Raw genomic sequence first — 144179 nt, 5'->3', positions numbered from 1 at the left:
AGCGCATAAGAGTGTGATTTGTTTTGGAGTCCACATACCATGAGTTGTTCCTCTTCACCCACACAATAACCCTCCCTGTTGGAACTACTTATATCACTCATGAGTTGTCTCTTATTCAAAATGGGCAGAGCTGAACAGGTCTGTTCCAGACTGGGTTGGAGACCTTGAGGGTGAAATTTTAAACAGTAAATATAGGAATAATAAAAACAGCCAGTTCCATGGCTACATTACAAACTGCACTTTTGATCACTACATATGGTAATGTAGTTAATTTGTTAATTTTTTTGGTTATGTCAGTGTTTGTCCAGGTTGGCAAGAGAACAGTGAATGGAAGAGGACTGTGTGTCACAAGAGTCCAGGGGCACAAGTTAAAGTAGCAACAGTGATTAAAACCTCTCTGAAAACCTGTACCACTCCAAAACCTGCCCCTAGAAAAAGAAGGAAGATTCACCCCTCTGGATTTAGGGGCAAAGGCAAGCATATTTCTACTTTCTGATTTCTGACTTTCATGCCACCGTAGATTTAGCACTCATCCAATATGGAAACAAATACACTCAACATCCCAAAGAATATTATTAGTTGGGATAGATTTAAAACAGTAAAATATACACACTTCTTGTAACTGAGACCATTAGTAATGGCCTGTCTGTGTTGTATTATGTGTTTGAGTACATATTTCTTTCAGTCAGTAATGATGCATTTTTCAGCAGAATTAAAATTTTGAGAATGCTTTGTCCAGAAAACAATATCCTTTATTCTGGATCTTCACTCTTTTAACCACTAGATGGCAGCATGCAATATCTTTTAAGTTTCGGATCCTGCTTCAGCAGAAATGACAACCATAAACCAACAGGTCACAGGGGTTGAAAATCATAGATTTTTGTTGGGCCCGACAGTAAGAATAACAACGTAGCATAAAACAAAATTCAGTTTAGAGTTTAGTTAACTAATAGTCTAGTGAAAATAACCCTGTAATAGGCAGTTGAAAGTCATTCCTGAAGGTACCCACAAAATACCAGGCACTGGATAAGAAAGACCCAATTAGAAACACTATATGCAGTTAAACTTTGATTTTTGATTTTAAGTATAAACATCCAAATATGCACAAATCATTGCATAGTGTCTGTAAGTCACTCTCTAAAGCACTGCTGGTGACAAAACACTGCATTTGTCACAAGTGCGTCACCATCTTTCATTGTGTAAAGCATAGTTTCATTCTGCCACTATTATTTATTCTGCCTTGAAACAATATGCCATTTGTAATTGTAATGCTGTGTTTAGTGGGTGTTTTTTGGTTCAATTTCTAGGGTTATAACATAGTATGAAAATTATTTTGCTTTTGCTGGGACCTCTGCATACCACTGCCCTTCACGTCAGCAAAAATTAGCTCATAGGCAAGCTCATGACATAGGAATAACAAAGTCTGCTGTTGTTGTTTCCATACATGAGTCAGATCTGTGAACTTGGGCTTAGCTGAGGGTTGTGAATAACCTCATGCAGGAATTAATAAGGCATCATGGGTTTTACGAATGGTTTATTTCCTTTTGGGTTAATGAGTGACTCACTGGAAGTAAAGTCCATTAACAGACTAAACAGAGACCTCCAGCAGCAGGAACCTGGTTTTGTTACAATATATGATGTTATAGATCAATGATTTTTAAACATTACAAATGTTACTATACATATACTGCAGTCAGTTATTTAATTGTTTCACTGACAGATTTTAAACCTGAACTTCATCCAGATTTAGTATCTGGTTTAGTATAAAGGCTATGCACTCCATGTACATGCAACTGAACTGTCGTCTGTGTGCTGTGAGCACACGCATACAGCAGGGAGTAAGGAGAAGGTGATTTATCATCTGGATAGATTTTCCTGTTTTATTCACTCAGATTATATGTTAAGCATGATAAGGTACATGGTAACTTATGGATTATGACTGGTCTGTTCAGATATCAGCAGGAACAACAACAGCTGCTGACACACCCCCTGTGCTCCTTTTAAAGCAGCTCTGACCAATCAGAATGCCAGCTGCATTATCAGCTATTCAAAAGTGGAAAGGCGGTTAAATGTATGCCTGCTTTCTGTTGGTTTTGTCATTGGTTAAATGATAGTCCCTTGAGTTATGAGCAATATTTAGCTTTGCTAGTTAAGTATTTTTGGTATGGACTGTCAACACACAGAGAGCAAGGCACTGGGTTGGTCTAACAAATGTCAGAAATTCTCATTTATATTACAAACCTGTGGTGAGTCTTGATCTTTTATAGCCATTGTTTCTCTAGTGAATGGCAGACGTTTTTAGTTCTGCATGAGAATCAAAATGAGCATAGTTAAAAATAAATGTACTGTTGAAACTGTAAGTGGAGTTTTTGAGATCACCATGATTTTCATACAATAACACGTGTTTAAAATGATGTCTTTTTTTGCACACAGGTCAGCTGAAACTGACAGTAACACCAGACAATGATCTGCTACATATTCAGAGTAAGTACCATAAGCCCTCATGTACTCTATTAGGTATAGATAAATATTTGTGAATTGGATGATCACTACTGAAGTTGCACTGCATTGTGTGTTCTGAACACATGAAGGTTTAGTATTTATAGACAGTTAAAATGACTTAAAGGCTATAAATCGATGTTAATGGTTATTCACCTTTTCTTCAAAATCATTGTATAATTTGTATCATTATTTTGAAAATGCTGAGAACTTTTCTGGTGTTAAAATCCTACAGTTCTAGAAGCTAGGGGTCTGCTGGGACGGGAGTGTAGGCCATGTGACTCGTATGTCAAGGTAGGTCAGATACTTTATACTGTTGTTTTAAATAAATTTGTGATGTTTAATGATTAATTGTAGCTTGAATGTTTAGACTCTGTTCTAGATATAATGGAAATTAGATTTGTGTTTTCATCTCTTTCTGTCATTGTCAGCCTCTGAGGAGTTTTACCCTTAGACTGAACCCACTCAGGCTGTGCTGCTTTCAGTGTCCGAGTGATCTGTCCACTTAATTACTACTTAAAATACAATGTATTGACTGACATCCTCTACGTCCATGACACAAACAGCCTCATGTTATAGTAAAACTTCTCAGTCTAAAGCATTTATTAAAATGTGTGAGATGTTCTATTTCAGATAGCTCTGGTTCCAGATGTTGACCACAGTAGAAGGCAAAAGACCAGAACTGTCATCAATTGCAAGAGTCCTGTCTTTAATGAGTCTTTTGTTGTGTAAGTACAGTATACATTATACATTTTAACTGGCTACATTTTATGACCAGAAATAGTATGTGATTAAACTGGTACATAACATGAGCAAAATGCTTTTCTATTTATTAAAGGTAGCTGCTGGGTCATACTTTGATGCATTCAATGCCCATATAACAAAAAATGCATTTGTTACAGACTTATTGGGCATATTCCTGGAACATATTGCTATTGATTTAGGTATCCCTAATACATTTGCTTTACATCACAAAAGTAATTTTATTTAAGTTTATGCATGAAAATAAAGAGCAAGCTAAATGTCACATTATCATAGCTGAATTATTAATTGTGTTTATTCATTTCGCTCTGTCACGTTCCTAGCTTTACATGCATGATTTGATAGTTGGAGCTATATCTTCTGACCAAACTGAATCAATAGGAAAAAGCTTTTCCTCATTAGACACAGAAGCCATTTCTTATCTGGTTGGACAGTGATTGATGGTTTTGAGGTTTTTGATGTTTGTGCACAGAGATGTGGGTGAGGAGAAGCAAGTGAAAAGACTGTTGGTGACTGCTTGGAATCGCAGTCGGACCTCTAGGTGGTCTATATTTATTTCTATATTTATATACTGAATCATTTGCTACATTTCTGCAAAATTTTCAACGCGCCCATAAGCAATAATTATCTTTCTGTTTGTTAAACTTATTAAATTGTTGCTGTTTTAGCTATAAAGTTTCTGTTTGACTGGATGTGTGTTTGTTCTAGCAGACAGGGTGAGTTCCTGGGCTGTATGAGTTTTGGTATTCACTCCCTCATCACTTCATCAAAGGTATACACATAAGCACTAATATCTTTTTTTGTGCATTAGGGCTTGTTACTTACATGAACAAAGCATGAGATAAATTTACAAGTAAAGGCCAGGCATATACGGTACATGCATAGAGATATGATGGTCTTTACTTTGGACCCTTTTAAGGCAAAGATAATATTAACAGATATATATATATATATATATATATATATATATATATATATATATATATATATATATATATATATATATATATATAGTGCTGCCTTCTTGTAGCTATCCCACCACAAATAAAAAGGTCACATTGACAAGGACAAAATTGACCAAGGTTTCTCCCGTGGTGTGAGGGCTAGTGTATTCTTGGAAGGTGATCATTGTATCAGTGTTGTACATCTCTCTCTCTCTCTCTCTCTCTCTCTCTCTCTCTCTCTCTCTCTCTCTCTCCCTTCTCTGTCTGTGTGTTGTGTTGTGTTTCTCCCTGCCCAGTGACAAAGCTCACTTTTTTAATTTTCTGTGAAGGAGATCAGGGGTTGGTATTATCTCCTGGGTGAGGAGCTGGGAAGGAACAAACATCTGCGAGTAGCTACACGTCACATCAAGCAGTCTGATGGTGAGTTAAGATGATTATTTCTCTGCTTAAAGCTACATACATAGATTATCTGCTATAGGCCTAGACATTCATGAAAAATTATTTGTACTAACAGCCTCTCTAATGCTTTTTACATTTTATGTTTTTCTTTTCATCATATGGGTAATGACCTTTTAAAACCGAAATAATACGTTTGAAAACAGGAATTGTTGAATTGTCTTGAAAATGTCTGTATTTCTTTTTAACAATAAAGGGAAAGGACAGTATGTATTCATGCTTGTATTTACTGATTTACTCACTCTCTGGATGTTGTTTAATAGACAAATTTAAGCAAATTGTAATCTTACATCACTTCCTATATGGATTTATAACTGTATCTACTCAGTTATTGAATGTGTTGCACAGAAATGCTCCTGTCATCAACCTTTTCATTAAAACTCACAATATAAACAATGGCAGCATCTTCGCACTTTTCTCACATAGGTGGATCTTAGTGCAGGAAGCATATGTATCACTGTACAGTGTATTCAATACATTGTGCTATTCAGTAACAAGAAAGATGTACACAGGCTACTGTTTTTTTTTATTTGTTTTAATTGTCTTAATGGAGTGTCCAAGTCACTTCAAATCTACTTTTGAGATTTAGATTATTTCACAACCATCCTGCAGAGACATTCACTCAGAGTGACTAGTTAGGGCAAATGCAAGTGGGTGTAACTTCTACTTTTGTATTTAACTAAAAGCTTTGTAAAGCTGCTCTAATAATTATGTGAGCAAAAGTACTGGTGTGTGTTAGGATGAAGAGAGCTGGAGGACACGTGTCCCAAGTGTGAAATCAGAAAAGATTAAACTTGATGAGACAAAATGACACGAGAGAGAGAGAATAAGAGAGTGGGTAGTTAGAGCATTGGGTCAGACCTTAGGGGAGAAAGGCAGCTGTATTGTGTCCCAGATGAAAGCACCTTCAATGAAGAAGGCTTAAAAAGACATTGTTTCCTGGGAGCGATGTGGGGGGAGCCTGTAGTTGCTAGATTGGGATAATACATTGAGAGAAGCTGGTTCCTCTCTCTCTCTCTCTCTCTCTCTCTCTCTCTCTGGCTAAAGCAGTGAGCAAAGCTCCATGTGAGATGAATAAAGGCATACACAGGCTTCTTTAACTCCATTTCATCTCAGAGGGACTGTCAACCAAAGCAGAACTCTGGTTAAAGTGTGCTGCTGTGTTTCAGGATTCCTCAAGGACAGGAGCAATGTTCTCAAAGGCCACTCTTTCCTCCTGGGACTCATGGGACTCTCTTGTGTATGTTTCAGAAGCTGCTCTGACCAACCATGCTGCTGGACCTGATAATTCATCCCCAGAGAACATGCAATCGCTGACCGTGAGTGAGCTTCGACTTTTTAAACCTTTTAATTAGGTAGCACAGTAGCGATAAAAAGGGAAAAAATATAGCATAATTTTTCATCATAATTATTTAATTCAGTAGTGGCACAAGGAAGACAAAACTGTGATTCTAATTAAAATTTGATTAATAGTGCCTCCATAATTTTACATATACCACAGTGATGATTGCAAGAATAAGACTATTTGGTGTCTCTGTTTGCATGGACAGACTGCAAAAATGGACATCTGATATAGTACGAAGTTGATATGAGGCAAAATCATAAAAGAGAGAAGACATTGTATACAGACAAATCTCTGTGCTCCTTGGTTCTTCTTAGTGATGGAATATAACTGAAACTTTACTCATACTGCAAAACCTTCATTTAAGATAGATAAACCAGCACCGTGACATCTGAGTCTGGATATTTCTTTTGTTATAAACTTTGTCTATTTGCTTGGTTCAAATGGTGGGGTTTTAAAAGTATTTAATTTTATAGATTGTTTTTTATACTTGTGATTTTAGAACTTTAAAAATGAATAAACATCCATTGTTGTCATTAATGGCGTAATGTCATTGTCAAACAGCTGTGTTAATGCTGAAGAACGGGAGTGCGTGGTTGTGGATATTACACATTGCATTATTCTTCATTGTTCATCATCATCATTCTCTTCGTCTCTCATATCTGTCTCTTTCTGTCTCTCATATCTGTCTCTCTCTCTGTCTCTCACACACACACACAGATCCTGTCATGTGCTCTCTCTCTCTCTCTCTCTCTCTCTCTCTCTCTCTCTCTCTCTCTCACTCTCTCACTCTTTCTCTGTCTCTCTCACTCTTTCTCTGTCTCTGCCTTTTACTCCCTCACACTGATTCCAAACCCGCCCATCCACTTTAGCGTGCAGCTTTTCCCAGGCCTTGCTCTCCAATTGGGCTTTTCTCTCCAGACAAAGCTGGGAAACGGGAAAGGCTAACAAAGTGGCCGTAATAGGAAGCCCGCCTCTACGTGTTGTTTATGATTTATCTCCTTTTGCGTTCCATGCTCTTGCCAGTCTGTTTGTTCTTGGCAAAGACATGTTTTCCTACCTAATATCTGGAAACTGAAAAAGCCAGTTATAATCATAGATGGCTTTCCTTCTTGTCTTACAGTAATGAGACCTATAGGTTCCTAAGGTTTGTCACCTGACTTTTATTGGACTCATAAAGAAGTAATTTGCTGATATAATATTGAGGGAAAAGTATCTAGTAAAGAGCTACATTTGTGAATTTTGTATAATGAGGTTTTATTTTTACTTAACATGCTCAATTTGTTTTAACATATATATTTTTGTGTTTTGTGCATTCCTATTCCCTATAGAAACATATCATCAAGTGTGCAAATGAACGTTTCATAACTTGTGCCGCACATGTTTTTTTGCCACGTACAGGAGAAAGTCCCGCTGTAACACCTTGCTGACATGTGCCCAGCTTAAACAAACATGTCTTTAATGCCCCATAGTCATAATGGATGTTTTGTGTTTACATGAAATCAGGCCTAGCAGAAGAGAATGACAGAGAGAGAGAGAGAAAGAGAGAGAGAGCAGAGCTCTTACAGTACCGAACTGTTCAGGAAACCTGTTGGCTTATCAAGTGCAGCCATACTGCCTGGCCACGGCCTGGGGGGTTGGAAGGTTACTTCCTGTGATTCTTTTATACAGAGCGGTTCCCATGAGCGGGCATGCAGTGTTTTACTAGCACTGCACTCTGAACAACAGCACTGATGCATGTAGTGATTCGGGCTTCTTCAGATCATACAGAGCTTTAGGGGAGTTGTGTACATGTGCAGGCAGGTGTAGGTCAGGAGCTATGCATACCATTCATGGACTGTGCAGGTTTTGCATTGAACGCAACTTACCTCAGGTTAGTCTGTGCTGCTTATATTTGTCTTGCTGATGGGGAAATTTGGAAACGCTGAATGTTGGAGTGTTTTTACATTGTTCTGATATAGGAGACGTGTTTATATGGGGAATATTTTTTTTTACTGAATAATTGATCGTATTTCTATTCTTGGCATGTCCATTTACTAATAAGCATTAACCATCTGTTCTGTTATAGATTGATCTGGTTTCATTTTTTGTGCAAACTATTTAAGTGCTTTGGTTTTCAGGGAATACAAGACATTAAACAGATCTGCTGAAATTTGTAAAACTACATGAATGAAAAGATAATGGATTACTGATATAGAAGTACTTGTCCATGGAGGATGCTACGAAGTGTAAAATCATTCAGTTAGAGGCCATTACAAATGTGGGCCTTAGACATGAAAAAAAGAGAGCAGATTGTTTTGATGAAGAGGGGGAAAGCCAGATCTGATATTGTTTCAGTGCTGTCCTTAAACCAGCTGACACAGAGGAAGCAAAAAATGAAAGGAATGCTAACAAAATTTTATAGTTTTGTCTGCTCTCTCTCTTAATCGATCCACTTTGTTGTTGTCTACCAGGAGTTTTGTTGCATGCAAGACTTTTTTTTTTCCACATTTCCCTATTTAATTTGGCACCCGCTTCGTTTGGCATTTCACCTCTGCCCTGTCCAAATATCCCCCTTTGCACTGTTTGACTGAGCCCTGGTTTTCAGAAGCAACTCGTTTCCCTTTCTTCCCACTGAGAGTAAAGGCCTCTCTACATCTCCCAGCAACTTGTACATTTTAATATCTCAGACTGTTTGGAGCTGTGGCATTTAAACTTGACTGCTGCTAGGATACTGTATTTCTCACATGAAGTACTTTTCCATTAATGTGTGTTTTGCTTGACCTTCCTTTCTCTAATCCCAGAAAAAATAATCTAAGTTGTCATTTATTTAATAATCTTATATGAAATATTTCATTTAGGGTATTTCCTGAAAATTTTTCAATAATAAACTCAATAATAAATATAAATGATATAAATTTGACCAAGGCCAACGTGTAGGCCCTGAGCAACTGGATTTTGAATAAGCTCCTGAATTGGAACTGACCCAGATGTCGATTGCTTGACCTAGCTAAACACGTAAAAGGTGAAGTAATTCTGATGCTGTGTTCATGCAGGTTACCATTTTGCGGGGAAAGGATGGTTTCGGCTTCACTATCTGCTCAGACTCACCTGTGCGTGTGCAAGCTGTGGACCCAGGTCAGTCCCATGGCATTCTAGAAAATTGTTTATGCAGAACATAAACATGTGTTTATACATATCTGATATTTTCATTATTGTATACTATGGAATGTAAGCTATGGAGTTTTGTTCTCTGAAATTATTTAAGGTGGTCCAGCACACCAGGCTGGTTTGCAGCAGTTGGACACAGTCCTTCAGCTGAATGGCCAACCTGTAGAGCACTGGAAATGTGTGGACCTGGCACATGCCATCAGGTCTGTCATTTTTACTGTTTTAATATCACATAGCAACTTTAGGGAGTGATACACATTACTCATGTAGATTCTTGAATGTCTTGCCTTGTTTTAATTATGCTTCGAGATTCATTTCTAATAAATGACAAGAAATATCTATTATAAATAGACTTTCATGAAATAATGCATTTAATTTTATTATAATTTCACAACTGGTTAAGCTTACTTGTGTGTTTTGAGTAGCTTAATAAGCCTGATCAGACTCTAGTGCGAACAGTGAACCTGTTTAGTTTGATCTCTCTTATTGTTGGTATCATTTATATCGTGTCATTATAAAGTATTCAGTGCTTTGTTTGTTATAAGAAAACATTTCACAGACCTGGTTATAGGTAAAGGAGACCAGGATCAGCATCAGTTCATTAATTACAAGCATTTCCTTTACTTCTTCTCCTATCTTCCTGCTATACACACAGGAAACATCTGAATGAAAGTACTAGAATACAGTAATTATCTTACTGACATATTATTTGACAAAGTAAAATTGTATAGTGTAAAAATATGTCTAAAGAACTGTGCTTTATGGAAACTAACCAATTATGGAAATATGTTTATCCTTGAAAAGACCACTGGAAAAGATCATAGGAAATGATTGATTAAAATGTACATTTTAAGTTGTATGCCTAGAAAATGTTTTCTCCTCCTTTAGAAACTGTCGGAACGAGATCACAGTGGTGGTCTGGAGGACAGTGCCAGTAATGAAGCCTTATTATGAAGGCCTGATTCACAGGCCCTCATATAAAACCTCTGCCTTTGACAGTCTGTCTCCCTCCACCAAGACCCAAAACAAAACACCACCCCTGCTTTCCCGACCTTCCAACCACAAACTAAGTCGACGTAAGAAGGGAAACAGCTCTGAGAGTAGCGGAAATGGAACCCGGGAGCCGAGATGGTCATGGACTGGGAAACGGGAAGAAAATGACTACAAAACTCGTACACAGACCCTCAAGGGCACCCGTGTGACATCATCAAATGGTGACAATTACATCATCTTGTCTCCTGTAAATCCAGGAAACCAGGTAAATATTAATTCAGCTCATCTCATACACATATTCTAAGACACTACAGTGTTTTATCAATTCTTTTCTCTCATTTGTGCTCATGCTGTGGCCATTTTTCTTAAGGTGCGTTTCTACACAGCTTGAGTTCTAATCTCTTTAATGTGTTTTCATATATGAGATATCTTTTTTTCTTTAGGAGCGCTCAGTATAATATATTCTAAGTCCTAGTCTGTAGGTTCCTATTAGTCTATATTGTCCATATTTCAATACATGGACAATGAGGTTAGTCTTATCATACCTACAGTATTAGGCTTCTACCTGTTTGCATTTTGTTTCAAGATATTGTCACTGAACAAGGCTAAATGCTCTTATAAGATTGGTTTGTCAGGTTAATTTTTCTTTTATATTCAGATATTGCAACCTGTTTATCCAGACAGCAATGGAACCCTAGGAACACTTGGTAAGACCCTACAGCCACACCCACAGTTTATTGTGGTTTAACACATTAATAATGTTAATAATAATGCTGTTGTAAATGAATAAAACAATTGAAAATATTTGTTGGATCAAACAATTGTGAATTTCTGGAATAGTGTTCCTAAATCCTAAATAGTACTCTGCACTTTCAGGGAGAATTTATCAGACTCACTCATCAAGAGGGATTCAACAGAGCACAGCCTACCTCCAGGACACTGGAGTGGATGCACAAGCCACATTACGCAGATCTCTGAACAGCAAAACAGCTACAATTCCACCCTCATCCTATAGACAGAGCTTTGCCAACTACCAGAACTGCACTCTTGTACAGTCACATCTTCCCCACTCCAGCTATGGCACTTATGTCAGCCTTGCCCCCAAGATCCTCATCTTCCCTGTATTTGTCCAGGTGGAGGACCATGTTTTCATTCCCACAATGATGATCATATCTCTATCTATGTCTATTTACTTTATGTGTATAAATATAATATACATTTACAAATGTACATTTTATGTGTATATATATATATAAGTCGCTCTGGATAAGGGGTTCTGCCAAATGCCAAATGTGTATATATACACAATGTATGTGTGTGTGTGTGTGTATATATATATATATATATATATATATATATATATATATATATATATATATATATATATATATATATAATATATAAAACACACACATACTAATGGTTTAAACTGGATATCAGAGTTGCATACTGTAAATTGACTTTTTTTTGTATTTCAGCCATTGGACCTATGCAGCCCAGAGAGAACACTGTTGTTATCTGAAGAGATGATTCTTCATGACAGCACAAACATAGCACTTAAGGTAAGGCCAAAATGTTCCCTAGAAATGTTTTACTAACTAAAGGCTACATTATTCACTTGTGGCCTGTTCCTGTATTCCTGTATTGGGTGTGTCTGTCTTCAGCAATCCTTCAACCACATTTGTGATATTTACCAGTTTTTTGTGACTAATGTTGCTGCTGGGTTAAAAAAATATATTTGGTAAATTTGATATGCATGCCTTTCTAGATGTTGCACAATTATAGGGCAGTGAGATCATTTCCTCATTTAGCTCTATAAAGTTATTGCAAATGGTATTCAAATTTGCAGTACACAGTGAAATGAGACAACGTTTCTCTGGGACCATGGTGCTACATAAAACAAAGACAGAGCTAAGGACTTAGTAAGTAGTCCTAGATACCTAAAGTGCAACTGTGCAACCTGGTGCAAGACAAGACAAACAAGACAGTGCAGAACAAAAGACAATCAAAAAATTACAAGACAATACACAAAAGACAATAAACAGAAACAGCACAGGCCAGTGTAAATACTGTATGTTCAGAAAATATTACGTGTGCAGAAATACTGGCATGAACACAGTGTTATAGCAGCAGTTACCTGAGACATTGTAAAGGGGTGTGCAAAACAGCAATCAATCAACTGAAATGTCAGACAGAATGTGCAAAGATCAAAAAAGTGTGCAAAAAATAGCATGTAAACATTTTGATGTATGTAAACAGCATGTAAACAGGTTGATGGATATATATTGGAAGTGTGTGTATTTAGTGTAAATCTGTGCAGTCCATACAGTTGATGTGCGTGTGTGTGTTGTGCTCAGTACAGTTCAGTTATTAAGGAGTCTTGCGGAATGGCTTGCGGAAAGAAACCATTACACAGTCTGGTCAGTCCGACAGGGTTGCTCCTAGTTTTCCAATACTAGTTTAAATGTTTTCCAATACTAGTTTAAAAGTTTGTCTTCTAGAAAATAACAGCAATTAAATCTATATAGAATTCCACAAACAATGGCAAAATGTAAGTGCAGACAGTTTGTCTCTGGTGGAAAGAAAAATTTATTTTTTTTAAATATAGAAAAGATTGGAGGAAGAGAAAAGGGGGATTGTGGGGTACAAATGTCGGCTTCTGTTTTCTGCATAAAAGCTGAAAAAGCGTTTTTGGGCTAGTTTCAGGGCTTTTGATATGTGGTTTTGTCTGGAAATTTTGCTAAAACTGGTCAGTTGTGGTTAATGATATTACTGCTTAAGTGTGCAACAGGTAACTCATCTAATGTATCAAGAACAGTTCAACAAAGTTACTTATGAAACCGAGCAGACATAAAGCAAGCAGCTTGCTGCCATGCTGTCTGACTATAGGTTGTGTGATACTTGTAATACATTTAGTGTTGTGTCTGCTTTGCAAGCTGTATAGATTAAATCTTTCAGTATTAATTCTTAGTAGTTTTTACCACAAAAGTTAATTTTTTAATTTTTTTATTTGTTTATTTATTTTTTTAAGATTTTGGTTCAGGTTTGCTACAAGAATTTCCTTGGAGCCAGTTTTCGCTATTTTGATATGCAAAGTTATTATTTTGTGCTAATAATATATCTCCATTAAACTCTTTTGTGGTGTGTTTAATACAGAAAGTACTGATCAAAAGTACTTAGCAACTATGTCTAATCAGATTTAGACTCAGGCAAGGAGACACCTGGATTTGACTTTTCTTGTGGCAGCAGCTTTTGAGAAACTCTGGGTTTGGGAATAGTCTGACCTCTAGATAACACAGCTTGAGTCATATTGAGTAAAGATAAATCTCTCTGTGCCACAATAGTCACTCTGATCCATGGTGTATCTATAGCAATCCTGCCTTCTCTTTTTGTCCTGTCCTAGTGCTTTCTCACTAGGGGTCCACTGTTAACTGACCTTTTTTCTCTTTTGAAGCTCTTGTGAATGCATGCTGAAGAGTTTGGCATTTGTAAAGTTTGGTGTGTTTAATAAGGAGAAGCTGTTCATCACTAGCTCTCATTCCCCCAGTGGACTCCCACAAGTACATTTGTGTGTGTATTTGCCTGTGTTATTCAGCTGAGTTTACTAGATTGGCCTTGCTCCAGGCTGGAGTAGGGATCAAAACAAACACTGACCCAGCTGGCTTTTCTGTGGGAATCAAACAAGCGAAAGATGAAACACTGTCACTGCAGAGGTTTTGCTGCATTATTTTAGGAAACCTGGCTTTCAGTGTAAAATCTTACTGTTGAATATCTGATAGGCAAGTGTTATTGAATCAGATAAAATAAAAGGATATAATTATTATTACTAAGTACATTATTATTAACAATACTAGTTTACTGTGACTTTCTAATGTGCATTTTTGCAGACTAATCTGAAATAATGGTCTTCAACAGAGTTTATAAATTAAATAGCATCAGCTTCTTCGACCCTAATAAAAAGCAAAGCAATTAGCTCAGGAGATTTGCAGATGACAGCCAGATATACAACATACTCATTTTACAATAGAAAAAAGCTACAACACATACACATAATGCGTGGCTACCACAAGGACAATGAATATACTTGGCTTTAGGATTAAATATTTTGCTTTATGTCCATTGATGATGAAATATTGGCATCTTGAGTATGCGTATGGTAATTGACTCTATCTCCCCCTATAGGTCACAGTGTTCATCTACACTGACCTCATGCTGTTGACTAGAGAGGACGAATCCAGTCGATGCAATGTACTGCAGAGTCCTCTCTACCTTCACCAGATCCAGCTGCAAGACGGTATGTCTACTTACCTTGTTTTTTTTTGCTTTCAGATATTCTGCTAAATAAACACACCCTGGGCTTGTGAAAATATAAGGGTACCCACAAAATGGTAAAAAGGGTTTAAGAGTTAAATGAGGTGAAAATCCATGGAGAAATTATACAGATAAGAAGGACATTTTTTTTTTTTTTTAAAAAAGCACAAAATAAGTAATTACGTAAGAGACAAGCACAGAGATAATGGAGGAGAAATAATAGCAAATTGTCTCCCAATTCTTTAGAAAAATATATTGTGGCAATTTGGTGCCCTGCATCTCTCTTAGACACCAAAAAATTGCAGCACGTTTCAGTATTTAATCAAAATGGTAATGTTCCTAAAATTGTGCACTATACACTGAATTTCAGTTTCACATAAACAGCCTTATGCCAGTGTGTTAAGTTCACTTCCTGTGTGAATTTAATTAAAGCGGATTATTGGTTAGCTGTAAAAGCCCTGTGTTATCATTAGCTGCCAGCTAGAATACACGTTCAAGAACCTTGCATTAGTGTGAAATCTAAGCATTTTAAAAAGTAATACCTTCTTGAAAAATTAGCGCCCTTCATGGGAATGAGTACAAATATAAAACAGGCGTTAAGTGACAATGTGAACTCAAACATACAGGAAAATGGTGTAGCTTTCTTTAATTTTATTTCACATAGTACAAAAGAGAGTAAATTAGTACAACACAGGCTTGAACATGATTGAAACATCAGTTATAAAACACCTGTTGATGGTTCTCTTGTATCCAGAGACTGAATTTGTATTTCAACAATTTCTCTATTTATTTGAATGTATTCTTGGTTCATGGCTTTGTTGAATGCTCTGACTATGGCAAAATCTGAAGGTTTGGGCTGAACTATCCTGGTACATTAAAGAATGTACTGTGCAATGCTATCAATCCTTACAAGATCCCATTCACCAGCAACAAAATAAGTATTAATGAGCCACCTTATTTATTATAGTGGGAATCCAGTGTTTTCCCTTGTATGCAGTCTCCTTTTATCACAAAACATGGGGATGGATTACCTCATCTGACCACAGCACATAATGTCAAATGTCATTTTATTGCATCTGGTGAAGCTCAGGAGTTTGTATATTGTGATGTGCTTTATAGAATTGCTTTATGCTTCATGCAACGCTTCCAAACAGTGTTGGGATGAGTGATGGGAAGTTTAATTTTTTTTTAAACTATTACCTCTATTACCTGATCATCTAATACATGATTTTTCATGCCACTAATGGTAATGTAAACCAAATGCATTGTACATGTGTGCGTACTCATTTTTGTACCTCACAGAAACAGGGCATGTTTAATAAAGGCAATAACAGTGCAAAAGAACAGCTAGCGTATTTCATTGGTTTGCCAAACTGCTGTTTACAGAATTGAGAAATAGACAGCTGTGTGTATATTTGTGTGTAGCATCTCTGAGCTGATTATTTAGATAAGAGGGGATGTGAACAAGCCCCACCCTGGATTATTTGTAACTGTGTATATGAGACACGGCAGCACTCAGGAAGGAGGCAGAAGGGTTTGTGTGTGTGTGTGTGTGTGTGTGAGATCAGTCTGAGACTGGCTGCCGAGCTGCTTTGCACTCTGCTGCTGTGTCCGCCATAAACAATGGCCTTGTCTCCGGTAGAGTCAGTCCCAGGCTGCCTGGGAGGGCGTGTGTATTATTCATCTTCCTGATGATGGATAGAAATATCCATAGACGTGCCACAGCAGGCATTTAAGTCTTTTTCTGCCTCTTTTTAATTCCCCCTTTTTTCGGAAGAGTCTGTCATTGCCTAATGGGTATTCATTACATTAATGTGGGTTATGGTGAAAAATAAATGAAGGCCTTTACAATAACAATGCAATTGACTAATCATGAAGTCCATTTAACCTGTACTGATTATTTTAAGACATGTATCTTTTCCTTTCAGTTCCTGCAGAAAAACTACGCTTGTATGTCTCATACAGAATAGAGGTAAGAGCACATCTCTCACCACCCAAAAATGTTACCCCACAAAGGTTCTGAATAAATACATAAGGTGATAGTTTATATGTACATACAGTACTGTGCAAAAGTTTTAGGCGGGTGTAAAGAAATGAACAGAAATATCTAAATTAAATTAATATTTGGTGTGACTACCCTTTGGCTTCAAACCAGCTTCTTGCACACTTTGTATACTTGTAAAAAGTCAAGGATTTTGTAGGATCAGAGTCAGGTGAATCATTAACCAATTATACCAAGCAGGTACAAATGATCAATGTCATATGTAGGTTAAAACAATCAGTAACCAAAACAGAAACAGCTGTGTAGGAGGCTCAAAACTGGGTGAAGAACAGCCAGCTATGCTACTAAAGTGACTTTGTGACCATGGCAAGACTTAACACAGCAACCAGACACAAGGTAGTTATACTGCATCAGCAAGGTCTCTGCCAGCTGAGGATTTCAAAACAGACTGGGGTTTCAAGATGTGCTGTTCAAGCTATTTTGAAGAAGCACAAAAAGCGGAACGGATACGCATTGGTCAGCCAATGAACTTTGACATCAGAAGATGTCCAGCAGTGACAGTCAAAATTGAAAATATTATGTTGTAGGATTAATGGTGTATTATTGATGAGGCCTGATGAGGAATACAGGCAGATACTTATTCATCATTCACTTCTATAAGGGACGAATCTGATTGGTTTCTTTAGCAGCAGAATAACGACCCCAAACATATAGCCAGTGCAAGTACAAGTAGTCTTGGAAGTGATGGTTTGACCCAAAGCCCTTATCTCAACATCATCAAGTCTGTCTGGGATTACATGAAGAGACAGAAGGGTATGAGCCAGCCTACAGCCACAGAAGGTCTGTGGTTAGTTTTCCAAGATGTTTGGAACAATCTACCTGACAAATTCCTTCAAAAACAGTTTCCAAGTGTACCTAGAAAAATGTATGCTGTTTTGCATACAAGAAAACATTTGATTTGGATTTCAATTCTGTTCATTTTATACACACACACACACACACACACACACACACACACACACACACACACACACACACACACACAGTTTGCATACCTTGGAAGAGTGCTAAGATGTATTAGACAGGATGTGTAACATTTGTTTAAAGAAAGCATGAGTGAAAAGTCAATACAAATATATTTTATTTCTTATAGGACTCAAGTTTATATGTAAGGCATAACAGAATGGCACAATCATCAAACAAGACATAACAAAATAAGGAAATAATCCCTGTTCAAAAGTTTGCAGGACTTTAGTTCTTAATATCTTGCATTGCCCCCTTTATCATTAGTGATGGCATGCAGTCTTTGAGATAATTGTGCATGAGGTCCTTAATTCTCTCAGGTGGTATAGCTGCCCATTCTTCTTGCACAAACTGCATGTCTCCCCAAAGTGTCTCCATGATATTAAGGTCAAGAGACTGTGATGGCCACTCCAGGACCTTCAACATTTTCTGCTGTAGCCATTAGATGGTCAATCTTGCCTTGTGTTTTTCATCATTGTCATGTTGGAACATCCGAGCGCGTCCCATGCGCAGCTTTCGTGCTGTAGAATGCAAATTGTCTGTCAGTATTTTCTGATAACATGCTGCATTCATATTGCCATCATTTTTTACTAACTTTCCTGTGCTACTGGAGCTCACACAGCCCCAAAACATAAGAGATCCACCACCATGCTTTATAGTGGAGATGGTGTACCTTTCACCATAGGCTTTGTTGACTCCTCTCCAAACATATCGTTTATGTTTGTGACTATAAAGTTAAATTTTGGTCTTATTATGACTGCTCCAGAAGCTGCATGTGTGAGGCAGTAACGGCTTTCTCATGGCAACACCAACAACACCACCACTTTTTTTTTAGAGCAGCCTGCATTTCTCTCAATGTTGTTTGTGGGTTTTTCTTTGCGTCCTGAACAATTCTTCTGGCAGTAGTGGGTGAAATCTTTCTTGGTCTACTTGACCGTCTCTTATCAGCAGATTATTATTTATTTATTTTCCACCTCTTTATCAGTACAGTACTGGCATTTTCAAGTGTTGAGGTACCTTTTTATATCCTTTTCCTGCTTTATAAAGTTCTACCTTATTATGAAGGCCCATTGGCAGTTCTTTTGTCTTCCCCTTGGTGCAGTATTCAGCCAAGTCAGTGCATCACCTCATGAGCTGAGAAACTCACTGACTATTTATGCATAGACACTAATTACAGTTACAATGAGTCACAGGTGTGGAAACTTCCCTTTAATATATTTAAACCTCTGTGTGTCAGCCTGTATGTTTATAATGTGGCCTAACAAGGATATGTAAATTTTGATCAGGGTTGTTTGGGTGATTTCAGTCATCATTAAGTTTTAAAAAGGAGTCAAACAACTAGGTGATAATTAATGACTTCACATGAGCACTATCCTTAAATAAGAAATCCTTATCCGCAAAATCCGCGGATTATCCTTAAATCCGCAAAATTGTTTTTGCTCTATCAGTCATATCAGCCAATTTCTTTCAGGGTTATTGTGACTTGTGACTTGCCAAATATCAGTAAAAAGGATAAATGTTCCTTCTTAATCAAAGGCCATAAGATATAAAGACAGGTGTTTTAGGATGCAATATGAATGCATAGTGTCACAGCTCTGCTGCCAGTGTTAGTTCTTTTTCTGATTGTTGTTATTATTAAATACTTATATTGTAATAGTTCCCTTGCTGTTATGAGCAAATCCCATTGAAAGAGTACATTTTTTATGAAAATAAATTTTGAATGCATTTTCATAAGAATTTGAGAGCCCTGCTGTACAGTACATTTATATTACATTGCATGCACTTGATTCATATAATTACCACATGTTGGAAGCTTTTACAGTATGTCTATGCTGGAGTGACTCTTAATTATGATATGACGTACGTCACGTTTGAGTTTGTTCCAAGCTCCTCTCTCTCCCAGAAGAGTAGACATGTCAGCAAGACAGACGGCTCACTCCAGCAAATACACGCAGAGGCGAAGCGTTAAACACACGGCCATCTGCCCATCTCCCTGACAACACCTCTCTCTCCTTCTCATACACACACATACACACACGGCATTTCTTTTTTGCCTTCTCTCATCTGTTCTCTCCCTCGTTCCCTCTTTCTGTCCCTTGCTTTTGCTCCCTCACCTCTATTTCAGTGCAGTGTGTGAGACAAAGGTTGCCTTTCAGAGCGTGTGCAGTAGAAGGACACACATAATAAACCCTGACAATAAAGCACATATTGGCTGCTCTTTGGCTAAATGAAAGAGATGCGTTTCTCTCTTTGTTTACCTTTCTTTCTCCTGCTCTCTTTTTTTGCATGTAGAGAGCTGAATGTCTGTTCAGCTTGGAGGCCTTTTCGGCTGAGCAGAAGAGAAGAGTGTACCAGTGTCTGAGAGACAACATCAACAAGCAGCTCACTATGGGAGAGAGAATGGGTCCTGATCAGGTACAAAGTGCTTTATACCACAGTTCCATCTTAAATTTAATTCAGTATGTATTTAAACAGGATGCCTCTTACAGTCTTCTTTTATTCCCTTCGAAAACAATGAAGGAGAAATCAGATTTTTTTTGTCAATCTCATGTTTCTGCTGCGACTCAGTGGCCCCTGGGCTGGCATTACCAACATTTGATTCAGCAGCGGCATCATTAATCAGAGCACCACAAACAGATATGTACATGTGACTTGGAGAGAGAAAGTGAGGGAGGGCGAATGGGAGGGAGGGTGGAAAGGGAAGATGTCACAAAGAGCTGTTCCAGTGCTGCTGCCTTGATGAAAGAACACATTATTTGTTTTTAGGAGATAAACACGGGATCATTAATGAAGGTGAGGTCATTCGAATTTTGTCAATAGACATACCAGATATTTGCATGTACTGTATGTTCAATGCACATTTCCATTTGGCATTTTAAGTGTTATCAGTGATTTTTTTTTAACTCTCTTACATTTTATATTTCTATTTTCCTTTTGCACATTTTTACTGCTTTTTCTTTTTTTTTTTTTACTGAGAATTAAGCTGTAAATCTAGTAAGAATATTATTAATGCCAAAGAGGTGAGTGTTATTGCCTTAATGCTGTATAAACATCATGCTGTGATTTCCTGAAATGGAACATATCAGATGTGGCATCAAATATCTGTCTGTAACAACACTGCATGACCGCATTAAAAGCTGTTGTGTGCATGAGTATCTGCATGTACAGTTTACATTAGTCAGTCGTCTTGTGTTTAAAACACAAAAAAATTGGTGTACACAATCTAAAGGGATAATGAATGGATAATTACAATACAGAAAATGCCAGACACCTAATTCCAGTTAAAGAAGCTTATCAGTGATGTTACAGATTGGATATGCAAATTACCGGTTGGATCAATTGTCATTGATGCAACAGCTATGTCAGTGTTTTTGAAATCTACATACAAGCAAATGGTATGTGCAGCTACACAGGCCTTAGATATGTGTTGATTCAAGGTCAAAATTATTAGCACTGAAAAACTTTTACCAGTGTTTTCTCTTGTGTTCTGTGTGTCTTGCTTCTTCCTGGATTCTTTCTTCTCTGCTAAACACTGCTTTCTTACACTCTTTTGTAGGGTAAAACATTAAAACTGTGTAGCAGTAGTCCCAGCTCTAAAAAATGTACAGATTTAAAGCATGATGTGCAAATATTTTTGACTAAGGAATTAATACATTATATTGGAACAGAGACATGTGAAACACATTGTCAGGCTCAGTGGATAGAGATTAGGTTGAAAAGCACTGGACTTTTTCAGCCAGATGGACTTTATAAAAGTAACACTTGGTGAATGCTTTCTCGGCAGATGCTAGAGCAAAAGGATGGCGATCAGGCTGATTTGGGACTGCTGGGCTTCGCTGCACACAGTGTTTCAGAACCATGTTCTCCATCGCAAGGCACCAGCTTACCCCCCAGTGGTCTTACAAGAGCTAGAACCAGTATCCCCTCTGACTGTGTGTTATATCCCAGTGAGTGTGTCCAACCCCCTCCTACACTGGGAGACACCTCTAAATCTGTACACATGGAGCCTGCTGCCATCTGGAAGGAGAGGGTGAAGGAGCCAAAACAAGGTGAACGGGAGCCAGAGTTCGAAAAGAGGGAACAGGGTGAAGGTGAGAGTGCCAGGCCCACTTCTTCATCTTCCTCCTCATCACCTCTTATCATCCCTAAACTGTGCCTAGATCGCTCCTTCAATCCAGATGCTCTCACCTCACCATCCACTGATGATGATGAAGACCTCGAGGAGGAGGAGGAAGAAGAGGACAGTGATGAAGGCTATCTAAAGCGGAGGAGCCTGGTGGAGATGTCACCTGGCAGGGGACAGCAGAGTTCGAGACTGTGTGTGCAGCGTTCATTGCATCGGCGCACACACAGTGAGGGCAGCCTGCTGCAGGAGCCACGCTCACCACGATTTATTTCTGACCAGGCCATACACTGCATGGAGAACAGCAGAGAAACACAGCAGCGCTGGACTGTCCCCTCACCTCAGACACTGAGGAAAGAGCTCACAAAGAACAGAGGATCAGTCCATCAGATCTGCCTACTCTTCACTGGTAGAAGGGTAGGTTCATCCCTCACTGAATGCAAACTCATTTCCTCACAAACAACAGTATAACATGAGTGATAAACTACTATTTGCTGCAATGAATACAGTTGTAGTACAGTGCATAAAATCATGCATATACGAGTTATAAACCCACGGATGGGGGAAGGTTTTGTGTGTGATGTGATCTCATTGACTTTGTTGTGTTTGGGTGTTTTTTCAGATGTGATGGTTTGTATATTTCAAAAACTGCTGATCTCCTGGGATTTTCATGTGTATTTTTATTCTAGAGTGTACAGTTTTAAACTCTTTATTTACAGTGAACTGTAGACCCAGATGTAAAACCTGATGTGAATCTGATGATATTTTGCTGTTGTAGCACATCTGCCACAATGTTGCCACAAAATCTATTGAGCATTCTCTTGGCTGCACAAAACTTGTTAAATGGTGCTTATTTTTGTTACTATAGTATTCTAGTCAGCTCAAACCAATCTCTTCAGCCCTCTATCATCAACTGATGCTCACTTATTGCTTTTTTTTCCAACATTCTGTGTAACCTCCACACAGTGTTATGCTTAAAAATCCCAAGGGACCAGTCCATCTGGCAATCTGGTCAACAACCATGCCACAGTTTGAGATCACATTTTTCCCCATTGTGATGCCACAAAATTGGAGGACTGGGTCAAGTGGCAGGCCTGTGTATATTACATGGTATTTTTCAGGGTATATAGCAATACACTTCTGTTGCCTGTGTTTTGACTTCTCGTTTTAGGATGTTACACAGTATTAATGCATTTCCTTTCCTATGACTAGGTCTGTGGGGAGCCAAACTGTAAATGTCAAATGGGGAAAAGTGCCATGAAAAAGAAAAAATCTAAAAATCTGTAAGTCATCTATTTTTCTCTATTTTGCCAAATCTGCATTCAGTGTTGCAATTCATTTGTTGTTGAATATGTATTTATAACACCTTTTATTCTTCAAAAAATATGCTCTTTGCTTGATGCCTTCACACTGCAGTTAAACACAGCTTGAATCTTGCCAATAGAGTACATGATGAGGGAATGTTGGCTCCATTACACAATGAAACACAGCAGCTGTCCCAATATTCTTGATGATAATTTCTTTAACTGTCTATTGGGGTGTTTCTTAAACCACCAAACAACTACACACATAAGAACATTCAGCTGGCTGGTGAAACTTAGTTTCTTTCCTTCCTGCAGTGCAAAAGATATGAAGGATCGTCTGACCTTCCTCAGGAAGAAGAACAACAACAGACCCGGAAGCCATCCTTCCAGCAAGCTTGAGAAAGTCCTCAAATCAGACAAGTTAGTTTAATTAGTTACTTCATCTATTTACCAGAAAAGAGTAAGATTGGATGAGTCATGGTGTAGTCATTTAACAGAATGAAAAGAAACATGTGAATGGTCATAAATATAATGTTATCAAGGATTAAGTATTTATATCATTACTGGAATTGGGGTGGAGTAAATGGTAGGATTGAGTGCAAAAATTCAAGGATTTTTCTCTGTTGCACTACTAGGCCTTCTCCAGAAGAAGCTCTTAAATGGGGAGAATCTTTTGACCTGTTGCTGTCTCACAAATGTCAGTACATCTTGTTTTCTATCATTCAAACACTGTATGGTATTTTTATTGTACAATAGCATGTAATAAAGTGTGTGTGTGTGTGTGTGTGTGTGTGTGTGTGTGTGTGTGTGTGTGTGTGTGTGTGTGTGTGTGTGTGTGTGTGTGTGTGTAACTGTTATCTGCTTGAACAGATGGACTCGCCGTGTTCCGCTCCTTCTTGCAGACGGAGTTCAGTGAGGAGAATCTGGACTTCTGGCTTGCTTGTGAGGAATACAGGAAGATCAAATCTTTATCCAAGATGGCTTCAAGAGCAAAAAAGATATTTGAAGTGTATATCTCAATCCAGTCATCTAAAGAGGTAGTCTTAAAAGAAAATAGTAAGACAACGATCAATAGCAACGTGCCAATTAAAATGTGTTTGTAGGCAAATCTGTTAAATGTAGCTCAGAATTTACATTCCTCGTCTACTTTATTAATAACACATGTACACCTGCACATTCACGCAGGTATATAATCAGCCAATCATGTTGCAGCAGCACCTGCAGCTACAGGTCAAGAGCTTTAGTAATGTTCACAATAATTGCTATCACAGATGTGATATATGCAAGTCTGCAGTGCTAGAAGTCTGTGAATTTTGTACAGTCAGCCATTTAAAATTCCTCCTCAAGTATTCAAGGGTACTAAAAAAATTTAAATCAGGTCAAATCACCACAAACCTGATTTTTCTTTATTCTTTTCTCCCAGGTTAATCTGGACTCTTTCACCAGAGAGCAGACCAAGGAGAACATGGAGAACATTGGTGCTGACTGTTTTGACCTAGCTCAGAGACGGATTTTTGGACTGATGGAAAAAGACCCATACCCTCGCTTCCTCAGATCTGACCTCTACCTGGATTTAACTCACCAAAAGAGAGTGCTACTGCAGAGCTCTCTTAAAGCTGTTGATTCTGACTGCTAAGTCTTAACATCTGTCAGTAGCATGAGGGAGATATGAAGCTTTCCTTATCAAATGGATGTCAAGCAGTAAACAGTGTTTGTTGTTCAGACTCTCTAGCCCGTGTATGGCACAGTGTGTGTTTCTTGTGCTGATATAAACCCAGTATGCTCCACTGATGTGTATTTTGATTATAAGCTGACCCCTGTTGGATGATGCTGGTAAAAATGATGACACATGGACTTAAAATGAAAATGAATGGCTGTATTACAAGCATCCCAGAGGATGAAAAGCATGTTGGATAATGAAGCAAAGAAGAAGCTTGGTACTGTTTTGTTGCAATTTTCATTTACCAGTTTTTCAAAATGACCTAGACACAGATGGGTGACAAATGAAGGAAAAAAAAACAGTGTCTCTGTCATGCTGTAGTGGTATTTTGCTGATCACCTTTAATTATCATGAAACTTTTCTGTCCGGATTGGAGTGGTCCTTTATCCTATGACATATCACACTAAACAGATCTTAACCCAGTTGAACAACTTTGGGGAAACACCAAAACACCAACTAAGGCAATAGCTTTTGGAAAAATTATTTTAATCCCTCTAGCAAAAATTTATTTGCAGAATTTATGCCACGGTGAACTTGAGTAATTCTGGTATCTTGTGTTGGGCTAAGTGCCTTTCTAAGATGCTTTATTTTGTTTTTTATCCTTTTTAATTTGTCACCTGCCTGTACATCAGAGAGTTTAAACCGAATCATAATCACATGATTTCAGTGATTACAACAGGTGGTTGTTGCATATATGATATTTCAGTACATAAATATGAGCTTTGATAGCATAGATTTAAACCTGAGCTTACAATTCTGTAGGATTTATAACAGGTCAGATGGATTTTGTTAAATTTCATACTAATCAAGTTGTTAAGGGAAGCAAAAACAGGTAAAAGCAGCTTGCTCCTGGCTTATAATATTTCATGACAAATGATTTGTGTATTCCAGCAGGTTTGAAATAACAGTTACTGAAGTTTTTCCATTTGACAATTACAAAAGCTTCTTAAGAGCTTTGACCTTATATCCAGTGAAGCTATAATGAAAAAATCTTAGTGGCTTTTTATGTAGAAAAAATGAAAATTTTGTAAACATTAAATCTAATCCATTGCCAATGCAGCATTTCATACAAGTATCAGTCTGATTCAGACGCGAATTGTGAATACGTGATTAGGGAAAACATTTTCAGCACTGTAGGATTCATTCCATGTCTACCTGTTTTCATTTTAAAAGTGCAATACATGAGCTCTCCCCACCAGCTGACCTCACAACTGATAAATAAATAGGCGCTAAATAAATTTTATGTTCCCAGTGGATAAAAGTAATTATAAGGAGACGTGATTTAGTCATGGTAAAACCTTTTGTTTTGTTAAAAATGTTTCTGTTCCCTGTTTGTAGAGAGGTCTGATATTATTTAAGTATACATCTGAGATGTTAAACAATAATAAAACCTCATATATTGTTTCCCCCCCTTTTTCTCTTTCTCTAGTTGCTATGGAGTAACTAAGCATAGAATATATATTTAGTGCAAAATGTCAAAAGTCATAAATTCCATGTTCATTTAGGGGACAGCGTTTTAATGTTTTAGACTTCTGGGAGATCTGCGTTATATTAAATTCCTTTTTTTAAATTCAAACTTCTTGCTATAAATATGATCTTTACTGTATTTATTTGTGCACTCACCATCCACTTACATGTGCCTGTGAGTGCTTTAAGTTGAGTTTAATAAAGCTACGTAACTTTACAAAGTTCCTTTGTATTGTAAAAGTATTTTACTGGATCAGGGACATTCATTCATTCATTCATTCATTTTAGTAAGACTTCTTTTTGTTGTTTATTAATTAGTGCACTTCGTTTGTCATACCATTAGTGGGCAGCAGATGTTTTGGCTAAATGTTAGTCACATTTTTAAATGTGAAATAAAAAATATTTTTGTGCTATCACAGTGCAGAAATGACAGAAATCAAATTGTACATTTATACATCTGAGCAGTTTAGGTTTAAATGCCTTGCTAAAGGGTCCAGCAGGAATACTGGGATTTGAACTCATGACCTTCTGATCATAGTCCACTACATTCATAAAATGTTGTCTTTTGGCTAAACTGTATTAAATATGAAAAAAGTGTAATGTATATTAAGGTGTAGATGGTCACAGTGCATTCATGTTTTTACAGTAGCTTGATGTTGACCCTCTTGAGGTACTAAATGGGGCTCTGTGTGACTTACTGACTGAATGCCCTCTTTATCACTAGGAAATGTGTTTTTTTTTTTAAAAAAAACTAAAACTGTATGTCTTGTTTAGTTTAGGATAAAGCTCAATGTGCAGGTGTGAGAGCTATCTGGTTGGAAGGATTTCTTATGGAGAGCTTTGAAGCTCTTACATCTCTGTAAGCGGAGGGCTAACATAATACAAAACAAATTAAAGGAAATTAGACATTGGTAAGAAAACAAGACTGTATTTGGCTGATTCAGGCCTTAAGGCCTAAAAACATGTTGAATGAAATTGAAAGCTTGAATTTTGAAGCTTTAGTTGTAGATAGTTGATATGTTAGTCAACCAATGGTTGTGCACATAAACACCATAACTTAATATTAAGAAAATATTTGCCACTCACCCTTTCAGTAACCTTTTATATCTTGGTCAGATTTAAAATGGATCCAGAGCTTGTCTTGGGAACACTGAGAGTGAGAACACACACGTACACATACACATACTCATTTTCTCTGCAGGTAATTTAGCCAGGATTTTGGCACATAGAAGACTAGAGAACCTGGAGGAAACCCATAAACTGTCATAAAGAATTTGCACAAACAATACACTGAGCTCAGCATCAAACTAGTGACCCTGGATGTGTAAGATAGCTTTCAGCAATGAATCCTTGAAATCACCCAGAAACCTTTACTGTATGTTTATATTTGTCATTGTTGAGCCACTTACCAGAGCCATACACTATTTGCTGTTTGTTCACATGCATTGTGAATTTTAACATGTAAATCATTCGCAGAATCAAATTTGATATTTTTGAAAATGAATATAATGATAGAATTTATATGAGTTACTGCAACTTTATATAAAGATAATCCTGTCAAGTCTAAACAGCTTATTTATGTGAATCACACAAATTTTCTTTTTTACTCATCCATTTCATATTTTTGAATGTCTTATTAATGATTATTATTTTTTTTGATTAAATTTTAATAATTAGATTAAAATAATAATAAAAAAGCTGTACATGTTCTCTGCTTGTGAGGCACACATTCGCGGTTTAGCCTTAACAATGCATTTCATTGTTAGTAACAATCATTGTGTTGTTTTCAGCTCTGTGGAGTTTTTTTGACTCATGACATGCAAATCAGCTACATGTGGACGCAGAAGCTAATTTCAGGGTGAATAGCATTTAACAACATTTTGATCAGACACAGGCACACTAAATAATTTTCTATTTAAACAAAGGACTTTTGTTTATCCAAATTGGTCTGGCTAAACTTGGTATACATCTTTACTACAAACTCACTCTTGTATCATACAAATATTTTTCTGACCTAACTTCATTTTCAACAATACCACATTTCTTGAGAAAATGCTCATTTGCAGTGAATGAGAAGTCAGAAATTACACAAACTATACACTATTTATAAAATAATAATACTTTTTTAAATATATTTTAATGTATACATTTTATTAAAAAAAATAAATAAATTAAAATAATATATATACATATATATATATATATATATATATATATATATATATATATATATATATATATATATATATATATATATATATATATTAGATATAGATATAGATATAGATGGTATAGATTTATATCCAGTGTAAATATAAATGTAATAATCGGGTACTATGGTAGTCTTTGGAAGACTGGGCTGTGCTTGTGGTTGTTATTAGAGTCTCCTCAGTCTGATGAACTGCAAGAATAAGGTCTCCGATGGTGGGGATCTAAAGATGTGATACTGTCTGCCTGATGGTAGCAGCGACAGTAATCCATGGCTTGTGTGGTCTCTGATGATCCTCTGATGATCCACTGTGCTCTCCTTACCTGCTGTAGATGTCCAGGAGGGAAGGACACTCACCTCAGACAATGACTATGCACCATTTACTGAAGAGCTTTCCATTTGAGGGTGGGGCTGTTTCCATTAACGACGGTAGTGAGGAAGTGAGGTAGAAGAAACAGTAGCAATAGAAGTGCTGGTGGTCACTGGGTTTGTGGGGCACAATGGTGTTGAATGATGAGATGCATTCCACAAACAGCATGCTCACATATTTGTTTCTGGTGTGTAGGATGAAGGCAATGACATCATCAGTGGATAAGCAAGGTTCACTGCGTTGAGCATGGCAGGCAGCACAGAGCTCTTAAAGCATTTGTTAACAATGGGGGGGGGCAGAGAAACAGGGTGCCATTCATTAAATTAATGAATTAATTAAGAGAAGAAAAAAGTATAGTTTTGGCATAAGACTTTTTGAACTTTGGTATTGGTAATAACAGTTACAATAAAATTTCTTTGATAGATTATAAAATGCATTTATTCCTATAGATGGCGCTATAATCCCATATTACTCCTTTGGCACATCTGTCCTGGCCATACTGTCTATATTTAGGCAAATTATTAGAGGGATGAACAGTTGAATGTGTGTGTGTTCAATAGTAAGGGTATTTGAGGGCAAACATGCAAATACCAATCCATCAAACTTCTTTTCTCTTCTCATTCACTGATTCTCTAGCAATATGGTAAAGAACTAACATGTACAGTGAAACCTGTTTATTACATTTAAGCCAATAGGTTAGAATTATTTAAATAAATCTGCATTTCCATTTGACAAACAATGCTTATGATCCGATGAACATGCCTCCTGATGTAGTAGCAAATTGTTCACAAATGTGATGACTCAATCAAACCTGTTGCATATGCATTTATTAAGTCCTCTTTTCTTTTCTTTTTTTTTTCTTTTTTTATAAAAAATAAAATCTGTCCACAATGCAGCAAAGGACAGTCACGTGTAGGAGTCTCATAAATTCAGAGATCTTCAGATGCAGAAAGGCAGTCATCCCATATGATGGCTGATAGGATCAGACAGTAACAGTGACTGCACTTTCTATGGCTGCTCTTTTTCCCTTATCTTTTTCTTTTTTTTTTTTTTATCCATAAAGGATGACCTCATCGCTAAATATGGCTCCCGGCTCCTTCCTCGCCTCATCATCAGCAGATTGGAGAATGGGCTCTGAGCCAGATTTCTTTGCTCTTAAAGGAACAGTCCTCCCTCACACCCTATCTCACACTATCACTGTCTGTCTGCTCTCTCTCCATCTGGTGCTTTGTCTCATGCACATACTTATATGTCAGAAAGTCAGACTTTGTTCTTACTCTCCTCATTTAATCTCCCTCTCTCACATGCACAATTCAGGCCAATTTCTGGATATTGATTATGTCTGTGAAATATATAAGCTTTGTTCTGAGACAATCAGAAGAAAAAAAGAATTTGTGGCAGCAGCTTGATTCCACAAGAAATGAAACCAAATCCAGTGAAGCGTAATTCCAAAACCCTGCAGAGCAACACTGACTTCCCAGACTGTATCATGTAATCGAGCATGGCTCTCCATGTCAGAGAGTTTATGGAGTGTAATATAAAGAGTATGACCAACGTAGCACTGTTTCTTGACTTCTCTGATGAGCCCATCAATCCTGTGCTTAACAGGAGTTTAATCAATAGGCCATGCTGAGGTGAATTGGCAACTAAATCTCTAGCTTGATTAATGAAATAAAATCAGTTAGAGAGGCCAAACTGTGGCTGGAGCACTCACTGCCATTTTAATTCTTGTTTTATTCCCTTTAACATGGTATATTCTATAAAAAGCAATGTATGTCATGGCGAATTTTTGATCATTCGTGAAGTATAAAAATCCACCAAGGCCTTGTTTTAATGATGTGGCCTCCTTTACTTTTTTTGTCCGTCATTGTCATGCTGCTCTTTCTGGTGCCCAACTCCTTTCAAAGGCTCAGATGGTTCAAATTAGGGCTTTCCCTTTTTCCACTGTAAATAACCCAGTCCACAGTCCTTCTGCCAGTGCTTGAAATCCTACAAAGTTTTCATTTTGCATCATTCACCTCAAAGTATGCTTAACTCCATCAAACACTGCTTTCCTCCTTCAAACACTGCCACAGGCTGATTAAAAATCTGGACAATTACAGGGAGCTTAACCTCTTTTTGGGACATGTCTGTGTTGGAGTCAAAGGGCATCCAGGGTTAATGGACAAGCCGACAGTGTATGTTTGAAAATTATTAACGCAAAGTAGGTAGACTTTAAGAAAAAAAAAATCAAGGCAAGTAAAAAAAGCAACAGTTTCATGCAGCCAGGCCTGTTGGCAGTAATTCTGGTAGTTTTAAACCTGTCATGCTGTGCAGAGTGGTTGTTGGTTGTTGTGGTTGTAACAAGAACTAGGCCAAACCAAGCTCTGAAGAGGTATGATGAAGTAATGGGTTATAAGCACTCTGCTGTCCACTGCCTGCAGGTTTATGGAGTATTTTCTGGGCTTGTATGTGCAGTAAGAGCAGCGTTCCAGCAGTAATAACAAATAACCACAAGAAGCAACACAAGGAGGGAAAGAGAACTAGAGTAAAACTTTCACAGTTTGGAGGTTTGTTCACAGTTGCTTAGTGGCAGAAGATTTGGCTCAGCGGTAAGGCATTTTAATGATATCAATGTAAATATCTTTAGAATCAGTGCAGTCTTTTGTAATAATTCTGCATGAGGTCCTTAATTCTCTCAGCTGGTTTAACTGCACATTTTCCTTGGCAAAATGCCATATTGAGGCCAAGAGACTGTGATGGCCACCCCAGAATCTTCAGCTTTTTCTGCTGTAGCCATTAGATGGCCAATCTTGCCTTGTGTTTTTCATCATTGTCATGTTGGAACATCCGAGTGCGTCCCATGTGCAGCTTTCGTGCTGTAGAATGCAAATTGTCTGTCAGTATTTTCTGATAACATGCTGCATTCATTTTGCCATCAATTTTTACTATCTTTCCTGTGCTACTGGAGCTCACACAGCCCCAAAACATAAGAGATCCACCACCATGCTTTATAGTGGAGATGGTGTACCTTTCACCATAGGCTTTGTTGACTCCTCTCCAAACATACCGTTTATGTTTGTGACTTTAAAGTTATATATTGGTCTGATTACTCCAAATGACTTCAGAAGCTGTGAGGCTTGTCTATGTTCTGTCTGGTGTACTGAAGGCGGAACTTTTTGTGGCATGGGCGCAGTAACGGCTTTCTCATGGTAACTGAACCATGCAGGTCATTTTTAATTACATGTTTAATTACCTCCTTACTGTGCTCCTTGAAACAACACCACCACTTTTTTTTTTAGAGCAGCCTGCATTTCTCTCAATGTTGTTTGTGGGTTTTTCTTTGCGTCCTGAACAATTCTTCTGGCAGTAGTGGGTGAAATCTTTCTTGGTCTACTTGACCGTCTCTTATCAGCAGATTATTATTTATTTATTTTCCACCTCTTTATCAGTACAGTACTGGCATTTTCAAGTGTTGAGGTACCTTTTTATATCCTTTTCCTGCTTTATAAAGTTCTACCTTATTATGCAGGCCCATTGGCAGTTCTTTTGTCTTCCCCTTGGTGCAGCCAAGTCAGTGCATCACCTCATGAGCTGAGAAACTCACTGACTATTTATGCATAGACACTAATTACAGTTACAATGAGTCACAGGTGTGGAAACTTCCCTTTAATATATTTAAACCTCTGTGTGTCAGCCTGTATGTTTATAATGTGGCCAAACAAGGATATGTAAACTTTTGATTAGGGTTGTTTGGGTGATTTCAGTCATCATTAAGTTTTAAAAAGGAGTCAAACAACTAGGTGATAATTAATGACTTCATGTGACCACTATCCTTAAATAACAAAAAAATATTTTGGATTATCAGTCATATTTTCCAAATAAATGGAAATGTTCAACAATTTCTTTCAGAGTATACAAAGCCTTGAGCACAACTGAATATGTTTGCAGTATGCACACTGGTCTGCACTATTTTGTGTATTTGTCCTGTTGTGTATTGTATTGTCCCCGTGACCCGAGGTAGTTCGGATAAGCGGTAGAAAATGAGTGAGAGTGAGTGTATTGTATTGTCTGCTAGCACTGTCTTTTGTCTCGCACTGTTTGTAGTAGGTTGCACACGTTGCACTTTATGTGGCAAGGACAACTGTAACTCTGTGTCCTTAACTCTGTGTTGTTTTATGTAGCTTTATGTTGTTTTATGTAGCACCCTGGTCTTGGGGAAAGGTGGTTTCATTTCACTGTGTCCTGCACCAGCTATATATGGTTGAACTGACAATAAAAGCTTCTTGATTTCAGTTTCTTTTCTAGTAGCATAACTACTAGGTTTAATTGTTAAAACAATAAAATTATTTTTTTTTCAGCACAATTTTTATGCTGAAAATGTCACTTTATGTACACACAACTGTTTTTTATTTGCTTACTCTTCTTTTTTCTTCCGAATATTATTATTAGTAAATAGTGTGCTAAAGCACATTTTAATCTTTTTAATTAGACCTGGAACAATTATAAGTCCTGTGCTGTCATAAATTCATGGAAATGTTATCTCCATTATTATATGTGCCTCTGTTGTCTGACTGTTTGGTTGAGATCATAATGAAACAGTTTTGTATCAATTAAGCATTAAACCAATATGGGAATCATTTGATTTCTGGCTATGTTGATTATTATTATTATTATTATTATTATTATTATTATTATTATTATTATTATTATTATTATTATTATTATTGTCATCTTTATTTGCCCCATAAATGAGATGGATAAACAAAGCATTGGGCAGGGCTTTATTCAGGGAATTGTGTATAATAATTATATAACAATTCTATATTGTTGTTTTGATACATGCTTTGCATTTGTCACTAACCTGCGTAACTAATAACTGTTTGCAAATAACATACTTCCAAATCTTACTTCTCTTACCATTATATAAATTGCTCACCTTATGCAGTCCATCAGGTTTGAATTGACAAGCAAAACAACATATTACCGGTTTCCACAACATGACCCCCCTAACCCCACCCCCACTTTCCCAGCTACCTTCCAAACAAAATTCCTGGCTAATTCTAAACTGCTGTGTATTGCTCTTCGCATATCTGTGGTGCGTGACATCTAAGAGCAATGCACTTCACTTGCCCTGACCCCATGCCTTAGAAAACAAATCTCTTTATTTGTTTCGACTACTTCTTTTATAATCCACTGGATAATGAAGGTCAACAACAGAGCTATTTGGCAGTATTTCCATTGTTATGTGATGTAGCAGAGATATAAATGACATAGAGGACTCAAGAGCATATGACGCAAGTGAGCAGTCAGTTATCAAAGTTATTTCATTTGTTACAAATACCTGGGAGTTCACATTAATAATACCCTGGACTGGACTAAGAACTGAAGCGGTCTACAAGAAGAGCCAGAGCCGCCTCTACTTTCTGAGGAGGCTGAGGACGATGCTGAAGATGTTCTACGAGTCTCTTGTAGCTAGTGCTACAATCCTTTTTGCTGTTGCATGCTGGGGCAGTGGACTGAATAAACACATCTGGCCGGTAATGTTTTGGGGGTGGACCTGGACTCTCTGACTGTAGTGTCAGGAAGAAGGATGTTGTCTAAGCTACTGTCCATCTCAGACAGCATGTTCCACCCGCTCCATGAACAGATACAGGAATATGTTCAGTTGCAGACTCCTTCAACCCAAGTGCTCCACAGAGAGACACAGGAAATCCTTCTTACCTGTGTCAATCGGACTTTAGAATTCCACTGTACAAGAACATATCTCACTGTGCAACAATATACCTTCCCCTGTATAGTTATTTAAAACCTAGTTTAATTTATATTTTTAGTATATATTATCTTAGTGTGTATGTAAGTCTCGATTTTTGTATTCTTATTTTGGTGAATTGGAGCAATGGTAACAAACCCAATTTTCCCTGGGGATTAATAAGGTATTCTGATCCGGTAGCAGGTGAAATGAGAAAGCGGAAAGGTGTGAGTGACTTTGACAAGGGTTAAATTGTGAAGGGTAGATAACTGGATCAGAGCATCACCGAAACACATCTTGTGGGGTGTTCTCAGTATGTAGTGGATAGTACCTACCAAAAGCGGTAAAAAAGGAAGGAAAACAGTGAACTGGAGATAGTGGGAACACAAGGCTCATTGAGAAGGCTAGCCTGTTTGGCCTGATCCCACAAAAGATCTACTGTAGAACAAATTGCCAAAAACATTAATGCCGGCTATGACAAAAAGTTGTTGAACACTGGGGAACACTGGGGAAATCTGGGAACATGAGCATCAAAACTGGACTATAAGGCAATGGAAGAAGGTGGCCTAGTTTTATTATTAACAATAGCTTTTACACAATTTGTATGGCCATTTGAGTGTGCATCACTTACCTAGTGAAGAAAGCAAGCCTGCAAAGGCAGTGTGATGCTGTGGACAATGAAACTTTAATATGTACCACCTACCTACACATTGTTGCAGACCAAGAACACCCCTTCATAGCAAGAGTGATCCTACTAACAAGGAAACACTTTGAGCTACTGAATGTGTCCTGGTCCTCAGGGTTCAGCTCCTATTGTACTGCAATAAATCTTTCCCGTTCTAATTGAAACTATGGAATTTTTCCACCTTGATTTATGATGCATGGTGATTTACTCAGACTTGTAAGGCACATCCTCCTCCAATCACATTTGTGAGCCAGTATATACTGTGACCTTTCCCTATAATAAACAAAAACCCACCAACTGGCACTTGTAATAAAGAGTTTGACTTTTAAAAACAAGTGACTCCCTCTATATATCCCTCTTGTGTTATTTTGCAGATGTCTCCATCTTCTGTAATGGAAAGCAGTTTAAGATTAGGATTAAGATTAAGGTAAGAAGATTATAAAATGCATTATTTAGTCCTAAAATTCAATATTCTGTTTCACTATACTGTAAAACTATTTTTATTAGCTTCCATGATCTATGTGGTGGAGCAATTTATAGTTGACATAGCTGACATAGCATCCTCTTTATGGGTTAAAATGGTTTGTTTTTGTTTTTATTGAAATGGAAAATGATTTATTGTATAAAATGGCCTAAATCCAGATGCCTTTGCTTCAATCAGAGCTTATTCTGATAAGTTTTACAGCATTTTACTATGAGAAAAAAAGTCATAAAATATAATGATTGAAATCTTTACGTGTGTCTCATTAACAAATGAAAGTGTGGTGTTCTATTCTTCCACTCTTGTTTTCACGGTTTTGTATTTGCGATTTTAAAGCCATGTACCATGACGGTAACAAACCAAAGTATGCTTAATGGATGTAAATGATTCTCATGTACAGAATTCCATATAAATTGAGCAGCCCTAAAAAAACAAAAGCCAAGTTAACAGCCTCAGATGGATGATGTACCAGCAGTTACTTCGCTTTTCTTGTACTATATTACCTCAAAAACATCCTTTATAATAATCTCAATAATGATAATAATATCTTGGTACATGTCAGTGAAAGATGTAATTTGAATTTCATGAGAACATGGTTTAATGCTTTCCTGTGTTGGCCTGGCTCTGATGGGTCTCTTGGACAAAGTGTGTAAAGCTTTTTGAGCTGAGTGAAGAGTGATGAGGTGGTTGTAGTGTAGGAAAATACGAGCTGAAAGTTCATGTTTTTGCTTTAAACTTAATGCTGAAATTATATGGGGAGAACGAACTGCTTAGGCATCTATGTTGGGATAATGGCCTTGCGTCTTGATAATAAGCCAAGAGTGTTTCAGAGGGTAACACAATCCTTAGGAATTTTCTGTGCCAACCTGCTATGCACTGCAGCTCTTTCTCAGAGGCAGTGAATTTTGTGAGTGTCAGCACCGACTCATAAAAATCTCACATTTAGTGTCTCGGTACATTTTGTACCACAAACATCAGATATTACCCATACTTAGAAAAAAGGGGGCCTCAACAGTGCTTGGAATTTCTTTCCATTAAAGACTCTTAGTATTTTTATAAGCCTGACAATCATCACCTGCATGAGAATTTTTTCATTACTAAATATGTGTTTTTATTTAATGGTCTCAGAAGAATTCTGACATCTTCAATGCCCATTGCTGTTGATCATAAGGGCAGACCCCAGATCCTGTTGTGATAAAATTTGGTTCTCAAAAAGTCGGCTATATGACCAATATTCTAGCTAATGTTTGCTCTTATGGCCATTCAAATGAAGGATACTGCTTCTCCTGTAACACTGCAACACAAAGGACTGCAATACAAAATCTTAGTAAATCTAATAGAGTTCAGGAGCTGTTTTAACTGTCCAAAAATACCAAACAAATGCAAAAAGCAAACATTTCATGGGATGAAACAACCTCTTAAGTGTAGTAAGAAAATAAAATGATGAGGGGGTTGAAGATCTAAACGAAGAAGTTTCACAACATAGGAATGATTAAAACATAGCAAAATACACAAAGTACTTTGAGTTCATAAGTGCTCAAACATTTTATACTGTTTTTCTTGTTTGTAAGTTAAATGGAATTTTGCTTTAAATGCAAATTGAGTGAAAGAACTGAGTAGCATCCAAAAGGGTGGGCGATACTATTGTTTAGCTGGATATCTTTATATGGTCATGTACACCTCGACCTGGTTGTGTTACAGGCGTTATCACCCAATTAGTCATATCACCCAATTTATATGTGATACTATTGTTTAATTGGTCAGGCACTCACTTTATTCGGAGATGCTCCTTGATATCTTGATAAAAGACAATCCAAAAGTGATAAAAAAAGAACAAATCAAAAGGGTCATAAATAGAAACATAATGCAAAGAACAGTGGAAAAGGCATTCGCTTCAGCTTGAGGTCACAGACAGATGGCTGCACATTGTCCTTCAGGACATTTTGGTAGACAGCATAATTCATGGTTCCATTTATCACAGCAAGTCTTACAGGTCCTGAAGCAGCAAAACAACCCCAGACCATCACACTACTACCACCATATTTTACCCTTGGTATGTTCTTCTTTCTCTGAAATGCAGTGTTTCTTTTACACCAGATGAATCGAGACACACACCTTTCAAAAAGTTCAACCTTTGTCTCGTCAGTCCACAGAGTATTTTCCCAAAAGTCTTGGCGATCATTAAGATATTTTCTGGCAAATCTGAGATGAGCCTTTATGTTCTTTTTGCTCAGCAGTGGTTTTTGTCTTGGAATTCTTCCATGCAGGCCATTTTTGCCCAGTCTCTTTCTTATGGTGGAGTTACGAACACTGACCTTAACGGCAAATGAGGCCTGCAGCTTTTTGGATGTTGTTGTGGGGTCTTTTGTGACATCTTGGATGAGTCGTCGCTGCACTTTTGGGGTAATTTTGGTCGGCCGGCCACTCCTAGGAAGGTTCCACCACTGTTCCATGTTTTCCCATTTGTGGATAATGGCTCTCACTGTGGTTAGCTGGAGGCTTTATAACCTTTTCCAGACTGATAGATCTCAATTACTTTCTTTCTCATTTGTTCCTGAATTTCTTTGTATCTCGGGATGATGTGTAGCTTTTGAGGATCTTGTGGTCTACTTCACTTTGTCAGTCAGGTCTTATTTAAGTGACTTCTTGATTGCGAACAGGTGTGGATAGAGAAATTGAACTCAGGTGTGATAAACCACAGTTATGTTTTAGCAGAGGGGGCAAACACTTTTTCACACAGGAAAATGTGGGTTTGGATTAGGTTAAAAACGTTGCATGTTGTGTTTACTTGTGTTATCTTTGACTAATATTTAAATTTGTTTGGTGATCTGAAACATTAAAGTGTGACAAACATGCAAAAAAATAAAATAAAAACAGGAAGGGGCAAACACTTTTTCACACCACGGTAGGTGTCAACCAATTTCTTGGTTTAGTTATCCACCTGACCGTTGGACTGTGGATGGTGTCCTGATGTGAGACATAAATGTAAATTGAACCCTTTTGTAAGAGACAATGTCTTCTGGTAGACCATAAACAAAGAAAACATAAGTAAACAGGGCAGTGGCTGTCTCCATCACTGTAGGTAAACCCTTAAGATGGCACAACTTTGAAAAATGTTCTATGATGACGAGGACTGTTGTGAAACCATAGGAATTGGAAAGATCAGTGATAAAGTCGATGGCTAGACGTGACCAGGGGTGTTGGGGAACAGGGAGCTCGCATGGGTTTCCAGATTGGGCACATACTTGGCAAGACATGACAAAGTCTTTGATGTCCGAGATCAGTGTAGGACACCAGAAGCTGTTTTGTATCAGACGGGTGGTGCAATTTTATCCTATGTGGCAGGGAACTAGGGGAAATATGGACCCAATGACTGGTTTGTGTTTGTAGAGTTTGTGGTACATATGGGGTCAGGGCAAGTTCTGCTGTATTTCCTTTATTAATTCCCAACAAACAGTGGCAAAGAACAGGCAACAGGCATGGCGGCAGTGCTGAAGATCAATTGAGTTGTGTCCCCTTAATAGCACATCGGACCTGCTACTCTGGGAGACTGTTTGATAGGTAACATGGGAACTTGGCCCACCTAGCTTGTCGTGGGTTCAGTCTCTTGGCTTCCTTTATGTATTCAAGCTTCTTTTGGTCTGTAATGGCTCCCTCTAGCCAGTGCCTCCACTCTTCCAGGGCTGCTTTTATTGATAGTAGTTTCTTGTTCCTCACATCATAATCTGCCTTTGCAGGAGTCAACTTCCTGGAGAAATACGCACAAGAATACAGATTGGCTTACCTTGGTTCATTTCTATTTCATGCTGGCTAATGATATAACTCAGGTAGTGAAAGTACGGGTGAAATAAAAATCACACTTCTCTGCATTAAAAAATACATGATGCTGCAGAAGTACAGTCCGCATATGGGTCCAGTCTAGTCAAGTCAAGTCAAGAAGCTTTTATTGCCATTACAACCATATATAGCTGTTGCAGTACACATTGAAATGAGACAACATTTTTCCAGGACCATGGTACTACAAAAAACAAGGGCTTAAGTAAGTTAATCCTATCCACATGGAGTGCATCTGTGCAACCTTGTGGAAACAGAAGACAAAAAGACAGTGCAGGACAAAAGACAAACAAACAAGCAAACAAACAATACAAGACATTACACAAAAGACAATACACAAAAGCAGCACCAACCAGTGTAAATATTGTATGTTTTATATTACATGTGCAGAAGTACTGGAATGAACACATTAGTATTATAGAAGCAGTTATACGAGGTATTGTGATGTATTTTGCAAAACAGCAGTCGACTGAAATGTGAAAGGCAGCATGTACAAAGAGTAAAAGCAGTGTGCAAAACAGCATGTAAACATTTTTATATGGGTGGTGCTGATTACATGGGTGTATATTGAAGAGTGTGTATCTGGTGTAGGTCAGTGCAGTCCATATGGTTGATTGAGTGTGTGTGTGTATTGTGCTCGTTACAGTTCAGTTCAATTATTGAGGAGTCTGATGGCTTGTGGAAAGAAAATGTTACACAGTGAGGGCCCGAATGTTTGGGTACTGTACCTTTTTCCAGACAGCAGGAGGGTGAAAAGTGTGTGTGTGTGAGAGGGGTGTGTGGGGTCATCCACAATGCTGTTGGCTTTGCGGATGCAGCGTGTGGTGTAAATGGGGCGGGGATCTGCAGGGTACACGCCGGGAATGTTTGTGTAAACATTTGAGATTTGGATAATTAAAATCTCCGGCGATGAATTCGCCATCGGGGTGGACATTCCGCAGATTGCTAATTACCCCACAAAGCCTCTTTAGCATTAGCGCTGGGGGGATGTACACTCCGAGGAAAACCATGGTGAATTCCCGAGGTAAAAAAATGGCCTGCATCTAACGTCACAAACTCCACTGACAATGAGCAGTAGCTAGAAACAAGCACAGAGTTCTTGCACCGTTCTGTGTTAATGTAAACACACACACCACCACCGCGAGTCTTACCGCACAGAGCTACATTTCTGTCGGCATGAAATGAGGTGAACCCATCTAGCTAAATGGCGGCATCCAGAACTCTGTGAAAACAAAGACAGAGCAGTTTTTACACTCTCACCGTGTTGTGCATTCGAGTCAGATGTAGTACAGTTTATTGTCCAGGGAGCAAGCATTAGAAAGTAGAATGGACGGGAGAGCCGGCCGGCTAGGGATTGTTTTTAGCCTAGCATGGACACGCACACACTTACCGTGCTTCCGCTTCCTTGAGCACCGATTTCAGCATCCCTTCTCCTGGTCCCTGGTATCAGGTGACACCGAGGTCTGGAGGCCCAGTCTCCGCAGCAAGCCAAGTTTTGTGCAGGTTGGTTGTTGCACAATTTCTGTATTGTATTCACTTCTGGCGGTCGTATACATGAACACCATGGACTCTGGTGTCCATACACTAGGAAAAGTCAGGCGAAAAATTGTAAATAGCACCATATTGTATCCAGAGTGGCCGCTTCGTGCTACTGCCGTGCCACCTTAATGTGCTGGTGCCATTTCCTATGCATATCCAGCACATGCTGAGCTCTTGACAGGGAGTTCATTTAAAATGTCATCGATGTAAATGGACACGAGATATTTTGTTAATGAATAATTAGAAGTGCATTAATTAGCTAATATGGCATGACCAAATATTCATATTGCACCTAGTGGTAATAAAAGGTCTTTTCCATTCATCCCCCTCTCTAATTCTGATAAGGTCATATGCGCTTTGCAGGTCCAGTCCGGTGAAAATTTGGGCCTCACATAATTATTCCAGTGCTGATGGTACCAGGGGTAGGGGCAAGGGTGATTGACTGTGACAGCATTGAGTCTGCAATAATTAGTGCAGGAGTGTAGCAAAGGACATATAAAACTGCCAGCTAAGTTCTCATCTAAGTTTCCATGGCTTGGCCTTACTCCTGCTGGATATGTGAAAAGCTCCTTGGTCTGCTGCGAAAAGTATGTGAAAGAATACCTGATCTGAAGATCATTGTGCCACACTGCTCATGCCCATTCCAAGATTTTCCCTGTGAGCAAAGGCACGACGAAAGGACACTGAGTATTCACTGGCATAGAAACCCTTAAATTTTTCTGCAAAGTCATCAAATTTGTCAGGTAGTGCCATCCTGGCAGGGATGGGGTGCTGTGAAGGCAGTCCTTGAACAGCCTTTAGCAGTCGCTTGTTAGTGGTTTATGGTAGTTTTACCCAGGGTTATAAACAGAAACACTAGGGCTGGCAAAGTCAAGAAAAGGCTTGAGAGAGCAGTTAAACTGACAATACTTTGCATCTAACTTAACATTAGCATGGCTTAAGTGGCTAAAAACAAGAAGTGATCTGAGTGACCCAGAAGTATTCGGGTGAGGGTTCCCTCTGGTGGTTAGGAGGGGAAAGTGGATGATGTTATGCATGCCAAGGTCGATGTAGAAGGACTCATGTCGTCTGTACAAATGCCTGACCTCAACCCCACCACACATTGGGGACTAGTCTCTTTCATTATTTTGCAGGTTGTCACCTGGAACTAATTATATGGAATAAAATCAATTTATGCTAAAAAAAAACTTTTCTAGATTGTGATAGTCAGGTTTCCATCAACATTTACCTATATATTGTATATATATGATGTATTTTCTTGTACCTGAGAAACGATCAAAACGGATAATTCCATGGTTCTGAATGGTTGACTTCTTCGGTTGTTTCCTTTGGAACAGGTGGAGTATTTTGGTTTCAGGTGGAGTATTATGGTATTTTTAATTCCTCTAGAAAAGTAAGTTGGTTGCAAATACAAGGATCCTGATTTGCCACAATTGCTCTTAGCCATTCTTATCTGCCACAAACTCAACACAAAGATAATAGATTATAATGAAGAAACATTTAGTCCATAAAATCTGAGCTTCATATTGTGGCTTTAAATCTTTCCTGTTCTCAAACAAAGGGATTGTGTAAAGAAATAGTACAAAACAAACAAAAAGCAAACTGTTAGTGCTAATCACAACAGAGGTTTTGATTGATCATAGTTGTGAATATAGGGGGATGGAATTAAAAAAAATCCTATGCAAACCTACGAATTTCTTAGATGTAACTGGCCTGCTAACTGGGGCTAGCTAGCCAAAATGTAGTATATAGAACAAAACTATAACATCTGGTCATTTCCAATTGTTTTTTTACCCCAACTTTATCTATATTTTGTGAACTAACATACTGTATGTATTTTGTTGTCAGTGTTTTAAAACTCAAAAATATTTTCCATGAATCATGTAGTGTTAAAACACTAACACTCTACAAAAGATAAAAAGACAGCTTATGGCTCAAAACACGCACTCTCTTCCAAGTTTGAAACACAAAAATATAGCGCAACTCACCAACAATTCCCATTAATCTCTAGCCTCCTATAAAAATGGAGAGAGCACTATTTAGAAGAAAAAGCCTCAAAGACCCCCTGAGGAACTCCTTTTATAGCATTATATGGTTTCATATTGTTTATTAAAAGAATTCAGCGAGTTTCCATAGATTTTTTATTTTAGGTCACTTTCAACTTTCTGTTCTTATAACGAGGAATCAATTTGAAAGTGTTGTCTATAGTAATTGTACATATGATATATTGTCAATATTGTCAACAAAACACTGAAGTACTTAGAAATCAGAACATTTACCAAAGTGTGACAAAACTTTGTAAAAATATCTGCCTATATATCTCTTTACAAAAATAAGCAGGTCTTCTATCCTGAGAGGGGATGAGAAACAAGAAAAACAAAACAAAGCCCCAATTTGTCCCTAGGCCTAGCATGTCCTTAATCTGCTTTGTTGCTGTTAGTTCTCCTGTTTACAGTACTGTGAATCTGTTTTATAATACACCAATTGCTAGCTTTTTGAATTAACAGTGGCTCCTGTCCATATTTTGCGTCTGAAAATAGCAGTAAAAAATAACAAGCTCTGTTAGTCTGAGTGATGGTTAACTACCGTTGCCTGAGGTCAAGTGCATTTCTAAAACGGATATATTCATCAGAATTTCCACCCTGGCTGAAGGTAGGGGAAAATCCCTTGATGGATGAAATACACCCACTTTGGGTACAAGCATCCACCCTGAGCTGATGGGCCTGCTGGTGACCTTGCTGGGACTGAACCAGCTTTTAAAGCCACAAAGCCATGGTTGTCTACCTTATGCCAAGTTGACTGGCTGCTTAAATAAATGCAGCTTCTGATGTCAGACAGGCATGAAAACATTTGGACAGAGTGGGTTTTCTCACTTACAAATGGCAGGTGAATCAGATCTACTTTTTGCGCTTTTATGCTTATTTAAGGCCTTTCCATATACTTCACAGTGTAACCCAATTTGTCAATACCAAACCATGTATAGAAAGAATATATTTAATAAAACATTATATAATAAATAAATAAATAAATAAATAATATTTGTTATTCTGAGTACTAAAATGTACATATTGAAGATGTTGGGTGTGACCTAAATATTATAAAACACCTGCTGCTATTTAGATAATTCTGTCCTATTCATTTGATATTTTTTACCTGGGCTCATATTGGGTCCTCTCTGATTAATTTTGGAAGACAATACCCCTGTGCAAGGTTCATGAACACATGATTTGCTAGAATGCTTTAAGCCCAAGGAAGACCTTTGGGATGAATTGGACACTGACTGTGCCCCAGGCCTTCTCACTCAACATCTGTGCCTGACCTCACTAATCCCCTTGTGGTGGAATGGGCAAATCCCCACAGCCACGCTCTAAATCTAGTTCAAAGCCTTCACAGAAGAGTGGGTTAATAAAACAACGAGTGGGGCTAAATCTAAAATGGGATGAATTTCCCAATGACCTTCCACATGACATGGCCATATAGTGCTTGTTTAAATCATATACTGTAAAAACATGACTGTATATATGTTTACTTAGTTTATGTTTAATGTATGCTGGATTTACAGAGCACATAAATTGACAACAGAATGTCATGACCCAAATAAATGTCAATGAAAAACATTTAAATAATTTTAAACATCACTTTTGCATTTTGTCGGAGTAACATGTAAAACCGTTTTTCTGTCCATATACCGTACAGTAAACTGTTTCAAAATGAGCAAGAATACTAATCAATGACAGCATTATATTTACACATTTTCCTAAATAGATTACACAAGGTGTCAGTTGGCTTGACGGCCCCAGTCCTGGAGATTCCTCCCAATTGTACAATAGTGTCCTCCTCTAGTTTCACAGTGTTCCAATGCACTCACACCAATCTGTTACACTGTTATTGTTACTGGCATCCTCAGTAAAGTGGCTGGGACATTGTGCAAATTGTAGTGGGTACAGGGTGTCAGGTTATGAAGAGGGCATGAAGTCTGACTAGTCTTTCAAAGCACTTCATCACAACTGAGGTTGTGGCAGGGGTTCTTTGGGACAGGAAAATAAGTGGATTGTTTAAAGCATGTGGAGACTGCCAACTGTTCCAGGGAGAGGTGAAATATCTTAGTGCTACTTTAACATCACTGCTACTAAGTCAGTGAAGGATATCAGGACTTAACCTGGGATGCTATTGAGTCCTGCATTGAAGGAAGTGGAGATCTCAGAGCATTGTGGATGGTTTTATGCACCCATGGCCACTGGTTGGAAAACGTTCTGATGATTTATGTGAACTCTATCATCCGGTATTTTCCAGATAAATCCCACAACCACTTCCGTAAACACACTGAGTGAGATGATGCTGGGTAAAATGAACAATTACTGACCTTTGATCAAAGTTGAATCTCTTTTCTTGTTTTGCTTGACTTTAGTGCAGCTTTTGTACACAATTATTATATTATTCTTTTTGATAGACAAGAAAATGTGGATGGATTTAAGAGAATTACCATCTCCTGGACATTAGACATTGGAAATGTTAAAAACAATATTTTTACTGTGACCACAGGCAGTGAGATATAAGCTTGCTGATTACATAGTAACACTGGATGGCCTTTCATTTATATAATCTGTAGCAATAGATGACCTTGGTGTGATAATTGACTACCGTCTCATATTTGTAGCTCATATATAATATTAATATGATTGTTTTCTTTTAGCTTTTATCTTTTTATTATGAAATATTATTGTTGATCTATAATATATAAGCACGAAATCATAATGATTTTGTATTGCAATATCTGAGTGAACTTCTGGACCGATGTTCTTAATGATGTTCCACACCAGAAGGCGCAGGCTCTTTGTAGATACCTCAAATATTAAAGGCTACAGCAAAAAGCTTACCCGGGAACCTTTTGTTAAGGAAAAGCCATCCAATTGGTGGTACAGACTCAGATATAGTCTTATTTATTCATACTTATTTTAGTCATACATATTTATTTGGTCAGACTTGTGTAAAATAATTCTGTTGTCCGAGCCTTGTGGTACTCAATGCAGCCCTGGGGGCCATGCCCCATGTTAAAGTCAGCAAGATGGGTCCACATAACGATGAGATTTTGGAGTGTCCACTGTGAAACATGGGGCTGGCCAAAATCAGACCGGACGGTCATCCTGCTGCCATCTCTATCTGGAAAGGCCAACATTTCCGCTGTTGCACGGCATGTTGTGAAAGTCAGCAGGTCAAACTGCTGGTCACCCCAAAAGCACTGTTGTGCCTATTAACACTGATCATGGTCCCCTTCAAAAAAATCGGGATCGACCTCATCAGGCCATTAAAATGTAATGCAGGAGGCCATTGCTTTGTGTTAGTTTTGGAATACGCAACATGTTACCCAGAATCCATGCCATTATACAGTAGTTAGCACATAGCATTGCAAAGGCACTCTTTTGTTTTACCTACCTAGTTGGGATCACAGAAGAGATGCTGACTGAAAAAGGCACTGCATTTATGTCACACACACACTGCATGCGTTATATATACTAAGTTAAACAGCATTAAACCAAGTTTCACAACAGCATTCAGGTGGCCTAGTTAAACAGATTAATCAGATGCTTAAAAATATTATTTGTGAATTTTCTCGAGATGCACAGAACTGGGGCAAGTGTCTTGGGCCCATTATTTAGAGATGTCCCTAAAGCCTCCACAATGTCTTCCCTATTTGACTTATAATACGGGCACAAGCTTTGTGGAGTTCTATAAATCATCCGGAAAAACATGGAGGAGGGATCTTTTAGAAGTATGAATGAAATTTAGTATGTTCTTCATCTGAGAGCAAAACCCCACACATTGCTGCATTGAGAATCACTTGAGAATTTGATACAGGGCAACAATGTCAATCTTGACTGTATAATAGGGGTGTTTGGCTATGGGAATTTATACCAGGAGATAAAGTGCCTGTTTTGCTACACATGTCAAGCTTTAAATTACTCACTAAGTGGCACTGGCCCTTCAGCCGCACACAGTGAATTGAAGACATTATCTATGATGTCATCAAATGGATATAGGTAAGAAGTGGCAAATTTACCAACTCAGTCTACTTAAACAATGAAGAGAGGTGGTGTCTGTTGTTTTGGAGAAAGGTCTTTCCAGAGAAGGAGAAGCTGGGCTGGAGGTAAATGGGACTAGAGGGGCTGTTACTGTAGGTAAAATGGTGGCATAATCCACTCCAGTCACTTGTGGAGACCACTCACCTCATCCTAATTTGCAGCAGGAGTTTTTCAACGCGTTATTGCCTCTATCCAGTGTACAGCTGCTCCAATCATTTGTCTGATCACTCAAAGCAGGTGAATTGGGAAGAGCTCACGGCTCTTCTTGATACAGGGGTAATTGAGGAGTCCTACAGTGACTTTTAGTCCAAAGACAGATGGTTCTCTCTGTTTCTGTGTGGACTTTTCTAAAATTCACTAAAATGTGATGCATAATCACTGCTTCTCATTGACAAAATGCTCGATCAGTTATCTTGCTTTTATTTGACACTGGATTTGACTAAGGAATATTTGGCAGATCTCCTTGTCATCTTTCCACTATATTTGGGTTACACTAATTTTTAGCTGGGGGGCACGGTGGCTTAATGGTTACTGTAGCAAGTTCGTCTCACACCTCCATGGTTGGGGGTTTGATTCCCGCCTCCGCCTTGTGTGTGTGGAGTTTGCATGTTCTCCCTGTGCCTCGGGGGTTTCCTCCGGGTACTCCGGTTTCCTCCCCGGTCCAAAGACATACATTGTAGGTTGATTGGCATCTCTGGAAAATTGTCCGTAGTGTGTGAGTGCCTGAGTGAATGAGAGAGTGTGTGTGCCCTGCGATGGGTTGGCACTCTGTCCAGGGTGTATCCTGCCTTGATGCCCGATGACGCCTGAGATAGGCACAGGCTCCCCGTGACCTGAGGTAGTTCGGATAAGCGGTAGAAAATGAGTGAGTGAGAGCAATTTTTAGCCTTCTCTTTGGGTTGTTCAGAGCCACAGAGATGTTCCAGCTAATATACAGAATCCTCTGCCCACACACTAAAAATGTCCTTGCCGATACCCTACATGCCTGGTGTGTGTGTGTGTGTGTGTGTGTGTGTGTGTGTGTGACATGAAAAGTTATAAGTAAAATGAAGAAACATTTTTAATTATCCTGAAGCCTGCCCTGTGTTTCCTCATTATTGAACGCTCTGAACATTCAACACCTCCTTAATCAGACTTTCATTGTGACCATTTGGACCAGCTTCCCTGGATGACAGGAAAACCTAATGGGAGTTTCAGCTTCAGGATCCAACCCATATGGGGGCTCTCTTACAACTACCATGGACAATACTCTTACCTGTCAGCAGATGGCAATGTCACCTATGTTCTACTTCTGTCTCTCACTTTCTATTCCTGTTCCATTAGCACTTCTGGGTAAGCACACACGTCAATTCGTGCATCTTTTTAGTATGTACATTCAGAGCCTTTTTATATTGTTTTTGCCTTGCCAGATTTATTCCTTGCTATTCCCTGTTTTGTTTTTTCTGTTGGTTTGTCCCTCTCTGGGTTTAGCTATTTTGGATGTTTAGTGATATTAAACATATACCTGTGACATTATGACTATGATTTTGGCTTTTGTCTCATAAACCTGTATCCCATGTATCCAACAAATCTAATTAGACTAATATCTTATTAAGACAAAATGGCCAAAACTCAAAGTCTATAGTAGTCTGATAGCAGCTTACTATCATTAGTGAAACAAACCTTTTGAACAAATATTCATGTGCATTTTATGCCCTCCCTTTTTATTGCATTTTCAATGGTGGCTGATCCTTTCCTTATGGTGTTTAAGTTAATTAATACTTTTCAACTTTTTAAACTGCCTAATCCACTACCATTGCATATGTCCTGATGTAAAGAGAGGTGACATACTGTACAAGCATAAATGCACATAACCCCCTTCATCCCTTATTCCACACACACACACACACACACACACACACACACACACACACACACACACACACACACACACACACACACACAAATGCGTGCACACAGTGACTGAGGACTTTGAGTCACCTCTCATTTACAGACAATACACTGACACTCTCTTTGTGGGTTTTACTGATTCACTAAACTTAAATAATGTGCCCACATTTGCAGAGACTGCTAATAGTCTGCTTTCTCGGTATTCTGCAAATCAGAATGTAATGCAGAAGAATATCTCAGAAGCAGCAATTAATGCACTTCAGGGTGATATTAAGGCAGCCTTAGCAAAACTAAAGCTGGATGCCTAACCCATCAATGACCTCAGTAGAGATACAGATGGCCTGTATGGTACTGTATGTTAGTTTAAGCTGCTTACGGCCTTAATATAAAAAGTTTGACACACTGGTTAGAAGGGCATATGATACTCTAGCAAATGTATCATGATGCTCCTGGCACTTATTCACTTAATATGTTTTCCAGGGTTATAATGGCTATGAAAACAGCATTCCAATAATGGTAACCACTGAAGTAAGAAGGTAAGTTTGGCTGGTTCAAATACCATTTCTAGAGCCTGGTAAAAAGATTCTGAACCACTTTCCACTATTACCTGGAGATTACTTTGGTGAACAGGTTTGGGAATTACAGTACAAGACTAGTCTCTAGTCTAGAATGCCTTTGCCTTCACAGGAAGGGCATTGTATCTAAAGATACAAGCTCTGATAACATCAGATCAGTGGCTACATAAGATATTGTCCATGAGTATTACTTACAATTTCATCATTAACCACCATCAAACACAGGCATCTACCCTACAAATGTGCTAGACCCTAGCTAACTGTATTGACTAGAGAATGCAGTTGCTACTGGAGAAACAATAAACAGACATAGCACATAGATTGTCTGCCTAGATTCTTTCTTGATTCTTTCATTTCTTTTTTTATAATTAGAGGGGTTGACCACCCCATTTTGGATCTAAAATAATTTTTATGTCTTAAAGCAATTCTAGGCTTCTCCTTCATGTTTCCCCATCACAAGTGCTTTGGAATTAGGGTCCTAAATGTAGGGCCCATTGGGAAATTGACTTTATAGGCATATTCAAACACAGATGCTTCTAGCTTTTAAATGTCATTCAACATGCCCTATGGCTATGATCTAGGTGGCACTAGCAGAACTGTCACTTTTGGAGAGGTGTGAATTGGCGATATTGAGATTGGCATCTAATGTTTGGCATCCCTGGTTACTCGGGTTGAGGAGTATGGAGAAAAGGACAAACGTCAGAGGAGCTTTTGTAGGCTACCTACATGGGGTCATGGCCAGGAGGGGATGGCTTTTTTAAATTTATTACATTTTTTAAATTTATTATAATCAATTTATTATAATTAATGTTTACCATTTTATATTTTAGAATTAATATTTAGCATGTCTTTACCACTGTACATTGTATGTATTACGGCTAAGCTGCCTCCAGCCTTCGTCTGCTTTACTAACATATTCAACAATTTACATTTAGATACATGAACACCTTTATTCCCAGAGCTTTTTAAATTGGATATCTGTATATCACATAACATAGATGTTCCTTAGGCATTTCCCCCGGTTGCTACATCAATAAAGTAATGGGGAGGTTTGTGCTGCGTTTCCCATCTGACAGTTCAATTGAAATCTTTACTGAAATATGAGAAACAATTATTAGGAGAAGGGTCATTTCATCATTTTGTTTGTAAGATACAAACCTGTAGCATTTAGCTGAAGAATGATAAACTGACAGAGAGTAAGAGAGGAGGGGAAAAACTCACAAAGTTTTAATGACACCAAATGATGTTTACATCAGAGACATACAAAAATAACTTAGATGATCACTGTGTAAATATAAATAAAACACCCATTTTTAATAAATAATTATATTATATACAACATCGTGTATTGCTTAGTGACTTAAATAACTAAAATACTGAATAGGTAAGCAGCAAATATTCCAAGCATGAGGTAAAGCAATAGGATCCTGTTGACTTTACAGTAGAATGTGTTTTTATCTTTCAACATTTACAATCAGGCTTCACTTGTTTCAATGTAGGGTTTCATGGCTTAAAAGAAAAAGAAAATCAGGATTTTTGCAGAAAATAAAGCAGACATTTACTGCAAAAGAACAGATGTGGGCCTGTTCTGAAGTGAAACTGGTTTTGATACTTCATTATAAAATTATGTGTACTGGCATTTGTCCTAGGCACTCTCTCCAAGTGATATACATACATAAAGCAGCAGTATTTTTGTAGTTATTATTACAATAGCATACAATCTAAACACTGATGATAAATACATTTATAAAGACTTAATATCACATGGAACACTGATAAGTTTAAAATAGACCTAAGCTGAATGCTAAACAAAAAACTCACTATTCTACAGTCCTACCTACATGGTCTTTTCACTTTTTTTTGGTTTGTTACCATTCATTTTCTATTAGTGCTGGGGTTGTTCTAATGGATAGAGTGTATTCTGAGGGAATTTGAAATACAGACATACAAACTTTCAGAAGTTTGTATTGCAATTCTTTCCTACCTTTATAATTAGGAGCTAATATTTATCAAAAAAGGGAGATTAAAAAAGGTTTCAGTACATTATGATGTATTACACTAAGAATACTGGTTCAGGTAATAATTACATTTACCTCTCGGACCATAGCAGCTTTTATCTTAGATTATTTTTTATCATTGACAAACAACTTTATAAAAACAAGTGTAGTAAATGAGGTCAATGATAAAGATACTGATTTTTAATGATACAGTTTAAGAATGCACGACCAAATCCAAAGACATTGTAAATAATCTACATAATATATCTATATCTATTTATCCCAAGACCCTCTATCCTATTTGCTCCCGTTGCTTCCATATAATTCCATGAAAAAAACATACTTGCTGAGATCACATGTTGAACTGACACAGCCAGTCTGTGCTGAATGTGCAGTGTTGCATTTACACAGCTATGTATTAAACTGCTGTTCCCACATTATCAGCAACAGATGCACAAGAGGAAGCCATAGTGTGAGTGTGTGGGGCAGGGTTCATGGACACTGTGCAAGATAAATGTCTCTATGCCATTCTGCAGCTGGATGAGGTCATACTGTGACTGTTGACCTTGCACGGATGGAAAGTGCACAAGGGGCTACAAGATATTATTGATTGGAATGCAGCTATAGACTAGACTCTACTACATTTTTAAGAATATATGCAATCTCTTGAAAAAGATTATATTAAAAACTACTCACATTATATTAATAATGCACAGGAGAGTTAATACTAGGATTAATTATTCATGACAAATTATAACCAACCTGCTTTTTAGATTTTTTTTGCCTACACATGAACTATGCAAAAATTACCATCAATGACAATATAATTTATTCTTGTTTGGCCATGTTTGCAGTAGCCTACAGATGATAATTTTTCATAAAAGCTGAAATTAGTTTTAAAGGTCTGATGGTAACAATGGAACTAAGATATGGTTTTACATTAGCAAAAAAAAAAACCAAGTATAATCAAATTATAAATAATAATTATAAAGAAATTGGTGATGTGAGAAACAATAGACATGCTTCATAAATTCTGCTTATTTTTAAGGAAAAACTACTTTTTGTTGTACTGTATTTGTCATTAACCATTAGTCCCAAATATGGGTTCTGTATGTTTTCCCCATGTCTGTTGAGTTTTCTCTGGGTTCTCCTGTCTTCTTTCCAAACACATGTCAGTAAGTAGATACAATAAATGTCCCCTGTGAATAAGTGTGTGAATAAGTATGACAAGAATGAAAGCGAGTGGCATGGAATAGATTGATGTCCCATTTAGGGAATAGTCCTTATTCATGTCCAGTGTTCCTGGGAAAGGATCAAGATCCACTGCAATCCCTGACCAGGATCAAGAGGTTAGTGAAGATGAATGAATGAATGATACATACCTCAATAAGTTACTGTAGACATGATAGGTCAGTGTTTGAAATCGAAACCCAGCTGTTTTTAATTAGCTTTTTTTTGGTAATCATCTATAACCCTTTTTATTTATTTATTTATTTATTTATTTATTTATTTATTTATTTATTATATGTCTACTGCAATGGCCATTTTATGTGGAAATTTTAAATTAATGACGAGAAAATGGTGCTATACATTCCTTCATTGGTTTCAAACTTAAGATAATTCTGTTTAGTTCATTATTCATGCTGATGGGGCATCTGTATGACATTGTGTTTTACTGATCTACAGTGATACATGTTAGAGTCTGTTAAAGCTTACCTCAGAAAGCTGTCAGAAAGTTTAGCAAGGCTATACTAGTCAGTGTGGGATAATGATTATTGATTTCATTATTATCATTGGATAATGTTCACCATTTGAACTGGCAAAAAAAGTTAAAGTTTAAAAAAAGCCGCAGCTGTAATGTTAAAAAAGATTTAGCATATACCTAATACACAGTTAGAACTGATAACTTGTGTCTGAGCACAGCACTATCAGTCATCAGGTCACATATCAGCATCCCAGTCTCCCTGACAAGTTCATCATGCAATTTTAAATTGGTTACGGTTTTGTAAATTTTGCTTGCTATGACAGTACTGGATTTGTGTATGATTAATGATAAAACAAATAGTTTGCTGAATAGGTTAAAATGCCAAGTACCTAAATATAGTCCAGAGGTCTTGTATGTAATTCCTGCAGACTGATAAATACAGTAAGTATCTAAACATGTGTCAGAGATGTATAGACTTTCTAAAATACTTTTTAAATGTACAGTATATAGCTGCATTATGGCAGGAGGTAAGATGGACAGAATACTGCATACACACTCTGAGGAGATATCTGTCTGCATGGCTCAAGCAGAAAATATAACAATGACAGCTGCGCTTTCTGTCTTTATCTCTCTTTTTTGTCTTATTCTTGATCCCATGCTCTTAATTACACACATCTCTAGGGCTGAATTTTATTGAATGAATGTCTCTTCTGAGGGAAGTATTCAATAAAATAAAGCCAATAAAATCTGATACTTTTCAGATTCAGGTGTGCATATTTCTTAGTGATTTGCAGTTTTATTTTGCTGATTTATGTCTTCCCTACTCACCGTCCAATCCGTCAAGGAGAGACTCCTTATGTTTCCTATTTTTCATGCAGCTTAGTGGTGCATTTGGCTTTTCAAGAATATATGTCAAAATGCCTCAGAAGGGCTTTTTGCTTTTCCTATGTTAAAACAGACCATTTGTTGTTAAACACATCAGTGGGAAACTAAAGGACATGGGTGGGAGCATTTTTATGAATAGCTGAAGTGATTTCTCTGAAGTGTCAGCTTAGGAATTTCCAGGACTGCTAGCTTTTTTAGTCCTTCCTTTGCTGCTTTTTGTTGGTTATATTAAGAATAAATGGTTTCTATTAAAATAAGAAACAAAACAATCAGAGCATGAAATGGTTTTCTCTGTGTTGCTTTCTAATCAATTTGCTGCAGTTGTGCCTTACAAATAAGGACTAGGGAATCCAAAGCAAGAAAACTGTCAAGTTGGGCTTGCATCCAGCTTCTATTGATGACGTCTCTGATTTTTTATTTTTTATTGAGCTGGATCCTAAAACGCTGCACTTATCCCTCCATAATTGAACCCTATTTACCATTGTATATTTTAATGTGTTTTTTCTTGTTAAGCAGCATACCATAGTTGGCAACAGCTCATCGACAGGCATGTCAGGGTACAGCATGAGTGGAATGGCCCTCTAGTAAGCAGCATGGAGAGAGAAAGGTTTTTTGTTTAATTGTTTTTCCCCTGTGGTACCAGGATGACCTCCAGTGACACAGCCTCAGCCCAGTGTTCGGTGTCGAATCCCTTTAATGTTCTCCTGTGCGTTGGGGTCTCGACATGCACAGTCTTCTCGGGTGTCACAAGACATGGGGAATGGAATCACCTGGAAAAGAGCCATCCATTTCATCAACACACCCAGAAAATGCCTCAGTATGTACTATAAACAAACCTGCATGAAACTTCCAGTAGCATTGGAAATCATGTTTAAGGTCAGCTACTGTACATAAAACTCTCTTTTTACATTTAAAGTTGCCCCCACAATTGCACGTCATGCACAAAGCTCAAACCCAAAGGTCTTGTGTCAATTTGCGTGTAAACAGCACAGTAGTACATTGTTTGCAGTCCTCTCCTGTATGTCACCATGCACTCAGCTAAGGGGCATGCCTATCAAAGTAGACATAGCAGGCAACATCAGGACAGAGTGTCCGGGTGAAAAAACAAAATAGCAAAAAAAACAACAGCACGTGTATGGAAGAAGAGGAACAAGGGCTGTATTGTGCATGGAGCAGTGGAAGGAGGAACAGCCTCATTTTGCCCTGAGAAACACCCAGGGTTTCCCTCTCAGTGTTCACATACAATATGAGGGATTTTCCCAAGTATAAGTCTGGCCCATTCATTCTGGCCCACAGGCTGTAACTGACAACATTCTGCCATCATTATACTCCTTACTATAGTTCTTCAGTCATTGCATGTGTGTGCTTGTGCAAATGTGTGAAAAACCTTTTTATTGCCCTCAAGCATCTTAACAATTGTTAAAAACAAAAACACAGCTCAGAAGACCAAAAACCATTATGCACATTCCCTGGGCTACATGTTTGTTTTGCAGACGTAATTATCACAACCTTGGCTAATAGCAGAAATTACTATCAGAGACATGTCTGTGAATAATTTAAGTGCACCTATAGTAAAAGGAAAAAAGTAATTCCATGAGAAAAAAAGTGAAAGACTAAACTGAAAAGACTAAAACTGAAATAAATAAATGAAACAAAACAAAACAGAACAAAACAAAAAAACCCTGTAAAGGGTATAATTATGGATGTATTGTTACTTTGGGTGGAACTTACTTGCCAAAATCAGACAACATAAATGTAGGCAGCTTTTCTTCTCATTCATATTAATACCAAAGTATCACATATCAGTGTTTTGAAACATATATAAATATGCAGTTCAATCAATTCTAACATGAGTAACATGAAACATATTTCAGCAATGTGAGACTTGGGCTTGCAATAACCAGAGAAGTAAAAAACCCTTCACTGACTCTTCCAAATCTAAAAGCTACTAGATGTTCTTACAACAACTAACCTTATCCATATTGACGTCACGTAGACTATCAGAAGCCTGGGAGATATGCTTATTGTTGATAGTCTCCTTGGGAATATTATGGAACCAACAGGCAGTTTTTTTGTCTTTTAGCCACAACATTCAATGAATAAATAAAAGTTCTACAGAAGAATAATTGAGATCAATCATAGGAAAATTACCCAAGAATCATATAATCTTTCTATAACATTAGTGTTTTTTCCCCAGTTTTAACATAAATCCAGCCATAAATTCTACCAATCCATTTAATTCTGAAATAGTTACTTAATTCCCGAATTGCTATAAATATTTCGGATTAGTTTTGAGATTAAGATATATTTTCTCTCCTCCCAACAAAATATGTACAGTATATTACTTGAAGCAAAGTAACTTCCTCAACTGTGATCTCATGTCAGACCACATGAATTGACAGCAAGGACTCATCATGACCTGGCCCTACTCAAGTCCCACAGAACCATTAGGATGCTTTGTGTCACTGTTGCTTTTCTGTCTACAGTGAGCCACTCAGACCAGGGTTTCCCAGTTGCTCATATATCCTGTTAGAGTAATTATGCCCTATTGATGGTGCATTTGGGAGGAAAAGACCTTGGCTAAAAGAAAAGTGATGTGATATTTGCTGTGCCATTCTGGGAGACTGTATTGAAACATTTGTCTTCGTAAAATAACAATGCAAGTGGCAGTTGATTCAGATTCTTTATAAGACATCTGAAATGAAACCCAGCACAGACCTACTAACAACAAAAAATTCACTAAACCACTAAACTGAAGACAGTAACAAATTCAGGATGACTATGTGTAGTTTTGTGAAACCTTTTGTGATAATAATAGTCAGAGGATTCAATGTTTTATTTTATTAATCCTTTTTTATTAGGTGTCAAATGGTTAATTTATTAACATAAAGGCTATTTCTACTGACACCATAACACCAGCCATGCCAACTGCAAGAGAGATTACATGTTTCACTCACTTGAAGAGGTCTGAAGAGGTCACTTTTCCATTGTTAAATGTAGGAGGCTCAAGTAAAAAGAGGATAAATATACAGCAGGGAAACCCCTTTTTTTGTAATAAGCAACTTTAAATATATGGTTTACAAAATGAAACACATTCCTGGCTGGTGTTTCGTCTATTCAGCATTCATATGGAAATTCTGTATGTATGTACTTATGGAAAACTATATATTATATGTGGTGGTCAATAAATATTAAAGAATAGAAGCATGGTCATGTGACCCAAAACATCACTTATATAGCTTTGTTTTTTCTCCTGACCCACTACTGAAATAACAAACAATAGCCAGACATAAATTGTGAAAAGCAATTCATTTTTAAAACACATCATAAACTTACCGTCTTAGTTTTGACAGTAGAATGACAGCAGTCTCCACCATCATAGTTACAGAACGCTCGGTTGTTGATGGCATCACAGTAGTTATCGCCAATGAAAGGCTACAGAAGAGAGAAAAAACATATTTGCTCAGTGAATGTATTTTGAATCAAATACCATGCAACATACACAAGTCTTCATAATGAACATAAACATATGGCATGCAGCCAGAATAAATCTGTGCTCTAAAATTACAGAGAGAGAGTGATGGAGAGTGAGAGAGAAGCATTCACACATATGCACCCACACCATGCAAAAATAGACACACAGACAGAGTCTGTTGCAATTATGTTGCCTGGAAAAAATTAGTTAGTATGTAGATGTAGGCCTCTCTTAATTGGGAAACTAAAGCACTATTAAACTTATATGTGTCTCCCTTGAGAGTTACTACATATTTCCATCCTGACAGGCTCCAAAGGTTGCTCGGCACACCTGTGACCTTTTCGAGTTCGAAATCATCTCCGCACCATAAACCTACTCTTTCCAGGGGACTGCTAATTAATTATTCTGTGGCTAAAAGTGGGTCAGAATGTGGCTGGTTCAAAAGAGTCTTGTTTGGGCACAAATAAATACTGGTGATGGGTGAGCTGTTGTCACTGACACATTACAGTACTGCGTTATTAAAGATGATTTGTTAGAAGTTTTCTTAAATAATGGTTTTCAGTGTGATTTTGTTATTAACCCCCCTTAACCCAACCCCAATTTTCATTATGAAAAGCAAATAATGGTAATATTGTTATGGATAGATGTGATTTAGATGGAGGATTATTGAAATGAAAGTCCTAATAGTAGCAAATAAGACCCATCTTACCTCACAGCCTTTTATGCAATGGAGCATCTCTGGGCTTGGATACCACTTCAGTACAACTGTACACACAATACTCTGCAAAAGAGACACAAATATAACATTTGTATTACTTAGTAATTAAAATATATAGTAGCATAGTAGTTTTTAATGCTGAAAACTATGCTTTAAGATGAATAACTGAATAAGCTGTGTTTAGAAGATTGTAAACCGAGCATGCGATGAAGTAAACAAAAAACCTGCACCAAAACCATGGCTTTATTCTCAATAAAAATACAGGAAGTAAAGAATTGGGCTTGTTGCATGTAAGAGTTAAGAGTTGGGCATGGTAGGAGAGCCATTAAATGTAAGGAGCAGTAGCTGGCTGAGGCTCCTGAGTTAGCACAGGTAGAGAGGATGTTTAGAGAGGCAAAATGACACGCTGTGGGGGAACTCCAGAAGCCATGAAGAGTGGAAAAGGCTAAACATAAATATAACATTTCCAAAAAAGCATGCCCACTATTCCAGCGTGGCTTAGGATGGTGAGGCTTGGCCTGGGCAATCCTCACACACACACACACACACACACACACACACACACACACACACACACACACACACACACACACACACACCATTCAGTGTCACACAGAGGACCCAGGCAGCATGTTTACTCAGGCCTAATTTAAACCGTCTGCTCCTGAAACTGTTTGTTTTTACAGTTTCTCTAAAGGTCTGGGTTGGACAAGCATTACCTGCTTCCTTTTAAATAGACTTGTATACTATCCCTATCAGAGGGCTGTTCTTCTTTTTCCCACTTTTGCAAAGACATTCCATTGATCCGTTAAGATTTTCCAACAAAGTCTTCTCACATTAAATGTTTTTTTTCTTAAGGATACAAATGCTGCAAAGACTCTCCAATTCAACACATGAGTCCATCAATATACTGACCTTAAACAGGGCCATACTGTATAAGGTCAGAGTGAGAAAGAAGCACCATTCACACACTCATACATACTCTAAAGCTTCAGATGCCACCACTTAGTTCGATATGGTGGGTCATTCACAAAGTAAATGGAAAACAGTCAGGCTTCTTAAAATATCCCCTACTGTACAACTGTTTGGAGGTGGCGGGAAAAAAGTCAAACAACCTCTCAAGGAAACAACTACTCACAGGAATGTCATCAACCAAAAACACCATTCAGTTCACCAGGAATCAGTCAATGTCATAATAAATCATGAAGATAGATACTCCTCGTCTCTTTCTTAAGCCCTCAACCTTTTCAGGGCCTCAAGCTGTTTATTCATGGTGTCAAATTACTTTTCATTCAGTGCTATTGAAATTGCGTGAAACCTTTCATTCACCACAAAAACACAAGGCAGGCCTTGACTTTGTTTGTCATTTTATGAATCTAAACAATGAGTCATTTATTAAGACCAAAGTGATTTTTAGTGGCTAGACTGGTGTCTGTGGTCTTCTCCCATCAGCAGAACAAGCAATGAGAAGTTTGGCAGTATACTTGAGTGGCAGAGACAGACCGATGAGAAATGATCATAGTGCTAAAGGAACGACAACCACCTACACCCAAGAGCACCTTCCTGAAGTGAATGCTTTGAAAGGGTTTTCATTTGTAAGACTGATGGTTTAAAAGCCCCTATGGTTCAAGGGAAGTTAAGAGTGATGTCACAGTTGACGTCAAGCCTGTGTCTCTTCTCCAGAGTGGTGGTCAGACAGATGTAATGGGAAATTAATTCTCAGGGAAATAATAGCTGGTTTTTCCAGTCATCCACCACACAAAGGTGTTCCAGGTCAGGCCAGAGAAAAGAGGAACAAAGATATGCATCCTTGCGGTCTCATGTCTGTGACTGAACCACCTTTTATGACAGACGTTTTCTGACTAGCTTAGACTCTGACTAACTTGCAAAAATATTACATTGTATGCCACTGGTTAGGGTAAAAAAACATGGTTTTATAGAACACAACCAGACAGCAGTTGTGTGTTAGGAAGGGTTTTGTGTTTTAATCTTTTTTTTATGCCATACTTCTATAACCATTTCTTTCTTTCCTTTTTTGAACATACTGAAAATGGCAAAAAGAAAATGTTTGTGTGTGTATGTGTGGTCCACCTGCATTTTTCTCCTTTCTGCCTGATAAACAAAATGACATGGAATTTTGGCACTCAGAAAAGAAAGCATTTATCATTTCTACCTTACTGGTAATAATTAATTTATTTTTATTCTTTTTCTTAATATGGTCATGGATCAAAGCTGGCTTTGTGACTGCTCTGTATTTAAGGATTTACAGATGTTTATTTTGACCACCTTTAGTGTTTCCATTGTTTATATTGTCCTTTTATATAGACTGTTGTGAGCGATGTTGATTTTTAACCGTGTCATACATACTTAAATATATTTAACATAACTTCTAGACCTATTTAAATATTCTGCTTTTATTACAATTGCATTATGAATATGAGACGTCTAGTGAAGGGGATACATATAGACATTATAAATACAATCTGGACAATATTCTTCATAATATTATTTACAGTATGATGGTTAGGAAAATAATATACGACCAGGTTTTTGAGTTCGGATAAGCGGTAGAAAATGAGTGAGAGAGTGAGTGAGGTTTTTGAGTGCACCTTAACTTTGGGTGGCTTTCTCCAGTGGTCTTTCACTAAGGCATCCACAGTCATGTTCCTGGGGAGGAGCACCACACTGCTACCAGAATCTCTGCATGTCAGCTCACATTGCTCTCCTATTACACACACAGTTCTGAGATAAACTTATTTTAAAAAGCATCTAAAATTCTGCAAGCTATGCTTTAAAAGTTAAATTGACTAAAACCATCCCTGGCTATGACTACTATGGATTGTGTGTGTTTGTACAGACCAATGTCATGCCCCCTGCTGCAGGTAAGGTTGATGTCTGGGCTCAGGTTCTGAGGGAGGGCGCACTGGCCTTCCAGTTGGGGACAGAGCTGGAAAGAGCCAGTCCAGTTCCCGTCCTTTCTACAGCGGATCACGGTGGAGGAAGTTGTCTGGAGGTAAATGCAGGCACATACCCATTAAAGCATATGTTTTTTCAAAACATACTCTGCCAACTCATGGTTCTAAGCACTTTCAACGATGGGATATACATATAATAAACAACACACATAGATTGTGAAGACCAATTGTGTCCAGTGGGATGTTCTTTACTAACACGGCATGAAATAAGAAAGTTAATAAGAGCAAGTGGTGGGTGAGAAGATTCTAAATGATAGTCGAGATTTGACTTAATGGGGCTGTGCTCTCTTACCATGTGATTAACCTCAGGACAGCTCAGCCAGCACTCGCTATTGAACTGGAAGCCATTAGTACACTGGTAGCTGCCATAGAAGACTGGTGGTGGTGGGTCACATGTCACTGGTACGCACATGCCCAGTTGCCAGGTACCGTTCTCTGTACACTGTCTTGTGAACGACCGTCTGAATATGTATAAACAAATGCTTAATTAATGCCTAACCTTCACCAAAACATGGTAAACACACAAGCACTATTCAACATGACCACAGTCACCCAGGAAACCCCCCTGAATGCACACATCTAACAAACAAATATATATCTTACAATTTCGATCAGTGTAGAATCTGGCAATTCTAAACATCTCAGAGGCAAGTGAAATTGTATCACATATTAAGAGCCAATCATGTTCCAGTGTGCAAATGTATGCCATGAATTTCCTGAATGACAGTAATAATGAAGAACGAAGGTAATAATAACTTGATGCTTTTTCTTTTTTTTCTTTCTTTTTTATGATATCAGAAATGTATTATTCAATATAGGTAAATGCTTGTTAATAGCATAGTGATAATGCCTTATGATAAGCAGTCAGTGTGTTTTAATTATTAATTTATGAATGTTATCACTATATAAAGTTTGTACATTAATACAATCACACTGTAATTATAACAAAATGGTCAGTTGGTCTCTTCAGAGATAGCGGTGACTCACTTTTTAGGGTTATCAGCACTAGGTACATGGTAGCCTGGCTTGCATTTGTACTTGCAGAAAGATCCAACTTTGAGACCGCTGGCATTGCAACGTTTGGTTTGCAGGATGGCATTGGGGATGGAAGGAGGCATAGAACAGCGCAGCTCACACATAGCCTCTGGGAAGGACCACATGCCATCTTCCATACATGTTAGCAGGTTATTGCTGCCTGTAAGAAATCATAGTTTTTGTTTTTCCTTTTTCTTTTTTTTTCTGAAGTCTCTCTGAAAATCTCTGAACTGGGGGGTGGAATTCCAACAAAATTCCTCTTCCCTAAATCATGGTTAAACCATCTAGATACCACTTAATGAAACAAACTCGCACATAATTATTATGGTTTCCTTACAATAGTTGGACTTTGTTTCACATCTATATCAGTTGATATAATCATTAAAACATGACATTTTGCAGTTTAAACTGTTAGACTATGTGTAACTGAGTTTTAAACAAACTATACTGGTATATAAAACCAACATTTCATTCAAAAATCATTAAGTTATTGAGCAAGTCTCCTAAGCAAGTTTTTCATGTTGTCTTCTGGTTGAATCAGTGCTGTCAACTGTACATAGTTGACCTAATAAAACCAGTGGCAGTCTGTGTGGACTTACTGTCCTGAACTCACCTAACAACTGTGCTGGGTGCATACACTGGAAAGTGCACTTCTTGCCATAAGTGGTACCCTCATTGAAACTGAAATTGGCCAGGTGCACGTGGTATTTGTCTGGGCGTCCACAATCCACTGGCTCACATGACACCTGTTTGTTCCACTTCCCATCAGCACAAGTGAGGGTGGCCATTGAGTCCGACTAAGGAACAAGAGTTAAAATGTCATCTAAATATGATATTATAAGTTTCAGTAGCTTTAAATTTACACTGAAAGGAATGACAATAATACCCAAAAATTAGAAAGAACCCTCCTCTTCCTCAATAAAAAAGTTATTGTGTCTGTGATGGATCTCTTAATGAGAGTGAGCAGGGCCAGCGGTCACTGCAAAGGTGGCCACCAATAATAAATGACTTGTGTGCAGCATATAAAGCTGTCAGGAGCAAAGTCGGTGGGAGTCAAGGGTCATTTCGTCCTGATTTAATAAGTCATTTCTGGAGTGTGGAATGCCTATAAAGACATTAGCAGAACCTCATCAGTGCTGTAAGAAGAGCTGGGCCAGCCAGAGTGTCTTTCTCTTTTTTACTGACCAAACACCACCATTGTCTTCTCTTCCCCCCATAGAACCACAGTGGCAAGCATGCAAAAGAACCCATCCAACAAATGTCAGTTCACTGGTTGTGAAATGGTTCAGCAACATTCCTGCCAAACGCAGGGTCAAGAGCAAGAAGCGGTCGGCTTTGACGGGAAATCATTCAGCCTCAGAAGCTTGCACTGAGGTATCGTAGTGACCCTCATGTGTTGTGAAATGCAATGTTTATCGGATCATTGCAAATTCCTAGTTAGGTTTATTTATCTTTACAAACTCTCGATTAGGTAAAAATAAGAGAAACTATTTTTACATACTGGAGGATAAATCCTACTGTTATGTTGATATTTTTTAAGCTGTTCATTCAATAAGATGCATAAACCTGCTTGTAAATGTAACAAATTTAAATGATTAAACCAACAAAACTATAGTGAGCTATTTGTTGCGCTATGGGTTGTCTGTTGTTTGGTGTTGCAGCAAGCAATAGGCACAAATACAAATTTGATCACACTCAGAATTTGTCTGTGTGTATGCACTAGGCACAAACAAGGTCTGTCTTTTAGTGAAATAAAGAATAAAACACGCTTCTCTCACATAGATCTCTTAATTTGTTTATAACAAGAGCCAAAAGACATGAAAAAAGACAAGTCATAAAAAAAGAGATGTCAGAGATGTTTGTTGAAGCAGATTCTTTGAAGCCAAACAGTTTTTGCTGGCAGAGCATAGATTATTGTGGCAAACGTTCTTTTGCTCACATCCACAAAACTAAACACAGAAGGGAACTGCATTTTTTGTTGTGCTTTGACCCCAGTCTCTTTATTTTCTCTCTCCCTTTTCCCTCTCAAATGGCAGATTTAAGGCAGTCTGGAATGCAGTACGACCATGGAATCCAATGCTTATCTAATGTTCTGTACCCTCTCAGGAAATATACCAGCACCTAAAACTAAACAAAACAGCAGGAAACAGTTGAAATGCAATCCAGATCCAGCTCCAAAACTCGCCCTCTTTTCAGCTTTTTCCTCTTTTCAGCCAAGGGCTCTTATTGAAAACAGCACAGTGGCGAGACAGTGCAAGCTTTTTCTAAATTTCAGGTGAATATTTCAAGCTACAAGCAAAACTGTCTTTATGTTGTCCTTATGTTTTATATTCAGAAAATAATATCATAAGAGAATGACCAAAAATCAACTTGAGATGATGATATAGTAGAAAGGCTCCATCTCTATGATTTAGGTGTTGAGTTATATAGAGGTAGTATCATTATCCTGCTAATAAAACCACCCTAAGGAGAAAGAAGAACATAAAGCAGGCATCAGAGGAGCTCCTCTTCAGACCCCTTCAAACCAAAACCAAAACCAAACCCCACATTGTATCAACAGCCATTAAAGAAACAAGCCAAGCTGTAGGGGATGTCAGGAGCCTGGCCTGAGGAGAAAGGGACGAACACAAAGTCATCATTGAACACACACACACACACACACACACACACACACACACACACACACACACACACACACACACACACATCTACACAATGAGGGGGCTGTTTAAATACCAAACATCATTTTGCAAAGCATACAAGCACAATACACAGTGACACACTGAATGACACACAAATACACAAACACAATGTTCTAGATTTAGAAATTGTTGCTCAACAGGCTGTCACTGGTTGCCTCCTCCTCCTTCTCCTCCTTCCCTCACAAAGCAAGGAATGGCAACTGGCAACATATCTAGGTTGGGAAGTGACGTGGAGTGGAGCAGGGGTGTCTGCGTGCAAGGAGTTTCCTTCTTTTAAAAATTTACAGCTTCTGATTCCTCCTCCACTGAGAATTTAACTACCACTGACTACTGTGCCTAATTCAACACAGATGCCCCTGATGCCTGTTAGAATTTCTTTTGCACCCCACCCCAAGATTTTTTCTCTCTTTGGACACACACACACACACACACACACACACACACACACACACACACACACACACACACACACACACACACACACACACACATGTGGGTCTTAATTGTAAGGACATTCCAGTGACAATTATTAATACAGCTAATTAAAACACCTAAACTTAATTCTAACCTTAATGTAACTAATCAGCCAAACGCCCCACAAGGTTAAAAATGTCGGATATTCATTTTCTTCTTATGACAATTGGTTGCCACCGATATACAAAAACACATACATGCACACAATTGTGGAAAACAGAAAAGCAAGAGAAGGAAAGTAATACTTGAACTCTCCTTTTGCCTTTCTGAAATGTTTTTGTTTGTCTAATGGTGATTTTCAGGACATGTTCTGCTTTCAATAACACCCTGGCAAAAACAAGTGGTGTGCCGCCAGGATACAGAGGCCACAAATGACACTGCCCTCGTTGTGATGTGGCACCCTGCCGCCACCAGTGCAACCAGAACAAAAATCATTCAGCTCCAAAGCTACTTTCTCGTCACGTAGACACTATGTAAACCTAACAATGTTTGGTGCTGCTGTTTCTACGTACTGTATGACTTTTGTTTTTGGAACATTCTGAGTTCCATTATAGCATTAATGGTAAAATGACAAATTTTTCACTGACTGGGCCTTTTAGAAGCAGACTTTAGTGCTCTCTGGAGGCAGCAGATAAGCAGTAATTGCTGTGTTGGGATCAACACTTTCCCTTTCAGAGCAAGCCCTTGGGCACCCTCATACCATCATCCATCAGGCCATCTCTCTCTCTCTCTCTCTCTCTCTCTCTCTCTCGCTCACTTTCTCTTCCTTATTCTCTCTGTTTCCTGGCATGATTACAAAGTTTCTTCAGGTGAGTTCAAAAGCAAGGCATCTGATTAAAACCTGCCACACACTAGCTCTGTGTCCCTGGAAACAAACGTGTTTTCATGTACTCGGGATATTTAGAGAATAGTGGATATTATATAGATGTTTTGCATAGTACCAATTTTCTTTGTGATTCTTGGGTGATTTGCCATAACTAAGTATAATGCAGTAGAGTACAAATGTGCTTTTAGTACCAGGGATAGTAAAAGTTGTTATTTTAACAAAGGCAGTAGACTTAAAGAAAATTCTCTCACCTTACATAACCAGTCCAGACATCTTCCCTGTAAGGGCCCCTGCAACCCCCCAGTTCTATGCCCCAAATCATAGTGCTGTTATATAAACCAAGGCCTCCCAAAAACCCGAGAAAATCTGTCTGTTGCCTCTCTCTTCTTTCCTAATGCGTAATAGCTGCTGTATGGAAGCCAAAACTCTCAGTGGACAGCGGTCTCTGGCAGTAATCAGCCCAAACACCTACATACACTACTGCCCGTGCATTTCCAAAACATGCTGTTTATGTTTTTACACTGTTAATATTTTTCTATACTATTAGCATTTTTCTAAATTGTTGTGCATATTTCTTATATTAGTTTTTAACCAACATACAGTACATGGAGGAAATATAGGAGCCTTATATTTCATTACATAATTGCAAATAATTGTTTGTGCAAGTACTGTATGGCTTTGTAAGGCTTTGCTGATTTAGCATTATATGTAACAAAAAGGAATGTTAGGCTGTGTTGGGTAGTCAGAATTGCTGCAAGCTGGTCACTCTGCTTGGTCTTTTTTTTCCTCTTTGGACCTGCATTAAACCTGAAAATGCATGCACTTTAAAAAACTTGCAACAAATCTGCATTCACATTCCAACATGCATGCATCCGAGTTGTATGGAACTTATTGTCTGGAAATTGAACAAACTTGTGCTTATTATTTTGTCTTTAAATGTGTGGCAGAATGTAACTTTTGATTCATGTTAATATGAGACAAAAAAAATTCTACAGCACTATTACCCTGTGTTACAGATATCTACAGGTCCTTCTATATACACTATGCCAATTGTCAGAAATAATTTTGGCCCATATATGGATGAATCGTTTTGCATTTGTGAATGACTTAAAATTATTTTTTTTCTTCCAGTCTTGTCTTCCAGTCTTGTTATTTAGAAAAGGCAGTATCTTTGCATTGTACACAATAAGAAAGGTTATATGCTCATTAATTATAAATTATAACATTTTCTTTTAGCGATTAAAATGAATAAGCATAACAGGGAGGAACAGTGTGTCAGGGAGGAAATGTAAATTCTGTGAAATGCTGTGCAAACTTAACAATGCCTCTCACTAATTTTTGGCTTGCCCTGTGTGTTTTTCCTCCCTCTCTCTTCCCTGCTCTGTGAATGGAGAACCTTGCTTTTATTTGAGCCACATGGACTGTTCCCATGGTTTCAGACTCCTCAAACAATGTGGTTTGGGAAGAAAGACATAACCTGGGGAAAAGCCAACAGCAGCTCAGAGCTCACCGGCCCGAGCGCCAGTGCTGTTCTCTTCTCTGATAGCTTGCTCCATCCAACCCACGAGATCCATAAAACTTTATTGCTACTCACTCCATAAGTGCTTAGCGCATGAAACAGGATTATTGTAGTGTAGGTGTAAAATCTTGCATGTTCCTGTGTGTATGTGTATGATACTACTGTATAAAAATGATAGACTTGAACATTTTGAAAATGAAAGGTTTGGTGATAAAACAGCCTAAAACACAAAATAAGAGCAAAACCTGAGTTTTGATGATTTCGTCATCTCTGTGGATTTTGAGGGTGTATCCACGGTCGCAGGTGACTATACAGCGGACACCATTGAAGTAACCTGGACTACTGCACTTCGTCTCCGAGTTATGCACCATAAGCTTCTGGCAGTCAATGGCATCACATGAGTAATGCACACAACTACAAGAGAAGCATTATTATTATTATTATTATTATTATTATTATTATTATTATTATTATTATTATTATTATTTCTGTTGTTGTTGTTGTTGTTGTTATATTATTATTATTATTATAATTATTATCACTGAACATCAACAGATACATTGGTTTGTACAAATTTGTTTATCACAGAGTCTGGCTTCACTTATGTAAGCGATGAATCAGCGTCGCAATAATTTTATTTGCAGTTGCATTGAAACGCTCACCTTTGCCCCATTGGATTGTAAATCTCATTGCTTTGGCAGCCACTAATTGTGATGGGGTCAAAATACTGAAAAGATCGCAAACCCACTCCAGAAATGGCCACCAGTGCTGATTGGAAGCTCACTACAATAGCCTTGGTCCTGTAGAAAGCCATGCTCAGGTCATGAATCACAGGGATCACTAGAGGGTTGTTTCTGCAACTCAGCCTCCATTCGCCTGCAAAAGATTTGAAACTTTGTAAATACTTGTCATTACACCTACTGGCACATCTGCATAGTAATTATCAAGCATAAAGTAACAAACCTAGGACTACTGAACTAAAAGTGTGATGTCAATAATAAGATTCCGATGCTTATTATATATAATGTATTATAAATAATGTAAATGCATGATGAATGAAGCCAGACAAACCAAGATTGTGGAGCTGCTCCTTGGTGTCCACCAGTTGGACGGTGACATTGCTCTGTGTCTGATCTCCATAGATGGTCCCATCTGCAGCCAGGTGAATTATGACAGCAGCAGCTACCATGGGGTGGGAATAGTATGCCTGAGAAGAATGTTGGATAAGCATGATAGTTATTTATACTATCAAAATATACAGTATTTTATGTTGTTATTTTTATTTTTCTGTTACCTATATTTACAGCATCATTATTTTTGCCTCTTTTACAATTTTATTTTTTGGTAAAGTTAAATTTTGTTTAAATTTAAGAAAGGTGCTATAAAAAATAAAGTTGATTATGTCTATTATAAATATTTTCCCCTTGTTTTAATAGTGGCAGATTTTAGCTTGTTGTAAATACCATTTGGGTTGGGATTGTGTAAAATATATATTTATATGAGTTATTTGGATAAAATGATTTAGCTTGATAAGCATGATAAGTTAAATTTAGTTCTTCTTGCCATTCAGCTAAGAGGATGTCAAGAGGTTATATAAACTGTATGCTGCAATATATTGGGTTGAAGTTGTTATCAGATTTTAAGAAATCCCACAAAAGAGCACTTGGATGTTTTACAGGGCATGTATGTCATTAATCTGAATGTGAATGTGCACAAAACTGACCAGAGGATGGCCATTCCAGATGCAATAAGCACCACAGAAACCATGAAAGGACAGCAACTTGCAACCATAAAAAAAATCTTTGTTATTTTGAAACACTTTCTTTGAAGCATGCCAACCCCTGCTGTATTTAAAGAAGAAATATAATTTCAGTCTTTATGGTCAACATTAAATATTAGACTGAATATTAATATTAAATATAATATTAACTAAATATTAACTAAATATTAATATTTTTATTAATAAACACATTGGAAAACTTATTTATTTGTTTCAATGTTGGAATATTGTATTGTTCTTTTTTTTTTTTTTTTTATAATTCTTTAGTTTGAAAACAACTGATGTATCATAATCTATATGATGTATTGAAAACAAGATGTGTATAGAACAAAAAATGATTATTGACAATCTTGTACAATCTCTAAAAAGTGCTAACATGAATTGTTAAAAAGTGAAGTCAGATTGGCAAAACTCTTCACACAGTCACCAAAACAGAAGTCTATGCAGGACAAACAAAATTTTTCGTTGCTTTCACACAAAATAGAATAATTAAACACATCTTCCGAAATACATGAACTCTTTTCTCATTTACACTACACCGGCTAAGAGCACTATATATTTGCAGTACGTTTTCAGAAGCAGCTTTAAATACAGCAGGGGTTGGCATGCTTCAAAGAAAGTGTTTCAAAATAACAAAGAGTTTTGAAAAGGTGGCTTCAGTACTGATCGAAGCTTGTCAGCAGTTAAAAAAAACTGGTGTTGCTTAAAATTTGGGGTTATTAGAAATCTTATTTTAAACAATTTTAGTCATTCCACTCTATATCTTACCTTTAACTTGTACTGAGTCTTGTAGCTGTGCCGCTGTGATTCCTCACAGGGAAACCAGGCATACTGAGACACCCCAAAATCAGACAGGTCAAACACCTTCGACAGACAGCTCTGAAAGCACACACACGCACACACACACACACACACACACACACACACACACACACACACACACACACACACACACACACACTCTTAACATTCTACAGTCTAGATGTAGTAAATATACCAACAGCCTGAATGAGGGAAAAAAATCAAACAAAATAAACATGTTTCCAACATAACTGCACAGGTTCAAAATAAATTCATTAACTAAAGAAGAACATTTCAGTAAAGATGGGAACTGCCAGATTGCATTTGCTTTATCAAGATAAAATTTAGGCCATCTGGGAATTATAATTAGGCAGACACAGCACTGTCCCTTTGATGAGACAAAACTCTCTCCCTATGAGCACTTCAGGGGTTGCATGTTTCAGATGTCTTGGATAAAGCATAAAGATCTAGATATCCAGTAACAGGAATTTGATCTCTAAAAGAAATTCCTCAAATATAATCCCACATTGCAGGGATAATGTAACCTAAAGTCCCTTAAACACTTGTGGTCTCTTTTAAAGCCAAATATTCCCAAGTTGCATAAACCATACACGTTTGACTCAATAAAGATTAAGCTGATGCCTTATAAAGAATAACTGAATCTGACTTATTCAATTCATATGACATTTGCAAGCAGCATGTCAATTATACCAGAAGCTTACAGAAAACTTTTTTGATCTGAACCCACTGAACTCAAGTGTGGGGTGACAGCAGTGAGACGCTAGGTGACACTGGAGAGCTGCAAAGTTCCCAAGATTGTAAATGTCACTAATTATGAGTAGTGTGTGTGTGTGTGTGTGTGTGCGCATGTGAATGTAACAGGAGCAGTGGGAACAGTTAGGCTGTCTTCTCTCTCTGCACAATGGATGTCCCTAGTATTTCTGGAGTAGTTTATGTTGGTGAGTTTCTGCCTCATCAGCAGTACAGTGACTGTCTGGCCTTTACACTGTGCCCGGTTTTTACTTGCACACACACACACACACACACACACACACACACACACACACACACACACACACACACACACACACACACACACACACATATTGTGTATGGATCTTGCACTCATAAAATTCAAAACACATCAAATAAATGCAACATCTAACCGAATTTAAACCAAAACCTGTAAAATACAGTAAATTTTATAACTTCATTGTATAACATAGAGCAAGAAATTCTCATCTAAAAAGTGTGAGGGTCCAGCTACGTAAAATTCCTTACTTGTATTGGATAAGCATCTATCATAACTGAATGAATACATCAGCTACCTTTTAATGCTTAGCCATAAATAAGGCTTTTTTCCTGGTACGTTTGGCATGTTTTTTTTTTTTTTACTATTATTTTGTTTTTAAATGCACTTGTGTTTCACATTAACACATTTGACTAACGACATGGATTCTGACCAGATGAGGAATCTGTTTTGAACTGAAAGTAGAAAATAAACACATACTTCTTTGTTCATTCATCTATAAACATTCCTTTTTCATCACATTTTTTTTAATAAACCATGTCAAAATCTATGAAAGTTTATAAAACCTTGTTTCTTGATGAGCTGCCAGCTGTGAACTTTGCTGGTCTTAAAAACAGGTGGCTGTCCATCATTTGATTATCCCTGCATTTGATTATCCCTGACCACTATTGACACTCAACAAACCATCTATAGACTGTTAACATAGTGTCACGTGACTAAACATTAATTATAGTTTATGGTTGTTGATGTTGTTGAAACCCTGCATAGAATATTAACTGTTTTCTTACATCAATACACTCTTAACTCATTCTTAGTCCTAAGATAATTTCAAATTAACTTCATGTGGACTTTATAAGTACATTTTATGACATGTTAAAAAATAAACATAATTTCACATATATAGATTCTAAAGCTCAACCTCACAGTAGTTAAAGCTTATGGATTCCTTACTTCTGTATACTAGAGGTATTCAATAATGCCTCCTTGTTGAAATGTATTATTGCTTCCAGCTTTCTTTGTGTTCTCTAATATTCACACGCAAGTCTCTAGTAGTATTCTACTAGACTTTCTACTAGACTAGTTTTAGTACCACAAAACGATAACATTCCAGTATTATCATCTATTCCGTTCTATTTTTACATTTTTAACATAGCCAAAAGGTAAACACATGCTATCTAAACAAGAGAAGCATGACAAAAGAAATTTATAAAAATGTATTTTTGAATGGCATTAGTAAAATCAAATCATTGCATTTATAAAACCTATATAGTATGGAGAGAACAGTTATCTTACATGATTTTTTTCAGCAAAGTACTTTTTTTTTAATGGGTGCAGCATTGTTAAAAGCAACATAAAATACAGAGTAAGAAATGTTGAAAATGCTAAATAGTTCGTACTGAAATATCCAAACATAACACTGCTCAGTTTTCAGGCATCATTTAAAATGTTCCAGTGTTTAAAAATCTTTCAGTGACAGTAGCCACACTTTTATAACAGTGTTTAAAACATCATATCCAATTAAAATACTTTTTTTTAAATTTCCATAGCAGTTTCAACAATAGACATGGCCACAAATCAGCTTTGGAAGCATCTGAATGTAGATTTAGCTTCTTAGTGAGCAAGCTAGTGGCATCAGTGTCAAGGAAAAACTCAAGACAACATAACTTGAAATCACCCTGGATAATGGGATGATTACACTTATTATTACACTTCACAACTTTACAGCTTCAGAACTGTACAGTATGTCAAACAGTACTACATGTGATGCAGTACAGGTCTATATTTTAAGGTAAAATTATCAAAATGTTTAGCATCAACATTAAAAGTTTATTATTAAAATTCATGTCTGGATTCACTGTCAGAGCAAAGAGAGGGCTCACACATTTTGATTTAATTGAAACCTGTTGAAGCAGCTTCAATTACTCTCAGTACTATATAAGCCACTGTGGTTGAAAACCAACTTTAAAGATAAGGTAGTGTGTGTGTGAGAAAGAGATCTTGCCACCTTTGTCACAGCAGGATACCCTGCAGCCACCTCTGCAGGGCAATATATTCTGTTCTCATTGGAAACCTCCACCCCTGTGGCCCACTGGTCCAGGAAACCACTGGGTGTGTAGAGCCCACAGTCCCTCACACTCCTCTCCCGCTCAAAGTCCTCACAAAGACCATCACCATCATAGAAGTAGCAAAGACTGGGTTCATCTACATGAGAGGAAAAATACAGACAGAAAAATTAACATTCTATGACAAATTCTCACAGATTCAGTTGTACAAAGGACATTAATTATATTCTCATTCTCCTGTGTCGCCCAAATGAGCCTTCCCTTTTGAGCCTGGTTTCTCTCAAGGTTTTTTCTCATTCATCTCAGGGAGTATTTCCTTGCCTCAAGCTTGCTCATTAGGGATAAATATTAATTGAAATTCTAAACTTTGTCATTTTTATTCTATAATATTTCTGTAAAGCTGCATTGAGACAATGTGACAAATGTAGCTAGTTTTTTTTTTTTTTTTTTTTTTTTTGCAAAGGCTTGCAAAGTAAACAAAAAATGCCTATCCTCAGTTCGTAGAGTATATACAATCTGGGTAAATATTCAGTACCTTGTACAGTTTATCACATCTATTTTAGCTATAATAAAATGGCTTCCAAATCTTGTATAAATATATTACCCATTGTTTCTGTTTCTTGTTATCTACTCAGAGTCTCTGTATTTAACTTCACCTGTTCCCTGTTTCCACCTCTTTGTTTAAGTAACTTGTTTCCCCTGTGTTTCTTTAAATTCTTGCTTATTTTTTTGCTATTGTAATCTGTGGCATTCTGATTTCTATGTTTTCTTGCAGGTGCTTGTTTTTCTAGTTACCTAGTTGTGTTTTGTCTGATTCTTGTTTTGAATTCCTCCAGCATGTCTGGATAGAAAAGATAGATTTGTTGTTTTATTTAAAATGGTCTGGACCTTTACAACAAGGTTTGAAAGTTCTGAAATAAAGTTAGATTCTGCCTTCTTCCAGCTCTTATACATCTGCAGATAAAACTCACAGCTATGGAAAGTTATGCAACAATTTGTTTTTGAATTTGATTAATTCGATTGGTTGGGTGTCATTCTAAGGAATCCTGTATTTCCTTTAACTGCACAAAGACCTTTGGGAATGTCAAAATCAAAGTGAGCTATCTAGGAAGCTAGCCAAAGTGCTATAAAACATGCTTCTTCAAGATCAGCAAAAATAAACAGAATATTTTGTCATATTGTATCTTAAATATATTTCTTGTTTCCAAAATTGTTGTATTATACACTCACTGAGCACTTACTAAGAAACATTACACTAATGCTTGTTAGGGCCTCCTATGTTTTTGTTTTATGGATTCCACAAGATGTTGGATACATTCCTTTGTGATACTGATATATGTTGAAATGAATGTATTCTGCAATATCTGTGAATCTCTCTTTCTGTTACGTCCCAAAATTGTTGATTCCGATCTTTTGACTTGTAAGGCCACTGAAGAACACTCAACTCATTGCCATGTTCCTGAAACCAGTTTGACACGACTTTTGCTTTGTGACATGGTGCATTACCATGTTGAAAGTAGCCTTTAGAAGTGTCAGTTGTGTAATTAAACATATTGTGTTTATGAATTGATGCATACGGTCAGCAACAATAGACAAATGCCATTTAAGTAACTTTCTTTTCTTGCAGAAGTGGAACCTGACATTGTTTTCTGCTGTTGTAGCACATACTGTATGCCTCAAAGTTCATCATGATATGCATTCTGAGATGCTTTTCTGCTCACCACAATTGTACAGAGTGGTTATCTCTGTTACTGCAGCTTTTATGTTTGCCTGTATCATTCTGGTCTCTTTCCTTTGACCTTGCTCTTCAACAAGGCACTTCCACCTGCAGAGTTATTCTGTGTAAACTCTAGAGATTGCATGTGTGTAAAAAATCTCAGGATATCAGCATTTATACAAATACATTTTTTACCCATACTGAGAGTTGATGTGAATATTACTCAAAGCTGCTGTGCTCAGTGAATGCAGATTCCCACCTAAATAGAGCTATTGAATTAGTTCTATCTTGTTATGTTTGTAGCAATTTGGCTGATAATAGCTTTCTAACCCATATACAAGAATGCCCTAATTTGGCCTTGCCATAAACCTATCCATAAAATTTTTAAATGTCAAGTAGTCCATACATATAACCTGCTTTTGTCATTCATTCCTTCTGGTCAAAAGCCATTGGGTGCCACTGAACCATGCAGCCAGCCAGAAGACATTTATAGCAGATATCCACTTATCAATGGAAGTAAGCCATCCCTGACACTATGTACATGAGTAGGATGGGCCACTGACAGAGATTAGTGTTAACACCCAGAGGAGGTCACAAAGTGTTCAGGACAAGGGGGTCTAAGAAGTACCTGTCTACCAAACAAGCAATTCTATAAAGCTGTTTGTCTCATTAATAGTATATTTCCACATGCTTGTCAGCTTACACAGTGAAAAATAAAAGAGACTATTCTCTGAAATATTTAAGCTCCCTGTGGGTTTGTTGGCTCAAGATCAAATGCAAGTAAAATAAAAACATTATCATGAGAAAAAGCCAAGGCATGTTGCATATTTTACAACTTGGAAAGCAGTAGATGAAGAATGGAAAATAACACTATGTATTGTAAAGTTATTCGTTGACAGTAGAATGTATGATAGTAGAATGTAGGAATAACTTTAAATTATGTGGTCCTTCAAAAGAAAGCCAAAGGGGTAGCAGGATATTGTGAAAACTAAGTGACATCATAGTGCAAGATGCTGTTGAAATGACAGGATCCTTTATGCTAACTGTTCCTCTGAGACAGTTATCAGTCAAACTATGCTATAGAACTGTCAGAAAAATAGAATATGTATCAATATGAGTCAAATTGAGTTAAGTTTATTTGCAGTGAGACTAACCAGGTAAAATAATAGCTCCAAATCTTGATAAGTTTGGGAATGATAAATACCACTAAAATGCTGACACAAGACAAATAAGGATCTGTGAAGCATGAACTCATTGAACCCCATCCAAACAAGTGGCTTGATGGTCTCTTTTTAGAGGATAGTTGCTAATTAAGCTGTGCGGAACATTGAGGGTGCACTCCAGAGGGCACACTTCTACAAATGTCTCAGGTCATCCCTTCAGCCGATATACATTCAGAGGGACTCTTCAAAGGCTTGCAGGATTCTTTGGTCACTTTCACCTTCTCTTCTCCCCTTTTTTACACCCCACTTTGATGACTCACTCTCATTCAGAAGTTTTTTTTATGATGAATGAAACACTTCTAGCAGGAAAAGAAACACAAAAGTCTGTCCTAGAATTTCTACTAATTCCATTGCATAATGCACAATGCTTTGGGATTTTATGAGGTCTTTGTATGGCAACAGTTTTCCTTTAGACTAAGAAGCCTTTGTGGCTCTTTAAGAGTTCACATCATGTCAGTTAGAAGGCCTAATTACTAACCTTCAGAAATAAAGCTGCTGTATTAGCATAACAAACAGAAAACCCATTCTGATTAATCATGCATTAGAAAGAGCAATGTCACCCGTTGGTGTGCGACCTGAAGATAAATTCATATGGTCTGTAAACTGAAAAGGATGGCAAAGGCATTGATAAACACAACAACTAAAATGACAAAAGATGAGTCTTTAAACTTATCCCCAGAAATTATAAATTAAACAAGCAGGATCACACCAGCTATGGACAAGTGTGGTCTAAAAATTCAAATGACATTAGATGCAGTCCTTGACTGTTTGGGATCTACAGTAATAACAGCTTATTGTTGATGCATCATCTATAAAATGCTACTTTAGTTTAAAAAGTATCCTGTTTCCCAAAAAGCATAAACTTTTAGCACTACATACCAAGGCAGTTAAACAAAGGTTCCTTTTTACACTGGTTTGAACAGCCATCTCCATTGGCAAAGTTCATGTCATCACATTGCTCCCCCAGATAACTGAAACACACACACAGAAAATAAATAGCTATAATTTCCAGGCAATAAGACACTGATGGAATATAATAATTTAATTCAATCTGCTTTGAGAACAAATCAAAGATATATGTTGCATTATCTTAACAGGCATTTAAAGGACAGACTGCTATAAGCTACTTTAGATTTTGAGTGTCGTTGTGTAGTGTGGCTGAAACATTTACTACACTACGTAGTTTATTTCTTTGGCATGGAAAATATGCCTGAAAATACAACTTTTCAAATTCATTATATAGAAGTGTTTATTACTGAAACTTACTGTTGGATGAGTCCATCTCCACAGTATGGTGAGCCCAGCTGATGTATGAGAGCAGGAGATGGTTCACTTTCTGCTGTCTTGGAAACAGTCAGGACATGGTAGGTGTACGTCTCACCAGACTCTATGTCCCTGCAGAGAAATATTCAAAATGTTACAAGAGATCCAGCTCTTTGGGCCCTTTAAATTTATTCACTTCCTGTTCAAGCAGTTCATGCTACATATCATGGTTGATATCTCTGATATATATGGTTAGTTTTTGTTTATTACTGAACAATGTACCTCATATATTGAAAATAAGGTTCATTGTACAATATAAAAAAAAAAAAAGTAAAATGTGCAAAGTACATTTAAAACTCAGGTGACAAACTCAGGCCCACTGGCAAAATGCAGCCTGCTTGTATAATATTATAAGCGACCTGTAGCACAATACTACTCAACAGTTTTACTATATGCAGCATTCTGGCTAGATCCATAGTGCAGTGCCATTCTGAGTCTGCATGTGCCACTGTACACTCTGCATGGTCTCTTAACCCAATGTCAATATGCTGGTTAAAACCAGCACCTATATGCTGCAAGTTGCATTCAGATACACATAAGGTTAAGTGTGATTTAGTGACTGCCTTCAGTGTAGATCATCCAGTGTAAAGACAAATATGCTGAAAAAAGAAAAGTTAATGGACTGCATTAAAAGACAATAAAAACAGGAGACTAAGGACATGTATGATCTCAACAAAGATAATATGTGTTAAAAAAATATTAGGAGTAAGAGTACATAAAGTTAAATAGTCTTTGTTAACATCCTATTCTACTTTCAGAAAATTTGTAGTATGTTAAAAAGTGAAATGCCTTACATAATTTCCCCTCAAGGGCTCACAAATATGCACAAAAATTTACATTTGTCATGTTTTATCTGAATGAAGGTGTTAAAAACAGAATGAAACTAAAGGACAGCAACACAAAATGTCTAAAAGACAAGCATCGAAAAACCCAACACTATCCTGTAATACAAACCCTCAAGTCCACAAAGAACCAAGATAGCTGGCAGTAGCACGCAGCAGCCACTCCGGATACAATATGTTGCTATTTACTTTTTTAGCCCCACTATTCTTAGTACATGTACACCAGAGACAGCGGTGTGCAAGTATATGAAAGCCAAAAGTTAATACAGTACAGAAATCGTGCAACAACCAAATTGCACAATGATTTGTCGGAAAGGCTTCGCAAACTCGGCTTGCTGCAGAGACCAGGCCTCCAGTCCTCGGTGTCACCTGGTAGCGGTAACCAGGACAGGGTGCCGAAAGCAGTGGGTACCCGTGCTAGGCTAAAAACAAAAACGCTAGCCAGCCAGCTCTCCCATCCATTCTACTTTCAAAAGTTTGCTCCCTGGATAATAAACTGGACTGCGAGAGTTTAGAATCTGCTGCGTCTTTGTTTTTACAGAGATGTGGCTCAGCGACAAAGTTCTGGACTCTGCCTTTCAGCTAGATGGGCTCACCTTGTTTCGTGCAGACAGAAATGCAGCTCTGTGTGGTAAGGCTCGCAGTGGTGGTGTGTGTGTTTACATCAACATGGAATGTTGCAAGAACTCTGAGCTTGTTTCTAGCTACTGTTCATAGTTAGTGGAGTTTGTGACTGTTAGATGCAGGCCATTTTATTTACCATGGTAATTCATCACAGTTCTCATTGTTAAAGTGAACAATTCCCCCAGCGCTAATGCTAAAGAGGCTCTATGTGAACTTTCGGGCTATTAGCGATCTGCAGAATGTTCATCCCCACTTACTGTTTATCATTGCTGGAGATTTCAATCATGCAAATCTTATATGAGTGGTCCCTGAATTCCATCAGTATGCAGTCTTTGCAACAAGAAGGGAGAACACACCGGATCTTGTTTACACAAACATTCCCGGCGTGTATCATGCGGAGCCCTGCCCCCACCTCAGCTACTTAGACCACATCTGTTATGCTAATTCCAGCATACAGATCTAAACCAGTTCTGAAGCAGTTGAAAATCTGCCCAGCAGGAGCCACCTCTGCTCTTCAGGACTGCTTTGAGTGCACTGACTGGAACATCTTCAGGGAGGCTGCAACCAATGGTGATTCCTTCAACTTGGAGGAGTACATGGCATCAGTGACAAGCTACATCAGTTAGTGCATTGATAACGTGACCACCTCCAAGAGCATCACCACATGCTCCAACTAGAAGCCGTGGATGACTGCTAAAGTGCATGTGCTGCTGAAGTCTAGTGCTGCTGAAGTCTAGTCAGGGTGGCCCTTAGAACAGCAAGGACCAAACTGTCCCAAGCCAATAGAGAAGCAAAGTGTGCACATGCCCAGACAATCCACAGCCACTTCCAGGACAGCAGAGACACCTGGCGCATGTGGCAAGGCATACAGGTGATCACGAACTACAAGACAGCTTCAGCTGCCTGTGATAGTGACACCTCTTTCCCAGATGCACTGAAGGATTTCTACGCTTGGTTTGAGTTGCAGAAGAATGTAGCAGCAAGGAAGACCATCCCTCCGCCCAATGATCAGGTATTCTGTCTATCCATGGCCAACGTGAGGAGAACTTGCGTGGGTTATATAGACTTAACCCATGTAAGGCTGCTGGACCAGACAACATTCCTGGCAGGGTGTCAGGGAATGTGCAGAAAAGGTAGCAATTGTATTCACTGACATCTTCAACATTTCCCTTAGCAGCACTGTTGTTCCTAATTGCCTCAAGACAACCACCATTGTCCCCATGCCAAAGTTGTCTACAGAGTCCTGCCTCAATGACTGTCATCCAGTCGCACTTACACCTATTGGAATAAAGTTCTTCGAGAAGCTCGTCATAAGGCACATCAAGACACTGTTACCACCCTCACTGGACCCTCTGCAGCTCATGTATCATCCAAACCTCTCCACGGACGATGCCATTGCCACGGCCTTTCATTTAGACCTCACCCATCTGGAGAATAAAGACACTTATGTACAAATGCTGTTCACAGACTTTAGTTCAGCATTCAACACAATCATCCCTGAACACCCGATTAAGAAACTGAGCCTGCTGGGCCTGAACACCTCCATCTGCAACTGTATCCTAGACTTCCTGACTGGGAGACCCTAGTCAGTCTGGATTGGGAACAGCATCTCGAGCAACACCACACTGAGCACTGGAGCCCCTCAGGGCTGCATGCTCAGCCCACTGCTGTTCACCTTGCTGATTGACGTCAAGTTCTGCAATGAAACAACTGTGGTCTCATCAGCAAGAACAAGTCAGCATACAGAGAGGATGTGCAACAGCTAACTGTCTGGTGTAGAGCCAACAGCCTCTCTCTAAATGTTTTTAGAGAATGTATAAATGTATAAAGAAATTGTTCTTGATGCCAGGAGAGCACAGAGTGACCACTCTCCACTGAACATTGACGGATCCTCTGTTTGTGACCTGGTCACAACTCCAGCTCCCTCACCAAGAAAGACCAGCAGTGTCTTTACTTCTTATCTCCTTCTCTTCTGCTGTCCTGTAAAAGGTACCAAAGCATTCAGGCCCTCACGACCAGACTATGTTTCTTTCTACAAACCATCAGACTGCTCAATAACTGAACTAAACTGTACTGAGCACAATACACACACATACACAATCAGCTGTATGGACTGCATTGATCTACAGCAAATACAGACTCTTCCAATATACATCTATGTATACAGCACCACCCATATCAAACTGTTTACATGCTGTTTTTGCACACTGTTTTTGCTCTTCGCACATGCTGTCTTGCACATTTCAGTCGTTTGCTGTTGCACAATACATTTTAATACCTCATATAGCTGCTGCTACAATATTAAGTGTTCATTTCAGTATTTCTGCACATATACTGTAGAACATACAGTATGTACACTGGTCGGTGCTGCTTTTGTGTATTGTCTTTTATATTATGTATTGCATTATTTGTTTGCACTGTCTTTTGTCCTGCACTGTTCGCAAACAGTGTGGCTTGGACTACTTAAGTTATTAGCTCTGTCTTTGTTCTATGTAGCACTATGATCCTGGAGAAACTTTGCCTCATTTCACTGTGTACTGCAACAGCTAAATATGGTTGAATGACAATTAAAGGTTCTTGATTTGTCTTGACTTGAACCAGGCCCAGCTGTATTTCTGCGAGTAAAGAGCCTGTCATAATCAGAGAGACCACACTGGACTCAGCAGAAGCCCATGCCACTTGACCAGTCTCACTTTAACATAATAAACAGCACAGAAGCTGGTGTGAAAGTTGCCTCTTCAAAGAACACAAACTTTCTTCCAGCTTAAACATTGTTTGGAAAACTGAGGAAGATGTTGCAGTTAGATATACTGTTAGAAGCTACAACGTGAAGCAGTAACCCTGTTTCATCCCTTCAGGAGCAGACTTCCAAAACATTCAAGCACAGGTCAGAGAGGGTCAGTGACGTGGGAATAGCAAAGAGAGCCAGAGGACGGTCTGTTAAAAGTGCATATGCAGGAATCTCAGCCAATACCAGAAGCAAAAGTTAGAAGATCATGTGGTCATGTCATTATGTTTTTCTAAGACATGTTTTTTGTGGTCAGGCAGAAGCAAAGCTAAAAGCGTTCTGTTGCTATCCTTAACAGCCACAATGACTCCTGAGGTAGAATGCTGGCTTGACTTACGACAAGAGGAAATAGCATTTGCTCGTTGAATCGAGTAAGCATCAATTTAGCCATCAATGTCAGGTGGCAAGGTTATGCAATTGTGGTTACACAGTTTGTGGGTTACAAGTGCATCTTGCATTGCAAACCAGCACTTTTGCAATTCAATCATCTCAGGCGCAAGTTAAAATGTATTCAGTTGTAATAGTGACTTATATGGCTGTTCCTAACATAGATTTACTAAGAGGCAGCTCATAGGACCATTAATGCATAAGAAGAAAGTACACCCTACAGATGCTGGTCTGTCAGAGCTCCTTCCTGTGTTTTAGCTTTTAGGTGGTTTCATTATTTTTCAAACTTCTTTGTCAGAATTTGGGATGGACCATGACATCAATATTAACTGCCAGGCCACACACCATAAGAAGTTTGAGAGAGAACTCACTTATCCTGTATTCTTAATTTCTATCCCTAGAGGCTGGTGGTTTGCTTAAGTTTTACACTGTGCAATATATAATAGTGGATCATTAAAACCTTGGAGCTGTTTTACATCTAGTGGTCAAAGGGGTCTTGAGACAATATCATGAAGTAATATCATATTCATGTACCAGGATATTTTTGGTCAGTACCTGAGCGGTCAATGCTTGGCCATAGTTGGTTTCAGGAAGACAACATCAACATTGTGTAAAGAGACTTCAGTCTCCAGATTTAAACCTGTCATCTGTATTAAAAAGGGAAGCCCACATATACATACATAAGAATATAAAAGAATTTGAAATGTTCTGCATGGAGGAGGAACCTAGACTTTGTTTGGCAGCCTACAGATGATCAGTGGCACACTTAGCAACAGTGAGACCATTGTTTCCCTATGGAGAAAGCAGTGCTGCTTTGACTACAGGCAATGCTACTTCTTACTGTACTTTTTGACACATTGGTGCTAAAAATTCACTAAATATTCTACTTGCAAAAAGTAACCACAAAGTCTCTAGTTACAACCAAGCTGTAATTAATCTAAATATTGAGAGCTATTTAATATAACCATAAATACATAGCCATACAATAAGTGCAATATAGTGAAATGTGATTCATGGCTTCAGAGCTCACATACGAGGTTGACCTTGCCGTTTGTTTGTTCCATTTTGTTGGGACAATAAAGTGACACCCATTTCCTTGCCCTCCATTCCCTATATCTCCAAAAGTAATTTTTTTTATTATATCCATATTGGATTTAAGAACACATACAGTGATCTTTCTGAATGAATTTATATTTTTAAATATGTTCTTATGATGTGGCACCACTTCAACCGCGGTTAAATGGGTATTATTTGTACAGCATGATTTATCACCTCTATTTGTTAATGTACACTTGTAAAGTAAAGAGTCATATTTTTCTTAATGTTCAATTAGTTTGACATTATAACATTACAGTTGTTTTTGCCAAATCTTTGGGATAGGAATTACGGACCTACTATGCCATTAACAATGCAATTTTAATATGTGATCATTTATGTTGAATAATGGAATGAGTGAGAGAATGTGCAAACACAAATTTGTTCTAAATGAAGTAAGGTGTTGAGTCCCATAGCATGCTCTTGCTTCTCTCAATACTATTCTAAATCACCAACTCATTCTAAATTATAAACTCAACTGGCATTGCTGTGTGAGAAAGATGTAAAATCTAGGTGTCAATGTGACAAATCTTTGTCTGATCATGCACATCTGTATCTCACCAGCATGCCTGCAGCCTCTGTCCGGCCTCCTCCAAGGCCTAAAAACAGATGAGAGCAATGTGAGCAGCAAAATCTCTTATGATTGAATACAGCCTAATCCACACCTAGTTAAAATGATTAAAAAGCTGTTTAGTTGGACACAGATAAGAATCCCTTCTGGCATTTTCACTATCTTGCTAAGTGAAACAGATTAGTTTGGTGCAGGTGTTTTGCACATTGCCATCTAATGATTGTAATGTAATGATTGAAGTATAGTGTAGTAGATAGAATCAAAGAGGGACATATAAATGAAACAGACACAAACAGAAAAAAGGAGATAGCAAACCAGTGAGGAAGAGCAGAAACCTGATAAGACTATAATTCTTATGATGTTGGCAATTGAATTTTGGTAAACAGTTGCCTAAGCAGTTTACTTTCTGTTTCTCCTGAAGAAACGGCTGGACTTCACACATTATGGTGGCAAAAAAAGCACTTCACTTCTTATCACAGATTTTCATAGACTTAATCCTGCATTGGTCTAATGCAATGTCTTCATAATTATTTATTATTTATGAATAAGAATTATGATAAGATATAAGATGCAGAACTAACCTAAAACTTTTGCCTGTTTTTAAATGTAATCATTAAATTTAATAATGTCATATTTCTATATTCTCTCTCACAGACTATGCAATTTAATGTTCATAAGTAAAAAGATAAGCACTGATTCATTAATATATTCATGAATCCATCTGAATGCCATCTAATCCCATGTCCAAAAATGCATCAAATAAAACACTTCCCTGCCTCTCTGTGGTGCCACATTTTTGTCAGTTTTTGACTTTTCCACTATAATCTATACTATACTGAAGCAACCAACTTTATAAATCTCTCTCTTTTTTCACCCTGAATAACCCCTAATATCCTAACCAGTCTCTCTTCAAAGCAACACACTCCACAGAAACTGCTGTTGTGGCCTTTATCGGGAAGCATTCTGTCAAATCAAGAAACTGTCATCATTGCTCATCTTCGCCAACCTTTCAGCAACCTTTAGCAGTTAATAAGAAGACTGTCCTGGAATTTGTGAGACAGCATGATAACATTTTACTTCTTACCTAGAGCAATGGTTATACCAGGTAAAAGGGAGGGGATCCATGTCTCACAAGGTTCAGTTCTGGATCCATGTATACAGTACACTCCCTGACAAAAGTCTTGTCGCCTATCCAAGTTGTAGGAACAACAAATAATAACTTGACTTCTAGTTGATCATTTGGAATCAGAAGTGGCTTATATGAAAGGCAAATGCCTCTAGATTAAGCTTATTTTTCCAAAATAAAATCTTATCATGCCTTTATTTTTAATTATTTAATTAGGGCAGAAAGGTCAGACTTTGCTTAGACAAAAGTCTTGTCACACCTTTAAAGGATTCAACCAATCACAGATTAGAGCATCACCTGTGAGAAATACTGTAAATAACACATTCCCAGGTGTGTAGAAGAAGAACCTCAGCACACCCAACCTTCATTTGAAATGCATCCTGACCTCTGACAGCATGTCAAAGATTCAACCACAGACCAAAGTGCTGATCATGAAGAGCCTGAAGACCAAGTCTTTTGACTCCTTCTACATCTTTAATGTATCTAAACATCAAGTAGAGAGGATAAGAAAAAGATTTGAAGAAACCAGTAAAGTTCATGACAGGCCCAGGTCAGGCAGACCCCGTAAGACAACTGTTCGAGAGGACCGTTTGTTGGTTCGACAGTCCAGGGCCAGCCGACTGCAGCAGAGCTACATAACAACTGGTCACCAGAAACCAGCATTAAACAGAAGACAACTAAAAAATCGTGTTGCATTTGCCAAGGCCCACAGCTTGTAGGAAGGATGGACTGTGGAAAAGTGGCAGAAATTGATGTTTCAGATGAATCATCTATTGAACTGCATCCCAATCGTCGCAAATACTGCAGAAGACTGGTGGAGGAAAGTCAAGTTTGGTGGAGGAAAAATCATGGTGGCGTATGGGGGCGTGTGAGAGATCTGCAGAGTGGATGGCAACATCAACAGCCTAAGGTATCAAGACATTCTTGCTGCTCATTACATACCACAGGAGAGGGCAAATTCTTCAGCAGGATGGTGCTCCTTCTCATACTTCAGCCTCCACATCAAAGTTCCTGAAAGAAGGTCAATGTGCTTGAGGATTGGCCAGCCCAGTCACCAGACATGAACATTATTGAGCATGTCTGGGGTAAGATGAAGGAGGAGGCATTGAAGATGGAACCAAAGAATCTTGATGATCTCTGGGGGTCCTGCAAGAATGCTTTCTTTGCCATTCCAGATGACTTTATTAATAAGTTATTTGAGTCATTGCCGAGACATATGGATGCAGTCCTCCAAGCTCATGGGAGTCATACACAATATTAATTCTTTTTCCACAGCACCATGACTTTATGTTCTGTACGGTACATTATTTTTGTTAAGTGACAAGCCTAGAAGTCAAGTTATTATTTGTTGTTCCTACAACTTGGATAGGCGACAAGACTTTTGTCACGGATTATCTTGAATGGGTCTGTCCTCTATACCTGCTCTCACAAAGTATTCTCACATGGGTTTTTCCATAACATCTCATCCTAATGACAGCTCATTAGCTGAAAATAAATCCGTGCAAGTCTGAGGTACTGTACAACCCTCGAAAAGCATTTCCATGTCAAAATCTTGTGATCTCCTTGGACAACAATCAGAGTGCACATCATGCAATCTTGGGGCAGTCCTGGACAACCAACAGTCCCTCTTGACTCACATCATTAAACTTACTTGGTCATGCAGGTTTCTTTCTTACAGTTTCGGGAGGATCCAACAAATTCTCTACCCAGAGGCCTCTCTGGGTCTTTTCATTTCAGGACTGGACTACTGCAGCTCGATTATGGCAGGTTTGCTTCTGCAAATAATTCAACTCCTTCATCCAATCCAGAATGCAGCTACACGACATAAACTTCCTACAATTTCTACTGTTTCACCGCTATGCTACAATCCCTACACTGTCTTTCTGTGGCTACCTGCAATGGATTTAAATTACAGTTGCGTGCCTATGTAGCCAAAAATACCACACCAACTTCTGTCCTAGCGGAGGTGTAATGGCTTTCCCCTGGCTGTCTGAACAGCTGAGTCACGGGCTGTCTTCAACTGATCAACTTCATCACAAAGCATTAAAGTAACATGTTGATCATCAATTATGAATAAAAAATCCTGTTGTGTTTTTTTTATATTTTATTTATCTCCCCAACTGTATTTTTATACTGTATGTACTCAAACTCCCTGACCTACTGAAATAGCATAAGGATATTTTTGATAGATACCACAAAACACATCTCTAATTTGTATTGGATAAGAGCATCTGCCATAAATGCCATAAAAAAGATAAATTAATCTATAAAATCGATAAAAATCGATATATATATCGATAAAATGAATCTCATTTTCAAAAGAACGATCCTAAATAGCTTATAATGCAAATACCCTTTCTATAAAAGCATAAGTAATATGTAAAAATAATGTCTGTGTTGAGAACAACACACACATAACTGCCTGCTATTATTTTCTCTGTGTATTTAGCTTAAAACAAATCCCAAAAAAGTGTGTAACCTGTGATTGGTTGTTGGGAACATAAATGTCTGCATGTGCATCTCAGTCAGGCTTTTACAACCAAACATACATTCCTATAACTTTCAGTTGCCATATCTAGTAACAGTTATCTGCTTAAAGATTTGCCAAATAAAGTCATTAACAAGGTTAACAAGGTTTGAAAAGTTACCAAACCAAGCAGCCTACAAGTTGTAATCTTTAGACTTGCTGTGATACACTGGACATAGTGGACAGACACTGAATAAAGACTATAATGTATCTTACGTTGTGTATCTGAGGTGGATGTTAATCTCTCAATTTACCATATCTGTTCCGATGTATTGTTCCACCACCAACAAATCCTTAAGAGATGCAGGATTTATTTGTTGCTTTGATTTTGGCTGCCTTCATTACACAATGAGCTGTTAACGGATTCATTCATAGGCAAAAGTAGGTTTGCACCTGGTGGACAAAATGGCTGAGTAATTTTAGCCACTCTAGTAAGAACATTTTAAATCTCTTGTTTTCTTGAGTAACATGAAAACGATCAGTAGTCAACTCAATGATGAAAGAGGGAAAAGTGTAGGCCCAGGGCAGGCCACCCACTTGGACAGAGTACAAGAGAGTGGGAGCACAGAAAGTAAGCAAGCGTGAACAAAAGAACCAGCACAATTGACTGGTCAGAAAAAGATTTAGCCACAGAAATAAAAATGGATCATTAGGTGCTCATCATTTGGTTCTAAAGGATTAAACGAAAATAACTTGTTAGCATAAAGGTTCCATAAACTTGTTAATCACACACCAAACTAGGACCACAAATATCTTATTACATAGTAATACCGCTTTTATGATTGGGATAGCATTTTTAGCAATAATTAAATGGTTATCATTCGTTTATTTTATGCGACTGCTTTCAATTGTATTAAATTTTATTTGTTTAGTGCTTCTAACAATGGACATTGTCATTAAACAGCATTGCAGAAATATATAAATTCAAGATTTAAATCTAAATGTTATTAATTTTTCCCTATTGAGCAAACCAGAGGAGATGGAAGGAAAAAGGTCCTGAGATTAGAAAGAATATGTCAAAGGAACCAGACTTAAAACAGTTCATCCTAGTCAATGCTTTCTTATTAAAAGCATGGCCAAACTTTGTCCTGGTCAAAGTTGTAGTGCATCCAGATTAAAATAATAGGAACTTTGGGTATAGGCAGGATAATTCACCTCAGATGCCAGTCTATTAAATGGAACTATGCACACAGTGAATCACACCTGTTGGCAATTTATTGTAACCAAGCAGCCTACCTTGAGGAAACCCACACAAGAAACGCACACAGGAAGAACGGGTTAATCTTCACATAGACATTAACCTGAACTCAGGATTAAACTATGGAGCTGGCATCCCTACACTCTGTGTCAAATTATGTAGTTTTTGTGTACTTCTAGTTTTTAACACTGTAAAATATCAATAGGATCTAGTGCACAATTAATGAGCATTATATGTACTATAACCACTGAAAAATAAAGATTAGAATGCTTGACACATTTTAACCAGAAGTACAACAGAAGATTCTTCTGGATAGTTAGCTACTCAGTATCCACAAATTGTAAGCTTGGTGTAATTGTCAGTGCATTTTGCAAATACCAAATCAGTAATGCTAGTTCACATATTTGATGTCCATTAAAGCATCTACATCCACATCTACAACCACAAACAACACAAGCACACATTATTTAAACTTATTGCTCATGAACTAATAGTGCATCTGCAGGTCGGAAAGCTGATGATAAAAGCTCGGGTACTGACATCTCTATTTGTTTGCCTAATGTGTCTGTACCGGTTTCTTAATCTAAACCCTAGTTTTATCATCCAATCTTAATAAACACTTTTTTTTGTATATAGCTGAAGGGGGATTAAACATGCTTAGCCATTTTTGCCTCTTGCAGACAAAGATCAGAAATATGAAGTCTGGTGCGGGGATTTGTAAAGCACATTTTTTTAAATTGTAAAACATTAATTGCATTTTGGGCACAACGCCTGTATATTTCTCTAAACACAGTTTCTCTCTGGCTATTAAGGTCACTGAACAAAACAATTTTAATCCCATGTTGTGAGTTTTAATCTGCATCACTCATGCAGATCTCAGTTCTAAACTAAAAGAATTCACAGTATGATAATACTGAAGGATTTTTTAATAAAAATGAAAAAAAAAACTGGAAAAAAACAGTGAAAAAACTGGAAGTGACCTTACATAGTCTGGCCTAAACAGGGACAGAGGGGTTCACCAGGTTCACATCAACTGACGTTTACAGAAACAAAGAGGATCTTTAGTGAAGTTAATGTACAGCTTTGGTAGATTGCCAACAGAGGTGTAGCCCTGGGCCCCGGGAAAGGTCCATTATTCACTGTGTCAGAAGGAAAAAAAAAACAAAAAAACACACAGTCGACCCACAACCGCACACAAAAAGACAACGAAGACAATGCCTGCCTCCTGAATGACTAAACTCTTCATTTCTGTATTGTTAATATGAGACACATCTGCCAGAAAGAAAGAATGGGTGTTCTATTAGGCTGTAATTTTTTTATGGCTCAAAAAACGGGAGGGGGGGAGCTTTGAACTTGCCTCCGCATTCTGTATAGACTATAGTTGTTACACTTGAGTAGCTGTGAAATTCTTTAAGCTGGCTTAAACCCCCTCACAATCATAGAGGCAAAAGGGCAAGTTGGGAGACCCCACACATACAGAGGGGACCTAGGATGTGTAGTGAGAATGTGTGGCATGAATAGCATGGACACCACTGAGGTGGCTTGGAAAAATTATTTTGCACTAATGCATTTTGTATAATATTACATTAGCAGGTAAATTGGAAATTACCAAATCTTCCATCCATACCTGTCTATAAATCTCCTCATGGGCTCCATGAGCACCACGCCATTAGGTGCATGACTGAAAGACGGGTTCCGTGTCAGCCTATACTGCAGGGGTTGGCATGGCTGACAGAGTACATGCCCTGGTTTGGAGGCTATCATTGTGGCATCAATCTCCAGGTGCTGATCCATAGTGAAGAACTGAATGCCATACACTTCCTCATCCACAGAAAGATTAAGTGTAAGTGGCATGTCACAGAAGATGCTCTGTGGACCCAGAGACACATTGTTGCTACTCAGTGTTAGTAGCAGAATATTGTTGATGGCTGCCATGTCACTCTCTTCTGCTGAAAAGAATGTGACCCAGACAGTGAGTGAATCTGGCACAAGTGGGTAGGTGAAGTTCAGTTGGAGCATGCAGCCTTGTGGAGGGCACAAGGCAGAGCCCACACTGCTGGAGTCAAGGCCAGCATGGGGACTCCAGGTACGGACACTGGGTTCACACACCTGCTCCACATCCGGTGAACCTGTAGGACACAGTTGGATAGCACACATTGTCAGATTAACTGAATGAGTTACCTTAGATACCTTTAGATGCCATAGATTCTGCAAATATTGCAAAGGGCAAATAATTTGTCACAACCCAGCTATGAATAAAAATTATTATTATATATATATTTTTGTCTTCTTCCATTTTAAGACAATATTCATTTTAACCACACCAAAATTCCTTTAGCTATTAAATGGATAATCAATACTAACATATCTTTTTCTTGTGAATCACATTATAAATTGATTGCTCTGATTAGATGCATGTAAGTTGTTGTAGTAATTCCCTATTCCAGCATATTTTAGCTTTTCTGACAATGTGTGAATTTGTGGTTACCACATATTACAACAAATTCTTATTTTTGTTTACATCTAGTCAGCACTCTTTTTGCGATCTTATCCAGGATACTGTATTTTCCAACATCTTCCTATTCACCATACAACTAGATTAGAATAGTGTGTGGTGAAGAAAATCAGGAAATCTGAAAAACAAACTAACTGAGAGGAAGCAAATGATGTCCTTTAGTAAGACAGCAGGAGGTCTTTTGGGCAATTTTGGGCCTCAGCCCAGTTATTCTTTCAGGAGCTGTCAAGAGGCCATTATGAGGCGTCTAAAGGGGAAGGGTGCAAAGAGAGGGAAAGTTTGCAGAGAGGCCCCACTGAGGAATGAGAGGAAAAGATCAATGGAACCCATAGCAGTGAAAGATCTAATGCTCACAATCACTTCATTATTAGAGGTTGGGATAAAAGCAATGGTAACCTTTTTGTAGAGGGAGTAACATTCTATAAAAAACTTTTTAGCTTGCCAAGTTTCAGGATGTTTAGTGATGTATATGGTTACAAATGTAAACAGATATGGAGCTAAGGTAATTGAGTTTTTTAGTCTGTTAAAAATCCATAGCAGATCATCTTCCAAATATGAAAAATTCAGAATCTTGCAACATCACATACATCCTGCATCCTATTCAAAAGCAACCTATATCTTACGCAAGAGCATCTTTAGGCTTGTACGAGAATCTTAAATCTTCAAGCATATCCATGTAACAGTTACCCTTACAACCTTTTAAATTATGTCTAGGAATCAACAAGTTCTTCACATCTTGCAGGTAAAAAAAGCACATCAAATATCAATGATTTTATGCAGTGTGGCTGAAATCTTACATATAAAACTTCATGTATGCTTAATGAGTATAACATGTGAGAAATTGGCCACAATAGTAAGTGGTTAAAGTAGTGAAAATCTCTTGCCAGCCTGGGTCACTGGATTGTTGTTGTTAGTTAAAATGGTGTAAAGAATCAGATATGGTGGTTTTTCTGGGTAGATCAGGAGTCTCACAGACTGCTGAGTGAGAAAAGAGTCAGAGACACCATGGATTCTTCAAATTCCTCAGTTTTGGGTTTCTCACAATCACCTAATTTGCTGCAAAATCCTTCTCATGAACTCCACTGACCACAGGGCAATTTGAATATCGAAAATCTCAAAATCTTTCCTCTGGCACAGTATCTCAATCCCATACTTTTTTTGTGCCCTTGCTGTTCTTTTCTAGAATTTCTGCAACTCGATAATGGTAATGCTGTAATACTGCTTGTTCCATCATTTTGACTCAGGAAGCAAGTGAGGACACTCTGTGCTAGTGGAGAGGTGTATGACGGAATAGTAATATAAACGTTTGTTTAGTTTATATGGAAGAAGAAAGAGAGCATGCATTAGAGAGTCCTCAGGGAAGGTGATTTTCTAAGATTTTGTGGAGGGGCAATGCTTGTAGGCAGCTGCAGGTTGTCAAAGGAAGGTTTGTATCCAGTTATAAACAGTGGAAAGATCACACAGGCTATGGAGTACACCAGGGAAGTGTTCCAAGCACAGAGAGAAATTAATTTAAATGTTGTGGCAGTGGCAAGCCTGGGCATGCCTTTCCCAGCTGACTGAGTGTAGCCACTGTAGTGCCAACATGGCTTTGCAGGATACAAGTTTGCCCTTATGGCCTTCCCCCACCACAAACCTGAGTCACCAATTTTTTTTAAAGCAACCCAAACTGAGTGATAAAGTAATTAAACAGAAAAACCTGCAGCCCAAGGAAATGCAGGCAAGCTGATTTGTTTTTAGCATTCAGCTTTAACTCTTTTTCACTAGGGTTTCACATTTTGTGGAAACATTAGAGAGGAGGAAAGTGTCATTCCAGGTTTTCCTACTAAATGTATACAGACCCAGAAACACCCTTTATTCTATAAAAACATTATGTGATAATTTACAAAACAGACTGATAACGTCCAGCAAAGGAAAGTGAATTAAGGACAATATTTTTGGCATAGAACATGTTTTTGTGCAATGTCAGGTCAAAGGTTAAATTTCAAGCTCAAAATAATTAATACAGTCGAGGAAAACATGAGTCACTCTCAGTGATGAAGAACGTTTTCATTCATATCAGAATGCTCTGTGGACTAATTCTTTTATATATTTATGTCTATATTTTCATCTCTTAAAATAAACTCATGAGAAAATCAAATTTTGTGACAACCCATGAAGCTAAGATTTTCCACACATTTTAGCCAGTTTCCTTCCTTCCTGTTTTACCTGATACTGGGCTCTTTTGTCTAACTGCAAGGTGCAATATGCAATGTTCAACAGAATATTTGAATGACACATACGATTATAAGATTTTTCAATCAATAAAAACTATCAACAGAAAATAAAACTTCGCAATCTAAAGATATAGCTTAAAGTCACAGTCATTCAAGTTGTGTTAGCTCTTATTAATGTTAGCACTAGCACTGATCTTGGCTCTTGAAGACCTCATGAATAATTAGAGTTGGTGGGCCATGGGTTTATCTGTCACGAAATTGTCAATAAAAGCTTGTGACCTTGTACAGATCACATATGGAATTCGCAGTGAGATCAATGCTAGCTGACATTAATTAGCTAACTAACCTCCTGACTAACTGACATACAGCACATTTAGTTTTCAGACCCCCTTCATTTTTTTCTCATTAAACTACATTCAGTATCACATAATGATAAATTGAAAACAGAATTCCAGAAAGGTTTAAAAAGGTCTAAGAACGGAAATGTCACACATACATAAGTATTTAGACCCTTTGAAGCAACACTTGAAGTTTAGCTCAAATGCCTCCCTATTCACTTGATCATTGTTAAGATGTTTCTGCACCTTGTTTGGAGTCCACCTATGGTAAATTAAATTGATTGAACATGATTTAGAAAGTGAAACACATCTCTTTATAGAAGGTCTTAAAGCTCACAATGCATATCGGAGCAAAAATCAAGCCATGAGATCACTGGGGAACTGCCAACAGAGCTTAGAGACAAGGCTACAAAATCTGGTGCACTAAAGATTCCCAATTGCACAGGGGCCTCCAAAAAATAGCAAACCAAGACTCTTGCAAGAGTCTGGCCAAACTGAGCAATTGGAAGACAGGGGCTAGAACCAAGTCACTCTGACTGAGCTTCAGAGATCCTGTGTGGTTGTAGAGTTTCAGAAAGACAATTACTGCAGCCATCCACCAATCTGGGTTTTATACAGAGTGGCAAGACAGATGTCTCAGCTCAGTGCAAAACACATGAAAGCCTGCTTAGAGTTTGCAAAAAAAAGCACCTGAAGAACTCTCAGTCTGTAATGAACAAGATTCTCTGGTTTGATGAAACCAAAATTGAACAGTTTGGCCTCAATTCTAAACGTTCTCTGGAGGAAACCAGGCACCGCTCATCACTTGCCCAACAGTAAAGCATGGTTGTGGCAGCATCGGTACAAGTACAAAGATTTCCTCAATAATACCTGTTCCTCAGGCTCAGGACCTCAGACTGGGCTGAAGGTTCATCTTCCAAACATGACAACAACCCTAAGCACACAGCCAAGACAAAACAAAAGTGGTTTAGGGACAACTCTGTGAATGTCCTAGAGTGGTCCAGCAACAGCCCTGACTAGAACCTTGAACATTTCTGGAGAGACCTGGAAATGGCTGTCTACCAACTGTCCCCATCCAACCTTACCGAGCTTGAGAAGATTTGCAAAGAATTGCAGAAAATCCCCCAATCCAGGTCTAAAAAGTGTGTTGTAATTGCTGAAAAAATGCTTCAACTAAGTACTGAGTAAAGGGACCAAATACAAATACAAATACCATTTTTACTTTATAATTAATTTACAGACACTTTTAGAATTCTGTTTTCACTTTGTCATTGTGGGGTACTGAGTGTAGATTAATGAGGAAAAAACATAACAAAACTGAAAAAAGTAAAGGGGGTCTGAATACTTTCTGACTGCACTGTACATACTACTAATAGATAATATATAAAAAAAATAACATTTTCAATCCATTAGCTATTGTTACATTTTTGGCATCAATCAACTGATTCAAAAGTAGAATTGTATATGAAATGTTTGTTGTCTTTTGTTTTATACTGGTTCACCTAATAAAATAGCATGGGTGCATGTATTGGACCTCTCTTCCAACATTTCATATTTGAATGATTATTAGCATGTAGTATTAGCATGTTTCTGTTCCTTATTTCACTGTATGATGATACTTTTGTGGCGCTGCTACAAGTAGCAATACGGAATTGAATAAATTCAACTTAAATACACTAAACACACTATTTCACAGATGTAAACAACAGGTGTGTTTTTTTTTTGAGAATGCTTTGTAAAAACTGTGCTGTCAGACAGCACGCCTACTCTTACCCTCTGCCTCACGTGGGCTCCAGTGTCCTGATGGAGCACAGGGTTTTGGGGAGGATGAATTTGAGGCGTACTGCAGGAACACTCTGCCTTCAGTGCATCTGTCACATAAAGATCCCACTTCTCTAGGAAACCAACAAACAGCCAAGAATTGCAACTTAGACACAGCAAAAGATCCACTACTATCACCTCAAAGTCATTTTATGTTTAGTCATACATATAGGGAAACTTGTATACATGTGGACAACAGATAGACATTTGATGGAGCAGTCTGTTTTGAAAAATCTATAAGATTTTTCAAAACAAAGCAGATTTAAAGACAAAAATCTTTTTTCTTTCATTTTCACCTGTCAAAGTAATGACCAGTAAGTGCAGGGAACCACTCCACGGTGAGGGAGTCTTCCCCTTGCTCCATCAGTCGAGGAGCTAGAGGAACCGGGGCTGGCTTACTCTCAGTCCTCCAGGACTGGTAGATCAGATCTAAATAGCAATGCATCCGAGCCACCTGGTTCATTGTAAAGGAATTTGTGCAAGAATCATCTTCAGAAAACAAACAAACAAAAAAGAATTCAGACACTGAAATGTTTATGACATTTGTACTGTAAGTGACAATAAAATCACAACATAAAAGCAACTACAAAGATAGTGAGCTTTTTGAGAGATGTGCAAGATAAGTCTTAACTACTTTCTAGCCACTTCTAACCAGGCTTTCTGAGGTTCCTTATTTTTGGCTAAATTTGCAAACAACATTTGTTTAGTCTATCACACAGTTCTCATAATTGAGCCTGACTTCCATGAAAGATCATTTCATTCGAAGGGTATATATTTACTGACGTTCATGAACTGTTTTTCATATCAAGCTAACAATGATATTTGCATATTGAATTAAAAAAAATAGATTTTCTTTCTAGCAAGGGACTCATGCTAGTATTGACAGAGGGGTTCACATTGCATGACAAGAAATCAAACAAACCGAAAATCTATAGCTCACAGATCTTGCAACATCACATAATTAAACTGAATCGTTCACCCTACCTGAGCAGTTGTAGAGGAGTTGGTGGGGTAATCCCAAAGAATATAAGTATATGTGTGCAAACAGTTTTATTTATGTCATTCATTCATTCATTCTCACCTGCATAACTCATATAATTTCTGAATGGTGTGTGCTTGAAGAGCCGCTGGCCACATGTGTCGTTTCCACGTTCCGGGTCTCTGCAGTATTTATACTTCGGTGTGGGGTTTGTATCAGCACACAGGTCCCCAGTCTCTAATGATGGTTCTGTCTCCAGACAGGCATCATTGCATGACTCGATTTCAGAAATCCCTCTGAAGACATGGTACAGTCCAAGGCTGTGGCCAATCTCATGGATCATGGTATGTGTGTGGCCAAATGTTCCATAGAACAAGGGATTCAGCACAATCCCACCTCAAAAAGAGACAAAAAAAAGGATAATGCAACCACCACAAGCATAGCTTAATGGAATTGCATCTACATCACATATAGTAACAAACTGGAACTATTATTTACCTAAATGTGTTAAGGCGTCTTTATCCCAAGGCCATGTGGCTTCGCCTGCTAGGTCTTCATCAGTGGAATTTGCAAAAAATATGTTAAGGTGTGTAGAGCCATCCAGGTGCAATGTCTCTTTCAACTCCTTCACATCCAAGTAGGCCCTGACATATGCATAATGGGACAGTTACAACGAGATGTATTAAACAGGGTAAGATCAACCAGTGTTCATGTTATACTTTACCATTGCTTTTGGGAACCTCAGCCCAGGTTCTTCTGGTAAACATTTGATCACCATGCAACTGCTGTGAGAATTTTTTAAATAAAATACTCTAAGATTTATGCTACCATATTGAAGTATCAGAATATTATTTTTAATGAAATATTTCATAAAGACCTGTGTTAGTTCACTGTAATTTACAAAGCAAAGCAATACTCATCAGGATTGCAGTGCATAAATTCTGTAAACAGGCGTATAAAGAATTGTTTCAAAACAGCTCCAGACCTGTTATGAACCCTCGACTCTACATTCTTGTATTGCTACAGTTCCTAAATCAACAGTTCACAGCTCTTTCTAGCAGTCTGGAACTGATCCAGCTTGGACCCCTGCCTGTGTTGAAGACTCTAATTTCTGTTAATATGTGTCATTCCTTAAGCATCATTTTACTTAAATAATAATAATAAAGACTGGTACATCAACAGGACGAACAATGTTGATCCTTTTTTTCCTTTCTTCATATTTATATTGATTACTTCCTGAGCAAATCAGCAGGTATTCATTTTTAGTTTAAGTTAAATTTAAAAAAAATAATCCAAATGTGCGACTTCTCTTCCCAAGATCCTCAGCCTTTACTCTCCTGAGCCTTTTCCCTCTGACCTTGTCTATTAGTCATATTCATTCATTCATTCATTCATTCATTCATTCATTCATTCATTTATTCATTCATTCCTTTTCATTAGCTATAACACATAGCTGACTGTGCACCAGGCTTTCTTGCCCAACATCAGTGCCTGAATTCACTAATGGACATTTGAGCGAAAATAACCCACAGCCACACAACAAAATCTAGTGAAAATTGTCCAGACTGATTGACAATTATCCACATATTTATGACCATATGGTTAATAATACATGCCATTATCTTTATCTGTAAAAGTATGTCCTAAAGCTAAAGTTGGTTTTCTTTTCTTTAATTTTATGAAGTCGTAACTCAACCCCTATTCCCCTGAAAACATAGACAGTACCTGAAGCTCATCTATATCACATAATTCATATTATCCAACGGGTTCTTTGTTTGTTATACAAATGCAATATCTGACCACTAGATCCTGAGACTTTTTGTTGCATCGTGCAGGATAAAAGTGAACCTTTTTGGCAAGCTTTCTTTAAATAAAGTTTGCCATCTATTTTTATATCTGTATTAAATGTTCATTCTGAATAATGTATTAAAAATTGGTTGCATCCCTCATATTTACTGTTAGTTGGCCTTATTGCTCACTTGCCCCTTTGGCCTTAATCAGTTATGTTATTATTTTATCAAAAGATTTTTAACCTAACCGTTGGATTAATATTTTGCTTCTCGTTTTGGACTGTGTGAATTTTGTATCGTTTCTAAATAAAGCTCTGTTCATGAAAACAAAATGACTGAATTGTGTATGAGTTTTAAACCAACGTAATCATGACTCTTATTCAACTCTTATTCATGAATCTTACTCTTCTATTACTTATATTACATGAAGTAAGATTCTGGGAGCTTGTATTTGGAATAAAATTTGAGCAATAGTCTAAGGCTAGCTCTGATGTCAAAGGTCACGGGCCTTGTCTAGTTAGGAATGCATTGTGTCTTCAGGATGAATATGACCCCAGCTCCTTTAAGATATTTTAGAATTTAATTTACTACATGGTTAGAGATAATGAAATTAGATTAATCTTTTTTTGCAGTCCTAGTCATAGATGGCCTTGTTGATAATTTCTGCTTTGCTTTTCTATAGGTTATGTGGCATGATATCCCATCAGTGGGTAATTCATATCTGCAAAGACTATAAGAATAACCTCTTGCCCAGTTTGTACCAATTACTACCATTTAAGCTCTGCTGCATGCTGACCTCTTAAATTGTCTAGCTTCATACTTTTGTTCATTTATTTTATAATTCTTACATTTTGAGTAACTACATATGCTGTACATAATAGAGGTGTAATGCAATGTAATACCACCTGTATTAAACTTTCATTTAGCACACAATTTAATCATAGCTGTGGACTAGTAATGATACTAGAATACTAGAAATCTACTTTGCTGAAGAAATATTTGTTTCATTTGATTAATGGCTCCCATTACTGAATTAATTAATATCTGCAAAGATGTATAGTGTTTTGTATCAGCACTTCATGTTCCTGTGAGTTTCTTACAGGAGGCCCCCTCAATTCTTCTCAAAACATTTCCCCTTTTGAAAAATGCTTGAGCAAAATATAGAAAAGCCATGCTCAACCCCCACTTCCAACCATCCTTCTTATGCTATTACCCCACCCCCCACCCCCAAAACTGCCATTCAAAAAAAATGCCAGTACCTCATTCCTATCTTAAAAAAAGCTGTTGTCCAGTTCAATACAAAGACCGAGCAAATACTGTTTCATTAGCATAACATCATGGGTAGTCTGAAGTATTCTGACTATTCTTAATGTGTAGTGTTTCTAGTGGTCATGGTTAAATTATTCTTTATGGGACCAAGCATTTTTTTTAAAGATAAAGATGAGGATCTGTTTCCCTTTCTTAAGCTTCAGACCTTTGTCCTACGATGAACTCATTCTCAGTCATGGGTGCCTGTGGCATTTTAAACAATGTGAAATGTTGCCAAAAAAATTTGCATAATGTTTATTCTTTATCCAGATCCCATTCGTGCAGCTTTAAGGTATACTATGTAGAAAACAGTTAAATGTAATTTGAATCCTGGAATACACAGTGTTGGAATACACTGGAATACACATGCCAGGTACTTTGTGTGGAGGAGAAAATTGCTTTGTATTTGTGATGATGGTGTTACAAGCCAGCACATGCAATGACAAGCTGGACAAAATTGAACTTCTGGTGGTATATTAACTGCAAAATCCCCAGTGTTGAATTAACACCTTCAGTGTTGAATAAACTCTCTCATATTCAGTCATTTCCATATTGTACTCACATAAACCCACTTTTACTAAAGAAAAAGAAAAACTGATGAATAATCAGGTCCCGTATTTCCGAGGCCCCGTATTCTGACATTGGGATATTGGAAAACAACATTGAAAAAAAACTTCTTGTACATACTGTCAAAGATAACAGGTTTCCATCTCTATGTTTTAGTGCCAGACACAATCATGCTTTAACTGCTATCGAATTTTGGACCATTTACTGGGCTTGCTTCCATCTAAGATGATGTTAATATCTTTTTTATGAATTTGTTCAAATGATCACTTAGTTGTGCTATATAATATAAATAATATAATTATACAATTGTTTAAGAATTAGACTCTGCTTTTGTCTGTCTCACAAATACATTGCAGTGTCTCTTCTGCAGTTCTTGCCTGCAGTTATTACCTGAATTTTAGATGAAAACAGAGCGATAAAAAAAAAGATATTTATTAAGTTTAGATATTTTTCAGGCCTGTCTAAACAGCCAGTGAGGCCAAAAATAGCCAATAAAACAAAGTTTCATGGGGGTCTTTAGCAAATGACATTAAAAAACAGGCTGTGAAAACTAACCTGCCTGAGGGACATGTCTGTGAAGAAAAGATGATAATGATTCCTCATAATTATTTCAGGAATTTCGTTATTTTCTATAAAAATATTTTGCTATCTATACAGAATGGTACAAAATGGGTCAGCGAGTTTAGCAGGATGATGAAAATTCAGCTACAGAACAAGTGAAAGAAAGAGCTATTTTTTTTTTTTAATGTATTTTTGTGAAGGCTTTCACAAGGTTTCTCTAAATCTATATAATGTGTTCTTTAAGAGTTTAAACTATTTTGTTAGTGGGAAGAATTTTTGTGGCAACAGAAGTAACAGAAGTGGCTTATTTTGATTAATCATGCAGGAGAAATATAACGTGAATTATATTTTTATTTAGCAATTTATTGTTTTGCTCCAGTAGTCCAATGTTTTAACTACATAAAAAATGATAAAACTACATTAACTCCTGTCTTTACTAACCTACAAAAACCTCTCCTTAGTAATTGTTATATTGTTGCATGTTTAAAAAAAATAAAATAAAATAAAATATATATATATATATATATATATATATATATATATATATATATATATATATGTAGAGATAAAATTTTATAATGACTAAAAACCTTTAATACAGTTTCTTATACAGTAGAAATGTATCAAAATAATCTGATAATGTTTTATACTCTACATATCTAATCAATGGCGATTAAAAGATTTTAAAACATGTTTAACTATTCCTTTAATTTAACAGTTGTTTCATTACAATAAGAAAGCTGCATTTCCTTCTCTCAGCCTGCTATGTTGAAGCATGTATATTTACCATATATTAAATGCATGTGATATATTAACACACATGTATTATTCAGTAACGCCTATAAAATGCCTATAGCTACAGGTGTATTTCATGGGGATTTGTGTGCAGCTTCCTGAGGTATGTTGGCATGCCATAATCTTTTGACTCTGCCAATTGCATGTACAAAGTTTTGCCCATGTTCAAACATATTTGCAGGTGTATTAACATTATCACATGAGAGCAGATCATAAATATGATAATGAAATGCAACACATGGGCATCCATACTGTAAATCACATCAGACAGCATGGGAGTGAGAAAATCCTGAATATCAAAGTTTAAAATTATTATAAATATTAATTTCAACATACTCCAATCAAGATAGCTACAGAAGTGGATAGTAATACTGTAAATCCACAGAATAATGATAAATGTGCAATGTGTGTATAGTGTGGCCACAGCAGGAAAGAGTTCCCCTCCCCTACTCTCCCTCTTTAGTTCTGCATGAAAGGAGCTCCTCAAACTTCTCAGACAAATTAATCAACTCTGTTCACAATGGCACGCTAAAGGCCTATTTAATTATTGCTATTTAACAAGAGGAAATCCCGCTGTCCCCAGGGATCAGCTATCCTCACCACACTTTTAAACACTGCAGGCTATGTGCACATTCATACGCATGCATGCTTGTGTCTGTGTGTACTTGTATTTATTTGTGGGAAGAACCTGTAAGCAGATCCTCTCTTATTCATCTCACTTCTAGTAACAGGTGCTTTTATGAGCCAATCAGACTTTATAGTGAAGATGTCTTTCTCCCAAAAATAAAGCAAAAACAATGTAGAGACCATGTGGTTTACAAGGTACATGGCTCCAATTCAGACACAGCTTGTAAAAGTTTGGGGTCCAGTCACATGAAGTTAACGATGGAAAACACAAATCTCGGGGTCATCCATCTTAATACTGTGGTGAAAAGACAAATACACAGCACTCTGGAAAGATATGTATTTCTTGCAAGACAAAACTGACTTCATAAATGCTTCAGTAAGGTGCAATATTTGTCGATTACAAGATTAAATTCTAAATTAACTAAAAATTCTAACCTGTTTATGAGCTTAGTAAGTATTTGATTTTATAATGTATCTTTGCTCTGTTGTTTATACACAGATATGTCACACAGATAAAACTGCCGTTAGGTAAACAGATAGGACAACATAATTCAAGATAATAATTCATAGTTATTCTATTTATGCACAATGTTCAGTACATCCATTCTTCAACAATCAGAAAGCAATGTCAAATCATTTTGTTATGCAGCCCTCAAAAGTGTGCTCCAGACATACCATAATCATCAAAACAAGCAACATGTTGGGGAGCTCTTTTCCTTTTGGTTGACTCACAGGCTTTAACCTCCTCATACAAACAAACACACACACACACACACACACACACACACACACACACACACACACACTCACGCACAGCCTTGATTACAGCAAGGATGATACAGACCAAAGGAAATTCATTATGTAATTTACATCCAGTGTCATATTGAAGTGGGGTTATATTTTCAATGCTCGATAAAAATACGAATTACCAACAGTCACACAATTATTCACAATTATTAAGAAAATCACAATTATTAAAAAAATATTAAAAAAATTTAAATATGTAGTTTTCATTCTCTATCAATTCTTCCTCTGTGAAAAATTTTACTCATTTGTGTCACCCCTACTATAAATCTCAACATTTTAGTGGAATATTTGTGTGTCACTCCCTGAACAAATTCCAGTAGTGTAAAGTTATACTGTAAAAGATCAGTCTCTAAATTGTAGAACAGTCCACTTTTACAAAGGTCAATTAAAAGGTAGAAAATGCTTCCATTACAATCAATCAGGAGAAGTAGTGTTTCAGAAGGAAAGCAAAAATGAATCTGCTGCTTTACTTTAATTCAATGACAGAGAGGGCCAAAGGGCCACAACGGACCTGTGAAACATGCACTGCTAGAGAACACCAAATTATACTGAGACTGACACTACATGCATCCAAAATTTTATTCCCTGGTTAACTCCAAAACAAAAATATTTTGGATTATTTAATATTATACTCATACTGTCTTCTCAATTAAATTCATTTTTAATACTTTGCAGAATTATAATAAACTTGCAAAAATTCTGAAATTCCTCAGGCTTACCTGTAGTGTGATGCAGGATTAAAGCAGGTTTTTGTTACATCAGTGATGTTTGGGTCACAGCAGTCACCCTGGTCATAGTTGAAATTATCCCAGTTACACTCAGGATCACAAACATTGTTCCCTAGTTTATGCTCAGGACAGCTGATTGTTTGCCTCCTGCAGTAGCCTGCATCAAAACCAGTGAGTGTGTGGTTGCATTCTGGGTCACACTCCTCGTCTCCCACTTTGCTAATATCACAGTTAGCCAGGACCAGACGGTTGCGCAAGGAGGAGTTGTAGACATTGTGTACAGTGCGCTCCCATGTGATGTTGTAGATGCGGAAAGCTTTGTTTAGATGCTGGTGCTGGAGGTTGATCTGGTGCTCTGTAACTGTTGGCCAGTGACCATCATCATCATACACATTGACTAATCGGTAACGCACCATCTTAGGTTTGCGAAAGGTCCATAAGCGGTTGTAGTTTGTCACTACCTCAACATTATCACAGACTGTTTGTCCACATGGTGGAGGAACCAGTGCAGTTTCGACAGTGCTACCAAGATTGGCTGTCAACGTGCGATCAGAGGTCCCAATCTGGGGAAAGACCCCATCTTTTACTGTCAGCCACTTCTGAGATGCATTTTCAAAGTTCTCGTAAATTACTTGTTCAGAAAGGTCATTATGGTACTCAGATTGAGGGCTTTGCATGTATTGGATTATATTGCGCTGGGCCAAGGCTTCTTTCCACAGGCTCAGGTGCTCCAATGTTCCTCTGTAGTTGTGGTTGAGTGCATTGCCACCTATCATTAGCACCTTGCACTTTTTTGTAAGGGGACTAAAAACCTCACCGGACTGCTCTCGGCTTACAGCCACTTGAGCCCCATTGAGGTAAAGCTTCATATGGAGTCCATTGTAAGTGACAGCCAGATGATGCCAGTGGTTGGGGGAGTAGGGAGCATTGGAGGTGATTGTGGTAACCTTGTGTGCTCTGTCTGTTTTGAGGGAGAAGAAGAAACGAGGGTCCCTGTTCCCTTGATCACTGACTGGTCTGATGCCTATTAACCAGCCTCGATTACAGGATGCATAGAAGCATTTGTCATAGAGCCCTAAATGGTAGAAGAGTAAGTTAGAACAAGCTGAACTGAAATATAATAGCACATTTTGAAAGAAATACACTTATAAAACTTTAATTAGTAACAAGTTTGCCTTTATTAGTTTCTGCTTAGTATCCTTTTGAATATGGATATAGAACCTTTAAGGCTTCCCATAGAAGAAAAAAGCTGAGACCTTCAAAGGGTTCTAGATTTAAATGTTTTCTATTAATTTACACTGTAAATATGCAGTATGTACAATAAACATATGTAAACTGTTAATTTCCATGGCCAACAAATGTGATGTTAATTGCTTACCTTATTAAACAGATATAATCTTAAAAAACAAACTGTTATTTTTACTCTTGCTGTTTCTGGATTACAATGTCCTGTGAGGAACAATGTGAGACTGCATGTGCCAGTGCAGTAAATTGAGGAACACCGTGCAATTCCCATGATTGAACTTTTTTAAACAGTGTAGTCCAAGGACTGCAAGCCTACAGCAAGGCATCTGCTAGCAATCAGACTCCAACACTGTGGTCTTGTATCAACAGACCAAAGGTTACATGAACTTTTAGTCTATTTTCTTGAAATATGTCTCAGCAGTTGTGCTGGTTTGAAATAAAAAATGTAAAAAGACCTTATTATGATAAGAGAAACTCTCTTTTCCTGTTTCATTTGGAAAATGTGTATAACTCTCAGGAAGGCAACATATTCTTACATTCTTTTTTTCCATTTTTTTTCGTGGAAAAAAGTGAAAGTAAATAAAACAGTAGTAATTCTGGACTGAGCCAGTCAGTAGAAATTAGTTTAACTACATGTTAAATGTTAATAGCTGCAACTGCTTGGGTATTTTCATTTGAAAAATAAAAACAATTAGATTGGAGTAAACAAACTGCAACTGCAAAGACAAATGACATCATTAAATGATATCAGTTCTACTAATGCAAAACATTTAAACTGTATTTATTAAAACTTTTTTTTTAAAGAAGAATGCAATTTCAAATTATGGTTCTAAATGAGTACAATAATTAAGAGGATTTGCTATAAGATTATAAGATAAAAATAGAGTATGTTTAAGAAATCTGCTCTCTGTGTCCATGTAGTTGATGGTCAACCTATTCTCTACAAATACTTGTGAATTATAATCTGAAAGTAGATTGTTAATTCAGCCCAACAAAATTCAGGATGCCTGTGTGTGACACAGTTGCAGTTCTGGTGTCCAAAAGATGGATGGTTGGCTTTGTGACCCTCAGTCTAGTGCTATGTACACAGTCTGCTCCTTCTCACTGCATGAGGAATGTTCACTCTTCTCACATAGCTGTGAGAAGTATGTTTGCTAAAAGTAATTGGTACTTGGTTAAAAAAAACAAAAAACAAAACTGAAGGCCAAATAAGCTGTAAAGTGTTTCCAGGGTAGCAGGGAAAAAATGTCAGCTTTTGTATTTTAGTGTTAATGTGCACCGGTGTTTCTGTTTACACAGAGCATGATTAGCTATTGTCGCAAACATTAAAAAAAATCATACATATAAAACACAAATATGAAATTCTTAAAATATGTCTAGCAATTTAAAAAATAGACTAAAAGTACTGTAGGGACATCAACTCTACAGGGCATGTATTCCGCAAAACAGCTTGAACTAGTTGAAGAGTTGCTCACTTTAATGAGCTTTCCCTTTTTTTCATTCTGACCACTAGCATTATAAAAAGATTATTCACATTAAGAAAGAATCCCTAGATTTGGGGCAGAAATGGGCATTCAAGAGCCTGCAGCCTCCCTCACACTCCTCTGCTACCCGCAAAAGCACTGCCAGCTACTATAAAAATAAATTGTACCATAAAAGTGAGGAAATTACAATCTGCGAAATCCTGGAATGAGACCACTAAGTGGCAAATAACAAACAGGTAAACATTTTGCCAACTTCAAACTTTGTACGTGTAAGGTTGTCAGTGGTGGCAAACAAAGTATGGAGTACATATGGACAAAAACATCAAAGAGAGAATTGCATTTTCTTTTCATACAAGAGATTACGGTTAGCATTTAAATTTAATGACACAGTATCAAGCTTAAATATCATCAGTATTTGGTGCAGTAATGTGTTTATTTGAAGTGTATTGCATCTCAGCACCATGGACAGAGCACAGCACAGTTAGTATTGCCAAATGTTAGATACAAGAAGCGTTTCTGACTGAGGAAGTCTCATTATTGGGCTTCCACACTGAATGTGTGTATGTTTTTTAAGGCTAATCATGCTTAGTGAAAACCTTTAAACTTAAACTTTAAACTTTAAAAACACAAGTTCCTTCTGCTTTCTGTATTATGTGTTTTTTTAAGAAAGCATGTAAATTTGGACAGTTGTCCAGAAATTCTTCAGTGTTTTTATAGTTTATTACTGTTATGTTGTTATATAATCTTTATAATTGTTTGATATTTTGTCATATGAGAGCTCTCTGTGCTAGCTGAATTATGAAAACTAATCTTTAATGATATGGTCACTTCTATGAGTCACCTTTGAATTGAATAAGTGAATAGGTAATAGATAGGTAACTTTTTACAGTGCCTATTTGAAAAGATCAGGCCCTTTCCTCTCTAGTAGCAAGTACTTCTAGAGTATTGGATCTAATTTACTAGCTTCAATTGATGGCTTTTTTCATTAAGAATCAAGTATGGACAAGGCACATATTTTACAGCTTAAGCCATCAAGAATGCCACTTTATAATGCCTTCATAAAAGACTGTAATTTACAATGTGCTTCTGTCAAGCTGTGAATTGCTGGCTCACTTCACTGCACAGGAAAGGGGGAAAGGGAGAATAGGTAATGTGAAATTTAAGGCTACATCTATAATGAGATTCAACTAATTTAACCCCTGAAATTCCCAAACTTACAATCCTTACTCTTCTAACTACAAATATTTCGAAATACTTATAGAGTGTGTAACTATGGCATTATATCTTTATAATCAATAACTGAATAATAAGTCGTAACAGAATTTACATAACATGTTTTGTTTGGATGCTGTTTCTTGACATCTTCTAAAATGAAAAAGCAAACATTCACAATTTTTTATTTTTCTTGTCTCTACCTGATGCATCAAATATTATCAAAATCAAATCAAAATGAAATAATGATATTCTTTGTTCAAATTAATTATATTAAAATAAAATTATTTAAGAAAGTTCAACCTTCAACCCATTTCAATATTAATGTTAATTTATTATGACTATGTATTTAAAGCACTGGCCTGGTGTGCAAATATTTTGCAATATAAATCCATACATCCATAAATCCATCTGAATCCATACATTTTGTATTTTTTAAATACAAAATACTCTGCAGTCTAACAAATCATACAATTCTGATTAAGCTATTTGAGATATGGCAAATCTTAATTGCTCATTTATGTTCTCATTACAGTCAGTGTAATAATATTTTTTAATAAGTAATAACACTTTTGTTCACTAGTATTTTTTTTTTTGATTAAGCATAAATTAAGCCTAATCAAAGTTCTCTCACAATGAGGGAAAATAATGCACAACCGACACACACAACCCGTTTACTTCACTCTTTTCTTTAGAAACAAGAGCAAAATAAATTCTTAAAATGAAATTAAATGCATTCTTGAGAAATAAATACACACGCACACAAATAAAAAAAAAAGGGAGGGGGACAATAATTTACATTAGTTCATTTGGTCTATTAGTAATTAAATGTTCAAGTCTATTTGGGAATATTTAAAATGTCTTAATTTTGTTATCACAATGCCAATCATTTATTTATTACTTGTTAAAAAATAAATAAATAAATAAATAATATATATATTTTATTTATTTTTTATAAAGCGCCTCCGTTTTTTTAATGTATAGTTTATTTCAGGGATTTAGAAAAAGTGATTTGACAAAAATGATTAATAGCTGAAGGAGATTTGATAAGTAACAACGCAGTTTGTTTTTGTGCAGATCAGAGCTGGAGACCAGCCTACAGCTCATTATATAAGGGGAGGGGCCACATTACGCCTCAAAGCGATGACGTCTTCTATACAGATTCAAAAAAGACGAGCTGTGATTTTAGCGGAATTTCGGCAACGTTCACTTCGACGCACGATGTCTTCTGTTCGCCTAGAAATACAAAGGGATTTAAAATGTAGGCTGTCCCGATTAAAGCCTTAAGTGTTCATAAACATTTCATGAACTCGCGGAAATAAAAGGCCATTGTTTAATAATACAATAAACATGAATCGGAGATTTTGATCTTCACATGAAGTCGTAAATAAAAAATCTGATTAGCTTTTAATTAAGAAGATAAATCGACGATAAAGTTGTGATTGTGAACATGGTGTGAACATGGTGCTTATTTGCTGGTTACCGCAACGTAGAATGACGGATGGAACTTGCGCAAAGCGTAAAGAATAAAAAAACAACAACACACATTTAAGATGAAAATGAAAACAAGTCACACAGATTAATGTCAATAAAACAAACACAGATCCTATAAGTTATCACCTGTTTAAGGTTAAACGAGTTGTCTGTTTCTGTTTTGTTTTGGTTTGGTTTCTTCACGTGGTGCAAAAAAATATAGCCTATATATATAGAACAGAAAATGCACATAAATCCATAAAACCCATAAATATATAAATATACAGATGTATGTAAGACAACATTTCAAAACCACCGTTTTTTTTAAATAGCTAGTAAATCGAAATAAATGACAAGTGATGTTAATTGTTTCTAGCCTAAATTGAATTTTGTATCTATTTAGCTATGTGTTTTTTTCCCCAACAAACAACAGCTGGCAAGTTGAATATGCACAACGCAATCGGTGTATATCAGGATTACATCGGAATGTGGAAGGAGCAGTAAATCCAAGCAAACCTGCGATCACACTTGGAGAGCGCTGACCGCCTTCAGGTTTTATCCACATCTCCAGGGTGAAATTACCGCGCGGAACCTCTATGCTCGGTTTAAGCCGTAGTTGATCTCCTCTGCCGCTGAAGTAAACACTGTTGCGGGTGAGTGTTACTCTTGCGCTCGCTCCCGCATGACTGAAACATGCGTGCAGGCGGCCCGCGCGCCAGTCCGCTCCGGATACAGAGCGCCTGCCCCGCTGGAGCCGTGTGCCACACGCTCCGGGAGAGACTCCGACAGCCTCCCTTGCGCGCACCAAGTCTCTCTTAGACCTGTCCGTCCGCCTCAGTGCGCCGCACTCACAGCCCAGACATAAGCTGAATACCAAGAGGCAAGGCAACCAAGTAGAAAAAGGCAAAAGTTTCATTTTTCACGTAGAGCAAATAAAATGGACCCTATATATGTGTATACGTATATGTATATAGATTTTTTTTCTTTAATAGGTTAGGTAAAAAACAGTGCTCCCCATAAATAGCGCGTATAGATCCTATTCTCCTTCGTCTTATTTTTTTTTTAGGCTAACAAAAGCTTGTCAAAGACAGCGGATCCAAACAGCAAGAAAGCGATGCTGTCTTATTTTTTTCCTTTATAATGTTAAGCCACGACCCCCCCTTTTCCTTGCCCCTTTCAAAGACACTTCAGCACAGATTGGGGTGGGGTGTGGTGGGATGGTGTAGGGGGGTGGGGTGGGGGGTGCTATGTTAATTCATCCAAGTGCTCCACCTTCCCAATTGAATGGAGCCCATTAAAGTGCAGGCATGACTAATAATCAATCAATGCAGAGGAGGTATCAAAATCATTTCCCTTTCAGGGCTTCTTTTCAGACCCTGTACATTTTTTTCAGGAAATACAATCATTTCTTCAGAGTGTCACGCAGCATATGGAGCTCAAAGATAGGGACGGAAATCAAAGATGGGAGACATCTCTAGTCAAACAGCTTTAAAGGAGGATGTGGGACTTGAAAGGAAAAACATCATGCTAATCATAATTAAGGTTGATTTTAGAGAAGGTCGATGATTTATCTCAGACACAATGTGTAAGCTAAAGGTTCGAGCCTTTCACAGGAGCTCACAGCTCAGAGGAAAGGGAATAATGAAGAGATCTTTAAGTTAACAGCGCTCGAAGTTAAGCCCAGGAGTCACGGGTGGCCTATGACGCTTTTCCACCTCTGTGCGTTTCTGCTTGGGGGTTTGCTGTGGGGCTTACAGTATGTTGGTGGACATAAAGCGCGCAGAGCGCCCCCTGGTGATTTTACAGCTAAAAGTCAAAGGTTGCAACCAACCCGCAGGGTTTTGACGATCTTAAAATTTGATGAATTCTTATAAATATTTAATTCAAATATAATAATTCTTTACAAGGAAAAAAATGATCAGCTAGAAAATGTTTTATGTATGAGTATGTATCCCACACTAAAGAATATAAATATGTTTTTTTTTCTTTCACTCTGAATATCAGCAAGGGGTTTGGACTGAGTGCAAATCCAGATGCAGAGGGTGTCCCTGCAAACAAGTGACATCAGTTCCATTGAATATCAAAAGGAAACTGTTGCAAGTTGGTAAAGGGGAAAAACCAACGGGGAGCCCATTTGGAGATTCAAACATTAATTCTTAATAGAATTTCCCCATTTTATCTTCCTTGGAGGTGGGTGGGGGTGGGTTAGGGTGGGCTAAAACAAGTGTACAATTAAAGTGCAAATCTGAGTTATGCATGTACATATAGAACATTACAGATTATATACATACTAAAAGAAACAGTGAACATGGCCAGAAGAAGTACAATATAGCTCACACAAGAGTCATCATTTCTACAGTTGTTGTCAAACAGTTTTAGTGATTTAGTCCTATCATACTATTATTTACGTTTCCATGTCTTTCCGCCTTTTCACTTTTTAAACTCAGGCAAAGTAATAAAATTAATGTGTTACAAAGGAATGTTTGAAAGAATAAATATGTAAATAAAAAAGGGCAAGGACAATGGTTAAAAGCAATGGAAATCTCCATGACTAGAACTCACATTATTTAAAATTAAAAATTTCAAAGCAATGTTTAATTCTCAAATCGGATTGGCCAGAAGGTGTTGACTGTTTCAGTGTAAAAGCACAGAAACATTTAGCTGAATGAAATCACAAGCAGATATTACTGCACTTGTTGTGATATGTTCTATAATAATAATAATAATAATAATAATAATAATAATAATAATAATAATAATAATATGTTCTATACTCCATAATAACAACTAACACAAAGGTGCTTGTATGTCAGTGTCATGTATCACTAGTTCTCGTTGAAGTCGGATACAGGCAGTAGCATGCAGGTGTCCAGTGCAAACGGTGCTATTTTTGTCTTTAGCCAAACTTTTTATCCCACAGGGACATCAGAGAAACCAATGTCTTTGATATCCAGACACAGATATAGTGCAGAGACCATGCAGCAGCCATCCTGCATGATGATCTGCTGGAGAAGCCTACTGAAGGGACCACACTTCTAGTCCTCTGTGCCATCTGATGCCAGTGGCTGGGAGAGGGGATGTCAAAAGCAGTGCACAAAATGAAGCAGAAGTGCAGCAAGAGGGTGGGAGTCTGTGCTATGCTTTAATGGTGCTAGGCTCTCCCATCCATCCTGCCCTCCAATGGCTGCTCTCTGGACAATTGGATCCTATCCAACTCCAGCAGACTATGCAGTGTGAGTTTAGAAACTGCTTGGTTGTGTGAGCTCAGCAAGTTCTGGATGCAGCCATTCAGCTAGACAGGTTCACTTGTGTGTTTACATTAATATGGAATGTTGCAAGAACTATGTGCTACTTTATAGTTATTGCTCATCTGTAGTGAAGTTTGTGACTGTTATAAGGAGACCATTTTATTTACCAGAGCAAATCACCACCTTTTTCATAGTCAGGTTGTATGGTCCCCCCAGCACTAATGCTATGGAGGCACTTTGGAGGCACAAACTGCAGAATGTTCGCCCTGATGGACTGTTTGTTGTCAGAGGAGATTTCAACCATGTGAATCGCAAATGTATGTTCCCTAAATTTGGGCAGCATGAGGACTTTGCAATGAGAGGGACAAAAGTGCTGGATTTTGTTTACACAAACATTCCCACTGCATACCCTGTGGAGCACCACCCCCACCTCTGCTGCTCATACTACATCTCTGTTATGCTAATATCAGCATTCAGACTGCTCATTAAATGCTTGTTCTGAAGCAGGTGAAAACCAGCGCTGCAGTTGCCATCTGTGCTCAGGGAGGGTGCAACTGATGCCAATTCCACCAACTTTAAGAGATACACTTCACTATTTACCAGAAACATCAGCAAGTGCATTGTGACAGTCTCCAAGTCCATCACAAAATGCTTTAATCAGAAGCTGTGGATTACTGCAAAGAACAGCAAGGGCCATCAGAGAAGCAAAGCGTGCAAATGACCAGAGAATCCCCAGCCACTTCCAGTGACAGCCAGGGCATGTTGCAGGGCAATGCAGGCTATTACTAACTACAGGACACCTTCACCTGCATGCGATAGTTATGCATGCACTTAACTGTTGCCATGCTCAGTTCGAGGCATAGACCATAATGATGATGAGAAAGACCACCTCTCCTCCTAATGACCACATGCTTTGTCTTACCACAACTGATGTGAGGAAAACAGAGTTAACACACAATACGCTGCTGGACCAGACTATATACCTGGTAGAAGTACTCTTTAATGTCCTGCCCTAGTGACGATCGTCCCCCCTCACACTCATACCTGTCATCATGAAGTGCTTTAAAAGGTTCATTATGAGGCATATCAAGGCTCTGCTGCAACCCTTACTGGAAACCCTGCAGTTTGAATATTGTGCAAACCATTCCACAGACAACACCATTACCACCACAATCCATCTGGCCTGTACCCACTTCCAAGGAAACATACAAATGCTGTTCATAGACTTTATTTCAGCATTCAACAGAATTATTCTGCAGCAGAAAACCTGTGCCTGCTTGTACTAAACACCCCCCTCAGCAACTGGATCCTCTACTTTCTGATACTACTGTCTTAGACATCAGACAGTCAGGATTGGGAGCAGCATCTACAACACCACTACACTGGGCTCTGGAACCACTCAGGGCTGTGTGCTTCATTGCTATTTTCTCTGCTGGCTCACAATTGTGCAGCAATGCACAGCTTGAACCACATTATTAAGTTTGTTAATTACACAACTGTGGTGGTACTTATAAGCAAAAATGATGATTCAGAGAGGAGATGCAACAGCTTACGACCTGTTGTGGAGCCAACAACCTGTCTTCGAATTTGGAGAAAACAAAAGAGGTGGTGGTTAACTTTAGAAGAGCACAGCACGACCATTTTCTACTGAACATTGGCAGATCCTCTGTGAAAATCATCAAGAGCACTAAATTCAAACTCACCTCCTTCCTCAACACCAGGTCCATCACAGAACAGCTCAGCAGCATCTCTACAATGTTTGGGGAAAGCTTATTTCACATCCCCATCCTTACCAAGTTCAACAGAGGTATCAAGAGCATCCTGAACAGGTTAACAGTGAGGTCAGCTGAGAAGTTCATCCAAGTCGCTCTTCCCTCCATCACAGACATTTACATCACATTTTGCATCCACAAAGCCATCAGCATTGTTGGTAAACAGTTTCTTCCCTCAAGTCATCAGACCCAGACAGTGGACTGAGACAACCCACACAAATATATTATTTTTATGGAATAGCACAACCAGAAACAAATGGATCAGTAGTGACAGGTGGGTGCACACTGAACATGCACAGGACAAAGACAAATGGGGTTTAATTATAAAAACTAATTAAAAGGCAAAATAAAACAGGTGTGAGTAATCAGAACACATGAAGAAGGCAACCAATGAGCAGAGAATAGGAGGCCATGCTACCAGCCTCAGACATTAGCAGGTGGTCGGACACTGCGCTGTTGGCCATTCATACTATAGATGCATTAGGACTATAAGGGGCCATGACTTATCTGCTCAACATTCATTTTTATTGTTTTACAATCACTGGATTGATGATGGGGAAGTGAGATGCTGAGGGGGATGTGACACAAAGCAGGGACCCTGAAGGAAACAAGTCAGGGTCAGGAACAGGCTGTGGGATAACACACAATGTTTAAGCATCACAGCCTGGTTTGGTAACAGAATAAGTTGGTACTCCAATGGGTGGTGCATTCAGCTTCACATACCACTCCAACAATGTATTTTTTAATCTTTTGGGGTCAGAAAAGTGCTTCCACTCTCTGAAAGCACCAAAAAAACATAAAGGGAATGAGGGGGTGATTTATTTCTACAGGCCTATTACAACACTTGGAATTTTTTTTCTGGGCTTGTCTGTACAACACCCACTACCTCAACCAGATTTTGCACAGCATGTATTGCATAAATTGTAAATTGTAATACAATTGCACACACACACACACACACACACACACACACACACACACACACACACACACACACACACACACATATATTTTTTAGTATAAATCTATTGTACAGGGTATGTATTGTGTATGTGACGAAAAAATAGACTTTGAATTTGAATAAAGAGACCATGCCATCTGAGGCCATACTGTCAGCCCCTGGCAGGACCTAGGAGGCCATGCCATCTGCCTCTGGAGGTAGTTGGGGGGACCACCATAGAGAACTTACTGTACTGCTCTGGCTTCCAGGCAGTCCTTCCAACCAAAACTTTGTAAATCATAATTAAAGTCTCCCTTCCTGCAGATCAAGCTCATGTAGTATATGAATTTCTATACACTACCTAAGCCCATGGGTTCCATGGAAATCAGATGTTTTGCCAAAGAGCCTGGTTGGCTCAGGATATCAAAAATGTCAGCCACTACTGTTCTTGGTGCATGGGTTTTGACAAGCTCTTAAAAAATTAAGCCATTAACAGGATCCAGGTGGGACACTGGATTAACTGCACCAAGTTGAATGCCGGTATGGACATCCTGGCATTGGGTCATGTTACCTTCCTGTTTAATCCATGTTTTCAGCAAAATATTCAGTAATATAATAGGAGCTCAAGTTAGATGCAGGTGTCGTAAAAGACATTTGTGAATCAAGATCAAAATCTGAAAACAACAATATCAGGGTTAATCTAGAAACACAAAGTCAGAGACAGAATGAGAGCCACAACCTGTATAGCACAACAAAGAACAAAAAGACTCTGTATTGACAGCCAGGAATACACTGACCAAACTTTGCACAAGACAAAGACACATGGGGGTTAAAATATACAAGAACAAGTACCATAAGTGAGACATGACAGGATATGTACAAGACAAGACTGCATAAAAACAAAAAACAAATGGTAATGTAAACAAACACATTAGGCTATGGAATAAAAAGATCACAGAATCAAGCAACAGCCATTTCTTATTTCATGGATGGACTTGTTATCCACCAGAGACTTCCACCTGAGTTTTTCATCCAGCAAATCCAAGATTCAAGATCACATGCTAACATACTATGTTGATTTTGGAGTGACTAGATGCTTTATGTACTTTTCTAAGAATACCCCGACACGGACAACCTAAAATTCAGTGAAATTATTGTGGATGGTTGCATATAGAAACCATAAAGATGACTGTTGGTGTTCTCCCTTGTATAGCCTTAGGACAGCCATTGCTAAAAAAATTATTTCTTCCATCAGTGATTTTAAGTTAAACCTATAATGAATTCAGATATGTTCCTTGGTACCAGAGTCTCTAGCTTGCTCAATAAACATATATAATTTATTTATTTTATATTTCAAAATTCCATCCATTCATCCATCCATCTTCTGCTGCTTAGTCTAAGCAGGGACGCCAGGACTTCCCTCTCCCCAAACACTTCCTCCAGCTCTTCTGGGGGAATACCGAGGCGTTCCCAGGCCAGCCGAGAGACATAGTCCCTCCAGCGTGTCCTAGGTCTTCCCCGGGGCCTCCTCCCAGTTGGACATGCCCAGAACACCTCCCCAGGGAGGCGTCCAGGAGGCATTTAAAAAATGTATATCTGGAATTGCTGTATTTCTGTTTTGTTACAATGTCTATTGTTAAGTTGTAGTATACATACAAATACATATAAAATTGTATACAAATTGTATCTAACCATGCTATTCTGTTATTATTATGTGTAAAAGTGTATTGTTATTGTCTGTGATTATATGTCTGTTTTTCTTACACCAATCAGGAGTAGCGCTCCTAATTTCATTGTATGCGTAATACAATGACAATAAAGGCATTCAATTCAATTCAATTCAATTCAATTCAATTCAAACTGAATTGCACCAATCATTAATCAATACTCAAATTGAAGTGTGAGCAGCATGGCCTTGAGAAATGCTTCTGGGTCAGGCACAACCAGAATTCTAATAAAACCTAATGCAACATTATACTAGTTAACCTTCAGATTTTCTCAAATGCAATATAAACAAGCTATGAAGATTTATTAACTAATTTCAAAATCTTGTCAAACATTAAAGTTGTATGAGTTTATTCTTTGAATGATCCTTTGACCTTTGCACTGTTTGCAATAATGTTTTGAGTACTGCAGTCTGCTGCATCTGATGGAAATTGGATTTTTATTTTCTATATACTTTCGCTCATTCTAATATATTATACCCCTCAGTGTTCAATTGGAGGGGGTGTCTCCTATGCAGAACCAAACATTGCCAGCTTACTGATAAATTAGGGTGGAAAAAGAAAAATGGAACAGATTTACTATTTGCTGATGGTGTCCTGCTCCATGCACTGACATGCTTTTTTAGTTCAGTTCATAAATTTTCTATTTTCAGTTCAGGATTTTGGACAGCCACTACGCTACTTTCTTTTTGCTGTCTTAAGGGTTAAGTCTTGAGGTGCTGTTCAGTATTTAGTTAAATAGATACTTCTGATAAATCTGTTTTATTAAGTGCACCAGACCTTTTTCTACTAAGACAGACCGACAAGAAACATGATGATGTCACCCCCCATTTTTTCAGACCAAAGTTTGTTTATCACTGGGGGTTCATTTTTGCCTCTTTCTGAATAATTCAGTGTCTGTGGTCCCAAGATATTTAGATTTGCAAACAATTGTTGGTACAGATGCTCATAAATTGCAAATAAATAAAAAATAATAATAATTCAATTCATAAAAACAAAAAACATCTAACAACTATGTTTGATGAGGGTTAGGTCATTTAACCTACTGCAATTTCTAATGACATATCAGCAATAAAAAGAGTAAAGAGTTCCTTCCATCCATTGATGCAACCCTTCCAGTTTCAGATTAACAACAATTCTCTGTTCCAATATCATAGTTTCTCGTTGCTGGGGAAAATTTGTGAAAGTAACCAATAGGGTACATCTTAGCAGTCATTGGCCTAACAGAACACACAACCATGGCTTAGAACATAGATGATTAAGAATGAGGCCATGGTTAATGGGTTCAAAAATGTTTTTTAGCCTGTTCATTCTACCTTACTGTACTGTACATGCACCTCTTCAGTATTGCAAGTTAGCTACTACGCTGTTAATTGGTTTAAATTGTCGATAGGTATTTGCATAAAATTTGAAAAAATTGCAAAATTTGAAAAGCCTGATTAAACCAGAAGGAACTCCATGCTGGGCAAGATGGAGCTCTTCAAGCAAGCCACTGAACCATGGGGCTGGCCAGAATCAAAGCAGGTGGTTCACCTGCTGTATCTATTATCCTGGTAAGCCCAGATTGTGGCCTGTCCATGCTGGCATACCCGAAACCTCAAGCAGACAATTTTGCAGCTAGTTGACCACATCCCAGAACAGCACGTTCAGCATGTCTGCTTGCTGCTAGTCCTACAGCACCAGCCAACCATTTGCATTTGCCCAACAGCTCTGAGACACCTGCCAGTGGGCAGAGGAGCATGGCAGCCTCATGGTGCTGGAACATTTTTTTTTTGGCATTGCTAGAAGAGACGGTCCAGTTGGCAGAAGACCCTCTCACATCCCTGGTATTCTCCTTTTCCTTCTACCAGTATCAGCTTCTCGATCAGGTGCTCAGGGATGATTGTGTTGAATGTTGAACTGAAGTCTATGAATAGCAATGTGGAGTGATTTGTATGATACGCAAACTGCAGGAGGCTCAGTGAAGGTGGTAGCCGGGTCTCAATGTGCCTCATGATGAGCCTCTTTAATCATCCGCTAGCTGTTCTGCATATTCCCTGAGCACTCTGCCAGGAATGTTGTCTGGTCCAGCAGCCTTCTGTGGGTTAACTTTGCATAGAGTTCTACTCACATTGGCCGTAGTTATTAGACTCTGTCACTACTCGTTGGGGGAGGGATAGTCTTCCTTGCCGCTGTGTTTTTCTGCATCTCAAACCAAGCATGGAATTCATTCAGCCCTTCTGGGAGAGAGGCATCACTGTCACATGCAGGTAAAACTGTGCTGTATTTTGTGTTCGCCTGGATGCCCTGCCATGGGTGTCACCTCTGTCCAGGAAGTGGCTGTGGATTGTCTGGACACGTACATGCTTTGCCTCTGTGATGGCTTGGGACAGTTTGGACCTTGCTCTGAAGGCTAAGTCCCTACAGACTTCAGCAGTACACTCAACTTAGCAGTCATCCATGGCTTCTGGTTGGAGTGTAAGGTGATCCATCAATGCAATTGCTGATGAAGCTGGCCACTGATGCCATGTACTCAGTTTAGTCTTGGTTCAGTATGTACTTTAATTCTGGAGGAAAGAAAAACATACAATCACGATAAGAAAATGTTGCTCAGTTTTCCTGTCACAATGTCTTAATAGTTCATATAGGGCCTGGCAGTCTAAGGTTAGGTGGCCTTCTCTTTATTTGGTTTAGGCAAAGGCCACAGTGGCTCTGATCTTTTCAGTTATACTTCAATTATGCATTTCACCACACCATAATTGTCAAGTTTTATACCTTACAAAATATTTTTTGTGTGTTTTCAGATGCAAAACAAACTCAAATGCTCACTCCTAATTTGCATCATTGATACAATGATATCACTCTTTTCATGGTCTTTTCCGGTTAGATTGCTGGTTTCACTTATTGATGTTCAGCATCTTCAGCAGGATGCTTGCTGAAAACCGAAGTAGGGGAAGCATTAAAGAAATTAAACTTTGCAAATCATTCTAGGCTAAGATTCAGGGAATCTACTAAGCTGTCTTGCTTCCTCTCCTATAGTTTGCAAATCAATCGTGCAGGAAGGAGTCACAAAAGAAGGCACTCGTGCATATCCCAGCTCTCACATCCATATTCTAGTTTTTCATTCCAACATTTACAAGATTTAACATGTCTAGTATTTGGGACCATAACAGTTTAATAATTTAATGTAATATATTAATGAAACTAGGCCAAGTATTAGCTGACTATGGGTCCTTACTAGGCTATATTATAGAGACTGCAGTGAAATCTTTACTTTGGGATTAAAAGTTAACAGTACAGACAGTCAGTGACATCATTGTGACGTATGTGCCGCCTTTTTCTTTTATTTGATTCCCCTCTCTTCTTCAACCAGAAAATGCATGCCAGTTAATTTGAATTGGTCATGGCTTCTCTCCTTTCCAGAGTTCCCTTGTTGCACCACAAAATCTAAGAGCAATTAGCTGAACACTAAATCTCAGGGCTCACAGCTTTAATTGCTCCAGGTTTTCAACTCTTTGTTGGCCTCCTGACTTTTGTAGGCTTACTGGAAATATAAAGAAGTAAGTCCAAGATGTCCAAAATGTGTCTTGATATTTATAACTTTAAGAAGAAATGAGAAAGAAATATTTGCAAAATCAACTAAAAACTATAGGAAATCACATTCATTAATGACATGCATTATTAGGCAATAACATACATTTTCTCTCTCTTTCCCTCTCTTTGTATGTGTGGGTGTAGAGTCTAGAGAAAATTTGACCTTGTACTGTACCCTGAGTTCAAACAATAATCGTCACCTGAGAGCTGTACTTTTTATATCTACTCTATTTGGAAGGGTTGCTTTCTGTAAGTAAAATAACAAAATTGTCTCTGGAATTGTGTGTTGTGTTGGTATATATTTACATTTCTCTCATTTAGCAGACTCCCTTAATCAGAGTGACTTGCAATTTATTTCCATTTATACAACTGAGCAATTGAGGGTTAAGAGCCTTGCTCAGGGGCCCTGCAGTGGCAGCTTGGTGGACCTGGGATTTGAACTTATGACCTTCCAATCTGTTGTCCAAGGCCTTAACCATTAGGCTAGCATGTCCCTCCCATGAGCAGCATCAGGTTGAGAAGTGAACAGAGTCATGTCAGAGCAGCACTCTTTGAAAACGGCCCGTACGGGGCACGAACCCACGACCTTGGCGTTATTAGCACCACGCTCTAACCAGCTGAGCTAACCGGCCAAGTCTATATGTTGCTAATATAGTCTTTGGTCTGTAGTATATTTTAAATATATTATAAAACATGCTTTATCATTTTCACAAACTTGCTGTCAGTGCTACTCTAAGAACTATACCATTCCAAAAATACACCATAGTCTACAAATATGGACATCCAAGCTATGATGCAGGAACTCGCATTCACAGTCACTGGACTTTTAACCATGCACCTGCACGTTTAGTACTGTGGCAAAGATTTAGGCAGGTGTGAAAAAATGTGGTAAAGTAAGAATGCCTTCAAAAATAGAAGTGTTAATAATTTTATTTTTGTTTGTTTGTTTTTAACACAATGGAAAGAAAATAATCAGAGGAGAAATCCAAATCAAATCAAAATTTGGTATGACTACCCTCTGCCTGCAAAACAGCATTAAATCTTCTACGTACGCTTGTACACGGTAGGTTGTTCCAAACATCTCGCAGAATTGATCTCCTGTGGTTACCTAAAATCCTTATATTCTCAAATCCTCTTCAGGTAATCCAGACAGAGGCAATGATGTTGGTATCAGGGCTCTGTAGGGCCCAAAGATCACTTCCAGGACTCCTTGTTTTTCTCTCTACAGGAAAGATAGTTCAATGCTATTGGTTGTATGTTTCATTTCATTGTCCTGCTGCAGAATAAATTTGGGGCCAATCAGATGGATATGTACAATCGTATGCAAAAGTTTAGGAACCCCTGACAATTTACATGAGTAAATATTTGGGTGTTTGGATCAGCAATTTCATTTTGTTCTATCAAATAACTGAAGGACACTGTAATATGTCAGTAGTGAAATGAGGTTTATTGGATTAACAGAAAATGTGCAATATGCATCAAAACCAAATTAGACAGGTGCATAAATTTGTGCACCCTTGCCATTTTGTTGATTTGAATACCTGTAACTACTTAGCACTGATTAATTGGAACACACTCTGAAGAGTGGCAACATGGAGGCCTCAAAACAACCCTCAAATGACCTGAAAACAAAGATTGTTCAACATTATGGTTTAGGGGAAGGCCTCAAAAAGTTATCTCAGAGATATACAGTAAGCTGTCAGTGTCCACTGTGAGGAACATAGTGAGGAAATGGAAGACCACAGGCACAGTTCTTGTTAAGGCCAGAAGTGGCAGGCCACGTAAAATATTGGAGAGGGAAAGGCGAAGGATGGTGAGAGGTCAAAAACAACCCACAGACCACCTCCAAAGACCTACAACATCAACTTGCTGCAGATGGTGTCACTGTGCATTGTTCAACAATTCAGCGCACTTTGCACAAGGTGAAGCAGTACGGGAGAGTGATGCGAAAGAACCCTTTTCTGCACACTCGCCACAAACAGAGTTGCTTGAGGTATGCAAAAGCACATTTGGACAAGCCAGCTTAATTTTGGAATAATGGAGTGATGAAACAAAGATTGAGTTATTTGGTCATAAAAAGGGGCGTTATGCATGGCGTCAAAAGAACACAGCATTCCATGAAAAACACTTGTTACACACAGTAAAATTTGGTGGAGGTTGCATCATGCTGTGGGGCTGTGTGGCCAGTGCCGGTACTGGGAATCTGGTTAAAGTTGAGGGTCGCATGGATTCCACTCAATATCAGCAGATTCTTGAGAATAATGTTGAGGAATCAGTCACAAAGTTGAAGTTACGCCAGGGCTGGATATTTCAACAAGACAACGAACCAACACTGCTCAAAATCTACTCGGTCAGGGTAGAGTCAGTAATTTATGCAGAGGAACAAGTACAATGTTCTGGAATGGACATCCCAGTCCACAGACATGAATATCATTGAACATCTGTGGGGTGATTTGAAGCAGGCTGTCCATGCTCAGCAACCTTCAAACCTAACTGAACTGGAGATGTTTTGTAAGGAGGAATGGTCCAAAATACATTCATCCAGAATCCAGACACTCATTACCGGCTAGAAGAAGCATCTAGAGGCTGTTATTTCTGCTAAAGGAGGCTCTACTAAATATTGATGTGATTTTTATTTTGGGGTGCCCAAATTTATGCACCTGTCTAATTTTGTTTTGATACATATTGCACATTTTTTGTTAATCCAATAAACCTCATTTCACTACTGAAATATTACTGTGTCCTTCAGTTATTTGATAGATCAAAATGAAATTGCTGATCCAAACACCCAAATATTTATAAATGAAAATCATGGAAATTGTCAGGGGTTCCTAAACTTTTGCATACAACTGTATCTGCCTGTATTTTTTAGCACTAAGGACACCATTAATCCTGACCAAATCTCCAACTCCATTTGCAGAAATGCAGAATGAAAACTTGCAAGGAACCTCCACCATGCTACACTGTTGCCAGCATACACATTACTGTACTGCTCTCCATCACTTGCAAACAACATGACTCCTACAACAGCCAAGTATTTAAAAATTTGATAAATCAGTCCGGAGCATCTTCTGTTATTTTTCTGCACCCCAGTTCCTATGGTTTTGTGCAATGTTGCTTAGCCTTGTTTCCACACTGGATGTATGGCTTTATGGCCGCAGTTAGTCCATGAAGACCACTTCTTGCCAGACTTTTCCGAACAGTAGATGGGTGTACCTGGGTCCCACTGCTTTCCGCCCATTCTTCGCTGTTGGCACTGCTATATGTCTTCTGATGTCAAAGCAGTGGGAAAGAAATTAAGAGTACTTGACAGTGCAACCCTGGACCTAGCTCCAGTAAAACAAAAAAATCAGGATCATGTACTCAAAGGCAACCAAAGGATCATGTACTCAAAGGCAGTCCTATAAGACCCTTGCCAACTATTCATTGACAAAAGTGCTAGTATAGCATGGCTGAGCTGCTCTGGGTTGAAGGGAGAGACTGAAACCCTGGTTATAACATTGCATTATTTTATAGCAGTAGATCAACAGCAAACATAGACTGCCCAATAAGGCTGAGCTGATGATTTCTTTCCTAGTTGTATAATGCAGGCTCCTACCAAGTGCATGCACCAGCATACAAAGCACAAAAATTGGCATAAGAAGGCACATAGTAGAGATGAGCCGGATACTCGGCTGAAACGAGTATCCGGTACGGATAAAGCACTTCTGCCGAGTACGAGTATTATACGAGTAATACGAGTCAATATCTGTGCTCGGATTGAATGAAAATCATCATTGGGTAGCTGATTGTGTCAGTGTTCTGTGATAGGCTAGTCACAGCGCCCCTCCCATACAGTGATAGGCTAGTCACAGCGCCCCTCCCCTACACACATACAGATGTATTGTGTTGCTGTGTCTCGCTCTGCTCACTCACAGTCACACACAGAACAGCTCTCTGTCTCTCCCTCAGTCACTCGGGTTCGCGGGTCTTTTCCGTTAACGTTTAGGGTTTCTTCAGCTTTTCACTTCGGGTTGTAACGTTAATAATACGTATTTACTAACCAGTAGAGTTCTGGTAAACATGGGTTCGTTCAGACGTGGTGCTTGCTTGGTAGAATGCGACTCTCATTGCGTCTCTGCCTGTCGGAGATTTTTTTCTTTTTTAAACCTTCAGCTGTCTCTAACCAGTAACCAGACACTGAGTGTCTGACACGTTTTTGATGTATTTCATAAAAACATAAAGGTAGTAAGCTAGTGTTATAAATATTACAAATTAATTATTACCGGTTAAATCCCCGCCCATTTCAAGACAAGCCCCTACTTCCGGGTTAGGCCACACCCACTCCGAGTACGGATACAGATACAGATAATTCATATGGTTAACAGATACGGATACAGATACAGATAATGCTGTACTCGCTCATCCCTAGTACATAGCTGTCATTCAGTCAGCTAGGGGTTTGGTAGACAAGAGCTTGATAAATGGTATGAACACTCACTCAATGGGCAAATGGGTGTACTATATAGGTTAATAAAATTATGGACAGTTTTTCTACATCAAATATTGTGACATTATATTTCTATATTAGCAATGTTTTTAAAAAAGGTATTTTTATTTTATTTTAATTTAAATAAGAGGCTGGCATGGACAATCCTCTATCTGAACACTAGGGTGTGTTCAGAAGTGTTTGGTTATTTATTGTGCCATGTGCCTTTGTTCATGTTTTGTGTTCCCCTGTGTTTGACTGTTTTATGATCTTGGTTTTTGTATCCTGTTCCTTTCATAGTGTTTCCAGTTAGTGTCATTCTTGTCCCAGTATTTGGGTCTGATTTTGTTCCTGGGGAGACACCTGTCCCATGACACCAAGTACTTTAATTTTGCCCATAAAGTAATCATCATGTTAGGTACATAAGGTGGTTACTACTTGAGTTACTGCATAATGAAAATGCTTTCTAAAGTAGCTTACTTAAGGGCCACTGAACACTGCTTTGTCTGTGCTAGAAGAATGCTGAGGCAGAACCTGATCTAGTGGAAGGAATGAGGGTTGATTTAGGGAAACCATTTCCAGTAGTGATCATTTAAATCACAGGCTTAACAGTAAACAGTTGCTATGTCTTTTCTAGGCCACAACAAAGAAGGACGTCATCCCGAACCTCCTGGCGCAGCATCCAGCAGACCCAAAACAGGAGACTCATTCTGAATAAAAAAGCAGTTCTTTTTGAGAAAAAGAAAAACTTAAGTTTACATGCTGTACATATGCTATTAAATCTGAGTATTCATATGCAACTGTATCTGGTTTATATTTAATAATTTCACCAGAGCACCTTTGAATTCACTGTTCTGATTGATCAGGTGTTGATTAGGTTTCTGTAACACTAGCTCTGAAAGTGCAAGTCAAATCAGAGCTTTATATTAGCCCTTTTACAATTTTTATTTATTTAAGGAATAAATTTGAAATACATATGTGTACTCTTAATTGGACATCATGATTCACCAACTATATTTAAGCTAAAAAAAAATCAGATACCTGTTTGCAAATTGGTGCTTTGTAAAATACTTTGTTTCAGGCATATATTCGAATGTGAATCCGTTTATTTTTTGAGAATTTTTTAAATTCTAAATTATTTATCATTATATTTCTTGAAGGATATTTACTGCAAACCTAATATTTTATACAGAATGTGTGTCATTATAGTTTTTAAAAAATGAACACAATTGAGAACAGAGAGATATATTGTATAGTGGTGGAACTTCCCTCCAGTGATGATTGCAGTGATATAGCTACTAGAAAATGTATGCTGATTATGTCTACATTATGTCTAAATTGGCCCTAAATCACTAAAGCAAAAAATGCCAACAGATGCCATGAAACTGCATGCACACGAAAAACCAAGTATATCTGTATTCAGTGTCCTGTGGCTTTGTGCCCTGGGTGCTTTGCCAACTTTCATAGTATGTAGATTGGATAAACGGAAATAAGAGCTACTTACGGTGCTACCATATTGCTGTTTATCTGAAAGAGTGTATCTGGAGTATAAGTCAATAATTTTCTTCTCTTGTTATTGCAAATATGTCTTCAAACTGTATTACAGTTCCATGCATCTTGAAATTTATTTCCTCTTTATCTAGACCTTTAGAAGAATAAAAAACACTTTGAAAAATCCTGAGTCAGGTTGTCATGAAGGGTTAGGGCACCTGTTCTAATGCATTTTATTTGATGGATGTACTTAAGTCTAATAACGAAAGAATGAAAATGGGTTGTTATATAGCAAATTAACAAACAACATCTAATCATTATTGTAAAACCTTCTGTCTTTAATATTTTGTCTACCATGGGTAACTCTTAGGGAAGACTTTGCGCTTGCTGAATTCTTAATAAGATGACAAGATTTTTTTTTCTTAGCAAGATAAAGAAAAAAGAAATAACAGAGAGACAGGTGAGGGAATTTATAACTTCATAAATGTTAGTGACAACACACAAATGTTTTGCAAACATTCCAAAACCATTCCCATTAAAACGTTTTATCTGTATCTTATTTATATATTCATTATCACTGAATCATAAATTAAAACAATAATCCATAAAGGTTTTTTCTCATTTTAACTCATTATTCAAAAACATATATATTAATAAAGACTTTTTCATCTCAATTCTAGCTCACTTTTGCATTTTTCCCTGACTGCCATTCCAATATGACCATGATTAATAGCTACTGCTGTTTTTTCAGACCATCACCAAAGTCATGAACTCCACAGAGATGTGGTGTGAATTAACATGTGTGATGGTTTCTGGGCTTCAGCTATATTCTGATTTATGTCACACCCAGGTCATAGTCTTGCCTTGGGGAAGAAAGTTGATAAATGTGGCAGGATTGGTTCTTTGAATTTTAGCACTGTGGGGTGATGGCACAGTCTTTACACTCTTCTCATTGGCTCTTGAGTACTGCTAGTATTTGGATGAACTTATACTATACTTGTAGCAGAGATGTGGCATTTATTTTATCCAGAAATTATAATAGCATTCATATCACTGATTACATCATTGTTCTTTAAAAAAATCATAATTACAACAAGTAATTACATTTCAGTTTCACAGGATAATACCATAGTTTATAGTCAGACTACAATCAGACTGCATACTTTACAAAAGAAGAAGATTTTGACTGTAGTCTACATGCCATGGCTGACCTAGATTACAGAGTTCATTGCTCTCTCAGGTGATGGGAATTAATTTATTTGGACAGATTAATATTTCAACCCTTTACATAACTCTCCTCATTGGATGTTCCCACTTGTTCTTTGCTCTGTGGGGGACAGAGGGAGATGTGCCAGTCAGGATGTGTTTTTATGTCTGACAGTGACACTTCCACCCCAGTGTGGTGGGAACATTTTGAGCCTTGCTCCCTCAGCTCGCACAGTCGAACAATGCACTGATCTTGCTGCATAAGCACTCAAGCCTAATCATTCCACATCATTCTACATGGCTGGAATATACCAGGGTTATATGAAAAAAATATGAATATATGAGGACTGTGAGTTCTGCAAATAATAATAAAAAAAAAAACACAAGGATCCCTAATGGGATTTCCTAATACTAAGTTGCCCAACTTTCCTTCTCTAATGTTGCAGTATGTCATGTTGGAGAACTTAGGAGGATAGAGAAACTTACTGGATAAAAGTGGCTGCAGTTTTTAATCTAACATCTATCAGGTCTGAGAGCTCTTTAGATAATAATGTTGGTGTGCAACAGTAAGCTGATTTATGAATATTAGCAGAAGCAGTAGTTAACAAGGAACCTCCAGAGGAATATACAGTATACTTTTACAGTTGAGTGAAAAACAAATGCCTTTTAGAAAACATGGTGGCCACATAGACAATGTTATACAACAGCATTTTAATGATTATAATGTACATAATAAATATTTGTTTTTAAGTAATCTTCAACCAGTGTAGCTTTGAAAGAGCCAGAAACCAGTAAGTGAACCAGTAAATTCATGGAATTTGAAGGGTTAAGCCATCCTTAATTTTGTTTCTTTAATGCAAACAATATGAGCATCATCCTTAAAGCCTGAGTAAAGATGATGCATTGCAACTTATAACAAGGAAGAAAAGAATAAATCCAGAAGAGAGAAGAAAAACAGTTGGCAAGAAGTAAATACTTTACCAGTGGCTCACCAGTGGTTCTCAGTTCTAAAGCTTTTTTCTATATAAGCAAAACAAATGATTCTAGTGGCTGCATTTTAACAAAATTAACCAACAGTATTAATCTGGACAGCGTGACAAAAAGGTGTGTGTCTGGATTTCAAGAGCATTACCGCTGTTTTTGTATATTGAGGCAGGAAATTTGATTCCAAGGTCTTTCTTGAACTGTGAACGAGCTGTGTTTTTAATATTGGAATTTTAGGCGACTTTGCAAAGAAGTGGCGAATGCTTAAGTGGCTGGTATTAACAGGAGTCATGCTCAAAGGCAACAAACAAGTGATCCTTTTAGTGCACTAGACAGACTCAGACTGTTTCTCCTACTCTAGGAACACGGGAAGGTGGACAGTTGCCAACTTACACAAAAGCCGGTTTCCCCACTGGCCTGGAAAGTGTACCTATAGGAAACTGTAAAGACCTCAAACTTGCCTGCAAGCTAAAGCCTAGTGCAAGACAGCTCTCCCTTTATTTTTTTTCCTTAAATCAAACAGACCACATAAAAAATGAAGGATATAGCAGTTCCACATGGAACCCCAGCAAGACATTTAATTCAAATAAACAGGCTGAACACAGCTTGGCGGCCCAAAAAAGGGCAATGTGAGGAAACATTTGTGCTTGCTGACTGTGCTAAGAAGAGAGATACTGTTATGCTCTTGTTCCCTGCTACTAGCTTCAACTTTACATGCCCTCCCTTGCCCACTACTCACAACTCCCTACTATTCACCCCCTTGCCCTGGCAAATCTTGACCTCTATAATTGCCTCTAATGATCTTACAAAAGGATCTAACTCCAGTGGAAATCCAGAATTACTCGCATGTACGGTGTGAATAAACACAGATGAAACTATATGCTGTACCCAAAAAATCCCAAACAAAAGGAGCATTTCAAAGTTTCAAACCTATGGCAGAAGCTTTATTTAATCCTGTGCAAGCTCATAGGAGTAGGATCAATTTCTATCCGTACAATTTTATTAAAAGAGAAAAGACTGGTAGTGGGTTATTTTAAACGAGATATTAGTCACAGTTTCTCTCAAGCATATCCAGAACAATACATCCTGTTCTTCTCTTTCTTTCTCTCCTGATTAGAAATTTTGTTTCCTTAAGTTCATGTTGACTGATAGATAAGACACAATAACTCATGTCCCTGGTCAATCAGAACCCTCCATAATGGCTTGAAAACTTGTGCGTTACATTGTAAATATTTGTTCATAATTCTGAATAAACTTTTTTTGTCTCTTTTGGCTGGATATTCTGATCAATTTCAATTTAGCTCCAATGTGTTTCTAAACAAATGTTAAATTTACATCATAAAAACAGTATAAAATGACATCTGACAGAGGATTTAGACCATAGATTATGGATTATACACACAGTGAGGTCAATTAATGCTACACTCTCTGCTCCATAGGGTATTGAATGTGCAGCTAGAGAAAACAATGAATTGAGCCTCACATCAATAAATGAATTAATTTAACTACAAATCACATTTAAAGTCTCATATTCTATTTGTGCGTTCTTGCCAAACCCTATAGTTTCTCATAACAAATTCTTTACCTCTTTGAGTTTCCTATTTCTACATTCCTTGTACATGTGCTGCAGTTTTAATTAGTTTGGATGCTGTTGTGATTGTGAAGTGATTGTGTATGGTTATGTTTCCTTTATCTATTGTGTATTTCAAAGAATTTATAAATTAACCCAAACCTATTATGCTTTATCTATTTCTATTATAATGCATTCTCTGAGCCTCATTGTTTAGTGAAGCTGTTGTTTTAAATATTAACATTAGCATTAAATACATTACAATGTCCTCTGACCCTAACTTCCTTACAAGCTGGGATATGCGAAGAAAGGAATTTCACTGTGCTTTAATGTACATTTGACAAATAAAGGCTTCTTCATTGTCTTCTTTTTCTTCTTCTTCTACACAACATTTTGTGCAAAATGAGTGAAGCTTTGTGTATTTGCATGTCTGTGAGCTTTAGCTGGGATGTTTACCATCTAAAAGCCATCAGTGAGAGTCAACAGGAAATTGACATGAACCTCTTCAGTTTTGCAGTTTGTGCTTTGAGTCCCTATATATTCAAGGCTCAAAGCTTAACACCTACATATTAATTTGCATGGTCCCATGGGATCATGCAAATTAATGGCATCTAAGTTCTTATGTTGTTTGACACCTGTGCCATTGTTTGACTGAGCTGGACTTCCAGCTAAGACATTAACAGAACCAGAGTTCTTTTCCCATAGCCTGAAGTCCCCAGTCAAACAAGGATATCAAATCTTGCTGATAAAACCATGACTTTGTGGATGGCAAATTGTGGCCATTGGGCCAAGTCCACATCACCATTTACATGGGAAATTACCTGTACCTTAGTGGAATTCACTAGATCAGGCAATCTGTGCCACAGACTATTGGTACCAATAAAACTTTGCATACAACGGTGTCTTTGTCATACAAAGGTGTTTTTAGGTGTCTGAAACAGATAACAGATGCCTTGATGACTTAATCAATTTCAATCTCAATCTCAAAAAACAAACTCATGATGCAATAATGCTTTTTTTTCCACTGGCAATTTTATTAAAAGTAACATACAACATAATTTTTACAGACACATGCACACACAAATTGCTAAGAAAGTAAATTCAGAGAGGATGTGTAATCCTTAAAAAAAACCTTGTAATAATTACATTGCCCAAGCTACACATGTAAAAATTCAATCTGAATAGGGCTTTTTGCCTAGGCCTATCATGGGTAAATTTTAAATCCAACATGTAAAATAACATAATTACATTACAATTAAAGAAAACAAAATATTTATTTGGACACCAGCTATATCTCATATGAAATAAAATTATATTTCCATATAAACTTCTCGGTCTCTTCTACTGTGATGTTGTCAAACAAGGAGGTAGAGGGTCTAATCTGCACTCCAGTTCATCCCATGAACTCCAAACTCCAACATATAAGTAAACTTACAACAGACCACACTTTGTGCACAGTGGGATTCTCATGATGAAACAGATTTAGACTAAGCCCTTTAGTTTCAGAAAGGGAAAATTGTAATTCTATCACATTCAAAACATTCAGGATACTTGCTTATAGTATAATTCTGTGCTTTAAGCTTGCGGAAGGCCCCATATGGGTGTGATCACAAGGTGTCTGCAATCTTTTGGCCAAATGGTATAATTCTGAAATGCCAATTTTATCACATCCTTATTTATAGATATTCTTCAGTTACACGATCTATAATGTTAGCAATATGAGAGTCTATGAGAAGTACCCACTTCTTTGTGTCTATCATTCAGGAAATGGAATATTAAATACAGTGAAGGGCAGAAGATTGGTGTAAATAAGTTTAGCATGTTTGATATTTTAACCAAGGAGCCTGGAAGACTTTGTGAAGTATTATTCACTGTTTTGAAGAAAAAGTTAAGTGGTTTCTCATTTATAAGCCCACAAATCTTTCCAAAAACCAGGTCCACAGCCTATTATCAAATAAGAATAATTTCTCCACAAAGTCATACAGTATATAGACTTTTATATAGACTTTTATAGAGGGCATTACCTCACAAGCCTGTACACTTCAAAAGCTATGTAATTGAAAAGTATCTCATGGGCATCCATAGCTATCACAAACACACACACACATCTGGTTCATAACACAATGTTCCAACTGATTCAAAAATCTTCAAAAACCAGATCATGGTTACCTGCTGTTTCAGATTAGATCTGTGCCATTTTGAGCTACAGTGGAGCATTTATAGCTGTATGATTTATTCAAGGCAACACTCATCATCACTGATATCTGTCTAAGGAGAAAGTTCAAACCTCACTCAAGCATGGAATGAAACTGGAGCAGCATGTTCTGTCTCTGGTGTTCCTCTCACCCAATTGTAAATTGATTGTTCAAGAGGTAGAGTGCATAGATGAGAATTTGGGGGAAGAGTGGTACGATGCAAAGGAAAATACTCATTGGCGAATATTGTAATGGCCTCTGGCAGGTTCCTATGACCATGTCAGTATGGATAAAGCCAGCCTGTCGAGCCACCCATCTCCCAAGCAGGTTTAGGTCCTGCACCAGGATTGTCCTTATGAACTCCTCAGGTGCTCCACGAGGCTTAAAAAAGAAGACTTAGTCTTGCCATACTAACACTTTCAGAGAATACTGTATGTAACCTTCATCCAGCTTGTTGAGAGACAGATAAGAACAACAGGAAAAGTTGGGGGCTGCAGCCACAAGTTGCAGAGAGAGTTGCAAAAAATTGGCTGTGTTAGATTTTACACTGCCATTGATGTTTTTAACATGAAACTGAATTGCTGTTTATTTTTAGATTTAGGCCAAATAATTTTGTATAGTTCACAGTCTACTGACTGTGCTAAATGAGCTAAATGAATTTTGCACAAATACAGTACCTACTAAATACTCAGGGTTTTTCAAGTATAAAGTTTACCCTTAAAATCATAAATGTTTAAGCCAATAGCAATAAACAAACAGTGAATATCACAGCATAAACTGAAGTGAAATAAAAAATGTATCATGATTATGGCTCTAAATGTTCTAGAAGCATAGTCAAATCCACCTTTAAACATCCCTACTGATGTATTGGTGCTTATTTCTTTAAGCACACTGAGGGAAAGACTATGAGAAAAGAGAGACAAAGAGAGAAAGAGCGAGCGAGCGAGAGAGAGAGAGAGAGAGAGAGAGAGAGAGAGAGAGAGAGAGAGAGAGAGAGAGAGAGATTACCTACAATAGACCTTAGCTATACATCAAACCATGGAAAATTCCATGGATGCCCCCTGGTGGATTTCTGTTAATACTGATTTTCCCTTCATTGTGAATGAAATATAAATATAAAAGGATGGATCAGGAAAAAGAGGTTGACGATTTATTACTAGTATTACCAGAAAACATGACGTTGATGATGACTTTTGATAGCAGTATTTATTAATCTGTCACACATACAAACACACCAGACAAACAAAGCTAACAGAATGGCAATGCAAAACTGTTCTTGTAGTATCTAGCTAACTCGCAAAACACAAGAAAAATGTTTTGGCATTTTTTACAACAAAAATATTTACCAGCACTAGGCTATCTAGGCTAGGCTAAAAAGCAGACTTTGAGCCAAAATAAAATGTAAAAACAATTGTGGCTGAGCTCACAAATATCTAGCCTAGTTACGGCAATAGCAACTAATATTGTGGGCCAGAAATGGTCCAACATTTTGAGGTTCACAACATTTGTGACGCGAGTCAAAGATAGCAGAAATGCGACCAGCCATATGTAATATATTTGTGGCATTTAACCACGCTCTATTTAAAATTATGACTCATTTAAATTTGGGTTGTGACGGTGTTTAAGAAGCCAAATTCAGAAAATTCTCCAACATCATTATTTTCACCATTCCACATTGGTATGTCGTCTATGTAAATCAGGTAAGTGTTGACTAGAACTGGATTCACTCACTTGCTAGGATACAAAATCCACAAATTACATGACAGAGCAGCACACAGTCTAGTACACCTGATGTAACTGGTGGCAGCTGGATGAATTCTATTAACCAGCAAGAAAACTACGATGCTACATATGTACATATACAATAAAAATGTTTATCTTTAAGGTTCCAAAAATCCTTCAAGTTAAATTGGCAAATCATGCTGATGAATTATTATAGTTTACTTTTCAAAAAACTGTATTAAATGCAAATTTTGATGAATAGAAGGAATAGAATTATACCTTAGAATAGAATCTATACCTTAATATATATTTTATGTAGGTCATATGCTTAATTGAATGCTAAATTTCTGATGTAGATGGAGATTACATGTGGCTTTGGCAAAAGAAAATGTCCTAGTTTATTAAGAGATCCACTGGTACACACAGGCACTGCACCTAAAGATGTGAAGCGATGATGTAATGCCTTTAGAGAGCACCTCCCCCTCAGTATGGGACATTCTGCACTGATTTGAGTACTGGCGCATTGAGCCACATTAATTCTTTTTCACTCCATAGGAATAAATGCCTATACATACAGGCGGCCCCATGGATATTTGAATAGTGATGCAGATTTAGTATTTTTGCCTGTACACACCACCACAATGGATTAGAAACGAATAACAGACTTTCATCTTTAATCCAGGGTTTATTTACATTTACATTACTACTGCATTATCCGTTTACAGACATTTTTAACATGGCCCCTCCATTTTCCCACAATCTCATAAGTATTTGGACAAACTAACAATTATAAATAGAAGAATTATTTTTAATACTTAAATGCAAATCCATTGCAGTCAATGACTTCCTGCAGTCTGGAACCTTTAGAAATCACTATATCCCATGAGGCCCATGTGATGCCTTACCAGGTCTTTAGTGCAGCGGTCTTCTGTTGCTGTTTGTCTGTAGGTCTTTCTCGTATTAATTTTTGTCTTTAGTAAGTGCAAAGCATTCTAAATTGGGTTGAGGTCAAGATACTGATTGGATTTAAGAATATTCCATCTCTTTCCTTAAGATGCTCTTGGGTTGTTTTTGATGTATGTATTGGGTAATTACTCATCTGTACTGTAAATCTCTGTAAAAACTAAATCCCTGTTAGTTTTGCGGCATTTGACTGTATCTAAGCTGAAAGTATATCTTGATACAATTTAGAATTCTCATAACAGTTTCTAATCCAATTATTTTGAACCTCTAAAAATGAAGAGACAGCTGTAATTCCCAAATGGCTGTAAAAAAAAATGGCTGTAATTCCCAAATGGTTAATCCAATATTTTTTGTACTTTTGGTAGGCCCCATCGGCTGCATACAGGGAAAGCCCTACAAGTCATTTTGGAGATTCTCTGACCCAGTCATCTAGCCATAACAGTTTGATCCTTGTATAAGTTGCTCAGATCTGGGTACTTGCCCATTTTTTCTGGTTCCAACACACAACTTTGAGAACTGGCCATTAACTTTGCTAGTTAATATACCGCACTCCATGACAAATCCCATTGCAACATAATAATCAATGTTATTCACTTAGTATTAATTTTATATTTGATTAGGTCTGGTGAGTTTAACTTTAACTAATGCTCAACTCAAAAGCAGAATTTTGAATTGTATGTATTCTTTTTACCAACTTGTGACTTTGACGAGAATTTTTTTTTTATCTATCTACTGATGAAAGAAGAGACCTTTAAAAAGTTGTGACTTATAACAGAAATTATAGCTTCCAGTTGCGAAAAAAAAAAAAGGTTTAGTCTAGCCTTATAATTAGCCTTCATTTATGTTTAGAATATCATTTCAATGGAGGACCAACTAAGAAGCACATTACAGAACCTGAAGGAGATGCTGTATAAATAGTATCAGGTCCTCTAACTTGCAGCTCTTCATAAAGATCAGTAGTTGTCATACATTACTCTGGTCTTATTACTCGCCATTCACCTGATGGATGTTGTCTGGCGCAGCTCTATTTGGGGTGTAACAGGGCATCAGATAGCAGAAAGAACAGATGTGGTGAGAATGGTATACTATGTCTGCCATCACCAAACACACATCACCAAACACACATCACCCATCTGAAACACCAAAACATGATCCTTTATTGGACTCACATGTTAAAAGTTATGTTTTTCAATGTGAAACATATTTGGGAAAGAAAGAGCCAAGCATGATTTTTTATAGAAATGCATATATAGTTGCAATGTTTAAATTACATTTATGCAGTCTCCAAAAAAATGTATTTGTTTATTTTGCTTAACACCTAGAGTCACAAATGTTTCAGAAGTGTCTATGAAAATCCAGAAAAAATTCTTAACATTATTCATATGCCTTTGATCTTTGAAAAAAAAAAAAATACAAATAGAATATTAAATAAAATCTTTTACAAATAGAATATTTTTACATTTCTACATTTTCTTTAACTATCCAGCTTATGAAATTCTTAATAATAATAATGCATTTTATTTCATGGTGCCTTTCAGAACACCCAAGGTCACCTTACAAGCAATATACAGGTCATTACATAAGACAAAACACATAAACAAACAGCATATATATATATATATATATATATATATATATATATATATATATATATATATATATATAAAGTGCATTTAAGTCTCAATAAAACATGTTATAAGAAAGCCTGTATAAAAAGATAAGTCTTAAGACGCGTTTTAAAAGTCAGCAAGCACTCGCTATTGCGAACATCGAGGGGAAGAGAATTCCATAGGCGGGGGGAAACATAACTAAAAGATCTGGCACCCATAGTAGTAAGTTGAATCCGAGGTACCACAAGAGAAATTGAAGATCTGAGTGCACGTGAAGGAGTGTAAACCTGGAGAAGTTGAGTAAGGTATTGTGGTGCAAGATTATGAAGTGCCTTATAAGTGAGTAGCAGGATTTTAAACTGAACTCTATATTTTACTGGAAGGCAATGCAATTGCTGGAGAACCGGAGAAATGAGATCAGTATAAGGTGTTCTAGAGAGAACACGAGCTGCAGAATTCTGAACCAGTTGAAGCTTATGCAGCAATTTGGAGGGAATACCTGTAAGAGCATTGCAGTAGTCTATACATGAAGTGACTAGTGCGTGAATGAGAACTGCAGTATTATTATTTGAAAGAAAGGGACGGAGACGATTAATGTTGCGCAAATGGAAGTATGCAATCCGTGTTATATTATTAATTTGAGCTTTAAAAGATAGTGTGCTATCCAAGATGACACCCAAACCTTTAACCTGAGAGGATGGACAGATTGCAGTATTGTCAATATGTAAAGAGAAATATTTAGATTTAGACACAACTGACCTAGTGCCAACAAGCAGAGCCTCAGTTTTATTGCCATTTACTTTCAGAAAGTTCTTAGGAATCATGAGTAATTTTATATAATTATAGCCTATTTTCCTCAACTTATGAACAGTTTATTGTGAATAAAAATTGTTTACAGAGGGTCTGCAAGTTGAAACCAATGAGGAAAATGACCAGACTGGTCTGAGCTGAGAAGACATATATAGAAACTCAAATAGAAACTCAAATAGGAACACTTTACAGCCATGTTGATGAGAAAAGCATTTAGATTTTTATGTTTACACAGCATTTGTGATGAGACTGTGGTGTGTGTAAATCCCAAGAGATCTGCAGTTACTAAAATACTCCAGCCCATTTGTTTTTCATTTTGAGGTTTGATGTAAACATTACCTGATGCTCTTGACCTGTATCTGCATGTTTTAATGCACTGTGCTCCTTACACATGACTGGTTGATTAGACAACTACATAAACGTGCAGGTGTAAAAGTGTTCCTAATAAAGTGGCATGAAAGTGTACACTATCTCTTATTACTAATACAATTGTAAGTACTGTATAATCCAAGTCATATAATTGTTTAAGAAGTTGCCTTTTAATTGTGAATGTTTCACTATCATAATGTCTGTCCCTTTTACATAAGCAATATAGAAAACGACAAATGCACAAAAGCACAACTGAAATATTGTAGAAGAACAAGCATTTCACTGGGGAAGTGGTCAAGTTGCATCTGTATAGTCTACATTCTCTATCTTTTTTTAAATATCATTAATAGAATAGTATCCCCGTCCTCAGGGGACAGCTTTATATTGATTTTGGTTGAGCACTGTGTGTATTCCACTTAAGAGAGTGATATTATATCCACAATATTCTCAATGCAAATGAGAATCATAAGGTCCAGTTTCAGTCCAAGTGTTTTAGACATTGTCATGTAAGGTGTTTAAATTTAATCAGATGTATATTTGAATTGTATGATCTGGGAGAAATGCAATGCAATAAATTGACTAGCTATATAAGTGATTAAAATTTTTGATAAGCTTTTAGGACAATTACAGTTGCACATTACATTCTTTGCGTAAGGACAAAAACTGCCTCATTAATTTTGGTCAGATCATTTTAAAATTCCTTAGATAGCATAGCCAACAGCTATTTTGTATATTTTTTGCACTAGTAAATTGGTGAAAGGTTGGTGTAAGGTTATTTATACTTGTCTAGATATATTATGCTTTTCTGTAAACTGCTTCAATTAATACATATTAAAGACCTTAGAACACAGGTTCCCAGTGTTTTAGATTACTTACATGCTGTGAAAAGCATTTGCATCCCACTGGATGCGTAAAAAGGTGCTTCTAAGCATAGTTACTGCTTCAACCATGCACACTTTATTTAGAATGTAGTTAACCTGACCTACAAGATATCGGCAATAAAAAAATGTACAAAATGACAGTTGAGAAATCAGCTTTATTTTACATGCACCAATATCAACTTTTCCTTCTAAAAGTCCTTTAAATGCTGATATCTTTAGAGTCACACAAAGACAGACTCTAGCTCACCCGGCGAAGATATGCTTGACAAATGAGATGTAGTTGATGCACCCATTTGTGTCCTCTTGTCCAGTCATGAGGCGGTCCACCTCATCTTCAGTCAGTCTCTCCCCCAGAGTTGCCAGAACATGGCGGAGCTCGGCACCCATCACTGTACCATTGCCTTCCTTGTCAAATACCCTAAGCCCTTCAACAAAGTCCTCAAATGTACCCTGATCCTTTGCCCTGGAAATGTGCTGCAGCATTGGGAGGAACGTATCAAAGTCCAGCATCTTGGTGTTCATTTCCTCTGTCTTGGGCTTCCCTAGAACAGCATGCACTTCAGCATTAGTGGGGTTATAACCCAAAGCTCTCATCACATCTCCACACTGGGCATATCTTATTTTCATCTCTCCTGTTGGTGTCTCATCGAATAGAGTGAAGGCGTCTCTAAACTCCTCAATCTGGTCTGGTGAGAACTCCAATGCAATACTCTTCAGATCAACCTGAGGTTCTTTGGGCTCCTCCTGGATTGGAACAGGAGCAGGAGCTGGAGACTCTTCCTTCTTAGCCTCAGGTTTTTTGGGTTCTGGTTTCTTGGGTTCGATTTTTTTGGGGGCCATGTTGCTTATGCTCGCAGCCAGTCGTCAGGAGATGGGAGAGAAGCACAAGCTGTATGAGACAGCCTTGTGCTTTTATACATGCTTTGGAGAGTATGAGATAAGGTTTATCAAAATCAGAGCACTGGCTGACTATAAATGGAGATGGATAGAAATAGACATGAGTGGCACTTTCGTCACATTGGAATGCTTGCTATGATCCATAACAGTGCAGGCGCAACCTATTTATTTACCCTTCCACAGTAAAATTAGAATTAGTATTGGCTGAATTTTTTGTATAAAACAAATGTCTTCTTTATGCAGCATGAATGTTCTCCTTGTGTTTAAATGTTCAGTATATCTGCCTGGCTTTATATATACAAACAAATGACAGACTGTAATCTGATAAATATTCATGTGATGAAATGATCTATCGAATTTATATTGAACGTTTGGAGATTTATTGCACATTCCACTATGACAGTAGCCAAATGAATGGTTAAAATGATTAGCCTCTTGTATATATTATATATTATAGCTGGTAGTATATATTAGCTGGTATAATCTTGGACTCCAAGATTGCATCAAAGGATCAAGTTTAGAGACATATGAGATTAAGGACAATGGGGCAAGGATAAGGAGAAGTGAAAGAGCAACTGACATTCTAACAGAAGACACCATGATACCATTAAAGTGCCATTTTGTTCATATGACCTTTTACAGATGCGAAAAGGTGTAACATACTGTAGTATATAAGGATTCTCTGGTGGTTATTCTGGGAGAGACATTAATGGATGGGGCTGATACATTGTGTACAGCAAAGACAGAATGGGGCTGACACCTTGTGTGCAGCAAAGATAGACACTGTCTATGTACAATTTGGACTTATATGGCCAGTTAGAGTAGGTAAAGGTGGTTAACCTAGCAAACAAAAATGTTTGTAGGCAATTATTAACATGAACAAATTCAGTAGTAGTAGTTGGTTATTTGATTTTCCTGTGACATGATCCTGTGTCAGTTTGTCAGTTCACAGGCAGCCATACTGATAAGGTGGATAAGGATAAGAAGGATGCTATTCTGAGAAGCATATCATTGCTCACCGAGACTGCAGCTCTGATACAGTAGGTTTGTTTCAGGGTCCCTGAACAATGACCATATACATCAACCCCAGAGTAAGATTATTCAGTAATGTTAATAAAATCTCAGTATGAGTTTTGTCTGAATAATAGGATACACATATGATACATTTTGTATTCTTAGAGTGGATAATCTTCCTGAAAATTCTTGATATATATCATAGACCATTCAATAAAGTCTTGCCTACGGATAAATACATTTCTTCAATGTGATTATTAGCAGCAGATCTTTTAGCAAAGCAAAAGTCTGCCATCTAGTGTAAAACCTACCAAAACACATGGAAACATTTAATTATGGAATTGTACAACTTTCATAAGTCTTAAGTAAATTAATGTAACTACATTTTAAATTGTAAAAATAGCTGTTATCTAGCAGAAACAGAAGACAAAGGACATTTTAAAGGAAATACAACAAACCTTAAGTGTGTTGGGTAGAATGGTAGCTCAGCAGTCAATTCTTTGGACCACAGCTTGGAAGGTTAAGTTCAAATCCCATAAACACCAATGGTACCACTGCTGAGACCTTGAACAAGGTTATTAGCTGTCTAAATTACTCTCTCTCACTCTCTCTCATTTTCTACCGCTTATCCTAACTACCTTGGGTCACGGGGAGCCTGTGCCTATCTCAGGCGTCATTGGGCATCAAGGCCTGTCTAAATTAGATGCAGGTAAGTAGCTCTGGATAAGGTAATGTCTGTCAAATGCTGTACGTGTGCTTAATGTTTTATAGAATAGGTGTACAGAGAGGAAAACAACATTATATTATAAGAAAAACAAAAATTTTCTTACAAAAATTATAAGAAAAACAACAGTAAGTGCATTAGTAAGGTGCTGGGTTACCACATGGCAGCAAAACATCTTCAATGTGCTTTGGTTTAGATTTTACAATTCTCTGGAACTCATCTGGAAGGATGAACACCATTCTCACAAAAGTTGTTCCTGTTTTTCCATTAATTTAAACACATTATCTTCACATGTATTCAATCACATTTAGATTTTTTGACTAATGGATTTCATATTTCCATCAAACTATTCAGTAACCCCTCTGTGGGTGAGAACATTGTTTTCCCGGTTAAGACGGTTCCCATCATGACAGAAATGTTTAGAAAAAATGAAATCCATCAGAATAATTTTGTATTAATTTGCATTGACTCTTGCCTCTAAGAGAAAAACTAAACCCAGTTCATATTAGCAGAATGGCTCCAACAGCATATCAGTGCCAATGGATTTTCCTTTTAATATTTAACACCTGTTCACCTTCTCATTCATGCAATTATATTGAGATTTTCACACACATCAGTCTCCAGAGTTTACTTAGAAAGGAGTAATTAAGAAAAAACCTCCAGTGAGTATCAGTATGAGGACTAAAATGCCTTGTTGATGCAATGATGATGAGATTGAGATTGAGAATGGCCAGACTTTTTTGAGTTGATAGAGAGGCTACAGTACAGTACAGTGACAAGCAGAAAAATACGTTAGAATGAACATCATGTTGAGCCTTGAGTCAGATACTCAAGGGTCAGATACAGCAGAAGACCATGATGGGTTCCACTTTTGTCAACATGGACCAGAACCTCAAAGTTTTGAGTGCAAAGGGAGGCTATACTCATACGTATTATTATAGTGTTCCTCATAAAGTGTCTATTGGGGTAAAATGGCATGGGGTATCTCTCGATTGTCTGCATTACCTTCTGTTTAGTGTTCAATGTCATGCCATAGACAAAGGTCAAACATTTATTTATCAAGACCTTTATTCAAAATAAAACTTTTTATAATTCAGAAAATGACTTTTAACATAATGATATTTTTATATGATGACAAAGTCTCTTTTACAGAAAATTTAAACAATTCCTCGCTTGAAATTCACTTACAGTATATAAATAATTAGAAGAGTAAAACACAGGTTAAAGCAGAGCAGACTTAAAGCCTCTTGCACAGCCCTGGCATGACAGTCTTGATCATGCCTTTTAGAGAGGAACAAGCTGGCCATAATAAGAAATGTCTTAAATTGTTTTAAAAATACATTTTTAAGTAAAACTCAAGAACCATCATAGAGAAGCATTTAAAGGTTTTGTGGTAGTACTTATTAACCCTTTGGTTCTGCAAAGGAAGCATAGTACAAATTAGAATCTTTATTTCAAATACATTTTATTGTAACATGAAATTTAATAAAAAGTCATTACCTTCCTCCTTTGCAAACAGTTTCTCTTTCACTATGGCTTTGATATCTGTGGAAATGTCATCTTCTTCTCGATCTGCATCAACCTGATGACAAAATGTTACCTTACTATAAAAAAACCTTACTATAATATTCCATACTAAATTTCGAAGACAGCTTTCATCTTCCTGTCTTGACGTAATCATTGAAGTCCTAGCATATAATGCAGTTATTCATTTTAAAGCATATACTTTGGTAACTACAGTAAAACAAATGGGAAAAGTATGCAGTTATGAAACCATGTAATGTCAGTTTAGATAATATAACCCAAGTATATGGAATTGTCAACTCTGAGCTCTCACCCTAATAATTAGTCCTCTCTCCTGGTAATATTTGGCTATGAGGGTTATGTTGTGCTTGAAGGTTTCAAGTCGTTTCTCAATGGCATGGGTATTATCATCAGGCCGACCCTGCTGCAGGGCACGTTTCTCCAGGCGCTGACGCAGCTGCTGATTAGAACAAGCTAGTAGGATTACCAGATCTGGAGAGCCAATCTGATGAGAGGAAATGTTGTATTAAAGGATTTTTATATATCTTTGGTTTTGCTGTCCAGCATACAGAATTCTGAAAGTTGATTTGATTGTTTCAAAAGCAACTTAAATCAGTAATTATCATCGGATTCATTGTAACGTAATACAATAATAATAAAGAAATGAAAAACAGTGTTTTCACTAAATACATTTTGACACTGCATCTGCACTGACGTAAAAAAAATCTATATCATGCTATCACTAAGTCATGCCTCAAGTAAAACGGTCAAAAATATTATATTTTTAAAAGTTGGCTTTGTGTATATGTAAATAAAAGTTAAGTTGGGTCCTAAGCATTACTGTAAGTAATGAAGTTAAAGGTCTCTGAAGATAACAGTAACAGAAATTGCTATTGCAGTGTATAATTAGATCACCTCATCTTAGTGAATTGCTTACTTGTTCTTCAAAGGTGAACACTTGAGATATTTCCCGTGGAAATCCATCCACAATGAAACCTTTGGCATCTTGTTTCTTGATGAATTGATGCTTGAGCTCCTCAATTGTTGTCTCCTAGAGAATTTAATCTCAGACTGTGATCAAGGCAATCAGTCCATGTTTATTATCAAGTGTTGTACTGTAATATAATAACAG

General features: G+C 37.6%; 4 protein-coding genes and 1 non-coding gene across 8 annotated transcripts in view; 1 reads left to right on the top strand and 4 right to left on the bottom strand.

The window, feature by feature from the left end:
• LOC132855224 (regulator of G-protein signaling 3-like) overlaps window positions 1-26834 on the top strand; it is a 30178-nt gene extending 3344 nt beyond the window's left edge. The window contains exons 3-25 of one of the 4 annotated variants that reach the window (XM_060884024.1): window positions 298-473; window positions 2434-2484; window positions 2735-2793; window positions 3133-3227; window positions 3734-3802; window positions 3973-4033; window positions 4535-4625; window positions 5913-5980; window positions 9039-9120; window positions 9251-9356; window positions 10042-10411; window positions 10805-10853; window positions 11023-11279; window positions 11625-11708; window positions 14329-14440; window positions 16386-16429; window positions 19775-19897; window positions 21267-22022; window positions 22818-22888; window positions 23225-23329; window positions 23545-23606; window positions 23780-23946; window positions 24333-26834. In XM_060884024.1, coding sequence (XP_060740007.1) covers window positions 298-473; window positions 2434-2484; window positions 2735-2793; window positions 3133-3227; window positions 3734-3802; window positions 3973-4033; window positions 4535-4625; window positions 5913-5980; window positions 9039-9120; window positions 9251-9356; window positions 10042-10411; window positions 10805-10853; window positions 11023-11279; window positions 11625-11708; window positions 14329-14440; window positions 16386-16429; window positions 19775-19897; window positions 21267-22022; window positions 22818-22888; window positions 23225-23329; window positions 23545-23606; window positions 23780-23946; window positions 24333-24545 — 3271 coding nt within the window. In that variant the 3' untranslated portion in view covers window positions 24546-26834. Of the gene's footprint in view, window positions 1-297; window positions 474-2098; window positions 2247-2433; window positions 2485-2734; window positions 2794-3132; window positions 3228-3733; window positions 3803-3969; window positions 4034-4534; window positions 4626-5912; window positions 5981-7690; window positions 7877-9038; window positions 9121-9250; window positions 9357-10041; window positions 10412-10804; window positions 10854-11022; window positions 11280-11624; window positions 11709-14328; window positions 14441-16385; window positions 16430-19774; window positions 19898-21266; window positions 22023-22817; window positions 22889-23224; window positions 23330-23544; window positions 23607-23779; window positions 23947-24332 lie in introns of those variants that run through there. The other 3 variants (XM_060884023.1, XM_060884026.1, XM_060884027.1) reach the window with 3 other exon arrangements.
• Window positions 26835-52970: 26136 nt separating this feature from the next.
• pappab (pregnancy-associated plasma protein A, pappalysin 1b) lies at window positions 52971-110278 on the bottom strand. Its single transcript, XM_060883244.1, has 22 exons — window positions 109879-110278; window positions 103940-105023; window positions 97264-97409; window positions 96868-97161; window positions 96083-96275; window positions 95739-95860; window positions 90524-91025; window positions 77682-77810; window positions 77295-77386; window positions 73418-73614; window positions 70350-70460; window positions 68873-69008; window positions 68464-68677; window positions 68047-68215; window positions 62894-63077; window positions 62233-62440; window positions 61538-61706; window positions 61130-61277; window positions 60880-60995; window positions 58262-58333; window positions 57414-57512; window positions 52971-54847 (listed from the first exon to the last, which is right to left on the bottom strand). The coding sequence occupies exons 1-22, from the start codon at window positions 110276-110278 to the stop codon at window positions 54743-54745; spliced, it is 4890 nt and encodes a 1629-aa protein (XP_060739227.1). The 3' UTR covers window positions 52971-54742.
• A 10899-nt stretch (window positions 110279-121177) lies between these two features.
• trnai-aau (transfer RNA isoleucine (anticodon AAU)) lies at window positions 121178-121251 on the bottom strand. The gene has a single exon. It is a non-coding gene; the product is annotated as a tRNA-Ile (tRNA).
• A 17772-nt stretch (window positions 121252-139023) lies between these two features.
• On the bottom strand, window positions 139024-139791 carry cmlc1 (cardiac myosin light chain-1). Its single transcript, XM_060884213.1, has one exon. It carries the CDS (start codon window positions 139726-139728, stop codon window positions 139132-139134), a length of 597 nt encoding a protein of 198 aa, XP_060740196.1. The 5' UTR covers window positions 139729-139791; the 3' UTR covers window positions 139024-139131.
• A 3034-nt stretch (window positions 139792-142825) lies between these two features.
• The window catches only part of ak5l (adenylate kinase 5, like), a 12776-nt gene continuing 11422 nt past the window's right edge, over window positions 142826-144179 (bottom strand). The window contains exons 5-8 of the mRNA XM_060883706.1: window positions 143985-144098; window positions 143361-143552; window positions 143024-143105; window positions 142826-142940 (exon numbers count right to left, since the gene is read on the bottom strand). Of these exons, the coding sequence (XP_060739689.1) occupies window positions 142927-142940; window positions 143024-143105; window positions 143361-143552; window positions 143985-144098 (402 nt within the window). The 3' untranslated portion in view covers window positions 142826-142926. The remainder of the gene's footprint in view (window positions 142941-143023; window positions 143106-143360; window positions 143553-143984; window positions 144099-144179) is intronic.

The sequence above is a fragment of the Tachysurus vachellii genome, chromosome 12 (assembly GCF_030014155.1).
Source record: "Tachysurus vachellii isolate PV-2020 chromosome 12, HZAU_Pvac_v1, whole genome shotgun sequence".
Lineage (NCBI taxonomy): Eukaryota > Metazoa > Chordata > Actinopteri > Siluriformes > Bagridae > Tachysurus > Tachysurus vachellii.
This window is presented reverse-complemented; position numbering and strand designations above follow the sequence as displayed.

Coding starts and splice junctions, on each gene's coding strand:
- pappab (XM_060883244.1), bottom strand. CDS start 110,278: ATGAAACTTTTGCCTTTTTCTACTTGGTTGCCTTGCCTCTTGGTATTC. Junction 77,811..90,523: donor ATGAGGAGATTTATAGACAG/GTATGGATGGAA, acceptor ATTTCTCTGCAG/GGACATAGAGTCTGGTGAGA. Junction 69,009..70,349: donor AGACTCAGTACAAGTTAAAG/GTAAGATATAGA, acceptor CATTCTTCTCAG/GCATACTATTCCCACCCCAT.
- cmlc1 (XM_060884213.1), bottom strand. CDS start 139,728: ATGGCCCCCAAAAAAATCGAACCCAAGAAACCAGAACCCAAAAAACCT.